This window comes from Drosophila nasuta, chromosome 2R (assembly GCF_023558535.2).
Source record: "Drosophila nasuta strain 15112-1781.00 chromosome 2R, ASM2355853v1, whole genome shotgun sequence".
NCBI lineage: Eukaryota > Metazoa > Arthropoda > Insecta > Diptera > Drosophilidae > Drosophila > Drosophila nasuta.
The window spans coordinates 27,996,420-28,127,079 of record NC_083456.1 but is presented as its reverse complement, the minus strand read 5'-3'; the positions used below and the strand labels follow the sequence as shown (position 1 = coordinate 28,127,079).

The 130,660-nt window shown below is 40.9% G+C and overlaps 18 protein-coding genes and 1 long non-coding RNA gene across 30 annotated transcripts; 9 read left to right on the top strand and 10 right to left on the bottom strand.

Moving 5' to 3' along the window:
- Positions 1-721: 721 nt before the first annotated feature.
- On the top strand, positions 722-5,013 carry LOC132785184 (mucin-2-like; the record flags this gene model as incomplete). The annotated part of the gene is made up of 2 exons (XM_060791176.1): positions 722-2,581; positions 4,621-5,013. Coding segments are annotated over 2 exons (2,253 nt in total), but the record flags the coding sequence as incomplete, so codon positions are not given.
- An 11,824-nt stretch (positions 5,014-16,837) lies between these two features.
- On the top strand, positions 16,838-19,238 carry LOC132785183 (uncharacterized; the record flags this gene model as incomplete). The annotated part of the gene is made up of 2 exons (XM_060791175.1): positions 16,838-16,993; positions 18,666-19,238. Coding segments are annotated over exons 1-2 (729 nt in total), but the record flags the coding sequence as incomplete, so codon positions are not given.
- A 1,850-nt stretch (positions 19,239-21,088) lies between these two features.
- On the bottom strand, positions 21,089-25,641 carry LOC132784926 (uncharacterized). Its single transcript, XM_060790835.1, has 7 exons — positions 25,238-25,641; positions 25,014-25,162; positions 23,320-24,235; positions 23,136-23,255; positions 22,338-22,502; positions 22,165-22,273; positions 21,089-22,103 (listed from the first exon to the last, which is right to left on the bottom strand). Exons 1-7 carry the CDS (start codon positions 25,299-25,301, stop codon positions 21,860-21,862), a joined length of 1,767 nt encoding a protein of 588 aa, XP_060646818.1. The 5' UTR covers positions 25,302-25,641; the 3' UTR covers positions 21,089-21,859.
- A 362-nt stretch (positions 25,642-26,003) lies between these two features.
- Positions 26,004-28,029, bottom strand: LOC132784927 (septin-2). The gene is made up of 2 exons (XM_060790836.1): positions 27,803-28,029; positions 26,004-27,336 (listed from the first exon to the last, which is right to left on the bottom strand). The coding sequence occupies exons 1-2, from the start codon at positions 27,948-27,950 to the stop codon at positions 26,225-26,227; spliced, it is 1,260 nt and encodes a 419-aa protein (XP_060646819.1). The 5' UTR covers positions 27,951-28,029; the 3' UTR covers positions 26,004-26,224.
- Positions 28,030-28,193: 164 nt separating this feature from the next.
- Positions 28,194-30,233, bottom strand: LOC132787499 (septin-2). Of its 2 annotated transcripts, none has more exons than XM_060794567.1 (3): positions 29,878-30,233; positions 29,491-29,793; positions 28,194-29,424 (listed from the first exon to the last, which is right to left on the bottom strand). In XM_060794567.1, the coding sequence occupies exons 2-3, from the start codon at positions 29,633-29,635 to the stop codon at positions 28,313-28,315; spliced, it is 1,257 nt and encodes a 418-aa protein (XP_060650550.1). In that variant the 5' UTR covers positions 29,636-29,793; positions 29,878-30,233; the 3' UTR covers positions 28,194-28,312. The 2 variants fall into 2 exon arrangements, with proteins under 2 accessions (XP_060650550.1, XP_060650551.1); XM_060794568.1 differs by having other exon boundaries at positions 29,491-29,605.
- A 13-nt stretch (positions 30,234-30,246) lies between these two features.
- On the top strand, positions 30,247-32,648 carry LOC132787497 (signal recognition particle subunit SRP72). The gene is made up of 4 exons (XM_060794565.1): positions 30,247-30,445; positions 30,517-31,559; positions 31,707-32,389; positions 32,447-32,648. Exons 1-4 carry the CDS (start codon positions 30,334-30,336, stop codon positions 32,574-32,576), a joined length of 1,968 nt encoding a protein of 655 aa, XP_060650548.1. The 5' UTR covers positions 30,247-30,333; the 3' UTR covers positions 32,577-32,648.
- A 23-nt stretch (positions 32,649-32,671) lies between these two features.
- On the bottom strand, positions 32,672-34,281 carry LOC132787498 (pseudouridylate synthase 1 homolog). The gene is given in 4 exon segments (XM_060794566.1): positions 32,672-33,343; positions 33,345-33,538; positions 33,596-34,081; positions 34,146-34,281. Coding segments are annotated over 4 exon segments (1,392 nt in total). The 5' UTR covers positions 34,186-34,281.
- A 248-nt stretch (positions 34,282-34,529) lies between these two features.
- Positions 34,530-54,078, top strand: LOC132787495 (transcription intermediary factor 1-alpha). 4 transcript variants are annotated; one of them, XM_060794563.1, is made up of 10 exons: positions 34,530-35,535; positions 47,251-48,628; positions 49,291-49,374; positions 49,441-49,841; positions 49,916-50,030; positions 50,095-50,366; positions 50,429-50,603; positions 51,231-51,567; positions 51,627-51,750; positions 51,830-54,078. In XM_060794563.1, the coding sequence occupies exons 1-10, from the start codon at positions 35,332-35,334 to the stop codon at positions 52,091-52,093; spliced, it is 3,354 nt and encodes a 1,117-aa protein (XP_060650546.1). In that variant the 5' UTR covers positions 34,530-35,331; the 3' UTR covers positions 52,094-54,078. The 4 variants fall into 4 exon arrangements, with proteins under 4 accessions (XP_060650546.1, XP_060650544.1, XP_060650545.1 ...); XM_060794561.1 differs by having other exon boundaries at positions 51,207-51,567; XM_060794562.1 differs by having other exon boundaries at positions 34,531-35,535; positions 51,827-54,077.
- LOC132787501 (uncharacterized) lies at positions 35,380-35,955 on the bottom strand. Of its 2 annotated transcripts, none has more exons than XR_009632552.1 (2): positions 35,809-35,955; positions 35,380-35,751 (listed from the first exon to the last, which is right to left on the bottom strand). It is a non-coding gene; the product is annotated as an uncharacterized LOC132787501 (long non-coding RNA). The 2 variants fall into 2 exon arrangements; XR_009632551.1 differs by having other exon boundaries at positions 35,813-35,955.
- Positions 54,079-54,131: 53 nt separating the features above from the next.
- Positions 54,132-58,141, bottom strand: LOC132787496 (meckelin). The gene is made up of 7 exons (XM_060794564.1): positions 57,838-58,141; positions 56,476-57,413; positions 55,025-56,205; positions 54,797-54,968; positions 54,628-54,715; positions 54,401-54,564; positions 54,132-54,326 (listed from the first exon to the last, which is right to left on the bottom strand). The coding sequence occupies exons 1-7, from the start codon at positions 58,076-58,078 to the stop codon at positions 54,246-54,248; spliced, it is 2,865 nt and encodes a 954-aa protein (XP_060650547.1). The 5' UTR covers positions 58,079-58,141; the 3' UTR covers positions 54,132-54,245.
- Positions 58,142-59,185: 1,044 nt separating this feature from the next.
- LOC132785834 (mastermind-like protein 2) lies at positions 59,186-62,738 on the top strand. The gene is made up of 5 exons (XM_060792126.1): positions 59,186-59,415; positions 59,576-59,940; positions 59,993-61,108; positions 61,165-61,385; positions 61,441-62,738. The coding sequence occupies exons 1-5, from the start codon at positions 59,404-59,406 to the stop codon at positions 61,638-61,640; spliced, it is 1,914 nt and encodes a 637-aa protein (XP_060648109.1). The 5' UTR covers positions 59,186-59,403; the 3' UTR covers positions 61,641-62,738.
- Positions 62,739-63,244: 506 nt separating this feature from the next.
- On the top strand, positions 63,245-71,095 carry LOC132785831 (protein hairless). Of its 4 annotated transcripts, none has more exons than XM_060792123.1 (6): positions 63,245-63,441; positions 64,878-65,658; positions 65,718-65,891; positions 65,953-66,863; positions 66,931-68,800; positions 68,866-71,095. In XM_060792123.1, exons 2-6 carry the CDS (start codon positions 65,361-65,363, stop codon positions 68,892-68,894), a joined length of 3,282 nt encoding a protein of 1,093 aa, XP_060648106.1. In that variant the 5' UTR covers positions 63,245-63,441; positions 64,878-65,360; the 3' UTR covers positions 68,895-71,095. The 4 variants fall into 4 exon arrangements, with proteins under 4 accessions (XP_060648106.1, XP_060648104.1, XP_060648105.1 ...); XM_060792121.1 differs by having other exon boundaries at positions 64,705-65,658; XM_060792122.1 differs by having other exon boundaries at positions 63,245-63,447.
- A 753-nt stretch (positions 71,096-71,848) lies between these two features.
- On the bottom strand, positions 71,849-77,928 carry LOC132785832 (phosphatidylinositol 4,5-bisphosphate 3-kinase catalytic subunit delta isoform). Its single transcript, XM_060792124.1, has 8 exons — positions 77,772-77,928; positions 74,625-76,673; positions 74,356-74,562; positions 73,571-74,158; positions 73,202-73,508; positions 72,963-73,133; positions 72,777-72,896; positions 71,849-72,717 (listed from the first exon to the last, which is right to left on the bottom strand). The coding sequence occupies exons 2-8, from the start codon at positions 76,331-76,333 to the stop codon at positions 72,589-72,591; spliced, it is 3,231 nt and encodes a 1,076-aa protein (XP_060648107.1). The 5' UTR covers positions 76,334-76,673; positions 77,772-77,928; the 3' UTR covers positions 71,849-72,588.
- On the top strand, positions 77,112-87,405 carry LOC132785830 (leucine-rich repeat serine/threonine-protein kinase 1). 3 transcript variants are annotated; one of them, XM_060792118.1, is made up of 12 exons: positions 77,112-77,554; positions 79,114-79,273; positions 79,332-80,618; positions 80,724-82,598; positions 82,696-83,181; positions 83,240-83,621; positions 83,714-84,793; positions 84,852-85,382; positions 85,443-85,666; positions 85,939-86,547; positions 86,614-87,046; positions 87,112-87,405. In XM_060792118.1, the coding sequence occupies exons 2-12, from the start codon at positions 79,239-79,241 to the stop codon at positions 87,337-87,339; spliced, it is 7,170 nt and encodes a 2,389-aa protein (XP_060648101.1). In that variant the 5' UTR covers positions 77,112-77,554; positions 79,114-79,238; the 3' UTR covers positions 87,340-87,405. The 3 variants fall into 3 exon arrangements, with proteins under 3 accessions (XP_060648101.1, XP_060648100.1, XP_060648099.1); XM_060792117.1 differs by lacking the exon at positions 77,112-77,554 and adding an exon at positions 78,195-78,420; XM_060792116.1 differs by lacking the exon at positions 77,112-77,554 and adding an exon at positions 78,558-79,047.
- A 339-nt stretch (positions 87,406-87,744) lies between these two features.
- Positions 87,745-91,450, bottom strand: LOC132785833 (glutamate receptor ionotropic, kainate 2). The gene is made up of 14 exons (XM_060792125.1): positions 91,238-91,450; positions 90,815-90,975; positions 90,545-90,761; positions 90,297-90,487; positions 90,035-90,233; positions 89,812-89,975; positions 89,525-89,755; positions 89,262-89,465; positions 89,114-89,198; positions 88,784-89,060; positions 88,528-88,729; positions 88,248-88,473; positions 87,929-88,191; positions 87,745-87,876 (listed from the first exon to the last, which is right to left on the bottom strand). The coding sequence occupies exons 1-14, from the start codon at positions 91,389-91,391 to the stop codon at positions 87,745-87,747; spliced, it is 2,706 nt and encodes a 901-aa protein (XP_060648108.1). The 5' UTR covers positions 91,392-91,450.
- Positions 91,451-91,548: 98 nt separating this feature from the next.
- Positions 91,549-95,513, bottom strand: LOC132786537 (glutamate receptor ionotropic, kainate 2). Its single transcript, XM_060793086.1, has 13 exons — positions 95,221-95,513; positions 94,999-95,159; positions 94,717-94,939; positions 94,261-94,653; positions 94,041-94,204; positions 93,617-93,847; positions 93,342-93,545; positions 93,194-93,278; positions 92,857-93,133; positions 92,592-92,793; positions 92,182-92,407; positions 92,015-92,127; positions 91,549-91,955 (listed from the first exon to the last, which is right to left on the bottom strand). Exons 1-13 carry the CDS (start codon positions 95,315-95,317, stop codon positions 91,635-91,637), a joined length of 2,697 nt encoding a protein of 898 aa, XP_060649069.1. The 5' UTR covers positions 95,318-95,513; the 3' UTR covers positions 91,549-91,634.
- A 181-nt stretch (positions 95,514-95,694) lies between these two features.
- On the bottom strand, positions 95,695-104,627 carry LOC132785892 (neprilysin-4). Of its 2 annotated transcripts, XM_060792197.1 has the most exons (5): positions 104,115-104,627; positions 98,785-100,376; positions 97,169-98,177; positions 96,693-97,106; positions 95,696-95,979 (listed from the first exon to the last, which is right to left on the bottom strand). In XM_060792197.1, exons 2-4 carry the CDS (start codon positions 100,369-100,371, stop codon positions 96,781-96,783), a joined length of 2,922 nt encoding a protein of 973 aa, XP_060648180.1. In that variant the 5' UTR covers positions 100,372-100,376; positions 104,115-104,627; the 3' UTR covers positions 95,696-95,979; positions 96,693-96,780. The 2 variants fall into 2 exon arrangements, with proteins under 2 accessions (XP_060648179.1, XP_060648180.1); XM_060792196.1 differs by lacking the exon at positions 104,115-104,627 and having other exon boundaries at positions 95,695-95,979; positions 98,785-100,811.
- Positions 104,628-106,498: 1,871 nt separating this feature from the next.
- Positions 106,499-106,898, top strand: LOC132785182 (protein new-glue 1-like). The gene is made up of 2 exons (XM_060791174.1): positions 106,499-106,760; positions 106,816-106,898. Exons 1-2 carry the CDS (start codon positions 106,499-106,501, stop codon positions 106,896-106,898), a joined length of 345 nt encoding a protein of 114 aa, XP_060647157.1.
- Positions 106,899-118,811: 11,913 nt separating this feature from the next.
- On the top strand, positions 118,812-121,885 carry LOC132786538 (histidine-rich protein PFHRP-II). Its single transcript, XM_060793087.1, has 2 exons — positions 118,812-119,002; positions 120,184-121,885. Exons 1-2 carry the CDS (start codon positions 118,991-118,993, stop codon positions 121,330-121,332), a joined length of 1,161 nt encoding a protein of 386 aa, XP_060649070.1. The 5' UTR covers positions 118,812-118,990; the 3' UTR covers positions 121,333-121,885.
- The last annotated feature ends 8,775 nt before the right edge of the window (positions 121,886-130,660 follow it).

Sequence of the window (130,660 nt, the reverse complement as noted above, 5' to 3'; positions counted from 1 at the left end):
TTCTACTGTAACAACTACTGAATCTACAACTCCAACGTCTACCGAATCAACTACAGAATCTACAACACCAACCACTACTGAATCAACTACACAATCTACAACACCAACAACTACAGAATCTACAACACCAAGTTCTACTGTAACAACTACTGAATCTACAACTCCAACGTCTACCGAATCAACTACAGAATCTACAACACCAACCACTACTGAATCAACTACAGAATCTACATCTCCAACAACTACAGAATCTACAACACCAAGTTCTACAGTAACAACTACTGAATCTACAACTCCAACGTCTACCGAATCAACTACAGAATCTACAACACCAACCACTACTGAATCAACTACAGAATCTACAACACCAACAACTACAGAATCTACCACACAAAGTTCTACAGTAACAACTACTGAATCTACAACTCCAACGTCTACCGAATCAACTACAGAATCTACAACACCAACCACTACTGAATCAACTACAGAATCTACAACACCAACAACTACAGAATCTACCACACAAAGCTCTACTGTAACAACTACTGAATCTACAACTCCAACGTCTACCGAATCAACTACAGAATCTACAACACCAACCACTACTGAATCAACTACAGAATCTACAACACCAACAACTACAGAATCTACAACACCAACTTCTACTGTAACAACTACTGAATCTACAACACCAACTTCTACTGTAACAACTACTGAATCTACAACTCCAACGTCTACCGAATCCACAACAGAATCTACAACACCAACCACTACTGAATCCACAACAGAATCCACAACACCAACAACTACAGAATCTACAACACCAAGTACTACTGTAACAACTACTGAATCTACAACTCCAACGTCTACCGAATCAACTACAGAATCTACAACACCAACCACTACTGAATCAACTACAGAATCTACAACACCAACAACTACAGAATCTACAACACCAAGTTCTACTGTAACAACTACTGAATCTACAACTCCAACGTCTACCGAATCAACTACAGAATCTACAACACCAACCACTACTGAATCAACTACACAATCTACAACACCAACAACTACAGAATCTACAACACCAAGTTCTACTGAATCTACAACTCCAACTTCTACCGAATCCACAACACCAACAACTACAGAATCAACTACTGAATCCACAACACCAACAACTACAGAATCTACCACACAAAGCTCTACTGTAACAACTACTGAATCTACAACTCCAACGTCCACCGAATCCACAACAGAATCTACAACACCAACTACTACTGAATCAACTACAGAATCTACAACACCAACAACAACAGAATCTACCACACAAAGCTCTACTGTAACAACTACTGAATCTACAACTCCAACGTCTACCGAATCAACTACAGAATCTACAACACCAACCACTACTGAATCAACTACAGAATCCACAACACTAACAACTACAGAATCTACAACTCCAACGTCTACCGAATCAACTACAGAATCTACAACACCAACCACTACTGAATCAACTACAGAATCTACAACACCAACAACTACAGAATCTACCACACAAAGCTCTACTGTAACAACTACTGAATCTACAACTCCAACGTCTACCGAATCCACAACAGAATCTACAACACCAACCACTACTGAATCAACTACAGAATCCACAACACCAACAACTACAGAATCTACAACACCAAGTACTACTGTAACAACTACTGAATCTACAACTCCAACGTCTACCGAATCAACTACAGAATCTACAACACCAACCACTACTGAATCAACTACAGAATCTACAACACCAACAACTACAGAATCTACAACACCAAGTTCTACTGTAACAACTACTGAATCTACAACTCCAACGTCTACCGAATCAACTACAGAATCTACAACACCAACCACTACTGAATCAACTACACAATCTACAACACCAACAACTACAGAATCTACAACACCAAGTTCTACTGTAACAACTACTGAATCTACAACTCCAACGTCTACCGAATCAACTACAGAATCTACAACGCCAACCACTACTGAATCAACTACAGAATCTACAACACCAACAACTACAGAATCTACAACACCAAGTTCTACTGAATCTACAACTCCAACTTCTACCGAATCCACAACACCAACAACTACAGAATCAACTACTGAATCCACAACACCAACAACTACAGAATCTACCACACAAAGCTCTACTGTAACAACTACTGAATCTACAACTCCAACGTCCACCGAATCCACAACAGAATCTACAACACCAACTACTACTGAATCGACTACAGAATCTACAACACCAAAAACAACAGAATCTACCACACAAAGCTCTACTGTAACAACTACTGAATCTACAACTCCAACGTCTACCGAATCAACTACAGAATCTACAACACCAACCACTACTGAATCAACTACAGAATCCACAACACTAACAACTACAGAATCTACAACTCCAACGTCTACCGAATCAACTACAGAATCTACAACACCAACCACTACTGAATCAACTACAGAATCTACAACACCAACAACTACAGAATCTACAACACCAAGTTCTACTGTAACAACTACTGAATCTACAACTCCAACTCGTACCGAATCAACTACAGAATCGACAACACCAAGCACTACTGAATCAACTACAGAATCTACAACACCAACAACTACAGAATCTACAACACCAAGTTCTACTGTAACAACTACTGAATCTACAACTCCAACGTCTACCGAATCCACAACACCAACAACTACTGAATCAACTACTGAATCCACAACACCAACAACTACAGAATCTACCACACAAAGCTCTACTGTAACAACTACTGAATCTACAACCCAACGTCTACCGAATCAACTACAGAATCTACAACACCAACCACTACTGAATCAACTACAGAATCTACAACACCAACAACTACAGAATCTACAACACCAAGTTCTACTGTAACAACTACTGAATCTACAACTCCAACGTCTACCGAATCCACAACAGAATCTACAACACCAACTACTACTGAATCAACTACAGAATCTACAACACCAACAACTACAGAATCTACCACACAAAGCTCTACTGTAACAACTACTGAATCTACAACCCAACGTCTACCGAATCAACTACAGAATCTACAACACCAACCACTACTGAATCAACTACAGAATCTACAACACCAACAACTACAGAATCTACCACACAAAGCTCTACTGTAACAACTACTGAATCTACAACCCAACGTCTACCGAATCAACTACAGAATCTACAACACCAACCACTACTGAATCAACTACAGAATCTACAACACCAACAACTACAGAATCTACAACACCAAGTTCTACTGTCACAACTACTGAATCTACAACTCCAACGTCTACCGAATCAACTACAGAATCTACAACACCAACCACTACTGAATCAACTACAGAATCTACAACACCAACAACTACAGAATCTACAACACCAAGTTCTACTGTAACAACTACTGAATCTACAACACCAAGTTCTACTGTAACAACTACTGAATCTACAACTCCAACGTCTACCGAATCCACAACAGAATCTACAACACCAACTACTACTGAATCAACTACAGAATCTACAACACCAACAACTACAGAATCTACCACACAAAGCTCTACTGTAACAACTACTGAATCTACAACCCAACGTCTACCGAATCAACTACAGAATCTACAACACCAACCACTACTGAATCAACTACAGAATCTACAACACCAACAACTACAGAATCTACAACACCAACTTCTACTGTAACAACTACTGAATCTACAACTCCAACGTCTACCGAATCCACAACAGAATCTACAACACCAACTACTACTGAATCAACTACAGAATATACAACACCAACAACTACAGAATCTACCACACAAAGCTCTACTGTAACAACTACTGAATCTACAACTCCAACGTCTACCGAATCAACTACAGAATCTACAACACCAACCACTACTGAATCAACTACAGAATCCACAACACCAACAAATACAGAATCTACAACACCAAGTACTACTGTAACAACTACTGAATCTACAACTCCAACGTCTACCGAATCAACTACAGAATCTACAACACCAACCACTACTGAATCAACTACAGAATCCACAACACCAACAACTACAGAATCTACAACACCAAGTTCTACTGTAACAACTACTGAATCTACAACTCCATCGTCTACCGAATCAACTACAGAATCTACAACACCAACCACTACTGAATCAACTACACAATCTACAACACCAACAACTACAGAATCTACAACACCAAGTTCTACTGTAACAACTACTGAATCTACAACTCCAACGTCTACCGAATCAACTACAGAATCTACAACGCCAACCACTACTGAATCAACTACAGAATCTACAACACCAACAACTACAGAATCTACAACACCAAGTTCTACTGTAACAACTACTGAATCTACAACTCCAACTTCTACCGAATCCACAACACCAACAACTACTGAATCCACAACACCAACAACTACAGAATCTACCACACAAAGCTCTACTGTAACAACTACTGAATCTACAACTCCAACGTCTACCGAATCAACTACAGAATCTACAACACCAACCACTACTGAATCAACTACAGAATCTACAACAACAACAACTACAGAATCTACAACACCAAGTTCTACTGTAACAACTACTGAATCTACAACTCCAACGTCTACCGAATCCACAACAGAATCTACAACACCAACTACTACTGAATCTACAACACCAAGTTCTACTGTAACAACTACTGAATCTACAACTCCAACGTCTACCGAATCCACAACAGAATCTACAACACCAACTACTACTGAATCAACTACAGAATCTACAACACCAACAACTACAGAATCTACCACACAAAGCTCTACTGTAACAACTACTGAATCTACAACTCCAACGTCTACCGAATCAACTACAGAATCTACAACACCAACCACTACTGAATCAACTACAGAATCCACAACACCAACAACTACAGAATCTACAACACCAAGTTCTACTGTAACAACTACTGAATCTACAACTCCAACGTCTACCGAATCAACTACAGAATCTACAACACCAACCACTACTGAATCAACTACAGAATCTACAACACCAACAACTACAGAATCTACAACACTAAGTTCTACTGTAACAACTACTGAATCTACAACTCCAACGCGTACCGAATCAACTACAGAATCTACAACACCAACCACTACTGAATCAACTACAGAATCTACAACACCAACAACTACAGAATCTACAACACCAAGTTCTACTGTAACAACTACTGAATCTACAACTCCAACGTCTACCGAATCCACAACACCAACAACTACTGAATCAACTACTGAATCCACAACACCAACAACTACAGAATCTACCACACAAAGCTCTACTGTAACAACTACTGAATCTACAACTCCAACGTCTACCGAATCAACTACAGAATCTACAACACCAACAACTACAGAATCTACAACACCAAGTTCTACTGTAACAACTACTGAATCTACAACTCCAACGTCTACCGAATCCACAACACCAACAACTACTGAATCCACAACACCAACAACTACAGAATCTACCACACAAAGCTCTACTGTAACAACTACTGAATCTACAACTCCAACGTCTACCGAAACAACTACAGAATCTACAACACCAACCACTACTGAATCAACTACAGAATCTACAACACCAACAACTACAGAATCTACAACACCAAGTTCTACTGTAACAACTACTGAATCTACAACTCCAACGTCTACCGAATCCACAACACCAACAACTACTGAATCCACAACACCAACAACTACAGAATCTACAACACCAAGTTCTACGTTAACAACTACTGAATCTACAACTCCAACGTCTACCGAATCAACTGCAGAATCTACAACACCAACCACTACTGAATCAACTACAGAATCTACAACACCAACAACTACAGAATCTACCACACAAAGCTCTACTGTAACAACTACTGAATCTACAACTCCAACGTCTACCGAATCAACTACAGAATCTACAACACCAACAACTACTGAATCAACTACTGAATCCACAACACCAACAACTACAGAATCTACCACACAAAGCTCTACCGTAACAACTACTGAATTTACAACATCAACTTCTACCATTACAACCACAGAATCTACAACGCCAACTTCTTCAATTACAACTACAGAATCTACAACACCAACTTCTACCACTATAACTACAGAATCCACAACACCATCTTCTACCACTACAGAATCTAAAACGTCTACTACACCTTCCAATTCACACCATCACCATAATCACCACCACATTCACCATCACCATTTACCTCGACCACCTTTTATTTTTCCTCCTTTACCACCGTTGCCTCGCCCACCTAATATTGTCTTACCTCTGCCTCCCTTGCCTCCTCTATTACCACCATTACCGGTTCTACCAACTTTACCACCATTACCGGTTCTACCAACTTTACCTCCTTTCCCTCCTCCATTACCACAACTTCCGGTTCTACCAACTTTACCTCCTTTCCCTCCTCCATTACCACCACTTCCGGTTCTACCAACTTTGCCTCCTTTGCCTCCCCTCTTTCCACCATTACCGATTTTACCTACTTTGCCTCCTTTCCCTTCACTATTTCCAACACTATCGCCTTCATCAACTTCGTCTCCATCAAGACCAGGTTTTCCCCTATTTCCAAATTTATTTCCTTTTCCAACATTTTTGAGGTCTTCAGCATATGAAAAAAAGAGATAAAAATCAAAAAATGTTAATTGTGGAATAAAGTTGAATTGAAATAAATTAATATTAATGTTTTACATTCCTATATAAAAATTTCTTTGTACAAATTCATTTATTCACTGATTAAACATCAAAGAGCAATACAAGTGCACGTAATGCTAAGAAATTCATTTATTAACTGTAAATTAATGTAAATGCGCGTTCTAAGAAGCGGTTTTAATAATGTGATCTACAAGCACATCTGAATGGTCTCAAATTCCATTCGTTGCGCTCCGCTTTTCCGAGGTTACAATAAAGCTGTTACAAAACAGTACAGAAAAGTTGGCATATCTACATATACATGTATTGTATATTATATGTATGGCTATGGCCGAACTTTCAACTGTTAGCAATTAATCTTAGCAGATTATATCAATGTGTTTATAAGCATACATATAAAATAATTCAAATATTAAAAACACAAACATATTTATTTATGCTTACTTGTTTGTCATTCTATTACGAATTTTTATTTTCATCGGTAAAACGATCTATTATTGTAAATATATGTTTTGATTTCATCTCAAACATATTCAGCTTAATTTTTTGTTTGAAAGATACAAATAAACTGTTCGTACTGTAACAATGAATATATGATAGTATTTTATTTTATGTTTTATCTGCAGGCTTTTCGCAAATCTAAGAGATCGAATTTTTGTGCAGCAGAAATCCAGAAGATGACTTCCAACAATGTATTCCGAGTTTTGATGCATTCCTGGTATACTTTACAGTCCAACTGATCAGTTTAGAGATCGAAAAATAATAAAAATTTGGTATAATATTATAATTAATAAAACAGCATTTCCGACCTTGAAATATACAAGCAATTGTTTTTCTACAAGAAATTAATTTCTAATAATTTTTATGATTTCTTATGTATATATAAGTTTACATACCATATATGTGTATAGTATTAGTAATGACATGCCGATCATAAATTTTGAAGATTTTATTTGGGGGACATATGAATTTTTCTGAAACTATTCTGTTATATACGAATATGAATTTAAAGCTAAATAAATAAAACAAAAAAAAATTACTTTAAATAAAAATACTGTATGGACGCAATATTTCAACAACACCTGATCTCTAAAAGAACTTACGATTGTTTCATGAAATCCTATATAGCTCCCAAGAGTTTCTTATCTCTAATAGACCCCGCTAGATTAGAGGGACTCAATTATGTTAAGTTATGCAGCACATGAGCACTGGACTATCTCTTGGAATGCCAAGTGCGTTTTTGGGAATTGGGCGTGAGTTGCAGCTTGAGTATTTAACCTAATAAGTTATAACACTTTGTACGTCAAATGCATTTTAATACCCGCTAGGGTAGACGAGTATTATACCTTTGTGCCTACAGTAAATGTAGATAGAGCTATAATTTTTTTGACTGCACTTGAAATTGTTGCAATAAAATTTGTGTTAGATTTTATTACGCCCACTTTCGTATTTTTGTACCCCTAATAATTTTGTTGCGATCACATACAAATTTTATAAGTTACTTAAAAAATAATGTTATATGGCAAAAAAAAAAGGTTGACAATTTTGTGTATTTTGTATTTTATGATATTTTGCATGTATAATAATTATTAAAATTACCAAAATATAGCCCTCAGTATATTTTAGATTTTTTTCAGTAATTTCGTTTATTTTGATGTTAAAAATAATACAGCATTATTTTGCTTTTGGTGAATCGGATAGCGGGTATACTACAGTCGAGCTTATTGGACTGTGGTTTACGTTGCAACTTGTTCGAATTGAGATAAAGAAAGTTGCATAAGAGCTCCAAATGACATTTTTGTAAATGCATTACTGAAATTTATGATTACAAATAAAGATAATGAAAATAAAGAATGCTCACTTATTCATATAAATAGAAGAAAATTAAGAATAACAGGTAGTGCTTAGGAGAAACTCAAAATGGTAAGAATTTCAGTATTCCATTATGCTTAGCTATAAAAGCTATCAAACTTTAGTCTTTTAGGTTTCTTTTGGTCCTTATAATTTGCGATGCAGTGGCTGCAGATATAACCAAAGAGTTTTCAAATTATGCAAGGCAAATTACAGCTGAAACAACAACAGAGCAACAAGTGACAACCACGCAGAATTTTTGTGATTTGTTCCCCTCTTGGGATTCATGCTTAACAACATTGTGCGATTTCTACCCAAACTTACCAATATGTTCTTCTACTTCAACAATGACAACCATAGAATCCACAACACCAACAATAACAACCACGTTATCATTGTGTGAACTATTTCCAGAATTGCCTATATGCTCTTCTACTTCAACAATTACAACCACAGAAGCCACAACACCAACTTCAACTACGGTTTCTACAACATCCACTCCTACCACTACAACCATAGAATCCACAACACCAACAATATCAACTACGTTATCATTATGTGAACTATTTCCAGAATTGCCTATATGCTCTTCTACTTCAACAATTACAACTACACATTCTACAACATCCACTCCTACAACTACAACCACAGAATCCACAACTATGGTTTCTACAACATCCACTCCTACCACTACAACCTCAGAATCCACAACACCAACTATATCAACTACGTTATCAATGTGTGAACTATTTCCAGAATTGCCTATATGCTCTTCTACTTCAACACCAACCACAACTACGGTTTCTACAACTTCCACTCCTACCACTACAACCACAGAAGCCACAACACCAACTTCAACTACGGGTTCTACAACATCCACTGCTACCACTAAAACCACAGAATCCACAACACCAACAATATCAACTACGTTATCATTGTGTGAACTATTTCCAGAATTGCCTATATGCTCTTCTACTTCAACACCAACCACAACTACGGTTTCTACAACTTCCACTCCTACCACTACAACCACAGAAGCCACAACACCAACTTCAACTACGGTTTCTACAACATCCACTCCTACCACTACAACCACAGAATCCACAACACCAACAATATCAACTACGTTATCATTGTGTGAACTATTTCCAGAATTGCCTATATGCTCTTCTACTTCAACACCAACCACAACTACGGTTTCTACAATATCCACTCCTACCACTACAACCACAGAATCCACAACTATGGTTTCTACAACATCCACTCCTACCACTACAACCTCAGAATCCACAACACCAACTATATCAACTACGTTATCATTGTGTGAACTATTTCCAGAATTGCCTATATGCTCTTCTACTTCAACACCAACCACAACTACGGTTTCTACAACTTCCACTCCTACCACTACAACCACAGAAGCCAAAACACCAACTTCAACTACGGTTTCTACAACATCCACTCCTACCACTACAACCACAGAATCCACAACACCAACAATATCAACTACGTTATCATTATGTGAACTATTTCCAGAATTGCCTATATGCTCTTCTACTTCAACAATTACAACTACACACTCTACAACACCAACCACAACAACGGTTTCTACAACTTCCACTCCTACCACTACAACCACAGAAGCCACAACACCAACCACAACTACGGTTTCTACAACTTCCACTCCTACCACTACAGCCACAGAAGCCACAACACCAACTTCAACTACGGTTTCTACAACATCCACTCCTACCACTACAACCACAGAATCCACAACACCAACAATATCAACTACGTTATCATTGTGTGAACTATTTCCAGAATTGCCTATATGCTCTTCTACTTCAACACCAACCACAACTACGGTTTCTACAACTTCCACTCCTACCACTACAACCACAGAAGCCACAACACCAACTTCAACTACGGTTTCTACAACATCCACTCCTACCACTACAACCACAGAATCCACAACACCAACAATATCAACTACGTTATCATTGTGTGAACTATTTCCAGAATTGCCTATATGCTCTTCTACTTCAACACCAACCACAACTACGGTTTCTACAACTTCCACTCCTACCACTACAACCACAGAAGCCACAACTATGGTTTCTACAACATCCACTCCTACCACTACAACCACAGAATCCACAACACCAACAATATCAACTACGTTATCATTATGTGAACTATTTCCAGAATTGCCTATATGCTCTTCTACTTCAACAATTACAACTACACATTCTACACCACCAACCACAACTACGGTTTCTACAACTTCCACTCCTACCACTACAACCATAGAAGCCACAACACCAACTTCAACTACGGTTTCTACAACATCCACTCCTACCACTACAACCACAGAATCCACAACACCAACAATATCAACTACGTTATCATTGTGTGAACTATTTCCAGAATTGCCTATATGCTCTTCTACTTCAACACCAACCACAACTACGGTTTCTACAACTTCCACTCCTACCACTACAACCACAGAAGCCACAACTATGGTTTCTACAACATCCACTCCTACCACTACAACCTCAGAATCCACAACCCCAACAATATCAACTACGTTATTATTGTGTGAACTATTTCCAGAATTGCCTATATGCTTTTCTGCTTCAACAATTACAACTACACACTCTACAACACCAACCACAACAACGGTTTCTACAACTTCCACTCCTACCACTACAACCACAGAAGCCACAACACCAACCACAACTACGGTTTCTACAACTTCCACTCCTACCACTACAACCACAGAAGCCACAACTACGGTTTCTACAACATCCACTCCTACCACTACAACCACAGAATCCACAACACCAACAATATCAACTACGTTATCGTTATGTGAACTATTTCCAGAATTGCCTATATGCTCTTCTACTTCAACAATTACAACTACACTCTCTACAACACCAACCACAACAACGGTTTCTACAACTTTCACTCCTACCACTACAACCACAGAATCCACAACACCAACAATATCAACTACGTTATCATTGTGTGAACTATTTCCAGAATTGCCTATATGCTTTTCTGCTTCAACAATTACAACTACACACTCTACAACACCAACCACAACAACGGTTTCTACAACTTCCACTCCTACCACTACAACCACAGAAGCCACAACACCAACCACAACTACGGTTTCTACAACTTCCACTCCTACCACTACAACCACAGAAGCCACAACTACGGTTTCTACAACATCCACTCCTACCACTACAACCACAGAATCCACAACACCAACAATATCAACTACGTTATCGTTATGTGAACTATTTCCAGAATTGCCTATATGCTCTTCTACTTCAACAATTACAACTACACTCTCTACAACACCAACCACAACAACGGTTTCTACAACTTCCACTCCTACCACTACAACCATAGAAGCCACAACACCAACTTCAACTACGGTTTCTACAACATCCACTCCTACCACTACAACCACAGAATCCACAACACCAACAATATCAACTACGTTATCATTGTGTGAACTATTTCCAGAATTGCCTATATGCTTTTCTGCTTCAACAATTACAACTACACACTCTACAACACCAACCACAACAACGGTTTCTACAACTTCCACTCCTACCACTACAACCACAGAAGCCACAACACCAACCACAACTACGGTTTCTACAACTTCCACTCCTACCACTACAACCACAGAAGCCACAACTACGGTTTCTACAACATCCACTCCTACCACTACAACCACAGAATCCACAACACCAACAATATCAACTACGTTATCGTTATGTGAACTATTTCCAGAATTGCCTATATGCTCTTCTACTTCAACAATTACAACTACACTCTCTACAACACCAACCACAACAACGGTTTCTACAACTTCCACTCCTACCACTACAACCATAGAAGCCACAACACCAACCACAACTACGGTCTCTACAACTTCCACTCCTACTACTACAACCACAGAAGCCACAACACCAGCCACAACTACGGTTTCTACAACATCCACTCCTACCACTACAACCACAGAATCCACAACACCAAAAATATCAACTACGTTATCATTGTGTGAACTATTTCCAGAATTACCTATATGTTCTTCTACTTCAACAATTACAACTACACATTCTACAACACCAACCACAACTACGGTTTCTACAACTTCCACTCCAACCACTACAACCACAGAATCCACAACACCAACAATATCAACTACGTTATCATTGTGTGAACTATTTCCAGAATTGCCTATATGTTCTTCTACTTCAACAATTACAACTACACATTCTACAACACCAACCACAACCACGGTTTCTACAACATCCACTCCTGTCACTACAATCACAGAAGCCACAACACCCGCATCCACCGAAACAACTACAAAATCTACAACACCAACTTCTACCGTAACAACTACTGAATCGACAACACCAACTTCTACCGTAACAACTACAAAATCTACCACACCAACTTCTACCGCAACAACTACTGAACCTACAACACCAACAACTACCGTAACAACTACTGAATCTACAACACCAACTTCTACCGTAACAAGTACTGAATCTACAACACCAACTTCTACCGTAACAAGTACTGAATCTACAACACCAACTTCTACCATAACAAGTACTGAATCTACAACACCAACTTCTACAGTAACAACTACAGAATCTACAACACCAACCTCTACCGTAACAGCCACAGAATCTACAACGCCAGCTTCTACCGTAACAACTACAGAATCTACAACACCAACTTCTACTGTAACAACCACAGAATCTACAACATCAATTTCTACCGTAACAACTACAGAAACTGCAACACCAACTTCTACCGTAACAACCACAGAATCTACAACACCAACTTCTACAATTACAACTACAGAATCTACAACACCAACTTCTACCGTAACAACTACAGAATCTACAACACCAACTTCTACCGTTACACCTACAGAATCTACAACACCAACTTCTACCGTAACAACTACAGAATCCATAACGTCTACTACACCTTCCAATTCACACCATCACCATAATCACCACCACACTCACCATCACCGATTACCTCGACCACCTTTAATAATTCCAGCACCTTTACCAATATTCCCTCCCCCACCTGTATTTCCTTTATTGCAACCTCCTAATTTTGGTTTACCTTTCCCACCCATATTACCACCACCACCGGTTCTATCAACTTTGCCTCCTCTTCCACCAATAATACCAGGTTTTCCCAATCTTCCTATTCCAAACTTATTTCCTTTTCCAACATTTTTGAGATCTGTCCCATATGAACAAAAGATTTAAAAATAAAATATATTGATTTTGAAATAAAATTGAAGCACACTCTAATTTCAATGAATTGATTATCGGCCACAAATTTTCCATCTTTATGCATAAGATCGTGTTGGACTTTGATGTTTAATTATAGACAATGCACTATGGTTCAAAAGCCCATATTTTTGGCAAAAGGCGAATGATCTAGGCCGACAAATCGTTGCTTATACGCGCTGTGCCCAGTAGAGCCATCGCCCCCATAGCTCACAATTAAGGTACATTCTGTTGCATCTAGCCAAATATCCAAGACTTCCTCTTGCATTGCAAGATGCATATGCGGCGAGCTGTACAGCTCGACAGTACCACAGTCATAACGTTAAAGCTAATAGATCAGAATCATCGGGTTATATGGATTAACAGGACTCCACAGTCAGTGAGATTTTGTCGACCTTTAAAAATTGAGTTCGTGAAGGAAAGTACTGCACTAATATTAAAGGAAAAAAAAATCTGGACGTGGAAATAAAAAAAATTTAAACGTATTATCTTACAGCTACAAAAGCAATATAATATCCGTGAAATACCAAACTCATATGTCTTTAATCGATGGTAAGGTCTTAAACATTGTAACCGGAACCAATTCGTGCCAGTCATGTCCATTATGTGGAGCGAAGCCTACTCAATTGCTTAAAACAAAAGACATTAACTCGCCAATTTTTTATGTAAGATCAGAGAATTTAAAATATGGAGTGAGTTCGCTTCATGCATGGATAAGGTTTATGGAGTTTGCGCTGAGAATTTCCTATAGAATTGAAGTACAGAAATGTTAAAGGAGATGAAAAGCTTAAGGTATCTTTGCGTAAAAAAAGGATTCAATAGAAGTTGTGGTCTGAGCTTGGCCTTAATGTAGTCACACCAAAACAAAATCGTAATAGCAATGACGGAAATACCGCGAGACGAGCATTCTCAAATAGTAAAATATTTTCGGCTATTTTAGATTTGGACTATAAACTCATCTATAATTTTTATATTATTCTAATATCTATTTCTTCTGAGCACATTATTGACTCTGAAAAATTCAAATCTTTTTGTAACAATACTTTTCATTTATATATGGAACTGTATTTTTGGTACCCAATGTCCCCAACAGTACATAAAATATTAGTACATGGACACCAAATTATGAACCAGTTTATTGTTCCAGTTGGTGTCCTTGGAGAAAACGCATCTGAAGCGCGAAATAAATTATATAAGAGCGATAGAAAGTCTCATGCCAAAAAAATGGAGCCGATTAACAAATATAAAAGACGTCTTTCCTCGAGCATTAGACTCTTCCGACCCATTTCTCTCAACAATTTCTTTAAAAGAAAGGGAAAAAAGAACCCAAAAAGACCTCTTCCAAAAGAAGTTATTGCTCCATTCGAATTTCCAGATCGAGAATTGAATATGACAGGAAAACAGGATGGAGAGGCAGACGAAGACGATTTTTTTTGCTTAGACAATATTATTTTTGACGAAGATATGAGTATGAAACTTAGTTTAATTATAATAATAATAATATAATGATAAAAATAAAATTTATAAATGCATAATGGCTTTTTAATTTGTTTTGATTTCGGGGTTGTACATAAGACGAATAAATAAATCCTCATTTCTGTATAGAAACCAGAAATAAAGTAAGAATTGTGCTCAGAAAAATAGGAAATTTACTCTTAAAAAAATGATGGCACCAAAAATTTAGCTTTATGGTATGTTAAACTGTTTATAATAATATTTAAAATAATAACATTTTGATTTCTACAATTTTTAAAAATATATGCGACATATGTGTAATTTTGTTGATATCGGGTTATATGGGAGCGGTGGGAAGGCGCGGTCAAATTGACACAACATTTTTTTCGAAATTCTATCTTTCTCTCCCAGATATTTGTGTAAATTTTCAGAATCTTAGGTCCATTTTTAGAGTTTATGCCAAAAATATGGGCTTTTGGACCATAGTGCGTTGAAAGCATTTTTATACCCGCTACTCTTAGGGTAGACGGGTATTATAACTTTGTGCCTACAGAAAATGTTTATAACAAGCAGAGGGAGACATCATCGACCCCAAAAAGAATATACATATATGCTTAATCAGCGTCAACAGCCGAGGCGATTTAGTCATGTCCGTCTATCCGCCCGTTCGTCAGTCTGTCTAATTGCATGTAATTATGAGCATCAAGGTCTCCAAGACCATCGATAAAACTATAATTTCTTACAGAACGTGTAATTGTTGCAATAATAATAATAATAATAATAACAACTGTATTTTTATACCTCTAATATCTTAATTGCTTTGGTTAATAATCTGGTATATTTTGCATTCTATGTTATGGTAACTTTAATTTCAAAATTTTGCTTTTGTTGAAATTGGATAGCGGGTATACTACAGTCGAGCTTACTGGACTGTGGCTTACTTTGCCACTTGTTCAAATTAAGATAAAGAAAGTTCCATTAGAGCTCCAAATGACATTTTTGTAAACGCATTACTGAAATTTATGATTACAAATAACGATAATGAAAGCAAGGAATGCTGCCTTATTCATATAAATAGGTGAGAATTAGGAAAAACAGATAGTGCTTAAAAAGAACTCAACATGGTAAGAATTTCTCTATTCTATTTTGTTTAGTTATAAAAGCTATCGAAACCGTATTTAGCCTTTCAGGATTCTTATAGTCCTGGTATTTTGCGAAGCCATGGCTGCAGACATGTCCAAAGATTTTTCAAATTATGCAAGACAAATTACAGCTGAAACAACGACAGAACAACAAGTGGCAACCACGCAGAATTTTTGTGATTTATTCCCCTTTTGGGATTCATGTATTACAACATTGTGTGATTTCTACCCAAACTTGCCAGTATGTTCTTCTACTTCGACAATAACAACCACAGCAGCGACAACACCAACTTCTACAGCAACTACAACAGAAGCTACCACACCAACTTCTACCACACAAACTCCAACAGAAACAACTTCCGAATCCACAACACCAACAATATCTTCTACATTATCATTGTGTGAAACAGATCCCTTGCTGCCAATATGTACCGCTACGACACCAACTTCTACCATTACAACTACAGAATCTACAACACCAACTTCTACAATTACAACTACAGAATCTACAACACCAACTCCTACCGTAACAACTACAGAGTCTACGACACCAACTTCTACAATTACAACTACAGAATCTACAACACCAACCTCCACCGTAACAACTACAGAATCCACAACACCAACAATATCTTCTACGTTATCATTGTGTGAAACATATCCCTTGCTGCCAATATGTACCGCTACAACACCAACTTCTACATTAACAACTACAGAATCTACAACACCAACTTCTACAATTACAACCACAGAATCTACAACACCAACTTCTACCGTAACAACTACAGAATCTACAACACCAACTTCCACCGTAACAACTACAGAATCTACAACACCAACATCTACCGTAACAACTACTGAATCTACAACACCAACCTCCACCGTAACAACTACAGAGTCTACAACAGCAACTTCTACGGTAACAACTACAGAATCTACAACACCAACGTCTACCGTAACAACTACAGACTCTACAACACCAACTTCTACCGTAACAACTACAGAATCTACAACACCAACTTCCACCGTAACAACTACAGAATCTACAACACCAACATCTACCGTAACAACTACTGAATCTACAACACCAACTTCTACCGTAACAACTAAAGAATCTACAACACCAACTTCTACGGTAACAACTACAGAATCTACAACACCAACTTCTACAATTACAACTACAGAATCTACAACACCAACTTCTACCGTAACAACTACTGAATCTACAACACCAACTTCTACCGTAGCAACTACAGAATCTTCAACACCAACTTCCACCGTAACAACTACAGAATCTACAACACCAACTTCTACCGTAACAACTACAGAATCTACAACACCAACTTCTACAATTACAACTACAGAATCTACAACACCAACTTCTACCGTAACAACTACAGAATCTACAACACCAACTTCCACCGTAACAACTACAGAATCTACAACACCAACATCTACCGTAACAACTACTGAATCTACAACACCAACCTCCACCGTAACAACTACAGAGTCTACAACACCAACTTCTACGGTAACAACTACAGAATCTACAACACCAACGTCTACCGTAACAACTACAGACTCTACAACACCAACTTCTACCGTAACAACTACAGAATCTACAACACCAACTTCCACCGTAACAACTACAGAATCTACAACACCAACATCTACCGTAACAACTACTGAATCTACAACACCAACTTCTACCGTAACAACTACAGAATCTACAACACCAACTTCTACGGTAACAACTACAGAATCTACAACACCAACTTCTACAATTACAACTACAGAATCTACAACACCAACTTCTACCGTAACAACTACAGAATCTACAACACCAACTTCTACCGTAACAACTACAGAATCTACAACACCAACTTCTACAATTACAACTACAGAATCTACAACACCAACTTCTACCGTAACAACTACAGAATCTACAACACCAACGTCTACCGTAACAACTACAGACTCTACAACACCAACTTCTACCGTAACAACTACAGAATCTACAACACCAACTTCCACCGTAACAACTACAGAATCTACAACACCAACATCTACCGTAACAACTACTGAATCTACAACACCAACTTCTACCGTAACAACTACAGAATCTACAACACCAACTTCTACGGTAACAACTACAGAATCTACAACACCAACTTCTACAATTACAACTACAGAATCTACAACACCAACTTCTACCGTAACAACTACAGAATCTACAACACCAACTTCTACCGTAACAACTACAGAATCTACAACACCAACTTCTACCGTAACAACTACAGAATCTACAACACCAACTTCCACCGTAACAACTACAGAATCTACAACACCAACTTCTACAATTACAACTACAGAATCTACAACACCAACTTCTACCGTAACAACTACAGAATCTACAACACCAACTTCCACCGTAACAACTACAGAATCTACAACACCAACATCTACCGTAACAACTACTGAATCTACAACACCAACCTCCACCGTAACAACTACAGAGTCTACAACACCAACTTCTACGGTAACAACTACAGAATCTACAACACCAACGTCTACCGTAACAACTACAGACTCTACAACACCAACTTCTACCGTAACAACTACAGAATCTACAACACCAACTTCTACAATTACAACTACAGAATCTACAACACCAACTTCTACCGTAACAACTACAGAATCTACAACACCAACTTCTACCGTAACAACTACAGAATCTACAACACCAACTTCTACCGTAACAACTACAGAATCTACAACACCAACTTCCACCGTAACAACTACAGAATCTACAACACCAACTTCTACAATTACAACTACAGAATCTACAACACCAACTTCTACCGTAACAACTACAGAATCTACAACACCAACTTCCACCGTAACAACTACAGAATCTACAACACCAACGTCTACCGTAACAACTACTGAATCTACAACACCAACCTCCACCGTAACAACTACAGAGTCTACAACACCAACTTCTACGGTAACAACTACAGAATCTACAACACCAACGTCTACCGTAACAACTACAGACTCTACAACACCAACTTCTACCGTAACAACTACAGAATCTACAACACCAACTTCCACCGTAACAACTACAGAATCTACAACACCAACATCTACCGTAACAACTACTGAATCTACAACACCAACTTCTACCGTAACAACTACAGAATCTACAACACCAACTTCTACGGTAACAACTACAGAATCTACAACACCAACGTCTACCGTAACAACTACAGAATCTACAACACCAACTTCTACCGTAACAACTACTGAATCTACAACACCAACATCTACCGTAACAACTACAGAATCTACAACACCAACGTCTACCGAAACAACTACTGAATCTACAACACCAACTTCTACCATAACAAGTACTGAATCTACAACACCAACTTCTACAGTAACAACTACAGAATCTACAACACCAACTTCTACCGTAACAACTACAGAATCTACAACACCAATTTCTACGGTAACAACCACAGAATCTACAACACCAACTTCTACCGTAACAACTACAGAATCTACAACACCAACTTCTACGGTAACAACTACAGAATCTACAACACCAACGTCTACAGTAACAACTACAGAATCTACAACACCAACTTCTACCGTAACAACTACTGAATCTACAACACCAACATCTACCGTAACAACTACAGAATCTACAACACCAACGTCTACCGTAACAACTACAGAATCTACAACACCAACTTCTACGGTAACAACTACAGAATCTACAACACCAACTTCTACCGTAACAACTACAGAATTTATAACGTCTACTACACCTTCCAATTCACACCATCACCATAATCACCACCACACTCACCATCACCGATTACCTCGACCACCTTTAATAATTCCAGCACCTTTACCAATATTCCCTCCCCCACCTGTATTTCCTTTATTGCAACCCCCTAATTTGGCTTTACCTTTCCCTCCCCTATTACCACCACCACCGGTTCTATCAACCGTGCCTCCTCTTCCACCATTAATACCCAATCTTCCTATTCCAAACTTATTTCCCTTTCCAACATTTTTGAGATCTGTCACATATGAACAAAAAGTATAAAAATAAAATACATATGTGGATTTTGGAATAAAATTGAAATACACACTAATTTCAATAAATTGATTATCGGCCACATATTTTCCATGTTTTTTCATCTTTATATATAACATGGTGTTGACTTTGATGTTTAATTAGAGACGATGGTAGAACATTCATGCCAGGAATCCTAGGAAGCGGCTTATAATAAAATCACAAGCATAGGCAATCGCTCTCGAATTCCAATCGCAGCTCTCTGACTGAGGTTATGGTTGAGTCTTCAACTGTCAGCAGTCCATGCTAGCAGACAACATGATTCGTTAATGCTGAAATTATTTACAATTACATACTAATTGAAACAGAAATATCATAAACGATTTTTATATGTTCACATATAAGTATTTACTTGTATGTCATTCTATTAAGAATTTTTATTTTCATCGGCACAAACCATGTGGTATTATAATAATTTAGTTTTTTCGTCTCGACCGTGTTCTTCTTATTTTTTTTGTTTGAAACATACAAATATACTGTTAGTTCTATCACAATGAATATATTATATTTTGCGTTTTTTTGTTGCTTGTATGTATGTAGGTGTTTTGTTATGTATAATATTTCGTGTATCTTTGTCTTATAGTTTTTCGAGAGCTTGAGGGGATTTGCCCTTATATTGCATACAATCATTCAATGCTTTGACTTGATACAAACAATTTTGTAGCAGTAAGTTCGCTTACTTGCTTTTTCTTGTTGCTTTTTTTAGAACAAAGACAGTCTTTTACAACATTTTATGAGAATATCAGCTGTGTCCATAGACTTTTTCTTCATTTGCTTTCAATAAATGAAATGTCAATTTTTTTGTTTGTTTTTTTTTTGACAATTTTGGTGAGCATGTTAAGTGTGCGTTTTTTGATGTGTGAGAAGGATTGTTAAAGACAAGTTAAGGGGCAACAAGGTAACAAAAAATATAAAGTATAAAATGAATAAGAGATTGTGAAGCACACTACCAAAATAACCATATTTTATAATATGCAAATGACGTAAAAAGTACGAAACTCACCGCTTCAAAAATCAAATTTGATAACTTACGACTAGTAAATTAAATTAAATTAAATCGGTTAAATGATACGATTATATAACAAATAATGGTACAATAGCGATCGCAATAAGAGTAATTAATTGAACGTATTGTAGCGCAAACTGCTGTCCACTTCGCCAGCATTATCGCCAAATCCACCGCCTTCACGTGATGATGGCTGATCGGCAATGAGATCCGTGCTAGACTGTGAATAGCGACGCCACCTGGGCCATGGCCACGCATCGCGTATGCTGTCAATCAATCGCTGCTGGAATGTCTTGTATTCCATGTCCACCGATTGCGTGTCACCGAAATTGAAATCAGCCACCTCCACATTAAACCTTAAGTAAAAAAATATTTTAAATCAATACTTTCTGAAATGGAAACTCGCGAAAAACTCACCGATTGCCACTTTGAATATAGTATGCAGCGCCAAAGATGACTAGACAAACGGCGACGAGAGTGCAAGCAATGGGCACAACTACCACTGAGAGTTGTGACTGTCGTTTGGCTAAAGCATAAACAAAAAAATGAAGTTAAAACCATATTAAAGCGAAGCGTATTAAAGCTCTTACCTTCATAGATATTGACGGTGACCTGATTGACAGTCTCCGAAACTTCGTTGCGTATGAAAAACAATATGGCCCGGCTCTCTACATAGTAGCGCCTAAAGTCAATTTCGTTTTGGTCTTGCTTAATATATGGGCTGCACGTCTCGTTGCCTGTGGCATTGTAAGGTGCTGCAAAGTGAATACAATGGAATTAAGTTAACAACAAAATAACATACATCAATTCATCAAATGAAAAACTTAATATACAGAATCATATCGATGTTATATGACTGTCACTTATCAACAAACCAATACCAACCCATCATCTCTTTTCCCAATGTTTTAACAAATAACCTTCTAGATATTTTTACAATGCAATAAAAATATTTTTCTTAAGACCTTTATTACATCCCTCACAATCTAAAACATGTACTTAATAAATAATTTAAATGCAATTATTTATACAAAAAACAATATAACCAAATCTTGAGATAGTTGATGTTTTGTAAATCCGCGCAACTACTGATATCTCATTCTAGTAAAAAGCTTTCTGACACCGCCTAGGGAAGAGTATAAGGGGGCGTAGACGATTTGTCTTTACTCACTGACTGCATTATCAAAGAACTCAAATGTTAAGCGATTTACGGCTTTTTTAATGAAACGGATTACCCACGATTCTATCTTATACTATTTAAAATTGATCCCAACACGGATTATTATGAGATAGGCACTGAAGTATGATTTTCTTTCAGCACAACTAGAAGACACAAACCATTCAAACATGTTCCCAACTCTAATAATTATAGCACTGTTAGTACATACCATTAAACGCCAATGTGCAGTATTCGAAAGGCGGAGAGCCCTTGAAATTTACTTTGAGTTCCGTAAGCTTCCAGTGCTCCACCCAATTCTTGCCAGTGGTGCCAAAATTGGAAATGGGTGCTAAAAATTATTAAATTATAATATGCTTTTATGTGGTTAACTAAATATTTATTTTAGTACTCACTTTTGGAGATAATACGATGTTGGAAAACGCCATAAGTGTTGTTTGCATCTTTAGCAATCACGTTGCCATCGATGCAATTGAAAGGCGGCGCCGGAGCTGGCAAAAGCTGAATCTTACGCACGCCCAAGGGATTTATTAAAGCAATGGATGAGTTGGCATCAGCAGTGTTGTTGTTGCTCTCGAGTTGTTTTTGTTTGGCAACTGATAAATTCAAACCAAGCAATGCGGCATTTGCGTGCATTGTTTGGTTCAAGTCACGTCTGCGACGACGCGATTGATTTGGCTTTGTTGTCGTTGTTGGCTTTGTTGTTGTTGTTGTAGCTGGATGTGTGGTTGTGGCTAGTGTTGTTGTGGTTGACGCGGGAGTAGTCGACGTTGTTGTTGTTGCGGGCGTTGTCGTCGAGGTAGTAGAAGTTGTAGTTGTTGTAGTGGTAGTTGTCGTCGTCGTCGTCGTCGTTGTTGTGGTTGTCGTTGATGTTGTGGGCTCTGGCGGGGCATTGGGTGAGGCAACAACCAAAACTCCAATGTTATAGTATTGATTAGCCTCGGGGTATATTGCTTGATATTCATAGGCATGCGACATGCCCAGATATGTACAATTTTGGAACCAATAGGTATTGACATAGTAGTTATTCTCCTCTAAAAAATTATAATCAGCCGGCCACAGATCAATGCGGTGATTTACTATTTCCTGTGTGGACACAAAATCCTCCTGGCGCACCTTTTCATGCTGTATCAACTGCAAGCTGCCCGTCAGCGAATCGACGAGTTCGAAGTTTTGTTCAGCTTGAGCAACTGAAAACCACACGATGTATTCCTCGTAAACGGTGACTTCCAAACGATGAGTCCCGAGTTTTGATGCATCCCTGGGATATTTTACAGTCCAATTGCTGATCGGTTCAGAGATCGCGAATTCCTGAATTTTCAAAGAAGACAACAAGAGCAAATATGTATTCATTAATTTTGATGTGACGCAGTTTAATTAGCGGAGAACCAGTATTTGCGACGGCGCATTAAATTAATTGATCTTGTCGAGTCCACTGAGCGCATAATACCTTTGGGAAAAGGCTGTCAAAACGTGCCAGGCACCAACAAAAACCAAACAAGCCTATCAAGTGACGCAGAATTTGCATTGTAAATGCGATATATCGAGTGAATAGATGTCAATTAAAGCGTTTTGCTATAAATAGCGCTGGGGAAATACCGAGGGAATATACATGTGCATTACATTTGAATGTATTTGCATCAAGCTTTAGAAGATAATGCCATACAATGCATACAACATAAGTTATTGTAATATGAATAAAAGTGGAAGTATTTCCGTCTTCGAAATATGCTGGAAATTATTTTACTATTGAGTTTGTAAAAATTGTTTTAACTCATTTTTTTAAGATTCGGAATCTAAAACACTAAATTTAGATGCTATTAGATGGTATCTTAGAGTCGACTACAGCTTTCCTATTTTTCTTTTTTATCATAGCAAAAAGAGAAATATATAGAACAGGTATAGGGCATAAAAAGTTCGTTGCGACAATCACGTCGAGTGCTTTGTCCCCCTTTTTGCATATGTGTGTGCACAATTAGTCATAACAATTAGATTGTTGTTCATGTTAAGCGGGTTGTGTTTGTATGACTTTATGGCAAAATCGACGCTTTCTTTTGCTATTATTGTTATTTACTGTTGACTTGTTTACCTCTTTTTGGCCACCGCTCGCCTTCCACGCAAATTTGTAGGTGCCCTTTTCGGCCACTTTATTGCCATCGTAGAGTGTGGCCGATACGTTCACAGTCGATCCAAGTAGGATATGTTTAGGTGCCGTTATAACAACGTGCTTACAATTAACTGAAACGGGGTGAAAAATATTATCCACAATTATTGTAAGTTTTCATTAGCATTATTCATGTTTTGTTTGTTTACCTGTATGGAAAAGAACGCATATCACTGAAATTATTTCTAGCACTCTATTGCTCATGCTAAGCATTTTTGCAAAGCAATAAAATTGGTAGTAGTAATATAGGGGTCTGGAATATCCGACACTTTCCGCATATAATGAAAAACCACTTTTGTAACACTCTCCTCAACACTCGTAGCAACCCCCGCCCCAAGAAAGAAAAACAAAAAAAAACACTCACAAAACACAAAATTCTAATTGGATTTCACAGCGATCTCACAGCCACGTTGAAAACTACACGAGATGGTAGAACTATTTTAGCTAGCTTGCGTTTGCTATTGCTTTTAATTTATTGGCTCTTTAATGTTTCTGTATGCCTATTATTGCGTTTTCATTTATTTTACAGAACTGCAAGTGAATCGCAATAGCAGAAGTGTGACCGCATGATTTACTTCAAAAAATACCAAGGTGCTTAGCAAAACATATACCACAATATTTACAACTGTTAATCAATGCAAGAATTTTTTTGTAATTGTGGCAACGCTACTAAGCCGGCTATTTATTCTTAAAACACAAATTTATAAGTAGATTCGCCTGTACAAGAATTGTTTTGATTGGTATCCTTTTTAACTATAGACAGTAATGTTATTTAAATCGATCTTGTTAAATTAGGACAGTTGGAAAATTATAGCGTTGAATAAAACCGTTTGGAGTCAGTTCGCTCACGCACCTCAAATTAACCATCTACTCATCGGTCCTTAAAACATATGGCAACGCTGCTGATTGAAACAGTTTTTATTTTTAAAATACTAAGTTCGTTTATTCGTTAGTTGTAAATAATTATACATATATGTATTATGTATGTATGTTGGTGTGTATATGTTAATATTTAAAGTAAACTTAATAGCATAAATGAAATACAACGAGATGAAAAAAGCAATAATTACTTTGGAATAAGCAAAACGCACAAAATACTCGAAGATATTGTTCAAAGACATTTTACAATGCGTCATCTACTTCTTCTTGCTCTTGCCCAGCGTCAGTGTATGATGAGCTGTAGCCAACTGCTGCTTGCGCCTCTGGAAATCGATGTAGTCCTCTTCCAGCGCTTTGCGAGATTCCTCAAGTTTGCGTTTTTCCTCAGCATGATCACGCTTGAGTTTCTCAAACTTCAAATGCAAATCCTTCTCACTGTCCTTGAGCTCAGCCTCCTTTTCCTTAACGCGTTGCACAAACATCTGACGCACTTCCTCTTCCTTGGACTGCAATTCAGCCAGATGATTGGAGCGCTTGGCTTCGAATGTTTGTTGGAACGAGACAGGCTTGTTCTCGCTGTCCACATCACTGAAGCCCATCTGCTCTAGTCGCTTTTGTCGATAGAGTTCGTAATGTCTTGTATGCGTTTTCTCACGCATATCTTCCATATTGGTGCGAATAAGCATCTCTCGGAGCTTCACAAAATCGCAATGTGTCTCGTTCTCCACTTGGACGGTACCCCAGGGATACTGACGAGCACGGATGAGTTTATTGCCCACCTTAATAAACTCAGTGCTGCCAACAACAGCAAAGGGAATATGCGCATTCATCAAACTATTGGTGTCTGCAACAGTTTCGTCGTCAGTAGGAAACTGATAGATGTGAACGCCATTGCTATTGAGTTCCTGGATGATCTTGGCCTTAAATCGTTGTAGTTCCGCCTTGGAAATAGTATCAGCTTTGGCAATCACTGGGATAATGTTAACCTTACTGTCCAGCTTCTTCATGCAGACCAAATCCAAAGACTTCAAGCCGTGTCCCGTTGGACAGATAAAGTAGAGGCAAATATGTATGCGACTGTCATGACATGTAACAAGCGATCGTTTAATCTTGAGCTCTTCCTGCAAATAATTCTCGAACTGGGCATCAATGTAGTCGACGACTGCCTTGAAAGAATCATCCTTGTTAATCTGATCTCCATATCCGACAGTATCGCAAATCGTCAGCTTAAGTCGAACGTTACTCTCTTGTAGTTCGTAAGTGTGAGCCTTCAATTTAACGCTGGGTAAGGTGTGAGGGCTCGGCGTGGACTCGAAACTGGTGTTGAACAGTGTGTCCATCAATGTGGATTTGCCAAGCCCGGTCTCGCCTGCAATTCAAGGAAAATTAAGGAGGGTGAAATCGGGGCCATATTAGACAAGACATGTGGTTCAAGCGATATGCTTAGAGAGATCTCAAGTGGCTTCAATTGGGCACTGCATAAATATTTGTGTCAGGGTGAAATTGTAGAAAGCAATTGATGAAAATCGATTGCTAGACACTTTGCATATTAATCTACTCTACAACGATTTCAATGTTTACACGTACACACACATATACACGTGCATAAGTATATGTATGCGAGTGTAAATGTAAGTGACTCAGGGAGTGTTGCTCTGCTTTAAAATGTTGTGTGCAATGCACTTCTCTCTGAAGCAAGCTAAATATTTCTCATCGTTGATTCACATATTGCACACATAGACAATGCCGCATACACACACTCGCTGGGCACCCACACATACACACGCATGTCAGCAAATCTTTAAGTGTATATGCATACACACATACATACGCACCTATACACATGACGTTGAAAACGAATCCGTTTTGAACGCTTTTATTGACCAATTGATCGGGTAAACTATCGAATCCTACATGACCCGACTGCTTTAGAGTGCGTAAATGCATTTCCTTTTTGTTTACAAAATCAACTTCAGCCGACATTTTACAACAATTTCACAAAAAAACACGGATACAAGAGATGCTCGCAAAGGCGTCGCCAGAGAGTGATTTTCTTGATATAATCAGCGTGGCCATATCTTGGATAACCAAATATACTGTTGCATTGCGCAAAATGCACGACTATGACAGGGCTGTCTTTATTCTAAAAGCAAATTGCGCCAAGTTGGTCACACTATAAAATACAAATTTTAAATTTAAAAAAAAAACATTATCGTTGTGCAAGAAAATACATTTATTTAAAATAATTTGGTTGTTGTATTATATGAAATTAAAAATGGCATTAAGCTAATCATAATAAAAATGCAGAAAATACTCGAAGACATTGCTTATAGCCAATGTGTTTGCTATTTTTTCTTGCTTTTGCCCAGAGTCATGGTATTGTGGGAGGCAGCCACCTGTTGCTTACGCCTTTGAAATTCTAAAAATTCCTCTTCCAGAGCTTTGCGAGATTCTTCATGCTTACGTTTCTCCTCAGCATGATCATTCTTCAACTTTTCGAACTTCAAATGCAAATCTTTCTCGCTATCTTTGAGCTCCGTTTCCTTTTCCTTTACTCGCTGGACAAACATTTGGCGCACTTTCTCTTCCTTAGATTGCAATTCAGCCAAATGATTGGAGCGCTTGACCTCGAACGTTTGTTGAAATGAAACTGGCTTGTTCTCGCTGTCCACATCAATAAAACCCATCTGCTCTAAACGTTTCTGCCGATATAGTTCATAATGTTTTATGTGTGTCTTCTCGCGCATATCTTCCATATTGGTTCGAATGAGCATCTCTCGTAGCTTCACAAAATCGCAATGGTTTTCATTCTCCACTTGGACAGTACCCCATGGATACTGACGAGCACGGATGAGTTTATTCCCCACCTTAATAAACTCAGTGCTGCCAACAACAGCAAAGGGAAAATGCGCATTCATCAAGCTATTGGTGTCTGCAACAGTTTCGTCGTCTGTGGGGAAATGATAGATCTGAACACCATTGCTCTTCAGTTCCTGGATGATTTTGGCCTTGAATCTTTGTAGTTCCTCCTTCGAAATAGTATCAGCTTTGGCAATCACTGGGATAATATTAACCTTGCTATCCAACTTCTTCATGCAGACCAAGTCCAAAGACTTTAAGCCGTGTCCCGTTGGACAGATAAAGTAGAGACAAATGTGAATGCGACTGTCATGACACGTTGTAAGTGAGCGCTTAATTTTTAATTCTTCCTGCAAATAGATCTCGAACTGAACGTCGAGATAATCGACAACAGCTTTGAAAGAATCGTCCTTGTTGATCTGATCGCCATATCCAACAGTATCACAGATCGTCAGTTTAAGTCGAACATTACTTTCTTGTAATTCATAAGTGTGCGCTTTTAATTTAACACTGGGCAATATGTGAGGACTCGGCGTAGATTCGAAACTGGTATTAAACAGTGTATCCATTAATGTGGATTTGCCAAGACCGGTCTCGCCTAAATTTAAAGGAATATTATTAATTAAAGTGTATAGAGACACATATAATTATGTCACAAACTTACCTATGCACATGATATTGAATACAAATCCATTTTCAACGCTTTTATTAACCAACTGATCAGGGAGACTATCAAATCCCACATGTCCTGACGGTTTCAGCGATCGAAAATTTGGTTCCTTTTTGTTTGGAGTATCAATTACAGACATTTTAGAAACAATTTCACACAAGATGGTCTTAGAGCTGTTTTTGTTTAAAGTTAAAATGTTGTCTAATGATTTTACTATAACACTTTAATTAGGTTTATTGAATAATTGCTAAATAAACTTTGTTTGGAGTTGTTGTACGCTCAATGATTGTCAGCAGACTGTATCATTTCGCCAAGAGGTTGCAGTTTTTATAAGGAAACAGGTAAGAGAAAGGACGAAGATAATTTGCACAAGGGACTTACCCAGCATCTCCTCTTTAATCTCTGTGACAGCTGCAATGCAAAAACTTATCTTCCGCGACATTTTACAAGGTGCAAGGCACCTATCTACCTGCCTACTATAGCGGCCATTTTGTTGCGGAAACAACGGCAATTAATGTGTAATTTTCGGGTTTTTCGCTTTACTTGGGAACTGAAGATGTACTTAGTTATATATATGTACATATTTAATTATTATTTCTTTAATATGAACGGCAGCTGTCGCTTATCATAATTTTCAAACAGAACTGCCTTTATTGCGATATCGGTCACACTATCGGGTCACAATGTGGTATAATTGATGGCGTTTCAACAGTATATTTTGGTAAGCATGGTGCGGTCACGCTGTTGCTGATGTGTCCAGCTGTCAAAAAAGTTGCAAACGAGGCGAAAGTTCACTGTCTGATATTAAATTTGTGCTAATATTTTTGTTTTAAAACTATGTCGAAAGACACAAATCCAAAAGAGGCGCTTATTAAAGCGGCCTACGCCGATGTGCACAAGTTTGGCCAGAATCAGGAGTTCGACAAAGCCGTTAAAGCCGTTAATCGCAGTAAGTAAATTTTTGTGGAGCATGTGTCGCAAAAATTCCCCCTCTAAACGTTTTTTTTTTGTGTCTCCCAGTTTTAGGAGTTGCTCCCGATGACCAAACGGCATTACACTGCAAAGTTGTCTGCCTCATGCAACTGTCCAAGTTCGACGAAGCTCATAAGTTCATTGAGAAGAATCGTCTCAGCACATCGTTGATCTTTGAGAAATCCTACTGCGAGTATCGCTTGAACAAGCAACTCCAAGCGCTGAAGACCATCGATGATGCGGGTTTACCTCAACCGCTGCCACCCAAGCTCAAGGAGTTGCGCACTCAAATTCTGTATCGCCTGGAGCGCTATGATGACTGTCTGGATGCCTATAAGGATATCATTAAGAATACTAGCGATGAATATGAAGATGAACGTCGCACCAATCTAAGTGCAGTAGCAGCAAACTTGGCGTTAGACAAGGAAAAGGAAGTGCCCGATGTGCCTGAGGACACCTACGAACAATATTTCAATAGCGCTTGCATTCAATCTAATCGCCAAAAGTTCGTGGAAGCCGAACGCAAGTTGCGCACTAGCGAGAAGTTGTGCCGCGAGTTTCTCGAGGATGAGGGCGCCAGCGAGGAGGAAATACTTGAGGAGCTGGACGTGATACGTGTTCAGTTGGCATATTGTCTGCAGCAGCAGGGCAAGCTGAAGGAGGCCAGCGTTATTTACGCTGAGTGTTTGCGTCACAAGCCAAAGGATGCAGCTCTCGTAGCGGTGGCCAGCAATAATGCGGTGGTCATCAATAAGGATCAAAATGTCTTTGATTCCAAGAAGAAAATACGCGCTGCCATGGCAGAAGCTTGCGAGCCAAAGCTCACGTCGCGCCAAAAGCAAATTATTGCCTTAAACAATTGTCTGTTGGCACTTTATACAAATGCCAGCGATCAAGTGCAGCAACTGACACAAAAACTGGTCACTAGCTATCCACAAGTTGAGTTTGAGGCTCTACTAATACGCTGCAGTCAACTGGCCAAGGACAAGAAGCATAAGGATGCCATTGAGCAGTTGCAGAAATTTGCGGTCGCGAACAAGACTCATGCATTTGTTAGCAAATTCGCCATCATTCAGCTGCAGTTGCTGCAGGTAAGCAACTTAGTGCCTTCGTTAACCATTGGTTGAAGGTACATGTGTCTTAACTGAACGTAACGAAGAAATATTCCAAGCTTCTCCCTTACTAAGAATTGTATTTATTGGATGATCAACTTTTGAACTAAAATTGTTTGTTTACAGGGTAATCGCAAAGATGCTATTGAAACGCTGCTGTCGCTGGGCGAAGCCAAGTACAAGCCTGGTGTTGTATCCGCACTCGTCTCGCTTTATCTAGGAACTGACAACAAGCCCGCTGCTTCTGACGTGCTCAAGTCGGCCGTGGAATGGTATAAGCAGAACAATGTCAGCAGCGGCGATTTGTCGGACATGTGGCGTCAAGCAGCCGAATTTCATTTGCGTGGTGGCGCCTCAGAGACGGCGGCCAGTTCGTTGGAGGAGCTGCTCAAGCTAAAGCCCAACGACATGAAAGTATTAGCTCAGCTTGTTATTGCCTATGCGCAATTTAATCCCAAGCGTGCGTTGGAAATAAGTCGTCGTTTGCCCAAACTGGAAACTTTGACCACTGCCTCGGAAATTGATGCACTCGAGGCGGCCAATTGGGTAATGTCCACCAAGGCGGCCAAGAAGTCGGCCAATGCCAAAATCGAACCCTCACCGAGCACACCGGCAGCTGAGAAGAAGAGCGCCAATCGCAAGCGCAAAGGCAAACTCCCCAAGAACTATAATGCTGAAGTCGGACCTGATCCCGAACGTTGGTTGCCCAAGTACGAGCGCACAGGATTCCGTAAGAAGCGTGGTGGCGCACGTGGCAAGGATGTCATCAAGGGCTCCCAGGGCATGGCCACGGGTGCAGCTGACCAATAGTAAGTAAAAGTTACAATTATGCCAACGACTTTGCTAACTTATTTCTGTTTTTACAGCGACATGTCGAATCGCGCTAATTTGAGCAAGAACTCGCCTGCGACGCCAGTCTATCAGGAGCCTACTCCTGGTCCCAGGCAACAACATCGCAAGGGTGGACACAAGAAGAAGAAGGGCGGACGTTTCTAAACTTTAGCCGCATTTATTTTATACAATATGTTGCATTGCTATAAAAATTACAATATGGGTCTTGAATTCAAAACTATAACTATGTTTACTTTTAACTATTCCTCGCCATCATCATCCTCGTTACTACTCTTCTTTTGACTTCCGCCAGCTTCAGTTGTCGCCTCTTCCCTTCTCGTGTCGTACGAGTGATAATGCAGAGTACTCAGCCAATCCAATAGATTCTTTTGCTCCGCTTCCGTTTTGTAGATATTCGCATAGATGTACTTCTCTATGAACTCACGCACTTGCTGCTCCTGCGCCTCCCAGGTGAGTGGCGAATGAATGCCATCCTTGCCATATCGGTCATTGTAGCGCTCATAGTGCACTGTATCCAAGACGAGGCCCAGACCAGGCGCCATGGGTAAATCAAGACGCTCCTCCGTCAACGCACGCTCCAGTGTCGCCGTCGTTGTGTTACCTCGCACGATGGCAATAGTTAAGCCAACCATTTTTCGTATCTGATGCAGCATAAAGCTCTGACCCTTCACTTTCAGTGTAACGAATTCCACTCCTTGTGAACTCTGGAATGGCGTACTGCATGTGAAGGACATGATGAAGCGCTTGGCGGAGGGATCTAAAAAAGTTTCTGTACATAAATGTGTTATAAATTCCCAAAATTTAATTTGTCTAAACAGTGCAACTTACTTTTTACTCGTAAAGTTGTGAAAATTTTTCGTTCCCTCAAAAAGCTTGAGTGTTTCGCTGACTTTTTCCGTGAGTTCCGGGGGGAATGCGATACGTCTCCTGATCCGGCGGCGTTTCCTCAGAACTTGAAGCAAATGCCACAGTGGGTAATGTGTAAGTGTAAGTACGTGCATTGCACTGATCCTTGGCATTGAAGCCTTTGGTAACGCGTTCCACGCCGAACAAACGAATCTCCTCGGGCAAATCCTGATTGAATGCCTCTAAATTCAATTCCTCAGCTGCGAATTGGGAGATTCAATAAGCTCAAATCAAGATTAAAAGCATCTAAAACTCACGCAGCTTCACTGAGCACACTTGACGCGCCGCCGAGACGCCTTTATCAGTGCGTGCAGCACGTTGAAAGCACGCAATTTGCACCTGCTCAAAGGAATCCTCGGTGATCCATTTGTGCTTAAGCATCACCTTGAACAGTTCCTCCTCGATGGTTTGCATTCCGGGATTGCGTTGCATGCCAAAATAGTTAGCCCCACAATAGCTCAGCAGTATGGCGCTCTTCTTGCGCTTGATGCGATCCGCAGGATCAAAAGGAGCACGTTTTACGCCATTCGCCGCATCCTCGTCATCTTGTGTCTTCCAGTCCACCCACTTTTTACGCTTTAAAGTCCGCTTTACACGATTAGCTTCTTGTACATTTTTATTCTCAGCTTCCTTGGCCTCCTTTCTTGCCAATACGTCCTGTTCCAATTTGTCGAGGGCTTCGCTCATTGCAGCAGCAAAAGATTTGTGTCGTGACCGGCTAATAAAATTTGTTTTTAGGCAAACTGTAGAAGTCATAAATTAGTTTATAATTTGTTAATTACTCGGCTTTAGGTCATTGGAATTCACCTGCCTTTCGGTAGCTGCTTAGCATGTGGTTTAACAGCATTAATTTATTTAATTTAATTCAGTAAATGTTAAACCCAACGAATTCCAAATTACACGTGCGCTTCTCTCTCGCTTATTGTATACAACACAGCTGTTGCATGATGGAAACATTGACAACCCTATAGTGCACTACAATAGATGGATTTAAAATTAAGTAAGTTTATAGATATTAGATAAAAATACGAATATTAAAAAAATTTGCCAATTACTAAACATTGCTTATATCAGCTTGTTAATTAATTAAACTACAAATATTTTGCGGTCTGAACGTGTTTGCCTACCTCATACCTACAAAATGTCTGGCAGCACCATTGAATCCAAAATGGCTACGCGAGTTGAAAATTTTTGTACAAGAGAAGCGTCCAAGAAGAGTAAACGCCGTGACCGTGTGTGTTTTCCCTACCAAAAAATTTGATCGCCAATAAAAATACAAATCTATGCATTTGTATAACAAATAAACAATTGCGCCGTACGTTATCAAATCACAATCAGTGTCGGGCAATTGAGTTATCATTAACAACACAAAAAATTAAGCATAATGTGAAACATTTTAAAATGAAAGTTTTTCGCCTTCTAAAAGAGTAGAGAGAAAAAAAATTTTGCAAGCGCTCGCTGTGTGTGCTGAAGGTGAAAATGAAAATGCCAATACAACAAAACAAAAATATAAAAAACGAAAACCACAAAAAACATGCAATATTAGCCGAAATATAAACGAAACGCCGTGCAGAATAAGAAGATAAAAAGCAAAAAAAAAAACAAAGACCAACAATAATTTTCACCATACGAAAGCGAAACTATTTTGTGCACAAAAAGTAACTTGTGTGTTTGCAACAGTGTGTGTGACTGTGTGCCCAGCGTCGTGTCTGTGTGAGTGTTCGTAATAGTGTTAGTGGAAAGGTGTGCGTGTGCAGCCAATTTGGCGTTGTTTTTATGTTGCTTCTTCCCTCCTAGGGAATGAATACAAATAATGCAATGGTATCGAAATCCTGCAATATATATTCAAAATCATCATCGACGTCACTATAATAATGTTCATCAAGGGCAGCAGCTGCTGCTAAAATTCACGCGCTAAAATTAGCTTGCAACGCCCACGTTGAACGTTCAAAACGTTTCCCACACATACAATTTGTGACAAACACTCGAAAATATGGATATGGAATTGGAGAATCTTAAGAATGACTTTTTGCCACTAATCGCGGGCATTAAGCAGGAACAATTGGATTCGGTGGCATCGGATGTGTCCGTCTTGCCACAAAATCATTTACCCAGCACAGCGGCAACTACATCCACATCCACATCCTCCTCATCGTCTTCGTCGGTTGGCAATCCATGCGACAGCGCTGAGAAGCGGGTAAGTTGATCTAATCTCAGTTTATTGTTTTTCATTCGGTGCAGCGGTTGAGGTTAATAACTTGCATGGCAGGGGCAACACGTGCTTTCGTTTCTCTGATAAGACAAACAGCATTATGCGTTATCAGTTGCATATGCAGCAAGCATTCTCTTATCATTTGAAAGCAGCAGCAGCGTCAATTGTCTCGTGCAACTTTGTGTGTTATCTTTTCCCATGCTATAACAAAAATAACAAATAGCAGCAGCAATAACAAACAAATGCTAAAGCACCCACATACACATACGCTTACACATGCAAAATACTGACACACACAGTCAGCAGACGTTTGCTTAAATTGTGTTTCACTTTCGTGTGCTAAAGTCTCGTGCTGTTTGTTGTTCATTCGGTTTTCTGGTTTTGCCGTTTGGCGTGAAAGGCAAAGCAAATATGTAACTACTACAGCAACAACAAGAGGAACAGAGAAAACAACAACAACAGCGCGTTCGCACTCATTTACTCTCTCGCTCTTTTGGCGCTGAGGGCTCTCCATCAAGATCAGCTGCAGCGCGAATGACTCGTCTCTTTAGCATATGTGTGTGATGTGAGTGCGAGTGTGTGTACATAGCGTAAGTGTATGTGTATTATTTGCTGCTGTCGCCGCTTCGCGCTTGAGCGCCACAAACGTGAGCTCTTCTAAAATATTCAGATTCAACAAAAAAAATGCGATTCCTAGTGTTTACCTTTGAGTGGCGATGGAGTAGCAGACAACTCAACTCAACTCATACACATACACTTACACACACATATAGTGAAGTGAAGTGGAGTGTGTGACTGTAAATGACATGTATTCCTAGCAGTGCTGCCGGAATTCTGTAAGCAAAAGTGGCGAGAATTGCCAAGAAATGGCTAAAATAAACTAGCAAATTAGTGATAATTGTTTAAAAGTTTCTATGAAGTAATATTTTTTGATTATAAGAATTATGTTGCACAAACAACATGAATTCTTAAAGAACGTTTAAAATATCTTGAAATATGTACACATGTATCATTTAGACTTTTGTTTGTAGTCAATAGCCGTTTTTGTGGATTTACCTTATGTTCTTTCGGATCCTCTTTAGACTTTCCACGAATACTTGTTTTTGAGAGCGACAAATAACCTGATGTCTTAATTTATGTTTATACTGATTACTAAAATAAATTTAAAAAAATAGGCTAACTGCAAAAGTGGCTAAATCCAGCTAAAAAATAACCAAAGAGGCAGCTCTAGTTCCTCAGACAAGTGCAGCTGCCAGACAATATTACTACGAATCCCCTCCGTGCTTGCTCTCGATCTTTTTTCACTCTGTATTTCCCGCCGGCAGCATTTATTAACCTTCGCTTTGTGCTGATTCATGTTCGTTTAAAGGGAATGATGGATGGATGAGAGTAAGACAAATAAATGTATGCCGAAGGTGCAGAAGCTCAATTTAAGCACACAAAATGGCTACCATCAGACAAAATGGCGGACAGAGGAATAATTAATGGTTCCATGAGTGTTTCTCTTTTGAAATATAGAATTTATTATTGGGACGTGATTACAAAGCAAAAAACGGAAAAGAAATTTATTTTGAATATTATATTTAATGGTTATATATTGAATTTTTCGGTTTTTGTTTAGATTAGAAATCATAACATCGAATTCTTATAGGAAAACAAGTGAAAATAACTTGTATAAGGCAAAGTAATGCAAAAGGAAATGGAAAAAAAGTTTTTCATTTTCTAGACCGGAAGTGTGGGAATGTAGCGATTCCTTTTGTGTGCGTGTGTGCATATAAATACGTTATAATGGACATTGGACTATGTGATTGAATAGGAATCAAATAAATTTTAATAGCACAACTGGATGCATTTCCCTTGCGTTATCTGCACGCTGGGATCATTAATGTCACAAGCAATGCATGTGTGTGTGTGTGTGTGTGTGTGCGTATGCCTGCGTTCTGTATGTGTGTGTGTTTGGTGCAGGTTATAATTATTCATTGAATCTGACACCATAATGAATGCGGCCGCTGAATTACGGTGGTTGTCGGCCATTTTGTTTATTGCTATTGCGCTGATGATGTTGTTGTTGTTGATGTATTTGTTGCTGTTGGTTTTTTCGCTTTTTCGACGAAACATAAAATTAATTCCAAGAATTTGCTTTTAATGATGTGCAATTAACTCTAATTTCACTAGAATATGCAAGCAAAGCAAAGTGCCGATGACCCAACCGAGGGACGCAATACTAATGGATATATAGTAGATAAGGGAGGGCAGGAGGGAAGGGCACAAGTGAATAAACGAGAAGCGAACGCTACCGAAAAGTTTCTAATTAAGTTTACTGCTGTGTAATCTTAACGAAAAGATCTTGGAAAATATGCTTTTCACTTTTCATGGCAGCATAATCGAGTGTCCCTTCTCACCTGCCACCTGTCCGTCCCTCTTTTGCCGGCCGTCACTTCACCTGTTCAGCAACTGTTACTGTACCTGTGTCAGCGTTTTGTATGTATCCAACAGATACACATTTTAATTGCTTTTAATGGGCGTGGCAACTGTCGACCGCCAACCGCCGACTGTCGACTTAATCCAACCACAGAGCGTGCGTAATTAAAGTTGACTAGACGAGCGAACGGCTCCGGGGATCATTTGAACTCCAAAGAGGGATGATAGGCTACCAACATATTGGTTGTGAGGATTAGGCTCCGCACACAGGACATAATCCGATCACATAAAGCGGCTTATAATGCACAGTGCATAAAAGAGGCGAATAAAGAAGGTGGCACAAGCTGAGTTAACTTTAAAATTGAACTGGAAATAAAAGTAGAGTATTATTTGAGTTGTGTAGCTGGGCCAAAAAAGCAAACAAAAAAAATTGAAAAAGTTTTTATAAGCTGATGCGCATAAATCCTTGAATGAGACCGGCAAAAAGAGTCGTTGTCACTGTAGACATAAGCAGATTTATAGTCAGGCTGTCAGCTGTGCCACGCCCCCAATCTTAATGTACTCCCACACGGACGGCGCAATAAGCCGAGTTGGAAAATGTTTGCTGCATCTACTGCAGCATCACGTTTTTGGACCCCCTGCGGCTTTACTATTTTGTATCTACATCAGAGCAACTATGGCGCCATTTTGGAATATGTATTTAAGCGTGTGTTAGTCTCTGTGTTTGTATGTGAGTGTGAGTTGGAGATTTGCCGTTTATGCCGTCATGGCCCCGGGAGCACGAACGGTTGCATCAGGCACAGAAAGAACCGCAAACCGCAGCAGCAGCCTCGACAGCAGCAGCAGCAGCGTCGGCGGTTTTTGGTAAGCTCCAGAGAGACCAGCGACCAGCTCTTTGAACCATCAAACCCACAATGTCCAATTCGTCGACGTCGTCGTCGTCGTAGTCGTCGTCATTTTCTCTCAGAAACAGGCACCACACGATATATATCCCCCAGTCAGTTATAGGCCCTGAACCCCGACCAGGCTGCTTCATTAGCTTGCGGTTTCAGCTTATTTTGTGCAAGCTGGCGACTTTACTTTACTTTTTCAATATATTTCTGTTCCAAACTTAAATTTAGGCGAAAACGAAATGCGGAACATGTTGGAGTATTTCGGTTAATGCTCAAAATGTAATTGCGGCAATTAAGAAATTTTGTTACTCAATTTAAAAGCTTCTTCCGCTGTTATTACGATTACTTCAACATAAAAACAAAATTGAAAATATAATTTGACAATTATATTCCAAATTTTAAAATATGACTCGAAAAAGTTTAAAAGCTCTTAACTTCTATTAATATTTTTATGGCACATCAAGGATTCCATCGATTTTTCTTCGAAATTGTTGTGCTGCACATGTTTGCTTAATTCTATACAATCATGTTTGTTTGGCATTGTCGATTGTTATGAGCAATAATTAGACGTAGTATAAAGAATGATATATTCCAAGTTATTGCAAAAATTGAGACCATTTTCTTTAATGGGTTGTAGTGATTGTTCAATTTGGTCGATAAGTATGTATCTTAATAAACCGCAGCAAAACCACTCAAAGCAATCAACTTCAATGGATTGGCATGATGGTCTGAACTGATGGCTTGACTACTTGACTGACTGTCGGCTTGATTCGTTGTCATTGTCGTCGTTATGAATCACATTTTGAGGTCATCGCTGCTGACAGCTAAGACTTCTCGTGTTCCTTGTACGTAAAAATTGCCAAATGCTAAACAAAAAGTAAAAAGGGGCTTTCATAATGAAGGTATTTATTGTAGAAAAATGTGAAGTATGGTATGCAAAAGAAATTCATTTTGTTTTGTACAGAGAGAGAGTGAGAGAGAGACTCGGAGAATGAGTTTCTTTGGTTACCTTAATGGTATCCAATCGATTTTCTGTATCCCATCCAAAAAGCACATAAAAACTTTTTCTTGGTTCTTTTGCGTGCCATTTACGATTTCCATACAATTAAATCTTTACGACTGCGACGATGGGAAATGATGTGAAGGCAGCAGCATTTGTCGAAAAAAAACTCTGAACCTAAAGATACATTTTCATACATTGTGGGTTGGGTTTGGGGTTTGGGCTTTGAGCAGATTATTCCAATTGAGTTTTACCCCGTTTGCTCGGAACTTCGGAATGTGGAGAATCCTCCTATGTTAATCCGCAATCAAATACATTCTCGTACATTTTTATGGCATCATTTCTGTAGCAATTCATGCTTTTTTTTCCTCTCGATGGGTAGCTTAAATTGCGTTATGAAAAGTTATGTCAGGTCATTAGGGTTTTGCCCATTAGGGCAACCCTGTCTCTCTGCTCTGCTCTCTCCCATCTTCCCTTGGCCCCGAGAGTGTTCCTGAACCGCAGCGGAAATTGCAGCGTCGCTGCCGGATATGTCGGCGATTTAAGCAAATGGCCCGAAACGCCACACTACATTCCATATCATATCATAGATGGAAAAGTGGTTTGGTCCCTCTTTAAAACGTCGAGAGTTATTAACTCTTTGAAGCGTTTTTGTCTGTCTCTGATTATGCTCGACCTTTCTTTTATGTTTGTTGAAAAGTCATTGTGGATGCTAAGGATAAGTTCAAACTTAATCGGTACAAATAAAAAACAGAGGTTCACTTTCTTTTGTAATTTAAGTTGGAAATTAGTTTATGACTTAATACAAATAATAAAACATTTTTATATTTTTCTATTACTGAATTATCCTATTGTATAATCTTAATTTGAAAATGATTACATTTTCTAATTGCAAACATATTTCCTAATTACTTATAAAATTAAATACTAACCGAATTGTTTTATCTTTACCGCTCTGGCTATAAATTACTTTGACTTACAATAGAAATAGACTTCAGTCGATCATTAAGATCACTTGCAACCCTCGAGCGCGTGTTGCAAGCTGTTTGAGCAGGTGCAAGTGCAACAGCTGCAAATAACCAAACAAAGGAAATTTTTACGTTGTCTTCGGATTTGTAATAGAATTGGAGTACAGCTTTCTACATTCTTACAACCCTTAACAATCGATCTAAATAAGCTTAACTTACATATTCTATTTACATATATTATTATGCAAAAAAGGGTCTTTTATTCTATTTTCCTTTAAAAGCCTCAAGACCACTGTACAGGCCATTAAAAAATTGAGAATTTCAGCTGGCTGGCTGGTTGGTTGAACCGATGGTTGGCGGCCAAGTTGCGGCGGTCCTGGTCAACGCTATCTCATAAATCGCATCACCTTTAACAGTCTGGGTGTACATTTTATTTCTCTCTTGTTTTTATTTCTCTCCTTTTTTGTGTTTAGTTCATTCGCCAAAGTTTCACAGTCACAATCAAGTTTTTCGCTTTTATTATGGGGAGTATAAAATATTTTATTGTGCCATCTGCTTCATCTGCTATATTTCTTATTCGCTAGCACTCTCTCTCCGTCTCTCTGTTTTATTTGCAATTGTTTCTCTTTCGCTCGCGCTACTTTCGATTCTGTTTTCTGTTTTGCTTTCTTGCTCACTCGCGCACTTGGCGCAATTTATGTCTGGCATTTTTCGAGCGTTATATCTTTGCAATTTTAGTTTATTGCCTCGCCTCATAAATATTTCAAGAGCCGAGTTTTCTTTTATTCATTATCCTCGTTGCACATTTTTATAAGCATTTGCTGTCTTTGATGTTGCTGTAGCGATTTGACACCTGAGCTCCAAGTCTTGGGCTTTTAGTAAGCATGCGATACAAGGACTTGAATAAGATTTCAAATTATGATACGAAATGGAATTACAAATGAAATATGTGTATGTATGTGCCTAAGCCTAAGCTTTGCTGTCATTACTATCTGTATAAAAGATGACTAAGAAAATTTCCCATTACTTTATCTCTTAAGTGATTAAGTAATTAGTCATAACTATTACTAATTACATTTGTAGCACTCTTGAACTCTCTGCTATTTGGTTAGAAGGTCAAACGTTATCTCAGTTTATTATATGAAATTTGAATTTCTGTTTGAAATATGGTTGGACTTTAATTTGATTCTTTCCAAGCGCCGTAACGTTGCATGCCAAATTGCAAATGGATTTGAGTCGAGTTGCGCATGGAAACTGTAGCAAATGAATTTCCATTGATGTGCATAACAAAACTAATTAAATTAATTTATTTTGACAAAGTCGAAAGCAAACGATAAATTGGCTTATGTCTCCTCCACACATAATAAGGATGTATTGCGACTTGACTTTGTGCGCCAGACCAAGAAATCGATATGTGAACCTCAAGTTTCGAATGTGTCTCAGACAGACAAGCAACTTGAAATGCAATTAATTGCCCTTCTCTTTTGATTATTGTTGTTGATTTACAGCATGAGTGTTCGTCTGTGAGAGTGTGTGGCTAAAGTTCAAAGGACAATGTTGTTTGTGTGCACTTTGGAGTTTGCTTTAATTTTTGGGGTAAAAACAATGCAATTTGCGCATATTGTGTTGCATAAACGAGACGGACGTGTGCAATCTGAGACCCAAAGACAGCCGTCATGGCTGAGAGCAATTTGGAGTCATAGATGCCCGCAGTGCAAAAGGATTTTTGCACAAAATGGCCGCTGAAACCGAAATACAGCCGATGATGACCAACAGCAGGCAAGCAGAGGCTGAGGCTGAGGATAGCAACAGGACGCAGCAGCAACACGCAGCGTGTGCAATTTTAACAAAATGGCCGCTGTATGCCACCCGCTGTCCATCAGGATTCATGACGCATACACAAACACACACACACACACACATTCAGATGATGCATGCTCATATTGCACACTGATTTATGCCTCAGCCAGCTCGCTTGTCCTTCGAAAGCCATACAAATGCTATACACAACAATGTTGTCTGACATTTATCATACTCTCGACGCTGTTGGATATTTTGTTGTTGTTGTTGTGGGTGCACTCGCTGTGAAATATACGAAATGTTTTGAGTTCGCTTTCAGTTCGATTTTCTTTGTAATTATAGCTTATATTTAATTTAAGGCCACTCACTCACTATACCATCTATGATTGCAACAGACTTTCAGCAAGTGTGCAATAAATGATAAACGAACTGCCATTGAAGGATACCAAACTGTCATTCAAATTACTCTCAATGAATGGGGCACATTCAAAAAGTTTTCAAATTGCACAAAATTACATGGAATTGTGTCACAACTATGTTAATCCTATAATCATTATTAAAGGTCTGGTCCACATGCCTCTAATTGGATCGTACAACTTTGTAGTCCGATTTAATTGACCAATTATTGAAAGAGCCCAACAAATTGCAACGAACATGGAAACTAAAGACAGCACAAAAAAAATCACTACCCTATAACAAGATGATTAAGTGTTATGACATTAGAAATCAATTAATATGTTAAAAAGGGACATTGAAAATCAATATAATCTGAAATCTCATGCAAGCTGTAGTACATTAAAATATCATTAGCATTCCAATGTTTTGCTATTAATAAACATAAGCCTCTAAATATGTGATTTTCTAATTAAAAAAGCTAGCGGAACAATTAGCTGATAAGGTTGATAGTGCGTAAAAACTTCAAAAAAATTAATTTATTATTATTATATTGACCCCAATTGAACTTTTTCAATAATATAGAGAGACTAATAAATAATTGTTGGGTTATTAAAATTTATAAGTCGGGAGTCGACTTCAAAGTTAGATTAGGATTTTTATTACCTAATAAATTCAATAAGAAAATGCTTTTCATTTGATGGGTTGTCATGCAGGACTTTATTGCTTCGTCATCTCTTTTATGTTGGGAAAACTCGAAGCAGGAAAAGTGATGGCTTAACTGAAAATCCAATTTGATGTGAGCACGCAAATTAATGGAATTATGGCTGCCTGCTAAAAGCGAAGCAAAGCAAAAAGTAAATGGATTTGGATTTGGATTTGGCATGTGAAAGATGCGTCTGAAAGTTGTTGCCAATGGGACTTTCCACTGATTTGGCTGGCTCGCTGGCTGTCTGCTGTCATCCAAAAGGGATTGAAATATACTGGTGAGGGGAATGAAATATAGTTGTAGAACTTCTTTCATTTCCACAATAAAGTTTGCTATGTGTGCGACTAACAAGAAAGAAAGTTTTTTATTTTTTTGCAAAACTGCAAAAAGTTATTGCAAATAAATTCGCAATGAAATGTGAAACGGGGCTTTAAAAGGCTTCAGCGCAGTGCTGGATGCCGGATGGAAATGTGATTACTTTCATCAAAATTACATCAATCATAAATGCACTCATTCAGACGCCATGCCAGCAGACGTCATGCAGCCATTCCATCATGTCAGCACATTTCTAGTGCTTCGTGCCTTTTGGGGCATTTTTGTTGTTGTTGTTGTTGCTGTTGCTGTTGTCGATGCGAAGCTCATCTTGCTTGTTTTGCTGTCCTTGTTGTTGTGGCATCCTTTCAACATTCTCTAATTGAAATTGATTTAGAATTATTTATACATTCGTTGCCTGTCTGCCATAGACAGTTTTTTAATGGCCAACACAAAGGCAACTGGAAAGCCTTTTTTTTTACCCCTATGCGTGGGCGTTAAAGTGCTGAATTCTCCCTACAATACTTTGTGTGTTTCGGTGTTTTTATAGCTTCTTTCCATTGTTAGAAGATGTGCCTTTAATACTTTAGCATACTTTCGATATGCTGCATAGATTATCGGTAATGCTTCTATAGTAAATTGTTTACAATCTTGTTGATTTAAGCTGACGATGCGGGTTGCTATGGTAGCAAAAATATTCAGGTCAGTGATCCCGTATAATTTAATTGGAAACAATATTTTATTTTATTCTTATTGACCTGCATAAGTAACATTGGATTGATTTCCGATTATTTCCATATCAAATCCCAAGCTCTCCGTCGTCGTGTAACTATGCGTATTAGTAATCTGAACTTTTGCTCACCTGTCGCAGATAAATTATACAAAAAAAAACTTTTCAAATTCTGACCCCTTTTTTGTGTTTTCACAACATTTAGCCCCTTCCTCACATTTCTCATTGTGTGTACGTGAGTTTCGGTGCCCGGAAGTGATTGAAAAATCGATTAAACTTTCAGGTACCCCCGAAATAAAAAAATAAAAGCTGATTGGAAACCCTATTAATTAGAATTACTTGCATAAAAGAATCGTTTTTGGAAATTTTCGTTGGCCAAATTGAGCTCCTAGCGCCCGAGCGAACCAGGAATGCGGGATGCGGAGGAATGCGGGGTTCGAAAACGAGTTTGCTACCCGTTTCCAGTTTATGGCAAGTCATTTCAATAAGATTGAAAGCATGGGGGTAGCAGCTGGTTATTTTATTTTATTTTTTTTTTGTATTTTTTCTTCTTTTTTTCTGTTGCTTTTCGCAACACACAATTTTAATGCCAAGTCAGAGAGTCGCCATGGACGGACGGACAGACGGACGGACTTGAGCAACTTTAAGTGGGCTGCGTCGGCCCAGCCGAGTCGAGACGAGCCGAGCAGAGCGAGCCGAACCGAGCAAAGCGAAACACGAAGCCACGAGCCGAGAGCCGACCAGTTTTTTTTAGTGCCGCGAGCAGGCGAGGAGAATGTGAGCAATGGCCATGGAAGCACACATACTACATTATGATGAATGGCTTTCAAGTGGAACGTCGCCCCCTAATGCCCTGACTCCGAATCCGAATCTATACTGTGTATACGTATATTTGTTGTCTGCTCGCGGCGCGTGGGTATGTGGCAAGCTTCCCATATATGTATATATATATAATATATATATATTGTAGAAAATGGCTGCGATGATTTATGACTGCCGAGGCGTTTTGAAAGTTGAGAGCGAGAGAGATTCGTTTGGTGAAAATCGAGACACACTTTCTCCCTTCCTCACTCGCTCTCTCTCTCTTTCGCTTGCTTTTCTCTTTTTTCTTTTGCTGACGTCAGCAGGTGGCCTTAAATGGATCGTCGGATCGTTGCATAGCATTGGGCACTGGATTGCGTATTGCAATGCCGAGCCAGAACATTTTTGCACAACTCGCATTGCTGCTGTTGTGTTGTGGCATTCATCAATGTCCATGGCGCTTCCGTTGGCACAAACACACACACATAGAGAGAGAGGCTGCATGTAAAACGTTCGCATACCAATGCAGTAATCTTTATCGAGCAAAAGCATAATCAATCAATTGGATTTATGTGCTCCAACTCAAGATAAAACTAATCAATCTTGCCCTGCGACAGTCAGAGACGACGTAGCAACCAAGCAGCTAAGCAACCAACGAAGCTCCCTCGCCCCCAATCGAACTTGCCCCTCCTTCCCCCTCTCTCTCTTTCTGTTGTCTTGCAGTATTCTATCCCCAATTCCATTATGGTACGCTATTTGTTCGCTTTTATCTCTGTGTGTGCATTGAATTTATGCTCTCTTGTCTTGTTCGAAACTTGCTGCGATTAATTATAAAGGAGAAACTGCCACTGAGATCGATGCAAACGTGAGCCGCAGTTCATTAATATCCTGCTGAGGATAAACACACTGCAAAAGCACAAACTTTAAACAAAATTTATGCGTTTCAAATGCAAGTTTATTTAAGAAAAGTCGTGAAAGTTGAGTCAGTTAAATGAAGTATCTTTTCCCCCTCAATTGACAACAGCGCCTGGAGTCATTTCTATAAATTCGACAGTTTACCAGGCTGTGACTTTATCGCATTATTATGACTGCAACAATTTAATACATAGATAAGATAAGATTAGATTAGATTAGCGACTGTTTAATTTATAAGGCATCAATCATATTTGAATTGAACAGGGAAATAAGTCAGTTGAAAAAGCAATGCATGGAAAGTGCCACTCGTCAGATACACATACAATATTATCCTGATTGTCTTATACAAACCATAACATATTGCTCCCCAAGGGGCAATACACTTGACGATAACTCAAGGCAGAGCACTCGAAATTCATTTGCTGATAAGCATGTTCAATTTTTTGCTTAAAAGCAATGGGATAATCTCTTAGCATTATGCAAGCTACTTATGGGATGGGAAAATATGATAATATATACACATTATATATGCAAATGTACTTAAATTAATATAAACTTAAAAATGTTAAAGAAAATTGTGAGTAAAGCACTAATAATAAATCTTGAAATTTTGTAGTCGAGCACACTTGATTTCGTTTCAATTAGCTGGCAAAGTTAAAAGTCATTTCAATTGCTTTGGTCACACTTTATTTGTATAGCGAGTATCTCGCAGTCGAGTGCACTTATTTTAATCGTTCTTTCTCTTTCCTTTCTTGCAGTCGGAATCAAATTCATCAGCATCCGCCAAGTTTACGCTCTTCAAGTGCGTCTACTGCGCTCAAGTGCTGGGCATCAATGATCGTCCCAAACTGCTCGAATGTCTCCACGTGGCCTGTGGCCAGTGTGTGAACACCAAGTTCTCAGAGCTGGATCGCTCGCTGCCACCGCTCATTCATTGTCCGGTCTGCGACAATGCCTCACAGAACGAATACATTATTGAGAATCAGTTCCTCATCGAGCAATGCGCCGCCGGCGACAATGGCGATGGCAACGGCTCCAGCGATGGCCTCAAGAGTTCGCTGACAGCCAACATACAGTGCAGCAGCTGTTCGGATGGTGCGGTGGCCACATCGTGGTGTGTGGACTGCTCGGAGTACATTTGCGACAATTGTGTGCAGGCGCATCAACGACTCAAGATCACCAAGGATCACACGATCAAGCCAAAGGATGAGGCCAACAACGAGCAGCTGGTGGGCACCGGTGGCATCGATAAGCTGCACATGTGCCAGTTGCATACACAAGAGAAGCTATCGTTGTTTTGCGAGACATGCGACAAGTTGACTTGTCGCGATTGCCAGCTGAGCGATCATCGGGATCACAAGTATAAGTTTGCACACGAGATTGCCACAGAGTCGCGACAAGCGTTGTCCACGCTCGTCTCTGAAATAAACTATAAGCGTTTCTTGCTGTCATCGGCGACTAAAGTGATCGATGATCGCCAGCAACTGATACATGACAAAAAGAAGGATCTAATCAAAGAGATCACCGCCATGGTGGTCAAAATAACCAACACGGTGAATATGCGTGGCAAGCAGCTTGTGATGCGTCTCAATGAGGTCTGTGACAGCAAACTGAAAGTGCTGGTCGAGAAGAAGGAGACGCTGCAGCTGCTGTCGGATAACACAGATCATTGCATCGAATTTATGCAGAATGCCCTTGAGAAGGGCAGCGATTTTGCCATATTATCGAGCAAAAAGTCCCTTGTGCGTCATCTGCAAAAACTTAAATGCCAACGCGCTGACATCCCAAATCCCGAGATTCCTGTGCGCATTCAGGTGCAGCTGAATCAGGTGGCGGAACTGCAGAAAGTCATCTCACAGCTGGGCATTGTTATTGTCGATGGCAAGCCATATCCACCGGCGCCATCGCCCACACAAAACGGACCGGCTCCACCGCCTCCACGACAGCCACCCAGCCCGAATATGGCGCCACCATTGCGTCCAGGCTTGCCCCCAGGCATGACGGCAGGACTGTCGCCCAACGGACCGCCAGGCGGTTTTGGTCCACAGAATGGACCGCCACTCTACAGCAATGCAGCCGCCGCTCAGCAGTTCAACAATCTATCCATGAGTCGTTCGTTTCCAGGCGATGGACCAGGTAAGCCTACCAAAATTTTTATATTACTTTTACTTTAAGTCCCAAAGAGGGATAATATATTGTCAAAATTATTATATCCGTCTGTCTGTCCGTCCGTATTAATGTCGACATTTAAAATACGATAGCAGCTAAAGACGTAAAATTTTGCGAATATGCACATAAAGAATGTTTTACAATCGGGCTTCGCCATCTTTCCCAAACAAAAAAATATAAACTCCTAGTTGTGAAGCTAAATACTAAAACTAGTAATACAATGTACATTAATTATCTCATAACACTGTAAAGGAATTTTGTAAAATTCTATTGCGAAACGATAAAATGTTTTACAGTTTATTTGCCAGCCTCACTTTATCAGTTCTTTAGCTCCCTTCACATTTTAGTAAAAAAACGGGAAACGGATATCCGACGTTCGTTTGTAACTGCGTTGTTTATTATTCATAAGAATTTGTTTTGCAACAGATTCGTTAACTCTTGTAGATTATCGCCATTCCCAGGCAAATATAACATTAAACCGGTTTTAGTATTTAAGGTATTAATAAATTTAAGTCCTATGGTCACACTATCTTTGTCCCTCTCCGGTAAGAAGAAGCGCTCTCTCTCTCTTCTCGTGTTTTAATTTAACGTGTTCTCGAATAACTCTGATAATTTGTATTTACTTGCAGTACGATTTGGTGGCATGCCGCCTGTAGGAATGCAGAGACAGGGTCAGCCCCATGTTAGCTCCTCCACGCATCCGCAGAATATGGGTAAGTGAAGTGTTTATTTGACTAAATTTAAAGTACATTTGTAACTCGAATCTTCTGTTTCTTCAGACATCAGTCTGCGTGGCCTGCTGAACAACCAGGCGGCACAGAGTCCCACCGCGCATCTGGGCTTCAATGGCCCGCCCAGCTATCCGGGCGGCCCGCAAGGCGCACCGTCGCCCGCTCATCAGCAGTTGGGTCCACAGATGCGTCCACATTTTATGGCAGGGCAGCAAAATTTTGGCCAGGGCGGTGGTGGACCGGGCGGCGGGCCGAGAGACAACAGCAATTTCATGAACAGTAACGCGCGATTTCAGTCGCAATATCAGCGCATGGCCAGCCAGCATGCACAGCAGCAGGCAGCCGCTGCCGCCATGGCCGGAGCGGGAGGAGGAGGCGGCGGTGGTGGGCAGATACCATCGCCAGGTGCATTGCAGCGACCACCAATGATGCCCAACCCCATGCAGAATGTAAGTGGCGCATTCGATGCAAATCAATAATCAATAAATTCACTTACTTGAGTTATGAATTGCTAATTACACAGGCGTTGGGGTTTCATGGGAGCCAGGCTGGCTATAATTCTGGCCCGCCGCAAGCGAGTAACGCGATGCACAGTCTTGCCAAGTGGCATATACCACAATCCGCGCAGCAATCCAACAGTGAGTGGCAAAAATAGTTTTCCCATCTACAATTTGCATTAATAATTCAAATTTGATTTCACAGTTTGCCAACAGCAGGGACCTCTCTTGCCCTTTGCCAACGGACGACAGACATCAGAAAATTTTAAAATCTCATTAAAATCTCCAAATACTCTTAAGAACAGCACACCGCCTAGTCTCAGCATAGGCGGCGCTGCGCTTCCGGGCAATGGCTCCTCGTCGGCGAATAGCATAGCTCAGTTAAATGCCGCTGCACTGGGACTTGGTCCAGCTGTATCCATACTCTCCAATGTCACATCGACAAATCCAAAGACACCCAGTCCCAGCACACATGAGGTAAGCAGCGTATATTAATAACTTAATAGCCGGTTTACTTATGATATACATTTCTATAATAGAATACCAAGGATTTTACTGAGCCCATCGATAAGGTGCGCGATGACTCCATTAATGATCTGATTGCCACAATTGCCAAGTTGGACTCGAATGGCGTGCAAGTGCTGCCCGAAGGACGCACTAAGACCACCTCGCCGCAGGTGCACAGCTCCACAGATCTGTCCAACACTCAGGAAGGTGAGTAACAGCTTCATTATAAACGAATTTCTTCATTTGGATCATGGCTATTTTAATGGGTGTGCGGGTGTCTGAGTGTGTATCTTTATTTTCTGCCAAATTGCTATCAAAATGCTACTAAGTCTTTTTAATATTAAATGGTTAAAGCTTAATGTAAAACATTGCTTTAAAATTTAAATATTTTATTAAAGAATATTTGTGTGAGAGTAAAATTCCAAGTGGTATCGTAGGCTTATGTTTAACATTTACTTTGCTGTTTTGCTGCTGGTTTGTATCGATATTCAATTCTCATATAACTTTGCTTTGTTTATTTCTATTTTCAAAACTGCAAAACTCGTTTTCGAAAAAAAAAAACACAAATAATAAACTACAAAACCAATCTAAACGCGCAATATAAAACGTACGAATCAATTACTAACCAATCAAAAATACCTATTGAACAAACCAAAACCGAACCAAATCCAAATAAAATCGAAATAAAAAAACCAATACAATGAAAACCAAACACATACACACCCATACACCATTCCCATACACATACACATCAAACACACACATGAAAATACAAAAACAAATGCAATATCCGAAAACTAATCATATCAGTTAATAATAAAAACGAACAAAAAGATGATCCCAACGAGGATTGGTGTGCCGTATGCCTGGATGGCGGTGAATTGATGTGCTGCGACAAATGCCCAAAGGTATTCCATCAGAATTGTCACATACCCGCGATTAGCTCCTTGCCGGACGAGAGCGAGAGCTGGCAGTGTCTGCTCTGCGTTAATCTCAAGGAGCTGACCAAAACCGAGGGCAACGAAAAGTCACAGCCCGGCGAATTGAGCAGCGTGGAGCTAAGGATACTGCAGCGCATTTGCTTGGAGCTCTATTGTCAATACGAGCAGAGTCTTAATTTCCGTGAACCCGAATCGCCAGCCAACTCCCAATACTATGAGATTATTTGCAAGTAAGTTAAAATTGCTGTTCAATAAAGTTCCTTTGCTAATCATGTTTTCATTATTGCAGCCCCATGTCATTGGATGTCATACGCACGCGACTGGATCCTTCCAGTCCCAATCACTACAAGGACATTGCTGGCTTTGTAGCCGACGTGCGTCTAATCTTCAAGAACACCTATCTCTTCTATCAGGTGAGTGCATTCGTGCATTTCGTTTAACGTGACTCAGTTTTTTACATATGTGTTGCTTGTGTTTGCTTTCACACAGGAGGACTCGAAAACGTACAGCAATGCCAAGTATTTGGAGAACTTCTTCGAAGAGCAGCTGGCCAAATGGTTGCCCAACTTTGGTGGCAAACTCGGCGGTAGTGGAGCGTCCACCTCATCCAATTCACCGAACTTAGTGGCTGCAGCTGCTGGCTCACCTGCGCCAATGGAGAATGGTCGCAAGAGTTGTGGCTCGGCATCGTTGGCGGACAGTGAGGATGGCGCAAGCTTGCCAGCGAAACGTCCGCGTCGAACGGTGCACGAATAGAACGAGCTTTTGCCCGACGAGAAGGGCACGGAGCAGCAATCGCAGTCAAATGAGGAGAAGTCAGAGCAGCCAGCGCAGAAGGAGGACGATGAACAGCAGGAGAAGAAGGAGCAGCTAGAACAAGAATATGCGCTGACAAACGAGGATGAGGCAAAGCCAACAAGCAAAGAGGATGAGCAGAAGCATGAGCTGAATTTTCCGGATTTTGAGCTGGATTTGCCGCAACGACCGCGTAGTCTGGGCAGCAATGCAATACAAGAGAGCGCCGACTATGTGCTCCAGCTACTGCATGCATATGCCGCCGCCTTTGGCCTATAAGCCTCTAAGCCCCCTTAAAAATAAACCACTCGCGAATGAACATATCCGTACACACTCGCAGTTACCACGTTAATAATGTACACACCACATTTGTTGTAAATGGCGCTAAATACGAAATACATGGTTACATAATTGTATGCAAAAATAACTAATAAGCATTTAGAACAAAAACGTAACAACAACAACAATAAGTAGCTGGTGTACATTTAGTTTTTAATTTCCCCCCGAAAACTGTAAATAAGCAAAGTCATTTGATATGATTTCATTAAATATGAATGCAACGCAAGCATAAACTCGGATCGAAGAGAGATACTATGTTTTAGCTACAGACTTAAGTGTTGAATATACATATGTAAACAGATATACCAAGTAGAGATTAAATCTTAGTTGAAGTTTTGTGTGAAACCATCCTGAGTTTCATAATGATGACTTCACTGTAAAATTCTAGAGTATTCCCGACTCTTCTCTAACCCCCCCAAAACAAACTGTTAGAGTTGTATTTACTTTTGTGATAGCGATAAACAATAAAAACAAAAACGAAAAATAATGAACAAATTATATCCTAATATGTACTATATATTATATTATTGCATACAAAAAACTCATTTCAATTACTATGTTTTATTATTTTCACCCTTCTCTACCCCCTAATGCTATGTACGATATTTATTGCCCATACAGAACGGATAAAGTATCTATCAATCTTGTCTATATATTATAATAATATTCGAGCGCATTTCTTTTTTGATTATACTTTATTTTCTTTCACACACGCTCATGCATCAGCATCAGACAGCAAAACATTCGTATACCATATAAGAAGACACTTGTAATAAGTTGCAAATTAGAGTTATAAGTTTGGAACGAAAGAATTAAGCACACACACACAATATACATACATACATACATATTTATATAAGCAAATAGATCCTTTAATGTTGTTCGTTTGTCGTTTTTAGTATAAAAAAAGAGCCGGTCAGGCAAGCAGCCAATCAGTCTACTAGAGAACCATCCTCAAATTAAAACCATAACCGTAAACTACTACACATAATAATGATAATAATATAAATACATATACTTATCTATATGTATATTATGAGTGTAATTATAATCATTTCCAAATACATCCATGAAACCAGTTGAATGCTGTGCTTATTATTACCTTGTTTTCATCTCATACGATGTCAAATCAAAACAAAGGAAGAAATGAAAACTAAATATAAATAAAACAAAAGTTCGCAAATTAATGGGAATATTTTTATAAATATTTTAACAACTTATAAACAACACAATACAATACAATATATCCTAAACTGAACGATCTATGCATACTACTAGTAGAGCAGGGAGGCTGTTCTATCCTACTCATGTCACACTTTGGGAAAAAAAACAATAAAAACAAATGAAAATATAAACTTGAAATTATATAGATGTATTATCGACTATATATATACATATAAATATATTAAATAGAGGAACATGAATGTGTGCTATCCTATCTAAATTACAACAGCAAGGCAAATGAAAATGATAATGAAATACAAATCCATGCTTATAACTAAGTGTGTTTATATGTTGAATGCGAAACAAAAACAAAATGAAAAAACCATAGAAATTATTTTATCTGTTTTTAGGCCATAAGTTTTATGATAAACACTTAAAAGATAACTAATAAATGTACTACTTACTATCAAGTGAACTTTGTTTTCTAAATGAAAAATTAAAAAAAACATAATATTTTATATATTCAAATGAATTGTTCAGCATACAGCATAATTCAGATGTCAAAGAACCCATCCTCTCGCATATATTGTTCATCCGACTGGCTGCGGGGCTAGAGTAGAAACCGCTCATCAATCAATGTCTTGCGCGACACATTGCGACGCACCCAAAGCCTAAAGATGTGGCGTAATAACTGCACAACAAAACAGATGGAAGATGGATAGCTATGACAAGACAATTCCAACCAAGAAGAGATCATTAGTTTACCATATTCAAACCGCAGGCCATGGCAACAGCAATGAGCAAACTGGAAGTCAGCAAATAAGCAGAGAGCAGCACAAGTATTTCCAGCACAAAGATGTGCACATGATTGCCCAGCAACAGCACACGACTAAAGCTCAGCGAGTCATCGATGTAGAAGGTGCCCTTGTCTGACAAGATCATCAATTAATATTTGAATATTTAATAATTATCATATTTAAAGCTCAACTTACTGTCTGTTAAATAGTTTTCAATTTCACAATTGAAGAGCTTCTCCACTATAGTTTTCTCTTTTATAATGTAATCCATATCCTTGATGGCCTGCGAAGTATATTTAATTTAAAGGTTTAAAAATAATATATAAATGACTAATTATCACTCTTAATTTCAATTTTTGCTTACATGATCAACGAATGCGCAAAAGAAACGATTTACGCTGGCATAGGCAATGGAGGTGCGTTCCACCTGACCATCGATGCTGGGCACCTGCAAATCCTTCTGGTACATCAATGTTTGCGACATGCTGCCATTTCTGCTGCGTTGCAATGGCAACAACAGACGTTCCAGGTAGTTGCTAAAAATTCACAACTATTAAAGACAATTGAATTGCATTTTTCATAGTCAACTCACCGCAGATTCCTAGGAGGAAGTATTATGTAAGCTTGCTTATCGGAGTCCATTAACAATCCACGCCGACCGCACATATTTTGCGCCTCACGTTGCAGCTGGAGTATCATCGAAGACATGTCTGTGTCCGCAAAGCCGTGAGGAGAACGTCCGTGGATATAGTAACCATAGCCCGGCTCCAGCAGCGAGAATAACGAAATGTTGGCCAAGCTACAAAGATCAATGAACTTTTGCAGCAGATTCGCTTGGAAGATGCGACCCAGCAGCAGCTGAAGCAAATAGGTGGCCACATAAATGCTGGCAATCAGACAGCAACTGACACCAGCATCCAGGGGAGACTTTGAGAAGTGCTGAAGCAGCTGATGAGCAGCGTATACAACAAAAGCCTGGAGCAAGCTGGAGTAACGTTGTGCAGCACTCAGACGTATCCAGGCATTGGCGGTGAAGAGCACACGCCAAGCGGAGACGCTGCTCTCAGCCACATAAGTGCGCACGCTGGAGCACAACGAAGAGCTGTCCAGATTGAGACGCTGTGCCTCACAACTGCTACGCGGTCGCTCCCAATCGATAAGAAACAAATCCAATTGACTGCCGCGTCTCAGATGCACTCCCAAGTACAACAACTGCAACAGACAACCGGGATAGATGAGCGCCGCCAGCTGGCGGGGATTGAAAGCCTGCAGCGCCAGCAGCAACAAGGCGGTCACCAGCAATGCCAATGCCACATTGGCGGAAAGCTGCAGCAGCAACTCCAACAGATTGCTGGTCTGGCAAAGTTCCGCTCCACGGCGACGTCGCAGATTCTGCAATCGCAGCAGCGCCGCAATCGAAGCCAAGAGCAGCAGCAACGGCAAGGCGAGCTCAAGGAGTAATTGAGCTGCGACACCCGGATGCAGTCGCTCGAATTTGACAACCAATCGAAAAGGATACACTTGAGTGAGAGTTGCATTCCCTGTGAGTTCGATGTGGCGATAACGCAGACGCAATAGCGGCAATCCAATGTGATGACCTGGCTGTATACTGTACTCCAGTTGCACGTGCTCCACGTAGCGCAGAGAGCGATACAGCTGCAACTTGTGCGCATCCTCGTAGCGTGGCAAAGTCTGATGCTGGCGATTGTCTTTGGGATGTGCGGAGATGAGCTGGAAGCGTTTCACCAGCTGCCATTCCTCTGACTGTGGGCGCTGTGGATAAAAGTAAAGTAATTAGTGAAAGAGGAAAATTAGATTGGGTTACACAGTGAATTCAATTTTAAAGAAGATTCCCAATTATTAATTTTTGGAGTTTAGTGAACAACTGAATGAATTGCTAAATTCTAAAAGTAAATTCAATCGTGGAGGAACTTTAACAAAGTTGTCCTCGAATTTCACGCCTCCAGCTTTTGTACTCTTCAAGTTCCAGCTAACAGCGGACAGACAGAAAGACGGAGAGTAATATCACTCCACCATGCTTACCTTGTTCTCCGGCGTCAGCGTCTCGATAAGCACAGGCAGCTGATGTAGCAGATGTTGCCAGTTGCTGCTAAAGTTCAAATAGAGGCTCAAGTAGTTATCATTTGCCTCTTTGCTGGCTGCATCGATGAGTTGCTCCAGACTCAACTGGCAGTTGATCTGTTGCTGTCGCTGCGCCAAATGCAATTTATGCGTCACTTGACCAGGACACAAATTCAGCTGTTGCATGTTAAAACTTCCCCAGCGCTTTAGACGTCCACTTAGATCATAATTTGTGCTAAAGATTTGCAGTTCCATTTGACTCGATGGCTGTAAAGTTGTGGTCAGCAATTCACGCGTCGATCTGCCCTTCTTGTAGAACAGAAAAGGTTCCAGCGACCGCGATTGATCGCCAGGATGAGCATACTTCATGACCACATCGGACATCTGGGTGAGCAGAAAAGCGCTACAAGGCGAATGCTTGTCCATGGAATAATGCGAGAGCACGCAAAGATTGGCCAACTGCTGGCAGGCAGTCTCGTTTCTCATTGCCAGACAAAAGAATGCCACAAACTTGAGGTCACCAAAGTGTAGCCTTGAGTTGGAGTTAGGCTTGGGACTGCTTGTGGCTTGCCAGAAAGCATTGTAATGCAAATAGGCACGCATCAGAGTGTTGGCTATGCAATAGTCCTGATAACGAAAGTTGTAAGTTCCATCACAAATATGACAATCGCTACTGTTGCTGCCAGGATTCGTTCTAGTCAGCACAATTCCAACGCCTTGTTGCGTAGCTGTTGTGGCATTCAGATATTGATAATGACATTCCCAGCTGGGCAATTGAGCTGGTGTTGTGCAGTTCTCGGCTTGATGTGTGGCATTGGAGCAGATCTCTTCACAGTTGGGCCAACGTTTGGTCTTCTCGAAAATCGATATGTGTCCAACGGGACACTGACAGGAGAATCCTAGAAGAGGGAGAGCTCAGTAAGTGGAGTATAATTATAACCCGGAAAAAGCTGGAAGGCTAATTGAAGATGTCCACTGTAAAGGGTCATAAATAAATCTAGATAAATGAACTGAGTCCGTCAAGTCTGTGAAACCACACACAGAGTCGTAAAAATATGAACCCAAGTAAGAATTTTAAATTGTCATTTCTAAGAAACCAATAAGGCTGCACGAAGGACCTGGCCCATATAGTTCTCATTTTATCCTTAAGTATTTTGTCCCTTCTTCACTCGAATAGTCAAATCCATATCAGTCATCAACCTACTTAAGCAACACACATGCATATTTAAGTAGCTCTGGAAATTGCAACACATAAAAGTTGTTTCCTTCCCCGCCCACTTCGCCTTTATTTCACAAATTTGTTTAATCAATAGGCATACTTACTGTCCGCCGTGGGCTGCAACTCGTTGATGCCACCAGCCTCGTTGCCAGCCTCGTTGCATGATGCGCAATCAAAGTAGTTCAAGTTATAGAACTCGTTTTTCAGGCACTGTTGAGGGTTTACAAAGCGAAATGTATGAGGCGTGGGCGATTGTTTCGAATCCTGGACACTACAGTTTCCAAATTGACTAAAAACTATTGTCCAAACCAAAGGCAGTAGCCAATTTGTTATTAGGAAGCACATTGTAAATCCAAAATATATTCCAAGTGTATGCTCAAAGTATCCTTTTTTCAATGTTAACCCATTGGATTTCGAATCAGAACTGAGTCCTGGCTAGAAAGGAGCGTTGCTAGCTGCAATTGCAGGTACAGGTAGGCAAGTAAACAAGTTGCTAGCATTGGTGGGAGGCGCATTTATCCCTTATTGTTTGCCAAAAGTTGCTATAGCTACCCAACCCCCGGTAAAGCGTATCCGGTTGTCGGCGACGTCTGGTAACGCATGCAAAATGTTTATTACATGCGTTGTTGTGGTTGAATGTTTGACTCAAAAGGTGGTCAAGTGGTGGCATTGTTGGCCAAGTCTATTGCTCAAGTTGTGGTCAGCCATAGTTTAATAGAGGGGCGTTACTTGTTACGCTTGGAGCATTGTACATACATATGAATTTATCGCGTGCCAAGAAAGTTTTCTTCTTGCCATTTGCGTGCTGCAAATTATGATTAGCTCATTTATTTTATTGTTATTATTATTTTGCAAAAGGCTTTTTGCTCGCGTAGAGCCAGCTGGAAATTAAATCAAATTGTCGTGGACCTACATTATGAAAATTTGTTGTGCCCTTTAGCTAATTTCAAAACAATATTCAATTATTAGCCTAGTTTTTTCTCATATCAGTAATTATTTCGTAAATATTTATTAACGCGTGCGCTCAAATTCAAATTTGAAAAATAACGAAATCGCAAGCTATATTAATCGATATGCTTGACCGTTCTGCCATTCACTTTTTTCGTTTGAATCTAGATATCTATTTATTTATGAAATTATAAATAAACTTATTTTTAATCAATATATTTAATTAAAACTGTTTGAACATATAAAAAAGAATTAATAGTTAAAGCAGTAATTGTTTTTCAAATAGTTTATGCAAGGTTATTAATTGTTCCAGGTTTGTGTGGTAAATATATTTAAATATTCAATATTCCATAAAGTTTGTAATAAAATGTGTTTAATGAATTGTTTCATTTATCTATGAGAAAAAAATTACAATCAGGAAACAATGCAAAATCGATAACAACTCAAATGTATCGCATGTCGAAAGCATCGCTAAACTGCGATGAATCGATACAATGCATATCAACAATCCCCACTTCCTTGCCGAAGGACAACAGAGATAGTCGGCAGACACATACAATTTTTTTTGCATTTTAATTTCGGTTTAAAATTGCATTATTCCCAAACTTGCAACGCCTCATTGAGTGCACAGCGCGAACCGTTATTGTTTTAAAGATGCTGTGGTGGCGCCACATTAAATAGATGCAGATGCCGCTGCAACAGCAAATTGCCATAGCCGAAAAATGAACAATTTGGTGAGTCGTCTGCTCCGATTGGTGGGTGGGTGGTGATTGGGTGTGTATAGGTGTGCTTGCCTGTATACATGTATACGAATGTGTGAACGCGCGCCGTTGTCTGTGTGAGACTGTCTCTATGTTTATATATGTGTGTGTACACTTTTTAATGTGATTGCAGGAGCACGTTAAACATTTCTATCCCGACAACTACAAATTGGATCTGTCCGAGACAATGAAGGCGGCGCTGTCAAAGGGACCCGTTAACGGGGGCGTTGGAGTGGGCGTGGTCAATGCCGTCGTCGGCAGCGGCAACAGCAGCAGCAGCAATCTGTCCAATTCGATGGGAGCTCCACAACACAGTGATATGCTGCAACAACAGCAGCCACAACAATCCAACGCTGGCGTTGGCTATGTGACCGAGAAGCTCTACATGCTGCTGCAGCTGTACTTGCAGAACAAAGGCTGGAATCCCAGCGCTGAGCTGCTGCAATGCTTCAGCGATCTTAAGGATAATGCAATGTTGCCAAGTGCAGCATATTTACAGTGAGTAAAGTGCTTCCAATTGAAAGATGCCCAATTGACATCTATTTTTTAGGGTGCTTGCCAATCGCTTGACTTTGGACTCACAGGGTAGATTAATTCTGCGTGACAATGGCAAGATTGTTTTACCCTTTGAGCACTTTGCCAATGCCGTCATGCTGAAGCACATGTCTGGCCCACATGGACTCCACTTAAGCGTGGATGCCACGGTGCGAGCAGTGATCGAATCCTATACTATTGGACGCGATCAATTTGGCATGGAGAAGGAGTTCATCATAGAGGTTGTGCAATCGTGTCCAAGTCCAGCGTGTCGTTATTACAAGAATCACATGGGCATCTCGCCCATGCCCTTTATGGAGCAGCAATATCCTGGCGTCAATACGCCCGACTTCTTGCAACGGCTCTCGCATTTGCCTCCCAGTGCAGCAGCTGGAAGTGCTGCTGCAGCTGCTGCTGTGGGCGCTGCAGCCGGTGGCAATGCGGGAGGCAGCGGAGTCTCTAGTTCGAGCAATAGCGCAGCCGCTGTTGAAATTGATCTGTCGAAATCGAGTGGCACCAAAGTGCCGCCACAATTGCAGCACTTGAGTAAGCAGCAACAGAGCAGCATTCAATCGCAGCTATCGCAAATAAGTGCAGCTGCAGCAGCAGCACATCATCAACAGCAGCAGCAGCAACAACAGCAGCAGCAACAACAGCAGCAGCAGCAACAACAGCAGCAACAACAACAGCAGCAGCAAGCTCAGGCTCAAGCCAAACATCAACAACAACTAACGGCCGCATTGATACAACAACAAAATCGGGTACTCGCCCAGCAGAGTCTGGAAAAGCTCAATAATCTGAGTGCCCTTGAGAAGCAGCGTGTGTTTGCTCAGCTGGATCCCAAGCATTTTGATCCCATGGCCGTGGCGGCCGCAGCAGCCAACTTGCAGATCCAAGGCATGATGCAGTCACAAGCGGTGGCTGCAGCTGTGGCCGCCAATCAACAACAACAGCAGCAACCAACGCCTTTGGCTGCCAATGCGCCCTCGACAGCGGTTAGTGCCAATGCACAGGTTCATCATGGTCATCACTCGTTGCCGCCGCCCTCACAGTCGCCACACTCTTCATCATCAACGTCCTCGCACTCCTCAATGGATCAACTCACGCACAAAAACATCACAGAGTCGTTACGGTAAGTTTTGAATATACTACTATTTTAGAACCTGGTTAAAACATTATTTTCTACAGCTCCAATCTGGATTCGATTGAATCGAATAAGGATCTGTTGGCGCTGCACAATGGCGCCTGGGCCAGTCACGATGCCAATCGTTTGGATCACATGGGCGTCGGTCAGGACAAGATTGTGCGTATCTTTTCGGAGCTAATGCGCAACATGTCGCGCATGAAGACCTACATAAGACCATCGATGTGTAAGCCCTACGGCAAGCAGAGTGAAAGTCTGCAGAAGAGTAAGTGTAATTGTCTTTGCCTTTTAAGTATATTTTAGCTGACAGTTTTTTACAGCTCTCATGGACACCATACAAATAGTGCAGACACTGCGTAATTGCTTGCCAGCACCGCATATTCCTGTGTCGTCCTGGAAGAGTGAAAGCGAGGGAACTGTTGGTGTCGGTGTCGTCGGTGTGGGTGGCGTTGGCGTTCCACCTGGCATGGCATTAAATGCGCTCGGTTTGCAGTCGGGTCGCGTGGACAATTTGCACTAATTAAGAGCAGCTCAAATTGTATCACATGGATGTTGCTTTGGGTAATGTTTGAACAACATAATCAATATCCTACGATTCCGGAACATCAATACAGTATTTAACATAGAATAGAGTGTGTATCATCTTCATAGGCTTGGCTCATGGTTTTTCATTAACTAATTATGTGCCATGTTCAACACAAGACTTGATTTCATTTCAATATTTGACTGATTTTTACAAATCAATGACATTAGCTGCAAGTTGTGCTTCAGTGAATCAAGCAAAGTTGAAGAATAGCCTTGTTTTTTGAGCGCTTATTACAGCTGGTGTCATTGAGCGATTAGATTTATTCGCTTAAACCCGGCTAGAATCTAAGATTAAGCTACAGTCCCCAACTTCCAATCCTATCGAAGCGCAGTTATAAGCAATTTCATTATTCTATTTTATTTGATTTTTTTGTGATTGTGATTTCATTTTTGATTTTGGCATATACAAAATTAACCAAACGCATATAAATTCAATTGGCAAAAAGTCTGTGATATTTAAATTATGTTTAAATAATATCGAAATTTAATTAATTTATACTTATACTCATTATGTGTGCCCTTTGTTGTGTAAACTGCAATTTACTTTGTGCAATATTACAAAGTGTCTAACTAACTCTTAACCACTTTTGTGCAATTCGAAAACTTTTCACTCATATCAAACCGCATAGATTATAAACTATATTACATATTAAGCATATTTCGCATACAACACAATTTAATTAAGATATTGTGCTACATTATTATGTCATGGGTTGTCGTAGATCGTCATTTTAATTAAATTTGACGAACAATGCTGAGTGGAGTTGTACTAATTTATAAGCAGCAAATGGGTTGTAATTCGACTATGCATACTTACAATACACAAAACACATTTCGTACGCATAAGCTTATATTATATTTTATTCCATGCTCATACATTGAAATAACCGATTCTTAGAAAGCATACAGTATTAATCAGAAATAAAGACACATACAAACCATAAATATTTCTGTAGCTCAATGTATAATTTAAAAAAAAAGAATATCATATTGCATAATATCGCTTAATGTTCCCCTTTCCAATTCGGTCAAATAAATAATTTTATTCTATCTTTAAACCACTTTTTTAAATTACGCGGTTTTTTGAAAAGTTGGCAACGCTACCGACATTTTAAAATATAGAGGCAAGTTGGCAACGTCATGTTGATATTGTTGAAACACCGATGTTTTTTGATTTAACTTTTTTTTAATAATATAAAACCAAATAGATTATCTTGTGTAAAATTTTTGCAATAACTAAAATTATATATTATGAAATCCAGTTTACATATTGGAATTGTAAAACCGAAAACTCAAATTTTAGCATATTTGAAAATTTCCTTTGAAAACGACTATAAGTTAAGTCGAAATTTGATAACATCAACTTTATTTTAAAGCTATTACTAGATTATTAAAAAATTACGTAAAATAAATTTAAGCAGTTGCGCCTAAACTCAAAATTTCCTGAAAACGCATATCTAAATAAAGTGTAACCGTGATAGTAATTGTAGTTGCTTTATATTTTGGTATATTTACCAAAGAGTAATGGTATATTTTGTAATTCAACTTGCGGTCACGTTAAGCACTGCGTTTTCGTTGATAATTTTTTTAAATTAAGTTTCAACGTATTTATTTAGTAATTTATTGGTTTAAAATAGTTGCAAAGTGCCCAGCAAGAATTCTGCAACGTTTTGCTTTAAATTTTACATATTTGCGTGCGCTCGTTTTGTGTGAAAATGTGAAAAACATTGCCGATGGTAATGGTAATTGGAGAACGTTTTTTCTATTATTTTATCTCTCCTCTTCCGCTTCGTTTTGTGTGATGCTACGCTCTTTGTGCTCCCTCCTACTCCCTTCGACTACTCAAATGCTCTTCGCTTTTTGTATTGTGTATGCGTGAAAATAAGAATAAAACAAGTGCCTAATTAAAAATGATCTCCTGCAATTATATGCGACGGCATTAAAAAACGAAAAGAGATATAAAGTCGTGAAGTTTTCAACAACATAAAAAAATGATAGCAGACGCTCCCCCAATATATACGGTGCCGAGCTGGCATATTTTGTTACGCGACGCCGTTAAATCGTGCGGCAATCGGCGGCCGCGTACTCTCTCAGTGTGCGCAAGGAATTTTACAACAACAAAAACAATACTATGTTGTTTTGTCGCCGCGCTTACAGCGCGTACCAACAATAAAAATGTGCAATAAATACCAACAAAGTTCAACCCGAAATTAGTGAGGTCTGCCTAGTGATAAAAACAACAACAATAAATAAAACAACAAATTTCGCTGTGAGTTTCGCAGCATCTCAAAACATATGGCAACATATATGTACATCAATGTATGTATGTATGTTGTATATATGATCGAAGTCCAATGGGACGTGTTGATAACCATATTTGTGTGATTATGCGTAGATTTTCGTTTTATTTTTAATTGCAAAGTTTTTGCCGGCTGCTTCCCTTTATCAATACAACTGTTGCATGCGACAGTTTTATTTTGCAAGTGTTTTATGTCGATTCTTCCATAACCTAGGACACATTTTGGCAAGTGGCATCGCTTTGTGTTGTTTTAGCACACATTTAAAGCAACCATGCATGTAAATTCAAAACCGTACGCTAAAATTAAAAATTAAACAAAATGGCAGTTGGTGGAGCACGCAGCAGCAGCAAGCAACGTTCTTTGGGTGTGAGCGCCGGACACTCGCTCTGAGAGCGAGCGCAAAGGCAATGAGAGAGACAGACAGACAGACAGAGAGAAAGAGAGCAGAGTGAACGAGTGAAGTAGCGAGTGTTGCTGCTCGTGCCTTAAGTTAACGTGGAAAGTGTTTGTCTGTGTAGGTGTGCTAGTGCCAGTGAGTGTGTGTGTGTGTGTGTGTAACTGAGTGTGGAGTAAGAAAGATGGAGCACAAAATATAAAAACAAAATGCAAGCGTATAAAAACACGAAGCAAAGAAAAAGGCAAAAAAACAAATGTTTCAATATTTTAATTGAATTTTTCCCCCACACCATTTAAATTTAGTGTTTTCCCCCAACTGCAGTAAAAACTAAACTGCGACAAATGTGTGTGTGTGTGTGGAGAAAAAAGAATAAAATAAAATAGCAAAGCAAAGAGTAATAGAAATAATAAAAAATTGAAGTGAATCGCCAATAATAAAATCAGCATAACTAATGTACGGCGTAAAAATGTTGCAGCTACTGCTGGAAAGGCTGCAAAAATGAACGATGAGCGCAACGGTAACGGCAATAAGAGCAATAACAACAGCAACAACAGTAGCAGCAGTCACAACAACAGTTCAACAAGCATCGCCAGCAATAGCAGTTCAACAGGAATTGACCACAACAGTTCGACAAGCATTGCCAACAGTTCAACTATCATCAACAACAACAACAACGAGCGACTAATTGCAGAGGCGGCTGCAAAGATTCTACTTAAAAAATGGCATAAACGGCGCAAATGCTGCTGCAGCAGCCGCCACATTGTTAACAGCAGCAGCTGCTGCCACATTTCAACTGCCTGCCGCACCAGCAGAACTGAAGCCACCGCTACCATCAACAGCAGCAACACCATCAACAATATCCCCAACTTCATCAACATCCTCAACGTCAGCAACATCCAATGGCACCACGCCCACATTATCACAAACATCAACAACAAAAAGTTCCAGTCACCACAAAATGGCAACAGCCTCGGCTACGTTGCTCGCTGCCGCTGCTGCTGCTGCCACAAGCGCAGTTCCAAAGCCGCACATTGATGTTATGGCAGGCGTCTTGGATTATAGCGCATTAAATGGACCAAATGTTGTTGCCGCTGTAAAGAGCCAGAACAACAAATTTGGCGGCAACGGCAGCAGCTTTGATATGGGCAGGCATCCGATATCAATGCATAACAGCAACAACCACAGCAATCACAGCAACAACAACAACAGCAGCAGCAGTCTAGGCGGCTGTGGCGGTCGACTACAGTTTTTTAAAGGTAAGCAGCATAAATTTACATTGCAGTTTTATATTAATTTATGCTTATTTAATTAATAGATGGCAAATTTATATTGGAACTGGCACGCGCTAAGGAAGGAGACAAAGCCGGTTGGGTGTCTGTGCCACGCAAGGCATTTCGTACGCCCTCGGCAGCCACATCGGCCACAGTGACGCCCACGTCTGCGGTGACAACAACGTATCCAAAGAACGAGAATTCCACATCGCTAAGCTGTAAGTTAGCTGCTTCCCATTTAAATATACATATATATTACAACCATTTCCTTCTTTGTAGTTTCGGATGACAACAGCTCCATTCAGTCATCACCCTGGCAGCGGGATCAGCCCTGGAAGCAGACAAGGCCACGTCGTGGCATCTCCAAAGAACTGTCGCTATACTATCAGCGTCCCCGGCACAATGTGCTCAATCAACGCGCTCGACAGGCGGCTCTACGCAAACGACGTCGTCCTTACGAGGTCAGCGTTGGCAGCGAGGATTCGCAGAGCATATTCGAACGCATTCACTTGCAAGAGAATGGCGATGAAACCTTAAAGGCTATCGAAGAAGTGGATGCCACAAAAACAACAACGGAACAACAGTCAGCAGATGAGATTAAACCTACTGTTAAGAGCGAAGTGGAGTTAAGCGAGATCAAAACAGAGCCGGAATCGATGGAGGTGAAGACGGAACACGATGACTGCAAAGCTGACGTTGTGGTGGATGTAAAAGCTGAAGCTATGGTCGAGAAAATGAACACAAGCGAGGATGAAGACGGCATGCACATCAGTGTGGACGATGCGACACCTGAAGCCACAGAAGCATCGACATCTAGCTTAGCGAACGGCAATGCAGCAAGTGAACTGAATGGCGGAGGCGATGCAAAGGTGCTGCACACCAAGTGTGAAGCGGATGATGATGCAAGGACAACAACAAAAGTTAAGACGATGGCGACTACAGATATAAGACTTAAAAAGCATAAACCCAGAGCCAAGCTCAATAGCATCATACAGAAATTAATTGATGGCGTGCCTGCGCGCCTCGAACAATTGTCAAAGACATCAGCAACACTGGCGAATGCAGCGGCAACAACAGCGACAACGACATCAGCAGGGTCCTCATCATCAGCATCATCAATATCAACCACAACTGAACGTAGCAGCGGTGGCGGAGCCATCGGTAGTCTAAGTCACTCTTTGGCGCATAAGGTAGACAATTTATCCTATTTAATTGCTTTGCATTTCAACTAAAATTTCTTTTTACACTATTATAAAGGTCTCGCCACCATCGTCTGCAACACCCACGAGTCGTTTGGTTGAATACCATTTACAGCATGTGTCGCCGCGCAAACGCATACTGCGTGAATTCGAAAAGGTTTCGCTGGAGGATAACAATGGCTGCATCAATAATGGCAGCGTTGGTGGCAGCAGCGGCGGAGGCAGTGGAAGCGGCGTTGGTGGCAAACGAAGTCGTGCCAAAGGTGGCAGCAGCAATACATCATCAAGTAGCTGCAGTGGCATTGTTGCTAACAAATCGACAGTGCCGATGAATCTAGCGCCACCCCAGGCCAAAACGCTACCCAACATCACGCCCACAGTAACGACAGCAGTTGCAGCAGCGGCGGCATCAACGGCGACATCGCAACCAACACGACTGAACAGCTCCTACAGCATACACTCGCTGCTGGGCAGCAGCAGCAGCAGCTCTAATTCCAATAAGAAGTCGCACGATCAGCCGGCAACAATCATCAGTAATGTGCATCATCATCATCCACATTCTCATCCTCAACATCCGCATTCCCTTTCGCATCCACATCATTCGCTCTATGGCAATCCAACAAACTATCCGCATCCACATTCACGTGCTGGGCTGCTCAACTCGCCCAAGTCACCGGAAATGAGCGGCAGCAACGGTGGTAAATCCCCATCGCATGCAGCAAGCAAAAAGCAGAGATCACCACCATATGCTGCTGCTGGTTCCCCATCACTGCCCATCGACTATGGACGACGCACGCCACCAGACAGCTATAAGCTAGCTCAGGCACAGGCGGCGCATGCGCAACAGCTTCAGCATCATTCCTTCTATGCGCCCTACATTCCACAGACCAGCAGCAGCAGCTCCAGCGGCACGCGTGCCGATCTGTTGTCGCCGCCACGCTCTACGAGCGCCTCGCCACGTGAACCAGCGGTCGGTAACACGACTACACCACACCGAACCGTGCCCAAAAAGACTGCATCGATACGACGCGAGTTTGCCTCACCCACGGCCAGCAATTGCAGCACGGCAACCAGCAACAGTTGCCCCTCGCCAGGCGAGCGCAGCACATCATCGCCGGAAAGACGACAGCAACAGCAGCAGCAGCAACAACATCTTCAATTGCAGCGTGGCTCGCCAAGCGCAGCTGCCGCTGCTGCTGCAGCCGCGGCTGCAGCTGGTTCGCCTTTGCATTATTATATGTATCCACCAGCGCCGCAACTGAATGGCAGCGGCGGTGCAGCGAGTCCAAATGCCACACCCACAACAAGCAGCGTAGCTGTGGCAGCTGCTGCGGCAGCGGCTGCGGCAGCCGCATACATTCCATCGGTAGTCTCGCCGTCGCTCTACCATCCATATATAACGACGCTTGCCGCTATGCGGCATCCACTGTGGATGCATCATTATCAGGCGGGTGGAGCATTGTTGCCACCGCCGCCGCCGCCACATCCGCATGCGCAATCGAGTAGCGCGGCTGGAGCGCGACTATCGCCACAATCGCCGTATCATCATCCATTTGGTGGCTACAATGGTGTAGTTAGTCCGGCCAGTGTGGCGGCAGCGGCTGCTTATGGTCAGGCGGCGGCATCGGCATCGCCGTCGTCTTCGAATCCACATTTAGGACATCCGCATCATAGTACGCCGCCTACACATTTGGCCGAGCATCGAACGCACACGCCAAAACTGACTGATACATCATCATGTACTGACCAAATGTCGTCTGCAGCATCGTCGTCGTCGTCGTCCAGTCATCGCACCACAATCGTCTCCAGTTCACCGGCCAGCTCCAGTGCGTCCGTAACGTCTGCAGGTGCAGCGCTCGGCAGCGGCGGCTCCTCAGTACAATCCGCAATGTTTCAAAATAGTAGTCTAAGGAATGAACTAAGTTCAGGTATGCAAAATGTTTATATCAAACGAATTTGCGATTGATTGATTAATTCATTCACTTACTTGCAGACTTACCACTGAATCTGTCAAAACACTGAGATCCCCAGCTCTATACCTATGTTGCTTCAGTGTTTGGGCATCCCTCGAGTTAAGTACATTTATCGCACTAGTAGCGCTTAAGACGACATTCAAAACCCCACACTACATACATAATTAGTGGATAAGTTAGATGCTATTTTTAGTTTGTAACTCAATTGTTTTGCATTAAGCTACCTAGGGTTTTTTTTATTTTAAGGCCGACAATACAAGCTGATGACTACGACACTATATATTACATAATAACAAAACTTCAAAATGTTTTTTTAAAAAACCCGTTCCAAAACTATTTATGCAATCAGCTAAGCGTATAAAAAATAACCAACAAAACCGTTTTTTGGCTAACTTACGACTAAAATTTTAATATATATTTTTTTAATTCCCATAGGATGCACGTCTTAAAGAATCTCAAAAAATATTCAAAGTCGGTTTTTCAATACTTGGTTGAGAAAATACTTTGAACTCTGAACCGCTTATTGAAAAGTCGCCACTAAGATTTTTTTATCAAAAACATTTCCTTGAAACAGACTGAACTTAAATTTTTTAGACAAAAATAAAATTGAAACAAAAAAAATATAACATAGACCACTGCATCTTACTTTTTATATGTATGTGCGTGTATGTAAAAAATATTTTGACAAAGAAAAACGAAAAAAAAAAAAAAAATAAAATACAAAAAGAAAGGAAAAACAAACAAAAAAAATACAAATCAGATTTTTATAGAATGCGTGTGCCTTTGAACATGAAAATAAAACTAGGGATTTAAAGATGGAGAGAAATGTACTACGAAACTTGAACTACTTACAAAAATTCAGAATTAACTATAAATAGAACTGTTATTCTAAAATGCATACATAAAAGTATACTTTTAAAGAAGAGGTCCAAAACTACAGATTGCAAATTGCAATAAAATTGACACTCGATTTTGTATTATGTCACAGTCATACGTGCAATTTAGATAACGATAAAGAACAGAATAAAAACTTTATTTTCATAATCTCAATTTATTGTAATTTCTAACGAATTTATTGCAAAATCATCAAATATTGCAATACTTTCATAGAAATTTCTATAAGAAAGTTAAAAAATAATAATTGCTAACAAAATTAATGAAAATGTTGCAAAATATTTAATAATTAATGTGCAACATTTTTGTGTGAATTATTCAAATTCGAAAACTGTGATTGAAGTTTTTAAGCTTAACTCAGAACTGACTAAAAACACAGTCTTGAGTCAATCTTAAACTTTTCAATTAATTATAAACAAATTAAGATTCCAGTATGCCTTTGCATAATGCGAAAGTTGTCAATTTTGCCAACACTAAACTAAAAAATTGCAAAAATGTACAAAAATGCTACGTCTACATATACAGAAAAGAAATATTTACAAGAAACACAGACCTAAATTTCGTACAACTGAAACTAAGTAATACAAATTAAATAAAACAAAAAAAATATATATTCCTAAAAGTAAAAAAAGACAAAATATTTCTCATATTTTCTAAATTATTTATATAATACAAATGACTATTTATATGTTATGCTATAAGTAAAAATAGTTGTAATTTTTGTAAATACAGTATTTTTACACCGACAACAATGTATCAACATCAGCAACAAAAGAGTAAAAAAAGAAACGTGGAGAAAACATAACCCATATATATTAAATATAAACTATTTTTTTAAATGGATATTAACTTGAAATACTGAGTTATATACAATAATAAAATCAAAACGATTCCATAACCGAATTTTACAATTTGTAAAATAAAAACTTTAAAGGGAACTGCAAAACTAAATCAATTTTCCATTCATTTAATACAAACCAGTACTGTGTACAACATTTTTGTTTTATAAAATTGTAGTGTTTTTTATTCCAACATCCATTTGTTCATATGTTTAACGCTGGCAAGGTTTTTTTTTCGAAAAGTGTACTGTGTGCATTTATGACGCTGTTTTGCTGAAAGGTTTCAAGCACTAAAAGCGCGAATCTAATTGAAAAGTTCGCGATAGGGTTATATAGTATTTAAATATATGAATAAATATATATATATATATATTAAATACAGCGTCGTCTATGGACAATAGATGAGATGAGTGTAAAGTAAACTGAAAACAAAACTAGTTTTAAACAAATAATATATTTTATATACATAAACAGAAACTGAATTATTGATGTCAAATAAAAATTTATACTAAATGAACTTGTAACATTTTGTTTTTTTTTTAAGATCATTTAATCTCCTTTAAGGTAATATTTGCTAAGTATCAACAGATCCCACCCCATCCAACAATCACGATATACCAAAGAAGAGAGTATCGTAGAAGCACAATTTGTTTATTTCTATTTGTATGTTTCGATTACAGTATACATCAGTCATATATGTCGAAGGTATGCATACCTTTATAAATTACCCGGCGAATTGTTTTTTTTTTATTTTTGTATTTATTTTTTACTCGATTTTCATTGTTTGTATGTAGTTATGTAGTTTCATTTAATTGCTTATATCATTCACTCATGTGTAATGAAATACGGTATAAGATAATGTATATATCAGCCAGTTATTAACGAAGATATCGTTACATGATATATCTGCTTGTCGTATGTAGTTCCATTTAATAGCTAATATCATCTAGTCATGTATGATGATATACAATGCTACACGATAAACATAATATTACAAAAACCATAAAACACAAAAGATGCTTATTTTTCCATAGTTCCGATTTTGCCAGAAAATTACATAATCCGAGTACCGAAAATAACAGCACAATTATCACTTTGCTACAGATAAAGTGGGCTCAATCAGTTGACAATTGTCTCTTAAATAAATCAATGACACCAATTCGACAGTGGGATTTACACAATAATGAATATGGGAATATATAAAATTGTGCGACTCTAACAAAAATGGAAAAATAGTTATTTCCCAAATAATATTACACCTTTTTATTAAAAATTTTTTTTGTACAAGAAATCAAGTATCAACTGAACGAGGAGATGAAAACTGTAATTTGGTTGTATCGTAGTGTGTAATAGGCAATTCAACTTATAATATGTGTAAAAGATTAATTACTTAAATTAAATATATATAATAATAGGATTCATTCAATTACAATTTGTAGAGGTGAGTGTGTGTGCAAGTGGGGATGATTTGTTTGTTTTTAAAGTAAGCAACAAATCAAAATAGGGATACGATTTGCTTGTTTGTCTTCAATCTAAGCAACAAAATAACAAATCAAAATGGGAAAGTGTTTTGTTTGTTTGTTTTCAATGTAAGCAACAAAAGAACCAAACTAAATTAGGAAAAAACATTTGTACAACTTTTCTAGCAAATGAACATTACGAAAAACAAATGTACATACAAGAACACAACATGAAAAAAATATTGGAGTACTTTTTTGTGAAGGGGACGACTGTGACTTTTCGGCTGGTTATATCTATGCATATGTAATAGTATAAGTGGGTGTTGTGTGAGTATCTTGACCTAACTTAGTGAACACATAGTTTTGAACTCGGTTGTATGTATTATATAAAAAATTGTACTACGCCTCGTCCGGAAAAAACGGAAACACAGAAATTGTAGACAGAAAGGTAACAGTATCTGCGGATTATATATGGGAGTCTGTGTATGTGTGTGTGTATGGATTTATCTCGCATTTAATTGTATATTGTTGCTGCTTATTTAGTAGTCTTTCACTGTTTGTTGTTCTTAGAGAAATTGTGCGACGCCCAATTTAGTGAAGTCTTCCATGAATTGGCCAACGCTTCGCTGAATTTCGCCTGGAAATGTTCGCGCGCCTCGTCCTCCGTGTAGTCCAGCACCTGTTGAATTGATCCGTATATTAATAATATAATACAAACACATCAATGTTTTAACATACCAAAGTCTCACGTAAATAGTTCAGATCCTTTTTGGAGGACAATTCCGGCAATCCCGTTGAAATCATCATTGAGAACAACGATAAGATAAGGCAACCGTGTTTACGTAAAGTTAAAAATGCCTGCAGAAAATTTTTAGGTCATTAGACTTTCTAATAGATTGGAATTAAAATATGAGTCCAACTTACGCGCTCGCACAATTTCTGAAAGTAACAAAACTCTTTGGCTTCTCGATCGATGCAGCCTTTGTTAATAACATAGACGAAATCGTGGGTTAGCACAAAGGGAACGCGCTCGCGGCGCACACCAAACTTCTCCTTAAAATGTCCAAGAATGTGGCCAAAATCGATATGGAAGAGCTATGAAAGGATTCCAGATTTTTAAAGTTCATTAACTTCATTAAACAGTAATCAAAATCGTTGCTCACCTGTCCATTGCGTTTGACCATTATATTGTCAGAATGTCGATCGGCTACGCCCAGCACGTAGGTGGCAACACAATAGCCAGCACAGCTGAGCGTAAACTCCTTGATGGCCTTGTTCAGTTTCTCGGGCGCCTTGTTGTGCTCCTTCAGCCAGCTGTAAAGCGAGCCCTTCTTGAAGGGCGACGTCGCCGAGAACATGCCCTTCTCCTTTTGTATATTGGCAATTGTCTCCGCATAGCGTACGACCTCAATCATGCCCAATCTCTGCTCCATGCTAATGCAGTTGTAAATGCTCATGCGCAAGTCCATGCTGCAAACACGAAAAATATATTTCAATTTCTAATAATAATTAAGAATTCGTCTTTTCGTTACCCTTCGCGCTTCCACAGCTGATCCATTACGCGCAGCATTTGTAGAGTCAACATATCCTGTCGAAGATCGTCACCATTTTTAAAGATAATATACACATCGCTTGCTGTCTGATCCACGTTTTCAAAAACGACCAGCAGTGGTCTCATTTTGCTGTCCATCACCTTGCACTTATCGGGTGTAACACGACTGCATCTAAAGCTCGGATTCAAGGGATTTTTAATGTTCTGGAAGACACCGTTGTTGTGCTCATTATGCAAGAACTTTTGCAGTTGCGTGCGCACTTTCTCCTTGCTTCCCTTTTTGGCTAACACCGAGCCCATCTTCAGTTTATCCAGCACTTCGAGCTGTTTGCGCAGCGGCTTCACATGTTGCTTGCAACCCTTAAGATAAGCTTCCAACAGCAAACCGAAGCGCGTTTGCATGCAAGGTGTTTGCATTTCGGATCGCAAGTGCCAAAAGAAATAATGTCCAATGCGCTGATTGCGCAGGGCTCGCTCCAATAGGAATATGACCAGGTCGTTTTCTAGATAGGATTCGTGTTTAATGGCCTGCACCAGCTGCAACAGATACAGCAATAGCTCCTCGTCCCTAGATACATCAGAGATAAAAGCTTAATTAGTAATGCGATAACTAAATCATTGAGTGCAATAAGCATATTTTTAAAAGAAGTAGTCAGTGTAGAGTACACAAAAAATAACAGCATAATTTATAATGAAGTAGATAATACATGTATGCAGTTAACAATTAACTATAATAGATTTCTTCGGATCTTGCAAGCAACTTACTTTAGCAAACTCAGACATTTGATGGCGAATCGACGCACTGCTGGATCGGGATAAGCGTAGTCGAGGAGCTCGAGTGAACGTTCGATGGAAATTAAGGGCCACAGCTTGAGAAGATACCAAATATCGGCCACATTATCGCGTTCCTTCCAGTAGACGCAGTGTAGCAGCACCGACAGCTCCTCGGGACACTCGCGCAAGAAGTCGTTTCTGTCCAACATAAGCTTATTATTATATTGTTGATTGTATTAAAGTCGCAGAGAACAACTTACCTGCGCTCCCACATGGCATTGCGATCCTGGTCGAACATCTCGTCAATCTTATCCTTGCCCTTGTAGTTGTCCAACAGCTCACGCAGACTCTGATGCGGCTGCTCCGGCTCCAACATTTGGAGTTGTTGACGATCGCGTCGGGCACGCGCACGATCGGCGGCATATTGCAGCACCTCATCCTCACTGGGATAGCAGATTTGTTCGCTGCCGCTACCATGATGGAATGTCAGATGCACCACAGCGCAACCGTCTTTGCGGGGATTGGACTCAACGGTGCCCAGAGGATGCAGTACCTCATCCAATTGGATATCATCGGCATAAGTCCAAGTGTACAGCGTATGTCTACCATGATGCAATTGATTCTTGAAATCAAAGAGTGTGGTGTTCACCCATGCCAAGGGATTATTATTGTAGGAGATGTCCTTAAGGGTGCTGCTGTTATTCGATGATTTCTTCGAGCGCGACATCTTCGTCACCTCGTAGATGACAATGCACAGCCGTGTCATGCGCGGCAACATGCTCATCTGCATATCAAAATCCAGCACATGCTCAAAATGAAAATCAGGTGAATTTCCTGAGCTGGGTGCATCGATGCTGCAATGTTTGCACAACTTCAGCTCGCCATGATAGAGTCCAACACGTACGCCAACTTTAAAGGCGCGCACCCGATCAAAATTCACATTGGTGATGCCGTGCAGCGTCAATGAGAAATTGCGTTTCTCCAAATCCCACAATGTGGTCGGCGTTTTCGTTAACGCCACCGTTGGTTGGCGTTCCGGTTTCGGGGGTCGTTTAAGCGCCAAACTTTGATCGTTGTAATGATTGATGTAGGACTCGAGACGCATAACCGAACGCAACACAGCGTTGGGCACGGCGGCATCCGAGAGCGTCTCTTGGATGTAGAGGAACTGTATCAGTGGATGGTCTCCGAACAGATACTCATCGCGGCCGCTCACCTTGAGTATGTAGTCGGTGGCGCGATCATTCATCTTCATTTGCGATCGATTCATCTTCTGCAGTGTATTCTCAATCAGCTGCAGCGGCGTATCATGCTCCAGCACTGACAGCGTAAATGTGCTCTGATCATTCTCATTCTTCACTACAATCAGAAACGCCGACGTAGGATGTCGTTGACGGATCAACTCCGGCATTGCTGTGGAGTTGGCCAAACGCAGAGGATGCTCGTAGAGCAAACGCTGTTGCCACGTGTACTTGGAACGTTCCAGCTTGATGTCATCGCAGATTTCCGTAATTTTGCTTCGAAAATGATCCACTTCTGGGGTGCCTTGTGTGCTCTGATGATCATACGACTTGCCAATGATATCGCTGACCATTTTAGTCAGCTCATAGTCGCTAGAGAAGCTGGTGGTATCGGTCCGTTCCCCGAGGCTCAAGATACCAAAATAGGGCTGAACTTCGTTCAAGCGTTTCGTTTCATCCGTATAAGGTTCAATATTATAGTGCGCAATGCCATAGAGCAAATAATCGCAGGGTTCCTTAATCAAATAACCCATTGAGCGAGTCTTCGCCTGTGCCACCATCTCTGCTTTCACCTCGCGTATGGTGGCCGTCGAATTGACGGACAAATGCATGACCAGGCCATTGGGTATGAGGCAGGTGAGCACCACAATATCCGGAGGATCGTTTTTCCACAGATATATTGAGAACATGGTTTGGCCAATGTGTGTTGGCTGCTGTTGGGGAGGCATGGTGCAGGACGCCAGCTTGATAGTTTGATTGATAAGAATGCGTCCGAGTTGTGTGTTTAGCTTATAAAACTAACAAAAAATGTTCACTATACAAGTGAGTGTGTGTTTGTTTGTGTGTGTAGAAGTGCTCTTCTTTGTCTCCCTTTTCCCAATCTTCCGTTTTACTTTTATTTGTTGTCTTTTAATCGTTGCATACAATTGCAGTAGTTTTTCATCGTTATCAGCAGATTTTTTTCTAGTTGTCGTTGTTGTTTTTGTAGCTGCATTGTTGTTATTGTGGCTGCTTTTGCAGTTATCCATTTAAATTAGCGACGCAGTGTTAGTCATGGTGATCATCTCTCTGAAATATAAATCGAAAAGGTGGCGCCGGGTTATTTTTTGAAAAACAACAAAGCAAACAAATGACGTTCGAATGGAAATTAACCGCCCACTTTCATCATAAGATGGCGACGTTTCTCAGATTACTTTCGTTGTGTATGTGTTTGTGTGCGATGCATATGCATTTGTATGCGTAAGAATTCATTTCAAATGTTTGCAAACAGTTTAAATCGGTTAAAACCGAATTTAGGGGTATTTAAAATTAACACACACCAGACAAAAGTTAAGATTAATAAACTGAAAGTAATCATTTACAGTTAATCGCCGAAAACATGAAGATTTCATTGACAAAACTCGTAAATTTTGAAATTATAGCTTGCCGTATGGATTAAACCTCCTAAGACAAAAAAAAAACATTGACTTTATATTTTTAGTATGAATCACACACACATTATGCCGCTGGACGAGAGCAGGCGGGGAGAGCGAAGAGATGACGGCGACTGCGACGGCGGCAATGGCGAACAAGTCAAAAAATAAAAACAAGAATGAGCTGAATACTCTGAATACCACACACATGGCGAAGTTGTCATACTCTACGTTGGTGGCGCTACCTATGGGCATTGCATAAATTAGATGCGCATTTCGTGGTAATACAATAACAATGCAGTGTGAGGTATATTGGAGAATATACGCACTTAAAGCGTTGGGAGTACATGTAACAATTGCGCACTTTTGGGATAGTCGAACCCAAATGACAACACGAAGCAATGAGACTCACGCGTAGAAAGGGTAAACATTACGCGGCACGGCCTTTGCCACTGATGTCTCATCTCTAAGTCGCTAGGCATTGATATTTGCTATTGCACACAGGAAAAAACCAAAAGTGTTGTTTGTTTGGTAAAGGTTTGTTGCAACTAAATAATGAGTCAGTTTAGCGTTTAACACAAAACTTATAATTGGGGTTATTTCGCATTTGTTATTATTGTTGTTTTTATATCCGAGTCTGTGTCCTCCCTCCATACATATACATATGCATATATGTATATATTTTTTTTTGGGTGTGAGCTGCGCAGGCTTGATTTATGTTACCCGTTAACCAAATTGCTATGCGAACGCTAACCTTCTGTGTCACTTTTGCACATATAACGTCATTAACACAATTATCAATAATTTTCACTTTTTTGTACAATTTTTTTAATTTTTATTTGTAGTTACATTTCTATCTTGTTTACTTGTTGAAAGAAGCAGTAGAGACGAAGAAACATCGATGGAACTATCGATGCAGCATTGATGTCTTTGCTTTGTTGCAAACATCGATTATTTTCAGTAGACATCGATGTCTCTTGTAGTCAAAGTACTATAAATTTTGTTGAATGCATATTTCTCGTTATTTATTTGTTTTATTTAACGGCTGTGACATAGTGTAGACAAAAGTAAAATTTACAATATCCGAGATTAGTATATACCAATAGATTGGTACGATCATCGATTGTTTTCAGTGAAATATTTCTACGCATTTTCCATAATCAAATGGTATTTTCAGTAATTCAACTTGCGGTCACACTGTTCATGGTGCAAAAGTAAACAAACAAAGCAAAATTTCGCAAAACAGCGAATATTTCAAAATAGTGGCGCTAAGAATGTGAAACAATGTGTAGCATTTGCTTAAGAAACTTGTAAGGTGCTGAGCAAAGAAATTTTAGTGAATGCAAAGCGCTAAGTGTGAGTTTACGATTAAGCAATGAACTTAAACGACGACTCAGATGAGGGTAAGTAAAAGTCAATAAACTGGCAGAACCACAGGGTGACTCTGCTCAAATTGTGCTGTAACTTTAGTAGAGAAAAGGCGCGCCAAATAAGTTTGTTTTGAATTTGTAACTCGCACTTTGAGATTGGTGCTATTGAACAATTAAAGCTTTAATGGCATATTTCTTAAATCACTGTGCATCTGGCAATTGGCCAAGTGAATGCCCACTGCCAATTTGAATGTAAACAATAGAATGAGACTCACCTGGCCATGGCCCACCTTACCATGACCCATTTTCAACATGTGCAACAGTTGTGTGTTTTTGTGCAATTTGTGTGTCTTGCGCAGTGCGTGGCAGCGTGTCATCAATGAATGAAACCGGACAACAGACGCAACGGCGACAGTTGAATCGATTTTCCAAGGCTGCTTGCAACGACAAGCTCTCAGTAACATTTGAAGCGGCGCCTCGCACGGTTGCAGTTCTTGTTCTAGACGCTTGATGGGGCATTCAGAAAAATTTGCATAGACTTACATAAGGCAGGCAGCATGTCTTGGAAGTTTGTGGGCCAGCCCAAGGCGGGCACTGAGACCGCTCTGGAGGCTTGCGACTATTTTGTCGATGAGGTCATTGAGGTCTCCGGCGGACGGGGTGCGAAAACCGAAACCGCTTTGCGCAACATTTAACAACATATGTTTTAACATTTTCCACACTCAGATGCGCGTGAAGAAGTGCGTCAGATCAAGCATGGTGAACTGCGGGCGGCGGTCAGCGCTGGAGATGAACGCACAGTGCGTGTGCTGCTTGAGGCGCTGGGCAGAGAGCGACAAATCATTGTCAATATGGCACCAGCGGGCGCCAATACGTTGCTTTTTCTGTAAGTATCAGTTACCACAGACTATACCATATGTTAATCCTTTCAATTTCCTATGCAGCGCCTGTCAATCCGGCTTTGAGAGCATCACACAGCGTTTGCTAGATGCAGGCGCCGATGGACGCTCACATGCGGTGACCAAATACTCACCTCTTTATGCTGCAGTGCACAATGGTCACTATGGCATTGCCAAGCTGATGCTGGAGCGCTTTCCAGAACTCATACAACAGGCCACTGTGGAGCGTTGGCTACCGCTGCATGCCGCTTGCATTAATGGGCATATCAAGCTGTTGGAGCTGATTATTGGCTTCGCATATCCCGACTACCTCTATCAAACATATCGCGATGAGGAGGGCCAGTGGGAATGGCGTCTGCCCTTCGACGCCAATGCCCAGGATGTGACGGGCCAAACCAGTTTGTACATTGCCAGTTTGCTGGGCAACAAGCAGCTGCTGGGCGTGCTGCTCAAGTGGCAGCTGCGCTGTCGTCGCACGATCAGCGTTGAAGATGGAAGCAGCTCCACAACTAGCGTCACAGCGGGACAATCCACGCCCATAACGCCCACACGCAAACGCATTTCCTTTGGTATTCAAGCAATCATGTCCAAGCTGCACATATCTGGCGAAGGTGACACACTGGAGGCACAAACGTTGCCCGCAGAGCAAGAGTCTCAACGTTGCCCAATACACATCAATTTGTTGTGTGGAGCGGCGCGAGAAACAGCTCTGTTGGCAGCGGTGCGTGGCGGTCACTTGGATGTGGCGCAGGCGCTGCTGCAGCATGGCGCCAATCCTAATATTGTGGCCAAGCCCGTGGAGGATCACAACGATCCCAAGTGCAGCGAAGAGATCTACGGCTTGAGCAATGTGCCCATTGCTGAGGCGTGCAAACAACGTTCGTTGGCCATGCTGGATTTGCTGCTAAAGTTTGGCGCACGCGATGATAATGGCACCGCGATTAGTGTAGCGATTGCTAGCGAGGATGAAGCGTTGCTCAGCCGCCTGTTGGCGCGTCGAGTGCATCCCGACTCGGACTACAAGATCAACAAGAAGGGTTTGCCTACGCCGCTGGAGGTGAATGTGTTCCTGCCCTCAGCCAGCAATATTTCGTACAGCGCCATGTTCCCGAATGTGCCCACCATCATTGATTGGCACAGTCTCAGCATGAACGTTCAGCTGCCCTTTGTGCGCTGCGAGTGGCTGGTGAGCGGTGTGCTGCAGCTGAATCCCAAGCTTACCTCGCATCCCAGGCTCAACGAAGTGGCGCTCACGGCCATCACGCGCATCGATTTTTCGCACAACGTGCTCACCAGCATTCCGCCAGAGCTCTTCAATCTGGTTAGCCTCAAGTGAGTAGTATAATTTGGAACACCCAAGTGGATTGATTACTACGAATAGTAGAGGGATATTATTCCAAAGAAATCTTGTCTAAAACTTTTTTTTTTCCTTTGCAGGTACTTGAATGTGGCGCAAAACAAAATCACAGAGCTGCCTGCGCCGCTGGCCAAGAGCTACAATTGCCCCGTGCTGGACGAGCTCTTTCTGCAGGACAATCAGCTGACTTCCTTGCCGGCAGCGATCTTCCAGCTGCCCGCTTTGACCATACTGGACATCTCCAACAATAAGCTGCAACAGTTGCCCTTTGATATGTGGCGTGCACCGAAGCTGCGTGAACTGAATGTGGCCTTCAATCTATTGCGTGAGCTGCCTGTTCCGCCCATGCAGACAAGTGGTTCACTGCTGAGTCTGGACAAGCTACAGCTGCTGCAGTCTTTTGACGAGCCTTCGTCCAATAAGCCGCACACACTCTGCCAACAGACGCTAACGCATCGCAATCTGTGGTCCACAACGTTGGACATAACGGACAATGATTTGAAGTGGCAACAGGAGCAGGAGCAAGAGCAGGAACAGGCAGCGATTGATGGCAAGGCACCGCCACATGGTGCTTCACAGCTGAGCAGTCTCAACATAGCCAACAATTTGTTCACCAGTATTCCAGCTGCGTTGCCTTGTCTCGCTGTCAACTTGACGCGGTTGAACATGAGCTACAATAGTCTGCGCTCCATGGGTCATGTGACCAGTTATCCAGCCACGTTAAAGCAACTCGACTTGAGTCACAATGAGATCTCATGTTGGCCCAGTTTGCCACGCATCACCGACTCCGATCCAAATCTGCTATGCTACAGTTATGTGCAGTTGCCGGAGGGCAGCAGCGATGAGCCCATCTACAAGACATCGGCCAAGGGCAGCAGTTGCAGCTTTCGCGCTTCGGTGCTGAAGAGCGTTTGCCGGCATCGAAGGCACTTGAGGCTGGAGGCGTTGCGCACCTTGATCTTGGCCGACAATTTGCTGACACGCATTCAATTGTCTACAGATGATGCAACAACCTTGTTCAACGAGAGCGAAGATGCCGATTGGAGTGTGGTGGGCGTGAACAAGTCCAAGGTGATATTTCCCAATCTTTCCATGCTGGACATGACCAACAATTGTCTCAAGGAAATACCTGCTTCATTGCACGAGCTCAGCAGTTTGTCGGTGCTGAACATAAGCGGCAATGTACAGATTACCGAGTTGCCACCACATCTTGGATTGCTCTCGAGGCTATGGAACCTAAATACACGTGGTTGCCTGCTACAGGAACCCTTGCGTTCGATGATCGAGAGCAAGAAGCACAAGACCATGGACATTGTGGGCTATCTGAAGTCCATCTACGAAGACGCACAGCCCTATGCACGCATGAAGCTCATGGTTGTGGGTTCTTGTGGCATTGGCAAGACGACACTGTTAGATTTGCTGCGTCAGGGCGTGGGCAGCGGCTCGAGTAGCGCCAGCGCTCATCGTTCGCGTGCCAATGAGAATCATTGGGCCAAACGCATGGGACATTCGCGCAGCACATCGCGTTCACAACGACGCGCAAACATCTCCACTGTGGGCGTCGATATTGGAACCTGGATTTGTGAGAAACGTAAACGCGCGACGGGCTGTCAGGCGATTGTGTTTCGCACCTGGGATTTTGGTGGCCAGAAAGAGTATTATGCTACGCATCAATACTTTCTGTCCAAACGCAGTTTGTATCTGGTGCTGTGGCGCATTAGTGATGGCCACAAAGGCTTAGCGGAGTTGCTGCAGTGGCTGGGCAACATTCAAGCAAGAGCACCTAATTCGCCAGTGCTCATTGTGGGCACACATTTCGATACGGTGGGTGAGTCCATCTCAGCGCAACAAGCGGAGCAGCTGCAGCAGCTGATACGTGAAAAGTTCATAGCGATTCCGGATGCCGAGAAGATTGGATTGCCGCGCGTCATTGATTCCATTGAGATCAGCTGTCGGTGAGTCTGCCAAACTTTGCTGCTTATTTTGAAATAGTAGTTTTCGTTTTTAGCTTATCGAAAAGTGATCTCATATCTCATCTCTTTTCATCCCCAGCACGATGCACAACATTCATTTGTTGGCCAACATTATCTACGACACGGCAATGCAACTGCGTTCGCCGGGTTCCAAGGAGCCCATGTTGCTTCAAAAGATTCCCGCCAGTTACATTGCTCTGGAGGATATTGTGAATGTGATTGCCTGCAATTTGCGTGCTTCTGGACGTGATCCTGTGCTCGATACAGAGCAGTATCGCAGTATCGTGACCGAACAAATGCGACTTCATAACTATAAAAGTTTCCGGGATGCTGCCGAGTTGCAGCAGGCGACGACGTGGTGTCATGACAACGGCATTCTCTTGCACTATGACGATGCCACTCTCAGGGATTACTATTTCCTCGATCCGCAGTGGCTGTGCGATATGCTGGCGCATGTTGTGACGGTGCGTGAGATTAATCCATTTGCACCTACGGGCGTGATGAAGCTGGATGATCTGCAGCTGCTGTTTCGCAGTGTACATGCCCAGGGCAATGGCAATCGCAGGTTAGTGGCAGTTGAAATTGTGTGAAAGACTCATTTATTAAAGACTATTTTTTTGTAGTTACATAGTCAGCTTACTCAACAAGTTTGAGGTCGCCTTGACTTGGGATTCGCGTACTTTGCTCATTCCCTCATTGCTGCCGCTGCAGGAGGCGGCCACTTATAATGATGGCACCACGGTTAAACTTCTACAGCGCGTGCGTGGACGTAGTCACAATTTGGGTTGCTCGGTGTCGCAGGAATTGAATCTGAATAAACTGATCTATGAGCAACACTCGCCACGCACGCCATCAACTGCGGGAGCTTTGCCCAGCCAAGGCTTGCGTCGCATGCTTTTGATGACTTACTTTCCCTCGGGCTTCTGGTCGCGTTTGATCACGCGTGTGCTTGCCGATGAGCAGATCATTGAGGCCATTCGTGGTGTCTACGTTGCTGCACAAGATGTGAGTCTAAAGAGATGAATATATGTGATGAATATAAATTTCAAACAGTTTCTCTTATCCTAAACCCTAAACTAATTTCTTACTTATTACAGAAATATTTGGACTTTGATTTGCGCGGCTCGCTGGAGCAGGATACACAGTGGAATCTGTGGCAGACGGGCGTGGCGCTTTACTATGGCCCCATCCTCATATTTCGTATCTGGGAAGTGCCTTTCCAAAGCACTGAGCGCACGCAGCCTTTTCGCACCGCCAGCAATCGCTTCAAGCTCAAGCTGGATGGAATTTGGAGTGATGTGAATCTGTGCTCTTCGAGCATTTTGGACGTCTACTTTCCCTTATTCAATGTGAGCATTTATCAAGAGCTGGATGCTGGGGAACGACAACTTCTCGCTGAGCTGCAGCCACAGATGTCGCAGGTGGCCAAATTGCTGGCTCTTGTGGTGGATCACATTGATCTCTTGCTGGAGGATTGGTATCCAGCGCTGGGCACTCGATTTGTGCACACTTCCGAGGGTCGCTTTTTGATCACACGCCTGGTGTTGTGTCCGCGTTGTCTGCGCAAGCTGCAGCTTCAGAATGCAGCGGAACCTGTGGAACGAGAGCCCAACTTCAATGGTAATCGACCAAGCCGCAGCAGCAAACGTGGTCCATACTTTCTGCATGGCGTTGGCGATCCAGGTGACGATGGCGCTTTGAATGTTTTCTCCGCTTATCTGAATGCCACGGCGAGCAGAGAACGACACTCTGCGGATTCATTGGGCGCTGGCTCGGATGCTGATTCGGGCGTTGGTCCCGATTCGGCTTTTTCGTCGCGCAACACTTCCATTGATGGTCATCCGGCTTATGCCTCACATCATCTGCCAGACAACTCGAATGTCTGCTATGCTTGGATGGTTGAAGAGTGCATTTTATCGGTGTACAATCAAAGCAAACTTAGTTGCCCCGTGCATCTGGAGCAATCGATGGCACAGCTGGCGCCAGATGTGATCTTTGCTGATATTCCCGACAAGCACACAATTGCCACCGAGTGCATCATCAAAGGTTCGCTACTGGGACGCGGTGCCTTTGGTTTTGTGTTCAAAGCTAGTTGCAAGTTGCGTGGCGCACGCGCCTTTCGATCGGTTGCCATGAAGATGCTGCAACCGGTGCCGCCGGGTGCGCGTGCTAAGGAGGTAAGTTCACAAATCAAATAATTTACTTTATAGTTACTCAATTGTATTTTCTTTTTAGAGCGCTTTGATGGCCTATAAGGTGGCGCTGGGTAAATGGGATCGAGATCCTTTGCAGCACTCCTGCAAGGCTTACTGCACCGCTCGTCAGGAGCTGGCCGTGCTGCTGACCCTCAAGCATCCCAATATTGTGCCGCTCGTGGGTATTTGCATTAAACCGCTTGCTTTGGTGTTGGAATTGGCGCCGTTGGGCGGTCTGGATGCTCTACTACGGCAGTATAGACGAAGCGGCGCTCATATGGGTCCACATACGTTCCAGATGCTTGTGGTGCAGGCAGCGCGCGCCATAGAGTATCTACATCGTCGTCGCATCATCTATCGCGATCTAAAGTCGGAAAATGTGCTTGTGTGGGAGCTACCACAACCGCACAGCGAGGATAGTCCCAGGAATCAGGTGCACATTAAGATCGCCGACTACGGTATTAGTCGACAGACGGCGGCTGGTCTCAGTGCCAAGGGCTTTGGTGGTACCGAGGGCTTCATGGCGCCCGAAATTATACGCTTTAATGGCGAGGAGGAATACACCGAAAAGGTAGCTAACCAATTCTTATTGAAGTTAGAGACGTTTACTCATTTGTTTGTCTAACTTTAGGTGGATTGCTTCTCGTTTGGCATGTTTATCTATGAAAATATTAGTCTACGTCAACCATTTGAGGGACACGAGTCCATCAAGGAGTGCATATTGGAGGGCAGTCGTCCAGCATTGACACAACGTGAGACTCAGTTTCCTACCTGTTGTCTCGATCTCATGGTGCTCTGTTGGCACGAGCAGCCACGACGTCGACCCTCTGCTAGTCAAATAGTGTCAATACTCAGGTAGGAGCAAGTTTGAATATCGATTGCTGATTTGCAATGTAAATGAACTTAAATGATTCACTAATATTTCAAACTAAAACCCAGTTTCCAAACTCTATTTGATTAATCGCTTTTGTTTTTGCAAATATGACTATTACTCGCATTTATTATTATACGATAATATTAATCATAATTGTGACTACTTTACATATATCCTTAACCATATGACTGATATAATCGTGTGTAGTAATCAATCAATTATTATTATATAAACATTATATATTTATTTCCAGTGCTCCTGAGTGCATTCATCTGCTCGATGTGGTCGCCTTGCCACACAGCGACAAGATTGTGTGCGGCGCCTTTCAACTGCTGACCGCCGGCTTGGAGGAGGATCGCTCTGGCCTAGAGTTGTGGTTGCCTGCGTTCGGCTCTCGCATCGATATACTTGATGTGTCGCCAACAGGCAGTTTGCTGCAGTGCAGCAGCATTAGCTGTGCACCTCAGCCTCAAGTGGCGGCGCCCAAAACACCAGAGAATTCAGCAACGTCGCGTGCACGCTCCGCTCAGCGTATTCCCAAAGTGAATATGCTTTGCTGTTGTCTGGTGGGCGAGGCCATTTGGATGGGTGATGTGTCCGGCAATCTGCATGCGTACAGCACCACAAGCTATGCCCATTTGTTTTCCTATATGCTCGATCCGGCCATCAAGTCGGCGGTGATAAGTCTCGTTTACATGGAGGGAATTGCACGCGTTGCTGTTGGATTGCACAATGGTCGAGTGTTTCTAGTGGATGCCAGTCGCATGCCCAGCAATTGCGCCTTTGCTGAAGGCTCTTTTGTGCTCACCGAGATTTGTTCCGGCTTTGTGCTGCACGCCTCCTGCTCGGTGCTCATTGATGGGTGAGATTAGCATGTGCATTGCTTCTTTAACTTTCTCTAATTGACTTTTCACTCTTGCTTTGGCAGCGTCTATGAGCTTTGGTGCGGCGAGATTGCGGGCAAAATCAACGTATTTCCAGTGAATGAGGCGGGTGTGTGCGGCCATCAGGCATTGTGTCACAGCGAGGAGCCCAATCTCATCGAAGATGTCAAAGTGTCACGCTTGTGTAGCAACGACAGTCATGTCTTCAGCTGTCTGTATCCGGGTTGCATGGTCTATCAATGGGGAGCTGCTTCGAAGCGCATTGAGAACAAATTGGACTGCTCGAAGCTGTTGCCCTGCTCCGAGTCATTGCAGAGCATTGCAATTGACGAGCATGTGAATCTAATTAAATGCCAAATCTCCGCATTGGCCGCACACAACACTGAGCTCTACATTGGCACCACTTGGGGTTGCCTCATTGTGGCAGAGTTGCAAACGTTGCGTCCCATCAGCGTCTTTCGACCCTACGAGAATGAGGTACGCACAATTTGTGCAATGTAATCCTTAATCACGACTAACGACAACTGTGCTTTCTTTTGCAGATAAAGGCTATCATTACCATGCGCAATGCGGGGGTGCCCTTGATTGCCACGCTTGGTCGACGCTATCGCTCTCTAATCTCACGCTATGTGGACACAGCTGAGTCGACATCACGTTCAGCTGGCTCTGTGGTGAGCACACCAACGCATGGGGCTGCCAAATCGGTGCCGCCAGCAGATGTGGACAACCACATTCATTGTTTGCTGTGGCGTGCAAAGCATTGGACCTAAAGAGGATCTCAATTCAATCGTATAGAAGAAATACTCTGGCAATATTTGTTAAACAAACTAATAGTATCTATTAATCCTCCCAGATATATTCTAAATGCGATACGAATTACTATATTTGTTAATCGTAGCTCTACCTCTGCTGAAGTAGTTCAATATTTCTTGTGGTGCTTTTAGAAATCGAGCACGATTTTGTGTCTGTTTACAGTTTAAGCTATTTTGCACACACACATACTAAACTATTAACGATTAAGCATATTTATGCACATTTATGCTGTAATATTTTCCAAAACGATTCTAATTAATTTGTAATGCAGTTTTTAACTGTGCGTTTGAGGCAACAAATTCTATTTCGAATAACGAAACTTTTAAATAAACATGACAATTTTCTCAATTTAATTCATGCCTTTATGAACCAGCTGACATCGAGGATTGACGACTGCGCGAATAAATGGAGGCTGAACTCTTCAACACTCTTATGTAGTTGTTGAAGTCAACGAGAAACTCGAACTCCTCCTTAAAGGCGTCCTTCAGAGACACCTGCAATAAGATATTAGTTTCTCGTTACGACTGAAGTTGTTGAGAATCTTACCTTATGATGTCTTGCCTTCTTGATGATGAACAGCACCCAGCTGATGGCACCATAGAACATGGCAGCACAGCTGCCCACGAGGAGCACAAGGAAGACACCAGCCAAATTGTCCATGGCCAGCGGTGTGGCATCGGGCGTCTCCTCCTTGGTGGCACAAATGCCTGAACCGACCTCATTCCACCATTTGTTCTTCATCTTCTCGAGCACACCCTGCTCCTGCAGCTCTAGTAAAGCATTGTTGAACTTATCGCGATGTGGCCAATCTGCAAAGCATTTTAAAATCGTAATTCATTTCAAATTAATCTTGAATTTGTCTTACTTTTTCGCATGGCAATGCCGTAGGTTTTCTCATCGAGAGCATCACCAATCTTTTTCAAATTACATTCACGCTTTGTGTTATACTCAATGGACGTGGATTCCATGAGAAAAGCATAGTTTGTGCTTGTCTTTACTCTATCGACACCTTCTTGATTAGTGGCTGTAAGATACTCTGGATGTTCGGTCATAAATTTATTCATTTTTATAAAACGTACATCCTCCGACGACTGCAAGACAAACAATGAATAACACGAATTTAAATAATTTGGAGTGTTCCCCACCTGAAAGAAATTCCTTGTGGAACCACTACTCTTAGCGCCGTAGACAATGCCTTCTTTGTTATCGGCCAAATCATCCACGCTGTTGATCAAACTTTGTGGTTTCTCAATGGTCAAAAAAGCAGCCAAATTGGCAGTATAAGACGAGACGACAATCAATGTGAAGAACCACCAGAAACTGGCAACAGTTCTTGTTGACAAAGCCCTTAAAAAGAAAACTCATTAAATTTGATTTGAAATGATTATAAAAGATGCTCACTTGGGTCCAATTTCTGAGCCTTGCTGTAGCAAGGCTCCAGTGGTAAACCAAACAGAGTTGCCTATAGTAAATTGATTCTCTAGTTCTTCAGGTTCTTCGATGCAAGGATATGGATTATCCCATTCACTGGGCGACAAACGACCGAGTATAAAGAAACTCAACGAAACTCCTAGAAAAGAGAGTCCCAAGAACCACCAAACATCCTCGGAAAAGGGATCCATGAAAGTGAAAAGCTCTGGCTTTGCCTTCTGTGGCTTCAAGTAGAGTATCGCAATGCCTGGAAGATTACTGCTGTTAATCAGTGAATAAATTAGTTAAGTTTGTGCTTACCTAGATTCATAAATGGAATACTGAAATCGATAGCTTCCTCGCGCTCTGAAGTGATTGTTAAATCCGTTATGGCCAAGTCGGCAAACTATCAAATGAAGTATATATTTTAGTAATTGTTTATATAATTACATATGCAATTCGTACTTACACCATACATGATTTCGCGTAGCATGCCGGTGGATTCATTGGAGGTCTTGTTGTAGGATCCATAGTCATTGCCACCATTTTTAAAGGTAAAGTTAAAACCCAACTTATCGGCCAGTTCCTTGATCAAATCCACACCATAACCCTCATACTGACTGTTGCCCTCTAGTTTCTTGAAGCTCTCCACCAAACTGGCATAAGGTTTGTTCTACAAATAAATCACAATTTAGAACTAAAGAGGATTTTAATTTAATAAGAAAACTTTACTGGCACTGAGAGCAACACTATGAAAGTTTTGTTGGCCAGCGAATTATCAATGTTATCAAATTGAGTATTGGTAGGTGCTATACGCTCTGGTCTATAACCTCGATACTCATTCCAATTTCCCACTTTGACAATGCCTGAAGGCTGCAGCTCGATGACATCCAAGCTATAACCTTTGCGCACATTACCCTCGAAATTGATGGGTCCTGTTAGCAGGCGATCCTTTAAACGCAACTAAAAATAAGATCATATTTATTAGTTAAAATAACTTCTAGTTTAATCCAATTTACCGTTCTCATATAATTCTTAAAGGATGAGCCATCATCTCGCACACTTTCTGTGCGCTGAGAGCAGTTTTGCGAAACTGGATGGAAGGGCAAATTTCTTAGAGTTTCAGCAAATACTTGCACGGCGTCGTAGGTCAACGCCATTTCCACAGTTAGAGGACAGGATCCTAATATATAGTATATAATAAAAATAAATACTAATGTAAATAAATAATGCAATTTTTACCATTTCGAAACTCGTCTTGTTCAATGTTGTAGCCAATTTTTTGCATAAGTTCCTTGACAGCCATTTTTTCAGGGGAAAACAAACGTAGACTTGTTATGTTGGCCTCGCTATATTTGTATTCCTCGAGATCAAACGAATGAAAGTCCAAATTGCCAATAATAAAGCTGTAGTCTTCATTGATAATGCCCACTTGTTGAGCCTAAAGGCAAATAAATTTCATTTTAAAATAATCTTTTTCATCACTTAATGTTTGTTACTTTACCTGATTAAGGAACTCTGGCATTGTGTCCGAGCTTCCAACAACCACAATGCGATTGTCCGAGGATTTTCGGACTCGCCGCAGAATTGGTTTATAATTTCCATTTAATTGCATATCATAGCGTAGAACGGTCACAATTGGCCCATTCATGCCGAAAATCAAGTTAAGTTCATTGAGTATGGTCAGGTATTCCGCTAAGAGAAAAAACTTTTAATAAAACTGAGCTAAATATAAACCTATTCATTACGCACCTGATTCGTAGAGAAATGTAAATCGCGACCACTCAAATTGTTTGATGATGCTGTAAAGTGCTTTCGACAAATCCGCCGGATGAGGATGCAGATTAAAACCTTCGCTATATTCGCTCATATAGGAGTAGATGTGAGGAATATCCATAGCATCGCATATAGACATTAAATGCACAGCCGTGTGACGCGATGAGGGACCAAAAACACCAGCAATACCCGTCTATAGAGAATATATTTATAGCTTTCTTTATCTATAGCTCATACTCTACCTACCTCCAGCATGCGACACAAGGTGTTGTAGCTGTGATAGCCATCGCCATAGTTGACTTCCTCTTTGAAGGATGTTAGGGATAAACCTAATTCCTCATTGGCTACACTTATAGCATGATCAAATACTATATTCATTTGCTCTGTATTCTGATCAGTCAGCAGACCTAAAAAGAACATAAATAAAAGTAGTGTCGCCGGTTTGTTTATCAACAAAAACTTGAACTTATAGCATATGTAGTACAAACATATTTGCGGTCTATTCTCAAGACTAGACAGCTGCCTCGTTCAGTTGAAAACCCAAACAAACAAATCTTGAGAACAATTTTTATGAGCTTTTGGCGATGATGGAACGAACAGCATGTTCTCTTTACGAGACATTAAAAATAAATCGTTCGTGATCGACACCAAAAAAAAAAAAATACTTACCAATTGGTACACTGTCCATATTCTGGATATCTTGGTAGACTGGCAAGATTTCTGGCTCTGGTTCTTCGGCATTTATTAACGAATTAGTTAACAATGATATTAAAAAACATATTAATATATTTCTTGTCTGCATTTTTGCATAAAATAATATCATTTTTAGCTATGCATATATATAAATAATAATTTATTACAGAATGCGGTGCGGAATTTCTGTTCTCTACGCATTGAATGAAAAACGAAAACTGCGAACATTTCCAAAATAAGCACTTAGAAAATGTTTTTGAGTGAAAATAACAAAAGCTTTTGAGTCAAAGTTTATTAAATAAAATTTAAGAGAGATTACAATGAGTAGAAAATGCAAAAATTATATATTTATTATTGTTGAACATATTTGAAGTTACTCTTCCTCTGGCACCTGATCGTCAGAATCGGTTTTGAGCGATTCGATGGATTGCGAAGAGTTGCGACTGCGTGAATAAACCGATTGGGCGCTCTTCAAGGCTCGTTCATTTTCAGCAAAACTGATGACAATCTTAAATTCTTCGGCCAAGGCATCGCAGAAGGGCACGTCATAAAATTTGGCTCTTTTGAAGACAAACAAACACCAATAGAAAAACGATAGCACAAATGATAAAATCGAGCCGACGATCAGCACCAAATAAATGCCACTCAAGTTCTGCATTTCCAGTTCTGAAGGGCCGTCATCTTCGCTTTTAGCCTGTAGAAAATATTGAATTTAATAAAAATTTAATTTAAAAAATACTTAGTTTTACTTACGTCACAAACTCCGGCTCCTATTTCATTCCACCATTTGTTCTTGAGTCTAGCCAAGACACCTTGCTCTTGCAGCTCCAGCAACGCTCTGTTGAACTTATCGCGATATGGCCAATCTAAATTGGATATATCATTAAGTGATCGCTATACTATACATGTCATAAACTCACTTTTGGGCATGGCAATGCCGTAACCCTTCTCATCGAGAGCATCGCCAATTTTCTTCAGATTACATTCTCTCACCGTATTAAACTCAATGGATGTGGACTCCATGAGAAAAGCGTATTTGGTGCCAGCTTTTACCTTATCGACGCCTTCCAGATTCGTTTCAGTCAACATATCTTTATTTTGCGTCATGTACGCATTCATCTTCATGTAAATGGGTTCCTCAGATGTCTAAGAAATAAATTTAAAATTGTACTTGTTCCTTGTTCATAATGTTTCAATTAAACTTTTCTTATACTTGTATATTTAATGTTTATTAATATAATATTTAATATTCATTATTGTTTATATTTATTTTAATATTTTTTATCAACTTTGTTTGTATTATTCGAATATACTTTTTCAACTCGCTTACCAAGAAGAAATTCCTAGTCGATCCTGTGCGCTTGGCTCCATATTGAACGTCATCTTTGTTCTCGGCTAAATCTTCGACGCTGTCTATGGAACTCGATGGATTCTCGATGGTTAAGAAGGCAGCCAAGTTAGCCGTATATGAGGAGACCATGATCAGCGTGAAGAACCACCAGATAGATGATATAGTGCGCGTACTTAAAGCTCTGTGAATGAAAAATGTATTCAGTCAAAATATTATTTTCTTTAAATTTCTCCACTCTGCTTACTTGGGTGCAATTTCAGAGCCTTGCTGCAGCAAGGCGCCTGTGGTAAACCACATTGAGTTATTTATGGTAAATTGATTCTCCAGCTCTTCCGGTTCCTCTATACATGGATAGGGATTATCCCATTCTGAGGGCGAAAGACGACCCAGCACAAAGAGACAGAGTGAGACACCCAGATAAGCAATGCCCAGATATAACCACACTTCTTTTGAGAAGGGGTCCATGAAGGAAAAGAGCGCTGGCTCCGCTTTCTGAGGCTTCACATACAAAATGGCAATGCCTTCGAATATACAGAGTAATTATTACTAAAATATAAAAAAATGTTTGATAAAAAATTTACCTAGATTCATAAAGGGTATGGAAAAGTCAATGGCTTCCTCTCTCTCTGATGTGATGGTCAAGTCTGTTATTGCTAAGTCGGCACGCTATAACGGAAAATAATAATTAAATATATTATTTTGTTAGGTATTTATAAAGCTACAGCTTACACCCTCGACAATCTCCTTTAACATGCCCGTTGTTTGATTTGTGGTCTTGTTGAAGAAACCGTAATCGTTGCCGCCATTGTGAAACGTAAAGTTAAAGCCCAGTTTATCTGCTAGTTCCTTGATCAGATCAATGCCATATCCCTCATACTGACTGTTGCCAATCAAACTGTTGATGCTTTCCACCAAGCTAGCGTAAGGTTTATTCTGAGTTTAAACAAGAGTTTGTATGAGATTTATATTAATTTCAATCAGATCTATAAATATGTTAAGCTTACTGGAACTGAGATGAGCACTTTGAAAGTTTTGTTAACTAACGAGTTTTCTTCATTGTCAAGTAGTTCCTGTGCTTGTGGTGGACGATTAAATTCAAAGTCTTGGCCTTCTTCCCAGGTGCCCACTTTGATTAATCCCGTGGGTTGCAGTTCAATCACATCGAAGCTAAAACCCTTACGCACATTGCCCTGGAAGAAGATGCGTCCAGTGATGGTTTTGTCCAAGATTTCCAACTGAAACGGAATTGATTAATTAATTAATTGATTAATTATTTATTAAATTATTGAGATAATATAAAAACTAGAAACGATGATGTGAACACATAATTGTTAATATAAAAATTTATTTATAAAATTTGTTTTCTTTCCTTCTTGCTTTCTTGTTTTTATGATTTTATACTTTTTAAGTTGACAATAGTTTGCTCACCGTTCGCATATAGTTGCGAAAAGTGGATCCATCTTGCTGCACTACATCATGTCGCTCCGAGCAGTTCAATTGCTGTGGTTGGTACGGCATATTGTTGGTGGTCTCAGCAATCACACGCACCGCGTCATAGGTAAGAGCCATGGCCAAAGTAATGGGTGAGGAACCTGCCAGTAGATATTTGCTTTATTAAGTTGGGGATCATCTTGTGGACTACGCTTACCCAAATCAAGTGGCTCACTTTCGCCCACGGCACGATTCAGTGTCTCAATCAATTCACGCACTTCTTTCTTATCTGGATCAAACATGCGAATGCCCGTGATGTTGGCCTCGCTGTATTTATATTCCTCCAGCTGGAAAGTGTGGAGATCCAAGTTGCCCACCAGATAGGTGTAATCCTCATTCATGATGCCCACCTGCTGAGCCTGACGCAGCAGCTCAGCAACGCCTTCGGTGGAGCCAACGACAACAATGCGACTGTCCTCCGATTTCCGAATGCGCCTGAGTACAGCCTTGTAATTACCATTGAGATTGAGATCGTAGCGCATGACCTTAATAAGAGGACTCTTAATGCCATAAAGTCCTACTAGGTAATCTAATATTGTAAGATATTCAGCTGCAAGTGGAGGGAGATTAATTAAACGTTTGTAACTATGCAAGATAAAGATAAAGATCATACAGGATTCATAGCAAAAAATAAAACGCGACCATCCAAATTGTTGTATGATATCGTAGAGCACATGAGCAATATCCTCGGCATGTGGATGCAGATTGAAGCCGTCTGTCTGCTGGCTGGATGAGAGATGAGCATAGATAAAGGGTAAATCCTTGGCATCACAGGCACTGAAAAGATGCGCTGCTGTGTGCCTAGCCGAAGGTCCAAACACGGCTCCGACGCCATTCTAAAAAATAAAAGTTCTTTAATATGAAAGTGCTCAATTATTAAGAAGTCTCTTCCCACCTGCATCAGTCTGCAGAGTTCCCCAAATGCGTGTACTGAATTTCCATAATCCACATTGGCCGAATCGCCCTGCAGTGGAATACTCAAATCGCTGTTGACCACAGAGATGGCATGCTCAAAGGTTTGTTGAATGCGCTCCGTCGGATCGTCGCTGATAAGACCTGTTACGAAGACTTGAGTAAAAGAGAGAACGAAAGAGATCGAGCTAATGAGTGATCTTACCAATGCGAATGGACTGCTCTCCATAAGAATTCATAGATCCATAGCCACGCACCTCATTGGGCCACAGCAAGATGATGCAAATTAACCAGAAATGCATTTTCTTTTATTTTCTTTGACTAATTTTCAAAAAAATTATATTTTTCAATAATTTTTGAAACACTTTTTATGTTTGATTTAGCCACTTTTGGTATCGTGCGTAGCTATTTTTGTTATATTTTTTTTAGTCTTTTGTATATATATATATTTTTGGAACGCTCCCACACAAACGTGAACCGTTCGCAGTTCCGTTCCCGTTGAGCTCACGGCTCCGACTGCTTGTTGACGACTCTTGAGTACCATTTGCTTTTCAAAATATACTCAAAAAAGTTTTCCAAAATATTGAATGTTTTGTTTTGAGCTTTTCAATATGCCGGTAGTGTGTTGGAAAACCCCAAAAAATAATTGTTGATACACGATTTCGTTTGTGAATATTTGTAAATACTTTTTTTTGGTTGCTTGTCTTTAATTGAAATTATCACAAACATTACTTACAGTTTCAACTAAATTAATACAAGTTTAAAAATATAAGTTAATTATACTAGGAAATATATAAAATTAGAAAGCATACAAATTATTTTTTGGCACAGTTTTGTCACATCGCAATATATATATATAATTCTATATATTGTGTGATATATCTTTGAGTATGTCCTGTTTAGCTGAGTGGCAAGTTACTTTTTCATGGGCTGCTGCTTAAGGACCAACATTAACAATCCGAAACTGAAAATATAAAAGAAAATAGTTTAAGATATTGAAAATTAAATGTAATGTTTTAATATTAAAATGTCATGTGTTAATGTGTTTTTAAATGTAAATGAATTGAATTTATATTTACATTTTATAAGTAAATGTATTTATAAGTGAATTTGAAAATGTGGCTATGAATTTAAATGTTTTTTGTTTGTTAATTTATTCTGAGTGTTTCCCAAAATTTTTATAATGATCAGATGGAAAACTCTCAAGATATGATCAATTTATGTTGCATATCTCTTAAGCGATATTAACTACTGTACTTTAATGAGTGTTATACTTTGACTTCCTATAAATCAACTATGAGTGCTAGACATATTAATGCTGCAATTTTTAAATATGATTAATTGGAGAAAATATCCTTTGGTACTGGCGCATAACAAATTGTGTGCCAATTGCAAAAAAGAGAGACAATTGAGGAAAGAATTGAAGAACTCAACGGCAATAACAGCAACAGCTTGAGGAAGGCAAACCAGCTGTTATTGTTGTTGTTGGGCATAAATCACCATTAATTAAGCGAATATGAATATGCGAATGTGAATGTGAGTGCGAATGCGAATGAGTCGCAAGTGAAGTGTGACGTTGTTGTTGGCCCAACAAGCCATGTAGCTTGTTGAGAACTCCAATTGAGACCAATGATTGCGAATGTGAATACAAAATTCTGAATTCCAACGAATACTCACAGTTAGTGTTAGTCTTTAACTGGTATTTTCTTTGCGTAGGAATACATTTCTAATACTCTAGGTAATGCCGAATGCAGCGCAAAACTCTCTACCATACACTGCATTTCTTTGGAGGATTCATCGGTGTGCCCGCCGCACAGTTAAACTCCCGCGCAAAGTCAAAGGAGTTGGAGAGCGTGCCAATCACGCGATAGCGACCCGGACTATGGATGGCCGTATTCAGTTTGTTGCGTATCGCCTCCGGTCGCATGGCACCGCACCACACCTGGCCGAAATTCAAAAAGAACAACTGTGGGCCCGTCATATTGAGTCCGGGTAGCGTGTCCTCCAGCGCCTCTTGCGGATTGTCGTGCGCCCAACGCTTGTAGGCATGGAATGCCTGTCGGAGTCCACCATTGTCTGCGATATTTTCACCTGCAAAGAATAATAACAACAAGTGAGTGGAGTAATGAGGTTGAACAATTACTCAGCCTTACCTTGCGTGCTCTCGCCATTCAAGGAGATGCCCACCTCATCGACCGTATAATTGCCGTACTGTGAAATGATGCAGCGAGCACGCTCATCAAAGCCATGAATGGACGCATCTGTCCACCACTTGTGTATGTTGCCATTGCTGTCGAACAGTCGCCCCTTGTCGTCAAAGCCATGGGTTAGCTCATGGCCAATGACCACACCGATGCCGCCAAAGTTCAATGACTTGGGAAAGTGCCGGTGATAGAACGGTGGCTGGAGTATTCCAGCCGGGAACATAATTTGATTCTTATTGCGACTGTAGTAGGCATTCACAATGGCCGGCGCAGTCTGCCAGTTGGTCTTGTTCACACGCTCATGCAGCTTCGATTGCTCCTGCTTCGCTGTGTGGAGCAGCACATTGAGTGTGTTCTCGAAATACTTATCCGGGTGTATGTCAATGCCCGCATACTTTTCATTCAGCTCCTCGGCATTGAGTATGAAGTCCGGGTAGCCAATTTTCAGTGACATGGCATTCACCTTTTCCTCAGCCAACTGCTTGGTGCTCTGATCCAACCAATCGGTGGTTTTGAGTATATCACGAAAAGCTTGCTGCAATTCGTGTGTCATACGCAACGTATCCCGTTTGCTATTGTCATCGAAGTAGCGACTCACAAACATGGAACCCACCGCCATGCCCATGTTTGTATTCACCTGGGATATGCACACCTTCCAGCGTTGTGGACTCTCCTCGCGTCCGAACAACGCATGATAGAAATTCTGCTTGATGTCGTCGAAGCGATCGTCCAAGTTGTTGATGCGATGCCGCACAAAACGCCACATCATATAGTTGGCCACGGTGCGAGGTTCGGTCACCGCCAGCAGTGCCACCAATTGCTTCATGTAGTCCACCGCATAGATGACCACTTGCTCGGTATCATTGACATTGCGTCCTTGCAATGTGCTGAGGTAAGCGGTCCAACCAATTTGAGGCACGGCTGCTCGAAGCTGCTGCAGAGTCATGCGTTTGTAGAGCTGGGAAAGAGAATGGAAAAAGAGTTAGAAAGTGGCAACTGGGTATGTTATGCTATGAGATACCCAATATCTATTTATAAAAAAACCTTGTTTGCTTGATCACTGCAAAGTTTCGATCACCTTGAATTTCTTGGTAAGCTAATACATATTATGTTATAAGCCTAAATGTAGAGACTAGAAGGCGCCAAGTGAGCGTGTGTAAATTATAAAATCACATTTTGTTATGCAAGTTTTACAATAGTACTGTCCCCAAATTTGGAGTCTCTAGCTCTCATTGTATTAAAAATCTAGGTGGATCGAAGAGGTGGACAGACAGAAAGATATGTCAATACATAAAAAGTATATCTGGCAGCATTTCCTGCTTCTAGCTTTTAAAAGCTAGCTTCAAAATTACGCTCAAAAGGTGTGACTAACTTATAAAATACTGTTTGGAGTATTCTCCCCAAATTGTACACTTGTAGCTTTCATTATATTCGAGACTTTCATTCTGATTTTATTTTCATTAAGTGAACTATCAATGCGAAGCCTAATATCAACTAGAATTCTCTTCCGAGCTTACTAAACACAATTGACTATTCTTAAGTTAAGACCTTGGCAATAAACTCACCTTGGTTACATTGAGTCGCTGCTCCGCTGGTGCTGTAATCGCCGCCAGTCGCGTCTCAAAGGCAATCAGTTCGGTGGCGGTGCGCATCGCATCCGGTTTGCTGGCGCCAAGTTTCTGCATCACCTCCGACATGTAACGCTGATAGGCATGCAGGTACTTGGCATTGTTCTGCTGCAGGAAATACTCTCGGGTGGGCAACCCCAATCCAGTTTGATCAAACTGTATGATGTTCTCCTCTGAGTTCTTGATATCCGCTCCCACCCACTGCACAATGAGTATATCGTTGTTGTAGCGTCGTAACGTGGCCGCCAACTGCTGCCAATTGAAGTGTGTGCTGCGCCATTCCGGATCGAGAACTGGCCAACCGCCCAGTTGACGAATGAGAGTCTGCAGAGGTTCGAGACCACGACGCGTAAGTAACTCGCTATTCACACAGGATTTGTAGAGATTCTTGGCCTTGAGTCGTGCATCGTGTTTGGGTTTCAGAAACTCGCTGGTGGCCACCGGCAGCGGTTCCTTCTCCTTAAGTGTCTTGTCGTTCTTATCCTGTTCCTTGTTGCTGGTGGCAATCACCGCTGCCGCTTGCTCTTCCTGTGATTTTTCACGTGCCGGCTCAATTAAACGTTTGTGCTTCGTATTATTACTGAAGCGTTTGTAGCGCACCAAAACACGATTCAGCAGATGGCGTCGACGCACAATATGGCGACGCAGCCGCTCGGCTGTTAGTTCGGCTGCTTGCTCCGCTTCCGGTTCCGGCTTGAAGAGCGTGTTCTGCACTCGCGTCTCGGCGCTGGGCAGCTGCATATTCTTCTCGAGCAGATTGCGCAGCACCAAATCAAGACTTTCGCGCAGCATTTCAAAGGTATCAAAGCCCGCCTTATCCTTGGGTATGGGATGCAACTTCTCCCAATTGCCACAAGCATATTTATAAAAGTCCACGCACGGATCAATTTGTGCATTCATATAGCGTTGCATTGTCTTCGCTTGAGCTAAGCGTATGTCATTCCTGGTGCCTTGCTCATTCCAAAATGAAGGTAAAGCAGGCTCCGTCAGCGTGGAGTCCGGTTGCTCTAATTCTTCCCGTTGCTGCTCCGCCTCACGACGTTCCCTCACCGACCAAAATTGCAGCGAGTCCGGAAAACGTTTGGGCAGCGCTTTCCTTGGATTATAATCCAGTTCTGTGACTGCTTCATCTTCAAGACACTCCCTAGGCATGGCCACAACTCCGCTGCTGTGCGGCAGAAACGAGGTGCGTGCATCCTTCATCAATATGCTGCGCTCCTCCAGATCCAGCGACTCTCCATTCCCATAGCGATAAGGCAGACAACGCCGCGCACGTTGTGCAGCCAAGGCGGCCAACTGACTTTGTTTGTTATGCGTGGGCAGCAGAAAATCCTCATTGATCAACGCATTGTAGGCATCTCCATCCGGCAGCAGTGAATCGTAGTCACTGCTGATCAGCTCGGCCATGGACTCGACGTTGGCTGTGGTGTGTTGTTGTTGCCGTTGCTCTTCGCTGAGCTGCAGTGCCTGCAACATTCCATCGAGCCGCAGCAGCAGCAAGAGCACCAATGTCAATGGCAGCATTACCACTGGAAGCAGCAAAAGTAGTTTACAGCACGTTAGACCCGGACACCATTGCACTCGACCCGTCTGTTGATTAACCCCCAAGCCCAAAACGACGCGACGTGAAGGGGCAGAAGTAGCAGCAACATTGTGTTGCACCTGCGGCAGCGACAGCTTCAAAGGGCTGTGTCTACTCATAACGAGTACGAATGTGAATATTAAAGTGAATATACTATATGATAACACCGATTACCGAATGCTACTAGTTCTGTTTTTGTGGCCTTTATACTTTAATTAAACGCAATTTTTGCGCGACGCAATTGCGAAACAATGAGAGAACCAAAGCCGACGACGATGACAACAACGACAGCGTCAACGACAGCGACGAGCCAATGACTGACTGACTACGGACTGACTGCTGAGTAGCCAGCTCTAGAGATCGTGCTGGCGCATCAGTTGCGCTCGCGAAGCCTACTAAAAAATGTATAAAAAAGTTGCCAGCTTCGGACTTACTGACCAAGCACTCTGCACCCGTCCTCAGTTGAACTGAACTGGACGCAATCACGGCGCGCGACAAACAATTGAATGAAGACGACGTCGACGATGGCGACGACGGCGCTTCAATAAAAAAAAGACGTAGCAAATAGAACACAGTTGTGGGAGGGAGACGGAGAGAGGGGGAATTTCCACTATATATTGTGATCTTTGTTTACCAAACGAAGCTATGCGTAAACCCAAGTAAACAATCAACATGTCTATTTGACCTTATGTAAGTACGATACTTGAACCCAACAAGCAACAACTCGATTTTCTCCTGCTACCTGCAGTTGACCTCTTAACCTCATTTGTGTTTGCTCACAAAGCAGCGATTTCCGCTTGCATTAATGCGACCTAATCAACAAGCCACTTTTGCACAATGCACACACACACACATATACATACTCGCATAGCTTCTGTTAATAATAGTATACGTATGTGGAGAGATCAAGAGCAGGCGTATCCATGCCATGCACAAACAACAAACAAACATTGTATATCGTTGTGAAATTAGTGTCATTATCACTGGCACAACAACGGTGGCACCTCCGCTTTTTCGACCTCTGCCCCCGTTCCCCTCCCTCCAAACGACTGTTTTTGGGTTCAGCTACGAATTGAGCTCTAAATTCAATCAATTTAATTTAATTTCACAAAACAATTGCACAGAATCGCCACACACAAGAGAGTCAGTCCGGCAAGCATTTTGCCAAGCAGGTTAAATTCAACGCTTATGTCTATGGCTTTGTGCGCTACATTCAGTTGACTGGAGCATATCAACATTCATTGATTTGCCCAGTGCAAAGCCACACAACTAGTTTCCAAACAAAACAACTCAAAACAACACACAACAGAACCCCCTTTGGTCAGTTTGGTTTGGTATTCGAACAATGCAAATGCAATTTGAAAGCATTGCGCTTTTTACATGCTGCTAATGCCACGCTGTTAAGTTAACATTTAGATTTTATGCTAAGTGGCAGCTTGTTGTTGTGCTTGTGGAAAAAATCACACAAGTTGATTTAACTATAGTGTGCGAATATGCATAAATGAAACTCTTCAAAAGTTAGTACTTATCTTGACAAACTAGAATTTACATAAAAATCATCATAAATTAATAGCGACTCTAATCAAATTATTAACTATAAATTCTCTTAAAAAGCAGCATTTATTTTGTGATAAATTAACATTATTTTTTTTTTATATTTTTATGACGGAAAATATATATTTACAATTCTTTTTTTATGCTTGCAATTTTTGGTTTAATAATAAAAGATAACTAAACACTAACACAAAAAGCTTAAATTGGCATATAGATTACGACTTTTTGTCAATGATTGACTCTCAATATACTTTAAAAACACCATGTATTTTGTGGTAGGTTAACATTATTTTAGTAATTTTATATATAAAAAATCGACATAAAATTAAACTTTATTATGCCTACAATTTAATGCTTAATAATAAAAGCTGACTATAGAAGCTTAAATTAAAAAATTAAAATTTGCACAAAATCGTTAAAAGCTTAAAGAAAATTTTCTGAAATATTTGACATTTAGTTTCGTAATAAATGAACCTTCGTGAAATTTGTTTTTACTCTTTCCATCCCACACTAAAAACCTACATAAAATTATTCTTTTTTTACCCTTGCATATTTAGACTCCCACTTTTTTTTAGATTTCGACTTTTATCAACCTTTCATAATTCAAATATAATGTAATTGTAAGCAAATTTATCATACGCATGATAGCGTCTCGCATGCACTTTTCCTGGAAATACATCTGCTCATTTTTTTGTCACATTATAATGTTGCTGAGACTCGTCATGCATATTAGAGGCGAAAGTTCATATTTTTAGCGCTCAGCGAATGTAAAAATGTAAAAATGTCAAATGTTGTGTGTGTGCTCAACTTGAGCACAAAATATATAACATGTGCATATTTTATTTGTGTTATAGCTTAATATGAAGTTTAAACATGAAATTCGCGTTAAATATAATAATTTTTTGGTGCAATGCCAAAGCATTCGCTGTTACATGGTGCGTATACGTAATTTTCGACACTATAATGAAAATGTCAAATGTACATATTTACAGCGAAGCGAATATGCATAATCACAGGCACAACACACACAACTAGTTAAGTGAATTTAAGGTACTTTCAAGTAAATTGGCTTGGTTTGGGTTTGTATTACAAGATTATGCGGATAATTGCTGGCATGCGATGCCATCTAGTAATATGACGCCACGCACCTCATTCACATCGCTGCCTCCCTTCTATTTCCCTTTTGAGCTGACTCCTCATAGGCATATACACAATATATATATAGGGAACTGCGGCCTAGGGGCATTTCTCTCGTTCGTTGGGGTCGCGGCTTTTGTCCACTTCTCGTACTCTCGAACGGCATGAATTTCAGTTTCATGAACAGTAAACACGCAAATCTCTCTTTCAATGAGAGAGTGTGTGTGTGTGATTGAGGGGAGATGTTGTGTGCTGCATCTGTAGTAGTATTCACTTTGAATTGCCATTGCCTGGTATGCTAATTTTAGCCTTAAACCTTTTAATTAGCGGCTCTGACCGAGATTGGAGAATATGTCAATTTATCAGCAGATATGTACATCTATGTACATAATATATTTAGTGTGCTTGTGTAAATAGGTGGAAATTGTTGTTGCTGCCTACTGTCGTAAATCGCAAGTCGCAATTGCAGTCTCCGGCGTGTTATATAATTGCTAGCATGGATGGATATGCCCATTGTAGTATTCACTTGATCTCTACATAGTTGAAGACCGCCTCTTATTCGAATGCACTCGATATACTAAGCAACTATTTACTGTATATTCCCAATGTGTGTGTGTGACATCACAGTCGGTGTGCAAAAGGTAAACGAACCCCGCGTTAATCGACAGAAATATAAATGAATGACAGCATGAAGATGAACCCTTAATTTATTTACAGGTTCATTAATTATTAGTGACCTACTGATTGTTTTTGGCAGACTAATCGAGTAGACTTGAAATTGATTTGCTATATTCTGAATACTTTTTGTAATTAAGAAACGTGAATCGCACGGGTCAAATTCAATTCTACTCTCTTTCAAAGAATTGTACTCTTTTTTTAGAGAGTTGGAATCGCAAAAATTGATTAAATATTTTCGTAATGCATTGGCGCTTTTGTTTTGACTAGTTGTTCCGCGAGCCATTTGAATTTTAATTAAAATTCTATCAACACTTACATGCTAGCACGTTGTGCAATTTACGTTCCACTCACTTCGCCACTTGCAGGTTTTTCCAATTGAATTTTGTATTTTTATTTGGAATTGGATTTAAGGCAGCACTTGAAGCACCTTCTTCCGAGTGTCGCTGATGTTTTGTGACTGATTTAAGAATCGCAGCTTTCCAAATCGATGTTGGGTTCTTGGCGCCTGCATCTGCTTGTTATCACCTTGGCAAGTGACGCTGTGATTGTTTTGCCAAACTCAGCGCAGAGGGATGACGACGAAATCTGGTGACGGTGAAGGTGGCGGTGGTGATGGTGGTAAATGATTGGAGACTGGATAATGGTGGCAAAGCCAGTGCTGCTAATGGCCTGCAGCACTTTGCCGTCACAGTACAGAATTTAATTGGCGCAAGTTAACCGCTAATTGATATGGGCAAAGCAGCGACTCGTCGCTTGTCGCAACTGCTTTGATGGGAACTCCGACTCAGCTGTGAGCATTATCAGAGCAGAGTTGCTTAACTGTAATCAGTTGACTTAATAGGCAAAGCTGTGTAGCTTCAGAGCTTCAAAGTGCTTTGCCAATTCAATTGAGTGCGAGAAAACATTCACATTTCATTCCGTTTGTGAATAGGCGAACACAAAAGTAAAAGCCAGAGCCACAATCGACTTTTAAGTTAATTCATTTATTCGTTTATATTTTCAATTTAATAAAATACTTTTCATATTTTATATAGTAAATGTTTTCTATTTATTTATGCAGCTGTTTGTCATTTGATTTTTTACTAGAACTCTTTGTTTACTTGCATTTAATTAAATGTAGGCACTGAGACAAAAAATAAATCATACGAGTACTCGGAGTTGACAACTCGAATGTGCGTGCATATAAAATTGAATTGACAGTTGAGTAGCATTAATTATCGCAAAATAGCATAAAGTGTTCATTAATCAATCGAATTGGCGTTGTCTACGCTCATGTTGTGCGATTATTGAATGATTTACCTCATACATGTTCTGTTCGTTCTCATTTATTGTTGTCACAGCTTGACAAGAACATTTCAATCTACATCGACTGGACCACACCTGAATAGTCGCCACCGTCACCGCCACCGCCACCGCAACTCCAACTTCAATTATCTGCATTCATATTGAATTTGTTTTGTGATTTCTTTTCATTCAATACATTATTCTTTACACCTACGAGCTATTTGTCGTGTCTTGACCCCGCCTCTGGCCCCATGTCAAGCATTTGTTTGTTTGTGCTTACCATTGTTGTAGTTTTTATTAGCTAATTTAATTATTTAATACGATTTTTAATGTCTTTATACACGCTACTTATAGCGTAGAGGGGTATTATAATTTTATGGAAAAGGAAAATGTGTATAACATATAGACCCCATGAATTTAATACAGTATATATGACAATAGTAATTTAAAAGCTAAAGTCTCAATAATTTCTTAAAATTTGAGGGTAATCAGATAAATAACTTAGAATTTATTTATTATTTTTATTTATATGGCAACAACTGCTAATCTAATTTCTTTGTGTATATTTTTAATTCAATGGTATATTTTAAATGTAGTTGTTTGTTGTTATACCAAATAAAGCTGCTATTGAATAATTATTAAATAAACAAATTTATATAAATTAATAATATGTATTAACTTATTCTCTCATTATATTTATATTGGTGCAGTTGTTCTCAGCCATTTGGAGTCTTTTTATCGCCAAATCTTTGGGACTACAAAATTTGTGTTGCTTTCCAGACATTCTTTGCTTTCGTGAATAATGTGTGTGAGACAATCCCGAATGCATACAGTGGCGAAATTAAAAATAACACCACTTTAAAAAATTTAATTTTACGGCTAATAATAACATTTGACTGTAACTTTCATTATATTAAAATTTAATGTTATAAGTTTTTTTTTTTTAATATTTAGTAAGTACAAGAACTTCTAGTTGAATGGACGAGTATGAACAAATAGAAAAGTTATAAATAGAAATCGGTGCTATTTTTAGTTTTGCGACTGTATCTTGTTCGTTTAATTAGCGCTCAGAACGATGTTTGCATTTGCGCTTTGTGGCAAATGATTATGAATCGAATATGACAGATTTTGGAAAGCCCAGGTGCAGACAAAAATATGCAAACTATGTTGTTTATTAATAGCAGCACGCCGTTGTGCATTGCCCAAAAGTTCTTTAACGACCAGCAGTTGAGTAAATATTAAATGACGCTATTGATGGGCATTGACTCAAATGAAAGTAAACAAATGTATATATTCTCACTAGACTTAGATATTATTGTGACAGGTGCAAAAACTTTCCATCTACTATGTGATCCGTCTAGTATAAAAAGATCAGATTAAATTACATCCAATCATAGTCATCAACTCAGCTTGATCATGAGAGTCCTAACTTTATTTCTGGGATGTGCCATCCTGGCCATTTGTTTCGTGCAGCTCACCGATGGTGCCTCCTCGACAACAACTACAACGACGACAACAACTACTGCAGCCACTGATACGACAACCACTACAACAGCCTCTTCTAGTGACACCACCAGCACGACCACCAGTTCCAGCTCCAGCTCCAGCTCTACCTCTAGCTCCACCACTTGTGCAAAGAAACTGAAAAAGCTAAGGAAAAAGTATAAGAAGTTGTTGCGTGAGCTTAGGCGTTTACGTCGCAGGCGTTGTGGAAGGAGGACATATACTATCAGGAGAAGGAGAGGAGACAGATCTTCAGACAGAACTTCAGACAGAACCTTTACCAGAAGCGGTGGCACCAGGAGGAGATTCCTGAGGAACCGCAGATTCTAAGAAAATTGCAGGTTCTCTTAAATTTGAAGCAATAAACATTGAAAGCAGCATAAATTTGTCACATTTAAATGTTCAATAGACAGCGGGGTAGAACGGTATTAAAACTCTGCGTTAACAGAAAGCGAGTGTATAAAGTTTATGTATACTCTTAATCAGTATAAGCAGATAAGTCTTGCCCATTTTAGTATATTTTGAGTATATATATTTGATAAACCGCAACTGACTACCGGGTATCTAACGATCGAGCATACCCTGCCATCTCTTTTACACTTGTTTTATTCTACAAGTGAATAATGGCAAAGAGGAGGAGCTGCATTTAAACTACAGTTCCGTTTTAGACATGAATATTCATGTGAGGCAATGTAATTAAATACTAAAATATTCGTAATGCCAGTTTCAAATGGGAGTAGTGTAAATAAATTTGAAGCATTAAAAGCTGCTGGCACTCTACACTTAATTACGTCCATTCAATTCATTTTATGTTGCGCGAAAATTCCATTTTTGGCTAGCGTTTCACTAATGCACTCACGCCGACGACGACGACGTCGACTCCATTCACAATTGTCGCCTCGTTTATTTCGGTGCTAATTATTGTAAAAGCCAACAAAGCTGACAGTGGAAAACATTTGGAATTGTCTGGAGCAGAAAATGTGTAATCGATATTCGACTTGCGATTCGAGTGCACTCGAGTGCTGTCACAAACTGTGTAACTGAAAGTGGAGTTGGTTGCTGCCGATGCCGATGCTGGAGGAATCAAACGTTGCCACCGCTTAAATTGGAGCATGCTCTCTTACTTTTTGAAACGCGAAATTTTGTGTCCATAAATTTTGTTGCTATCGATCATTGTCAAGTGGCGAGATAATTTGCAATAAATCTGTGCAGCATTAGAATCAGTTGTAGGTGGGCCTATGGGGCGTATGCGCAATATGCGATATCGACAACAGCAACGAAAAAAAAAGTGCAGCGGTGAAGTGAGCACACACAAACATAAATTAGGATAATTACAATTGCACCCACAAGTGCCATTCGAGTCGTTGTGGCTTGTTGCTATTTGCCCGGGGGGCCAGCAAGAATTTTGATTGCATAAACACCATCAACAGCAGCAGCAGCAGCAACAGCGACAGCAACAGCCACAGCAATGGCAACAACAGTAACGGCAACAACCACTTGGCGTGGCCCAATAACATTTGCCGCGAAAAACTTTATGGCAAAGCGAGTGGAAATGGAAATCCATTGGGCCGCCACATTCGAAAATTAGCTACTAAAAACAAAATCTATACACCACGGCAATTACAATAACACCGGCAACAACAACAACATTAACTATGCGGCGAGAGCTGTTGCTGCCAAGTGTTTTTTTGCGGCTTAACCAAAATTAGGAGCAACCCAAATTTGGCCGCGAAATATTTGGCAATGCGATAGTTTGTTTTGCATAGCCTGGGATTGGATTAGCTTCCACTGTCTCCGTGTGGTCACTCCAGACGGCATGTTCAACTAAATTAGTTGCCCAAGCTGCGATTTTGTTTAGCAACTCATCCAGTGTGGCCGCCAGCCAACAGCCGCCATCCGCAATTGACCAACCAAACACAACCAGACACAAGGCCCAAAACAAAATCAATTAAAACGAGTCGCTGAAGCAAAGTTCCACCAGGCATCGGTGACCAGCAACAGTAACAGCAACAACAACAACAACAACGACGGCAATTGCAACTGCAACTGTCGGCCAAAAACTGTGGGCTCATTCATCCGTGACTTTGCACTTTTACGATGCCGCCAACGGCAATTGCGGCTGCGGCGCCTGCAATTTTTGGAGTGGACTCGTGTAGTGTTCGAGTTCGAATTGAACTGACCACCCGCCCGCATCAGTTGACCAGCTTTTGGGTTGTTGCGCATGCGCCGAGGTGTTACAGTTTGGGGCAATTGATATGCCTAATACTCGTATTCGTATTCGTACTCGCCACTCGCATTCTGCCGACACTGACTGCAAATATTTTGTAGGTTGTTGTCGCTTGACTGCTCAAAAACCGAAACCGAAATCAAAGAAAAAATGAACTACACGATGATTGCAGCAAGACATACTTAGCAATTACCTGGCTGTACTTAATCCTCAGATACTAATCAAAGTTATAAATGGACTTGCATTTGTTAATAGATGATAAGAATGCAGAACTCTTAATAATTGGTTAGCGTAATTGAGAAATTAGGCAATCGTTTTGTTGTTAAATAAATAAATTGCTGAAGGCAACTTTTTTGTGTAGAATAATTTTAAACATTTCATTAGATAAAAAAATAATTGAGCTAATACCTCAATCTGGATTGATATTGTTTGGGAGGTTATTAACTTTTGACTGTTCAATATAGAATAGAAATTCAACATATGCTTAGCAATTATTTGCTAAACTTAAAACAATAAATAAGCTTAAAGAATTTCGATTGTTGATTATATAGGTAATTAGTAGTTTTGTCTTAAAATGATAAGATTATTGCGATATTTATAATTGCATAATTAGCAGTTAAATAATCATTTTATTTTTAAATAAAAAGTATTTTTCTTTCTACAATCACTTTGTTTCTATAGAACATTTTTGTATTTGAGTCAGTTAATTAGCATAAAAAGTTCTTGACTGTGAGTCAAGTATTTTGGTAGCCAAACAATTGAGTTCACACCTGAGTTTAGACAATAAGTGGCACTTCACACTGCACCGTTTCTTTGGGAGAAAAAGCATTGAACTCGACATTGCACAGATCGATTAGTCAATCCATTCATTTACGGTCTTACGCAAATCGGAGTTGAATTGAGCGAAGTCGTGTTGAACTTCAGTCATGACATTGACTTACAATTGCCTGGCACACGCAAGTTTCCGCTAATCGACACGTTGCACAGTTGCAACTGGTTTCATTTTGGTCGCACTTCCAAGGCTAACGACTCGCAGATTGCGTATACGCAGCATGCGCCCGTGGCATGCGTTTGCGCACCTGGCAACAGCAACAATGTAACACATATGTATGAATGAATGCGCTGTTGTTGTTACTGTCTATTTGCCACAGTTGTCGCTAATAGCGTTAACAAGTTGCGTTGCAAGTTTTCCAATGCAATTTGCTTTAATTTAATTTGACTTACAATGAATGGGAATGCATTTGAATTGTCTTGCAAAGACTTTCACACTCTGCGACTGCAACTGCGATGACAATTAAAATGTTCGAGCATGTTGTGATTGCAAGTGACAATTCAATTGCCACACTCAGATTATGCAAATCGATTAATTTTGCAATAACCTGGGAGATGAAGCCATAAATGATACGAAAGCAAAATGCGATGCAATTAAAAAGGGACGCGACAAGCTGAAATGAATGGAGGGGAAGTAAAACTTTAGCTGACTTTAGCGCAATTAGCTGCACTCAGCGATGCTCAGATAAAATGGCAGTTAACGTTATTCTAACTTGTCTAGTTGCTATCATCTCACTTTTACGCTCTGCGCTTTGGCTTCACGTTGCTGCAATTGCAGTGCTTAATTAGTTTTTAATCTTTTTTAATTTCCTGAACTTTTCGCAGCAGGTCATTTCATGGCAGCAGGACAACGTACAGCAAACAGCAATCTCCTTATTTTTTTTTTTGCTGAAACAGGCAAATATCAAAGACAAAGTCGATTACATAGATAGATCTTTTGGCCATTATGTACGAAAGTTGAATTCAAGCTCAGCTCAGCTATCAGAATTTCTGAGACTAATTAACCTTGAAAGTCGTTTCTGCTGTCAACTGGCTGCCCGGGCTTGCTGTAACCTGTCCGATCAATCAATTGAAAAGTTTCGCTTTTTTGACACAAATGTGACCTTTGTTATCTTTGTGGGCGGCTCGGCTCGTTTAGTTTGCCATTGTGGACATTTTTCCGTTCCTGTCATTGCGTAAATTTGAAAGTGACACTGAAACTGTCAAGCCCGTTGGATAGAGATGCATAGCTCTCGTGAGCTAGAGATGGATAACAACAAATGGGAGAGAAATAAAGTGGAAGAGAGGAGGGGAAGGGAGGGAACGTCATGAACGTGCGACACTTGAGCGACATTTGCTTTTTTGTTATTGTTGCTGTTGTTACTGTTGTTGCTGCTGTCGTTGTTGTCTCTTCGCAGGAATTGATATTGAGATACGGCCTTTAACTCGTATTTGGCTAATGGTGATTGGACCTGGGCAAGCAGAGGTGTCAGCGACGTGACCTTCAAATGGAGCATGAATAATGGAAGTGCCAGAAATATGAGCATAGCATAAATATGCGTGACGGTGATAAAACAACTTTCGGCTACCAACTGCTGCTCTGTATATATGTGAATGCGTGAAAATGCCAAATGTGGAAAGGCGAAAATCCGACAAGAAAAAAGAAAAAAAATAATGGGGATAAGGGGATTGCAAAAATTGGAAACCAAACACGTGCTTTAGACATCTATCAAAATACCAATTAAGTTATTTTTACTGTTAAAGCTACATTAATGCAAGTCGTAAGCTGACAATTCCAAATGCCTCTCATCAATTATTTAAATGCTAGCCGCAATCATAGACAGCTTGCAAAGCTCGTGACATAATCGGAGCGATTTGAATGTGCTAAGCGCTAAGTTGATGCAAGTTTATATGCAAACTTTGTAAGTGAGAGTAGTAGCTTTGATTAATAAATTAATGAATTTATATATTGTAAGCAATAGCTGCACATCTTTCTAAGCTACTAAATTAAATTGAAAGCGATTTCATAAAAGCTAAAAATGAATAGATTAACAAATAAATTAAGAGACACAAATAAAATGATAGACTTAGGATATGAAAACAAAGGCAGGTTTTAAGCCGCTTCTATCTAACGTATTGGATGCGCTATTGACTTGAAAGCTCTTTCTTATAAGCTAATAAAAGTTGCTGATGAATTCACATATGAACTAGCAACTTGCAGCTTAAACTTGAGCAGCTAAAAGTTTATGGTAAAAAGCATATAAACAATAGTGGATTTTAGAGTTCATAAAAGCTCAACGATAGTTTTGCATGGCTTCAATCTACAGCAGCTCTAAGCTGCTATAATGTTGTCTTTGCTGTAAAGTATATTAAAGCTTTAATCACGCTGGATGCCGTAGCCCAAAGCACTGCAAGGAAGAGAGCACCTAATGGGCTTTAAGCTGCTGTCAGTGTACGGTAAAGTATGTCCTCTTAGATCAATTATCTGACAATTTTTATGTGGCACGCAGCATGCTGAACATTTGCCAGCCAGCTAGCTATTTTATAAGTACTCAAGATTCACACTCAGCCCCGCAGCACGCGTTCATAGTCAAGTAGCGAAATCTCTCAGGTATTTTGTACAACTTTATGATGTTTAAATTTTATGCCATGTTACGGTTACGGTTGAACATCCTTGAAATCAGCGGCATTTGAAACAGCGTTCACCTGATTTTATTTTCCGCATTTTATGTGTGCGCTCTTTTTCGTTTTTGTGTGTTCGCTTGGGTGTTCGGATGTTTGGCTGTTTGGCTGTTTGGCGTTGACCAGCCTGTTCTCTGAATCAATCCCAGCGATGGCTTTGGCCACTGCGGTTGTTTGCTTAGCTTGTCAGCCTGCCTGCCTGCAAACTTTTATTTGCAACGGCTGCTGTCGCACGTAGCCGTGGCATGCCCCAATGTGTTGGAAGTTTGTTTGGGTGGTCAAGCTGCGCTTGGCTTTTTGGCGTATTTTTAATGCACGTTGACTTCTTTTCTTTTTCATCTATAAATTTTTTTCCTGCTCGTTTTTGACCATTTTAATATCAGAGGCCAAAAACAGGGGCCGCGCCTCTAGGCCAGCAAATGGTTCCTCAACCAGTTTGTTTGGTCTCTTGTTGTTTTTGGTTGTGTGCCGTTGCCTGGCTGGCCCGTCATTTCATTCGCTTGTGCGAACTTTATGGGCATGAATTTTTGGGCATGTGGCTAGCTAGCTATTCCACGTTTGTTGGCTTGTTGGTTGGTGTGGCTCAGTTTGGGGTTTATGTGTCATTTTTCGCATGCGACAAAACAATCCCAGGCCAGTGTATCGTTATTTCAGTGTGTGTCTCTATTTTGTTTCGGCTTTTACGTTTATTGTCGCTTAGAATTTCCATATCAAATTGGTTGGAGGTCAAGCGTTTAAATGACGCGCGGCCATTCGTGATTCCTTTGCCTGGCACGTGCATGTCCTTAATACGATTTTTTGCTGACAATTTTAAGAATCTATTTCATTCAGTTAGCGTGGGATTTAGTTTGGCAAAAGGAACTGGGGTTTGGCCTATATGGCACCTGTGGCGAATCGCCATACTGTGTGAGCGACAACTGGCTTCACAAAAATGCTGCCGGCTTCAGTGAGTGTTGCAAGAGAGTCAGCCAAAAAAAAAAACGAAACATGAAAATACAGGTTTGAAGCGTGTCAAATTGCTTAAAAGTTTGATACAGTTTGTTGGCAACCCAACCAAACAGGCTGTCAGCTGGGAACTGGGCAACTGGCAACTGGGCCACAAAAGTCAATATTAATATCAATATCAATATCGCTATCGTTATTGCAATTGCTATCTCTCTACCCACGCGATCTTCGGGAGCTGCACCCAAATCGCATCGCAGACAAATTGCCAACTAATGCGACAATCAATCATACAAAACAAAATTTATGATTTGATTGAATGCAAAACTAAAGTCGCAGTTGGCCCTAGCCCCAGTCAATTAACTTGGCCCGACTTGGCTTACATGCCGAACGCTGCCTCGCCTGCTGACAGATGCGGATCACAATTTGCACTCCACGCTAACAACCAATAACCAAACATCGTCGTCCCTCGTCTCGGGTAACACCCTAATGACATGTTAGCAAGTATCTTTTTTTTTTCCCGGCCATAATTTTCGTAATTTCATGTTAGGGTGGCCACCGTTGATTGAATTGAATTATCTGCCACTCAATGCGCAAATCTAATATAATCCAAATAGAAACTCAGACAAGATCTTGAGATCTCTCTGTAAATGCAACTGTCACTGCTCGCTTACGGGTGGCAAGTCTGCGAGTTGTTAACGTTGTTCTGGGCAAGTGGCTCAGTTTGTAACGCTTTTTATCTGTGGCAATAATTGAAGGCAATTAAATTCATAAATTTTAATGATTTATTTTAGCTTTGCACGCTTAGCCAGCACATTGAATAAATTCTTGATCTTGCAGCGTCTACAGGGTGTCTAATAGATATTAAATAACTTATATTGGCAATAACCGTAATGATTTAAATGGTTGTAGACAAGTGTATTCTTGATCTGCTTGGGAGTGTTTCATAAAAAATGCGATGATTTAAGTTGTTGTTCCAGCTGTAGAAATGTCTATTAATGATATCAACATACAGGGTGGTTAAATGACATTAATGTAATTTAAATTGCCATTAAATGCTATGATTTAGATAGCTGTTCCAGCTGTTCAAGAATCAATGTTTAGGTGGTATATAAAATAAATAACTTTGCAAATAAATGCGATGATTTAAATTGCAGTTACAGTTGGGAACAAGTTTATTCTTGAACTCAGCATATAGGGTGTCAAATAGACATTTATGTACCGTAATTTATATCATATGCATATATACTATATGCATTGAATTAAATCTGGGTTCAAGCTGCACAAAAGTAATGTTTAGAGTGACTATAAAATAAAGAACAAAAATTGTGAGTGTGCTGAATTGAATTGTAGTGTCAACTCAGAATAAAGGGTGTCTAAATTTTCATTTGCATTGTCAAATTGCATAGCAGCTGCACAAAAGTTCTTTGTATAAATAAATAACATGGAAAATCAAAGCGATGAATTTAATTATATACATCTCTATCTTTGATCTCAACATACAGGGTATCTAAGACACAGTCATGCAAGCAACATTCCCAATAGACTGATTCCAGCTGGAATTATATAAACTGGATTACCAAGAAAAGCAATAAAAAATTCTTTATCTATAGAACAGTGTTAGAATAGAACATCCTGTATGCAGTCCAACAGCAATTGCTAAACAATTAGCGTTGATAATTAACCACAAATATTTGAAGCAACTACGTTTTGTGTAAGAACAAATAGGAGCAGACAATGTACGTAAGCAATGAAATAATTGATACACCCATGGACAGCGCATGACTTGGCTTCGCTTCGACTTGAACTGCATCCGCCTGGCCAAAAAGTCAGGCACAAAGTTTGTTTTTGGATGCGGCTCACTGCACTGTGCAATGAGTTGGTGTTGAAGCTGTTGCTTTAATGACTACCTCAATGTAGAGAAAAACCTGACTAAAATCAGAGTTGGCAATATGACGAGGCGATTGCAAGAGTTTCAATGCCAGCTGCCAGCTCAGTGATGCGTGCCAGGTCTAGAGGGGATTTCGTTGGCTTGCTATGATTTCCCAGGCTGCACCAAAAAAGTTATAAATTGCGCATGGAGATTGCCACGTGGTGGTCGCTGTGGTGCTGGTGTGCTGCGGTGTTGTTGCATTTTTATTGTCTTTGGGCTGGCTCAAATTTAAATATTAATTGAGTTTAATTGCAGCGCACAGCGAACAGTGCAAAGTGTTGGCGCACTCATTTGCCTAATGATCCAGCAGGTCGACAATTGGTTAACTGCTGATCTGGTCAACTGACCGTATGGGCCAACTCGTTAAGTGGCCAACACCCGCGGCGACTTTGTGGTAGAATTTGCTGATAATTATGTTGTTTTACAGCTGGCGCAATTAATTAAACATGATTTACCTATATGAATATGTATAGAGTGCACGGGGCAATAAGATAAATGGCTGCACATTAAACCGAATACTTACTATACACAAATATTCATCGAGTGAGAAACATTCACTCACTCACTCAACCATTCACTCACTCAGTCAGTTAGTCAGTCATAAGTGCAGTCGGTACAAATCTGAACAAGAATAATTAAATAGTTGCATCGAGCTGGCATTTGGCATGCAATTTATGGCCAGATTTTGTTTTGTATTCTGCATTCTGTTGAATGCATCAATTTGCATACAGCAAAGCCGCAGACAGTCTGATAAAAACCTCTCACCCACGCCTGTGTGGCATTGCAATACGAATGCAACTTTTAGTCGGTTTTGATGGATGATAGAGTGCCTGCTAGAGATGACAGCGTGACACGAGTTAAAAATATTTGACAACTATTCTTAAATTTTAGAATTTTACAATATTTATTTCGCCTGATGTAATACTTTAATATTTTATGTCTAAGCTTCTTTTAGTTTCATATTAATTTATATTCATACTTGGTATACCTGCTAGAGATGACAGCGTGACACGAGTTAAAAATATTTGACAACTATTCTTAAATTTTAGAATTTTACAATATTTATTTCGCCTGATGTAATACTTTAATATTTTATGTCTAAGCTTCTTTTAGTTTCATATTAATTTATATTCATATTAGTATGCCTGCTAGAGATGGCAGCGTGACACGAGTAAACAAGATTTGACAACTAAATTCCTAAATTTTAGAATTATACTATATTTACTTCGCTAGATTTAAGACTGGAATATTTTAAATCCCAACTTCTTTTAATTTAATATAAGTTTATATTCTAGCAAATCTTCATGTTTCCATCTTTAGTTTCCAGCTTGAATTTGGCTCATATGTCACTGGAGACCCTTAAAGTGGCACTTTGGACAACGGTTTTGAGTTTTTGCAGCTGCTGTCGACTGTAAAAGAATTTCCGTTTGTCATATTTACTTTTTTAATGGCATAAGTAGTTTAAATTTGTTATTTGTCTAGCGTAGAACTGTAAATGACACGAACTTGGCCAGACACTTGAATGGTTTACGGCGCGTATACTTAATATGCTCGTAATATTATTATGATAAATGGCGCAGCGTTTAATAGTGATAATTAAATATATAACACATAAACTGCAAATGACACTTGTTGAAGTAGAATTGAAACTGTTAAATAAATACTTTTAAAGTAACTACTATTTAGTTTGCAGCTCGTGTCATTAGCTTGCTTAATTCTAGTGCTTAGAACATTCACTAAGTATAGAGAAAATCACTTAATAAATATGATTATTTAATTAGCACTTTTTTTCGCTGCTGTAGCGGTTCTTTTTCCAATGTACCGCATTGCTTTGGCTGTAGCGCACCCATATGAAATGATAATTATAGCTGCACAAATTGTGCAGGATAGGTGGGCATGAATGCAGTGTACACAAATCTTTAGATTGCACTTGAGCAGTCCGGCCCACATGTCGGCAATCGGTGCAAAAAAAACACAGAAATAATAATAATAAAATGAAAACGAAAACGAAGGTGACAACGGGAATATAATTTATAATGTTGCGCATGTTGCAAAAATGTCAAAACACACCCGCCACGCCCCCGAACACACACTTACAACATTCATATCCATACATTCACATACTTTTTGTTGGGGGAGTTCAAAAGCGCAAGTTGAGTTTGCAGTTTATTTAAATTAAATTGGCGCTGGCTCTCTGGCAGTCAAGAGCTGAGCAAATTAAGTTGCCGATATGTGGCACACTATGCCATGTGCTACATGCAACACACACTCACACACTGACACACTGATGGCGCCTATCGAATGCAAATGATCGAACTCTATGCGCACTCGTTATTAAATGTGTTTCTTGTGTTGCGGCAGGTAAAACAATAAAAACCAATAGCAACAGCAACAGCAACAGCAACAACAACAACAATTGCAAAGTGTGGCAAATGCAACATCAAGATTGAGTCGAATGGACTCTAAAGAAATGCTGCAACATGTGGCAACAACAACTTTAGCTGCAGCAGCAGCAGCAGCAGCTAGACCATTTTATGTCTTTTGTTTTGTGTGCTGCGCTTTTATTTTTAATTTGCAAACTTTTCGTTTCAGCCGTTTTTCGATGCAGTTCAATGATTAAAGAGGCAAAACGCCCAGAAATTGGTTTACAATTTTTCTTGCTCTTGTTGTTACTTGATTTTTTGTTTTTGCTCACTTTTGTGAGCTGTGGCTGCGGCCCGTGGCATGTTGCAAGTTGCAGCAACTTGCGACTCCCTAAGCGTTAGCAACAACAACAACAACACTAACCGTAAATTCATAAGAATTTTTTAATTTGCTGCCCAGGCCCCTTGTTAGCTCTGTTTATTGAGAGAGTGAGCAGCAACATTTTTGTTGTTGTTGTTGTTGTTGTTGGGCGTGGTCTGGCCAGAAACATTTTTGGAAAGGCACGCGGCGATAAGATCGAACATAAATCCCTCCTATACCAAATAATGAGTGCTAATTGTTCAATGCACGGAAGTTCAATTGCCCCCACACACAGCACACACACATTTGGCGTGGCAATAAAAAAAAACGCGTTTACAGCTACCATAAAAAATCAAATATATAAAACAAAACAAATCCAAATACCGCCAGCTCGCAATTAAAATTCTTTTCCGACGTTGAGTCAATCGAAAGCAAGGTCATGGCAGCAGCATTTTGCAGTGACAAACGCAAAATGCAGCACCAATGGCTATAACGAATCTTGTCGGTTGTGCCAGCGTTAGCTGTAAAACCGCTAAAAGCGAGCCAAATGTGTCTGGCAACAATTCGCTTTGGCAACACATTCGTCGTTACTCGTTTCGTGTCTTCGCCTTCGTCTTCGGCTGCGGCTGCGGCTGAGTTCGGCTTTTGGCTAAAACCCGATTCAAGCCGCGATTAACGTTGTAATTCGATTACTCTTGTGGCACATTGTTCTGCTTGTGCTCTCATTGTAGTTATATTGTTACCATTGTTGTTGTTGTTGTTGCTGTTGCTGTTGCTGTTGCTATTGCTTTTGCTATTGCATTTTGTTTTTGCTTTCGGTGTGTTTGCGCAGTCGCCGGCGTCTCAGCCAACTTCGTCGACGACGCCTGTCTCTGGCGGTATATATTAGAGCCGTCCGCCGACAGTCAGCACAGTTCGTTAACAGTCCTAGTCGAGATTCTAGGAGGTTCAACCAGCGTCCAGCGATCCAGCAGCAGTGTCTTGTGTTGTGTCGTGTGTGTTTTTCTATTATCCCCAAACAAATTCCTTTCAAACGGTCCGTTGCCGTTTCTTTCCAACACTTGTGATTAACATTTTGTGAACAAAAATGAAGTCATTTGTAAGTAAACGCAACGTACAAATTGTGCATAAAATAAATTACTTAAATGTAGCATGCGAAAAAGGATAAATCAATGCATAAATACAACAAATTGTGAGCGGGTTCATTACAGCAAATGTTTGGGCATTAACTTTGTTCAGCTCATTTTAACTTCCTTTGCTGATTAATCGTGATTTAAAATTTGCTTATTTAGTTCTTAATTTACATATCAGATATTTCAATTTGATCTCCATATATTCTTTTATTCAAGCTTTTAAGATTTGCCATGATGCATATTCAGTTCCTAATTTAAGCTCAAAATTTTAATGATTTGTTAAAGTTTTTGAGACTTGCCATAATTCATATTCAATTTATAATTTGACAACGAAGTTTTTATATTTCCTTAAATCTTGTACTATTTGTGATAAAGTAAATTCATAGTTTTTAAAATCATTTAAATAATTCCTTAGTTTCGTATAAAGTTTTTCGATTACTGCTCTCTTCAAAACTCTGCCATTTTCAAAGTGTTGATAATAATGCAAGTTAAGTTAATTCCCAGTTATGTTCCTCAAGTAAATACCATATTTCCCTTAACTTCCTTTTATGCAAATGTTCACTATTAATAAAGCAATCAGGTTTTTATTTAATTACAATTTGAGCACAGCTTGAACTGTATCCTTCAATCAATGGGCAGATCAGGTTTCTTTGCCACCCAGAAATTAGTTACAGCTGCCGACAGTCGGTGTAACATGCGGTTGATAAGCCGTTGACATGTTGCATGTCGGATAGTTTAGTCACCGCTTGGCAGTTCAATCGCCGCTCCACATAATACATATAGTAGCAGTATAATAATGGCCTCGTGCTCGTATGCGGTAATACATCAACAACAACAGTATCTCGAATCGAAAATCAAATCAAATGTTTCGCATGACGGCGTTTTGTTGGGCGGGGAAAAGCGAAAGAAAAAGAGAAAGATAGAGAAGACGTGTGGGGATGGTCAGACAATCAGCAATCGAAAGGAAAAGTAAGAGAAACATTGGCGCAAGCGCAAAGCGAGTAAAAGCGGTGAAAAGTCTGAACAACCGGGTGACCAACTGACTGACTGAATGACTGACAGACATGCGCAATTATTGCTTTAGTTACGTATCAGCATCAGCGATGGCATAAGCCTAATCTCCAACACACTCTCTCTTCCATTGCAGTTGATTGCCGCCGCTTTGCTCATCTCAACGGTGTCCGCCTCTTGGCACGGAGCCGTTTCCACACAGTATCAGCATCTGGATCCCCATAGCCACACCTATTCGTATGGCTATGCCGATCCCAACTCACAGAAGCACGAGACGCGTGCCCATGATGGCACCACCCACGGCTCCTACTCCTATGTGGATGGACATGGCCACACACAGTCCGTCTCATACACCGCTGATCCTCATCATGGCTTCAATGCCGTCGGCACCAATCTGCCACAGGCGCCCGCTGTGCCCCATGTGGCGCCCGTCTATGCCGCTGCCCATGCCCATGCCGCCTATGTGCCATATGCTGCGCATCATCACGGTGGCATCCACATTCCGGTGCTGACCCACGGCGGCGTTCCAGTCGACACTCCCGAGGTGCAACACGCCAAGGCTGCGCATGCTGCTGCTCACGCTGCTGCCGCCCACAATGCTGGTGCTCATCATCTGTACAAGCGTTCCATCTATGGCGGTGCCTGGGCCTATGGCGGTGCTCCAGCTGCTCATGTGCCACTCACTCACGGTGGTGTGCCCGTTGATACTCCCGATGTGCAGGCCGCTAAGGCTGAACATTATGCTGCCCACGCCAAGGCTCTGGGACATGTGGCGCATGCTCATGGTGCTCCAGTCGAGACTCCCGAAGTGCAACACGCCAAGGCCGCTCACTTTGCCGCTCATGCCGCTGCCCGCTCCGGTCATGCCATCGCTCCCATTGCCCACGGTGGCTACCATGTGCCTGTGATCCACAATGGTGTGCCAGTCGATACTCCCGAGGTGCAGCACGCCAAGGCCGCTCACTATGCCGCTCTGTCGCAGGCTTCGCATGGCAGCAGCTCGCACAGCTCCTGGGACGATGGCCACTACGATGGACGCTGGGAGGCCAGCCACGACAGCCATGCCCAGAGCTATGCCACCGGCTATGCGCACAAGGGTCCCATCCACATTCCAGTCATCCACAACGGTGTGCCCGTTGAGCCCGCTGAGGTGCAACACGCTCGTGCCGCGCATCTGAACGCTGTGGCTGCCGCCAGTCATGGTGCTGGTGCCCATGGTGGTTACTATGGTGGCTCCGCGCATGAGGATGATGGCCAGTATCATGCTCACTACAATCACTATTAAGTTCAGCCATCGAGATGACGATTGATACGATAATGACGACAACGGAAGCAAGCTAGCGTATATGTTGCTTTGCCTCTCCTCCTCACACACTCTCTTCCTGTCTCACTCTGTCTTCTATACACCTTTTTATTAGCAACAACTTTAACTTCAACGCTGTCTCTGTCTCTCTTCTGAAACACACACGCAACAACACTTCAATGGAAAGAACTACACACGGGAGATTTGAGCTGATGTCTCACTTGCCCGTCACTGCTGAAGCTTTTCCTACAATATCTTTTATCGAACTATTCTCGAACTTTTCACTCGAACTTTATTTACTTCAACTTTACGATCCCACTGTCAAGTCTCTTAAGTTCTGCTCTCTCTTCAATTTACATACTTTCAATGACTTCCTCTTCTACCTATTCTAGACTTGAGCAATGCTGAACGAGTATGTTGTAAATAATTGTTGTAATTTTTTATATACCTTGAATCATGTACTGGATATGTATCCACATATATTATATGAAACTGCAAACAGACAAATAAACTGCAAAAATGTATTTGATCACAAACAAAAGTGTTTTTTTAATTGCATGAAGGGAAAAAAGAGTAGAAAAATATTTTTGGGGAACATTAAATATATCAAGAGAATTTATTATAGCAAATATTGAAAAGAAATTTATTGGTAAAATGTTATTTGACATATAATAATTGACATTTAAATAAATATACTAAATTTTCATTGTCATACAAATTCACATTGAAAAATAATATATGTATATTTCTTGGATTCTTATTTGCAAAATAAAATAAGGATTAAAGTGGCAATTAATTATTGTGAAGCCAGGCATTTTATAGTAATTAAAAATAAAATAAATTTCAGGAAACAATTTGTTAGACATCTTGTTTTCATTTATGAATTAAAATTTGTTGTATTCTAATGAATTTTGTGGAAATATCTTTTTCTTCTTCAATATAGTTCTACAAAAAAATGTTTATAAAATAAATCGAAATAAAATGTGACTTTAAATTTATTAAAGCTCGTCACTTGCACTCTTCATAGCAATTAATACAGGCTATATAAAATTCTTTTCAAGCAACAGTCTGTCAGTCAGAAAACTTGTTTATTTTTATGAATTGCAATTTGTTGACTTTTTAAGAATTTGTGGAATTATCTTTTGAATTGCATTTCAAATTGTTCGACATTCTCTTTTTGCACTTCCATCCAGAATGTTGAGCACTCTGAGCTCCTTTCATTTCTTTTTCTTTTTTTTTGTCACATACTCGAACTACGCTTGGCTGTTATGCATATGAGAGGGAGGAGTGAAGAGAAGGAGGAGAAAGCTGAATACATGGGATATTTGCAGTGTAGCGATTGAAATATGCATATCCTGGCTGTCATTGAGAAGGAATGCAGAATGATGGGCGGGACAGGAAGGATGGAGAGATGGGAGAATGCGAGTAAGCCAGGAATCTGTAAACACATTCGAGTGCAAACAATCAATCAATTTCGGAAAAGCGACATTTTGTTGCTGCTGCTGGAATTGTGTTGGCTTTGAGCTATTTGCGGTCAAGTGAAAACACCAAAATAAATATAGAGTGTAGTGTAGTGCAAGCTGGGTGGGCCAATTCCAATTTGCAAAATATTTAGTGTTAGCCTCGGGTTGTTCAGATGGCTGCGGGCTGCGGGTTGTTAGTATTAATTTGTAGCCCTCACGCCAGCAGGCCATAAATTGAAATGCAACCTTTGCAACCTAATCAATAACCTTGGCTCAACGCGCCGTCAATTACAGGGCACGCTGTCCTCCGCGTCCGCTGTTTCGGGCTCAACTAATTAAAAATTAACAATCTCTGGCGCACACGCAAAGGTCACGGCACGATACAACATCACAACGTCAAGTGGTTGGCCCTGGTTCGATTTGCGGCACACATAAATAACCGTAACAGAAGGTGAAAAGCCTCTCGGGGAAAAGCCTTCTGCGCCGCCTACCGAAAATGTTCGCTCGTTAAGTGTTTCGGTCAGGACAAGTTAGCCACTTAATTAGACATGTACGTCGCATTTGCCAATTGAATTAATGGCATAAATTTCAAATCTAAATTTGACCTTGAGGTCAACAGGTGCAAAAGGATCGAATCATTTGCTTTGTGATCTCTGAGCATTTGATTTTCGACTCCAATTGTCTAATTGTGGTGCAATTGAAATTATTTAAATTGCCAACAAGCGTTTAAATGGTCAGTTGCCGTGTTGCTGTGTGGCCAGAATGTGTGGCAGCAGCATGAGTCTCAACGGTAGCTTGACCAAAATGATCAAACGTTTCGCGTTGCCACAAGCGCGATGTGGGCGTGGCCATCGACGAAGCCCACGTCAAAAGTGAATGTGCAGCATTGTTGTTTTTGGTTCAAATCATTTTTGCCAACTTTATTATTGCAATTTTCGTGTGTTGTGCTGTGCTTGGCGTTGAGTGGCGAGCAATTCGCTTCTTGCCACGACTTTGTTTTGTTTTGATTGTTTTTTGTTGTTGCATTATTATTTCTGCCAGTTCATTTTTCATACGAATCGAAGAATTTGCGCTTTGCGGCTCATTTGCATGGCCAACAATTTGGCAACCAGTTGCCTGCTCCACCGCTCTGCCTCAAGTTGGCCAGAACCACTCTTAATTGGAGGGCCAGTTCCAGTTCCAGCCCAGTGCTCAATACTGCGACTGCGACTGCGAATAAAGAACCGTTAAGTAAACACCAAAACAAAAAAATGCCTGGCAACAATTTGTATAAAATAACACAATTACTAAGCCATTTTTTTTAAGCCCAGGTTCTCTTTGGCACTTTTTCGTTGGTAGGCGTTTACATTTTGCCAAAGCATTTTGCATATTTTTGTTTAAAGTGGCTTTTATGTTGCTTGCTTCAATTTAATTTACGGTTTAGGCGTTAATTTATGGCCTAATTGATCCGATTTGAATAAATCCATGTGTTGAAATCCCCATTGTAATTGCTGTTATCACAGACATCTATGTTATATGCATACTTGGCTGGCAAAAATCCTCTGCTGAACCCTCCCCGAGGGTGCTGGCTGGGTAGGATCTGTATTACCTCAGTGTCAACGGGTAGCAGATCTCTACTATACGTCGATATTTCAGGAACTGCAGATCCTAGCTGAGGACTCTGTTCCTTATCTTTCGGGCATCTGCCTGAAGATAAGTAGCAGAATCCATGGTACGAGGTGTCTGGCGGTCAGACTGAAAACGCTATGGGGGGCTCCCAAGAACAAAATTAGCCAACTATGGTCTCGGAATGGACTCTTTAAACTATTCAACTCGGGCTGGGATGTCAGCCCAAACGTCGGTGGAAGGCGTGACTGCTACCACCGGCGGGCACGGGGGGGAGAGATCCTCTCTGCGTGTCGCCAGCGGTCACACCTCTGAGGCGGCGGGAGCAGGCCGTATCAGTTGTAACAACACTGCCACCAAAATTCGAGGTTGGTGCGCGCGGGTGCTGTGGTCTTAACCGACACGGACCAAAAGAGCGCTGCGCCAACTTCTACGGTGGAGGGGAACGTCTTCCTCTTCAGTCACCCCTGCCTATCGCCAGCACCTCCAAGGTTGCGCAGCGGGGCACGGGGGGGCTGAAGGAGAAGGCCAAAAATAGGGCGGCGACCCGTATTCACGCAAGGCTTAGTGGCGTAGCTAACCTGTCCGTCAAGGACCAGGAGAGGCTTGCCTGGGCCAACACGTGGATGCGGGAAAACCAACTTAGCCCCCTTCCAAAAGACAATAAAGTGCAGACCGGTTCTACCGGCCCTGCCAACAACAAGGTGGAGTCCATGGCAAGCAAGCGCCAACGGTCCGCTGAGAGTCCCAAGCAAGGGGCTCCAGTGAGCAAGAAGCTGCGAGCACCTGGCTCCACCAACACGGACTCGAACAGGACGAAACAGAGAGCAACGGTTGCTGAAACTGCCAGGCGGCATCTCGCCGTTGCTCTCATAGACAGAGGGACCCTAACGGGAAAATGTCTGCAGAGCGGTGGCGGTTGACCCATAGTAAGCTGGTCGACGCACTGTTTGTCAGGATGGAGAATGTCCCAGACAGTCCAATGCCTACATTCGAAGGCACTGGCTGGCTGAATGGTGTCAAGATCCTGACATGCAAGGACGACCCAACATTGCAGTGGCTGCAAGCGACCGTACCCAAACTGGACGGGCTGTGGGAGGGGCCAAGCTGGACGTGGTGGACAGGAATAATATTCCGTCCATGCCGAAGGCGAAAGTCCTTTTCCCAATAGTTGTCCAGGAGAGCGGGCGCTTCAGCTGCTTAAAAGCAGAACCCGGCCATACCGACGAGTGATTGGTCCGTGCTGAAGGTTGATGAACCTTTACCCAGTGGTGGGCAGCACGTGATCATTCAGATCAACAAGGAGGCCGAGGATCTGCTATATAAACGCAATGGGAAGATGGCGTGGGGCTTAGGGAGCGTGTACCTTCGCCTCAAGAAACGTCATCCGAACGACAAGGACACACACACGCTGAGGTCTGGGGAGGTTGAGGCAGATCTCGGTCTCGAGAGCGTGACCGACGCCACCCAGCACCTCAGCCTGACTGACAAGACGGAGGAGGTGGGGAGGAACTGTCCATGGAGACGGGCCCCGCGAGTTTGCTAACCTCTAATGAGTGTGCTGCAACTCAACCTCCATAAATCCAAAACGGCTTCGGCGGAGCTACTCCTTGCCCTGGAGGAAGTGTCCGCCTACGCGGCTTTGGTCCAAGAACCGTGGATAGCGTCGGGCAACACGGTGGCTGGACTGAAGTCGCCCAACTATGATTTATACGTCCCGACATTGGTAAGCAGATCGAGAACTGCCATCCTTGTAAAGAAGGGGCTAAAAGCTCATCTACTACCTAATTACAGCAACGACGATCTAACCGTGGTGGTGCTGGAGAGCCGTGAAGGATGTTTGCTGCTGGCATCCTGTTATATGGCCCACGACAAGCCGGCTCCACCTGACGAGCTGCGGAGGCTGGTGGACATGGTCTGCTCCTCCAATAAGCATATTATTATCGGAACGGACGCCAACGCCCACCATAGCGTCTGGGGAAGTCCCGACATCAACGACAGGGGTGAGTCAGTTCTTGATTTTATCCTTAACCATAAGCTTAGACTAGCCAACAGGGGTGAGGTATCTACCTATGTAGGTCCCACCTCCAGTAATGTGCTGGACTTAACGATTTCAACTGAGTGTACCAATGTTGAAGAGTGGAGGGTCCTGGACAGACCCTCCTTCTCGGACCATAAGTACATTCAATTTACCATTCCTTTTAACAGGGTACCTGCGGCTCAGCCGTTCAGAAATCCCCGTAACACGAACTGGGCGAAATTCTCTAGCCTTGTTTCCAAGTCTCTTGGTTCGCCGGGTAACATCAACTCGGTGCAGGACCTAGAAACTAATGTCAATGTCCTTTCTGCAGGACTACTTTCAGCGTTTCGCCAATCTTGTAGACTCTCAAGACCGACGAGAAGATCGAAGCCACCCTGGTGGAACCCAGATCTCTCATCGCTACGTGGAGAGCTTACTAGCATGTTTCAACTTGCTAAGAAGGCGGACAACGAATATGTCTGGGACGAGTATAGGTCTCTCCTGAAGTCGTACAAGAAGATGATCCGATCATCCAAAAGGTCTTCATGGAGAACCTTCTGCTCGGACCTGGATAACATCAAAGACACCTCCAGACTGAGGAAGCTGCTGTCCAAGCAGGCTTCCAGTCCTAGTCTGCTCAAGTCGGGCGATGGAGCGTGGACGGAGAGCAGTGCTGAAACTCTTGAAGCACTGCTCTCAACTCATTCCCAGGATGTATTGGAATAGAGAATAGTGACTGGCAGCTCTTTCCTAGTCTCCCAGTTATGAGACTCCCTGCCAGTCTAATTACAGATAACAAAATAATTTGGGCTATCAACTCCTTTGCGAAGGTCAGGTCGCCCGGTCTCGATGGACTTTCGCCAGCAATGCTGCAAGCCAGCAAGCCCACGATTGTTCCGTGGCTATCGGGTATCTATTCGGCGTGCCTCGCATGGGGTCATATCCCCACTCTTTGGAGGACCTCGAAAGTCATTTTCCTGCCCAAGGCGGGCAAATGCAGTCATGTGGTCCCAAATGACTTTCGGCCTATCAGCCTAACCTCTTTCCTGCTAAAAACATTGGAAAAGCTACTTGATTTGCACATCAGAAGCAACTCAATGCATCTGTTGTCCCCAAATCAGCATGCGTATACAAAGGGCAAGTCCATTGAGACTGCTCTCCATGCTCTAGTAGCCTCCATAGAAAAAGCGGACCACTATAAAGAATATGCCTTGGGTGCATTTCTTGACATTTCAGGCGCCTTCAATAACGTCACCACTGATGCTATTATGAAGGGCCTTACCTCAATTAACACGGCACCAGCGATCCACAGATGGGTCAACCGCCTTCTTTGTGACAGGCGGGTGGTGGCTACGTGGGGCGATGCGGCCATTACAAAGGTAGTGCGAGGTGGCACTCCCCAGGGTGGGGTTCTCTCGCCTCTCCTTTGGAATTTGGTCGTAAATAGCCTACTTCTAAAATTTACTAGACGGGCCCCAAGTTAATTGCCTATGCTGACGACATAAGCATTTTGATAACTGGGAAATGCCCAACCACCCTTAGTTCCGTAATGGAACTTACTTTGCGGGAAGTTAAAGCATGGGCCGAATCAGCCGGGCTCAGCATTAACGCGGATAAAACGGACCTTATCCTCTTCACGAAGAGGTATAAGGTACCTGCGTGGTCCCAAAAATAGGCTGCACTATGCTAAAGCCGAGCCTAGCAGTAAAATACCTAGGTGTGGTCCTGGACAGCAAACTGACATGGAAGCTCAATGTGTTAGAAAGGGTGAAGAAGGCCACCGGAGCCTTGTACATGGCGAAGAAGATGCTTAGTTGCACTTGGGGCCTCTCTCCTAATCTAATGCGGTGGATATACATCTCAGTTGTTCGCCCTATCCTCACCTACGGTGTTCTAGTGTGGTGGCAGGCCACTGAAAAAAGGACGTACCTATCCATCATGGAAAGGACACAGCGTCAAGCGCTACTGTGTATCACAGGCGCTTTCAGGTCGACGCCAACTAAAGCCCTCGAGGTAATAGCTGGTGTGGAACCATTACACCTATACGCGCAATCCATAGCCGCAAAATCGTCCCTACGGATTGCCGCAACTGGCAATTTGGGTCTGCTAGGCTATGGTCACAGCGCCATTGGTAGGGAGACTAGTAGAGACTTGGACTATACTATCCCCTTACCAGTACTGACCATATTAACACTATATTCTTGGAACCGGAGTGCTGGCGGGAAGGGTTATGCATTCCCGAAGCCCTCAACCTCTTCACCGACGGTTCGAAGATGGATGATGGTGTCGGAGCGGCCGTATACTGCCCGGACCCGGTCTCCAAACAATCCTATAAACTCCCAGACCATTGCAGCATCTTCCAGGCGGAAGTTTTTGCCATTGGCAAGGCTGCCGAATTGGCTCGGGGTTTACAGCGTGATCACACCTCTATTAACATCTTTGTTGACAGCCAGGCTGCAATAAGATCAATGCACTCTGATGTGGTCAAGTCCAAAGTTGTCCTGGACAGCAGAAGAGCAATAGAGTCGCTGAACGCATCTGCGGTCGTGCGAATCTATTGGATCCCAAGCCACCAGGGCATCGATGGCAACGAGATCGCAGACACTCTCGCCAAAGAGGGAGTGGGGCTCGATGTTGGCAACATGTGCAATGTTCCGATATCCCTGCGAACTCTAGGCAGTGAAATTGAGGTGCGCTCTAGACTTCAGTGGGACGCGAGCTGGCGTAATGCCAACTCGTGCAAAACTGCAAGGCTGATGTGTGCCTCTACTAACAAAAACTTAACCAAATTCGTCATGCAGCTTTCAAGGAAAGACTGCAGGCTAATGCTAGGCATTTTAACTGGCCACTGTATGTCAGCTGTCCATGCTGTAAAGATGGGCATCACGAACAGTGATCAGTGCAGGAAATGCAACGAACCCGGGGTTAAGGAAACACTTGAGCATCTTCTCTGTAGATGCCCAGCGTTATCCCGACTCCGGTTGAAATACCTTAATTCGCCGTGCCACAACGATCTTCGGGACGTCTCACGGCTATCTCCTAGGATGCTGCTGGCTTTTGCCAAAAATGCATCCATACTGCGCGATTTCTGAGACGTAGATAAGCTACCGGTTCAGCTACGGACCTCCACTGGTCTATGCTTTGCCCCGTACTGGGGCAGCCGGTCCTACCTAACCTATATGCATACTTATATACATATATTCTTTTGCAATTTGCCTAATTGCAGACACAAAACCTTGGCTGGCATTAAGTTGTGCCTTACACAACTCATGTGGGTATTTATTTAATTTAAACGAAATATTACCATGATTTAAGAATATATTTTCATTCGCATAACAATTGTGTTTCCACAGAATAAATGCTTTATTTTGAGCTGTTTCCTTTGAAGTCAATGATTTCTGAGAATATTATTATTGTAGAATTTATTTACCTCACTTTAAGGTCAAAGTTCTTTACAAATTTAAATGCATTTATTGGCTTACTAATGCGTGTTAGCAAGCCAATAAACTAAATCACATTGGTGTTTACTATGTGTTATACTGACCTGGCTGCTGTTTGCAATATGAGTAAAGTACTTTAATGTAATTATCTGCAACACAATGCGGAGCTCAACGGAGCACACACACACACACAATATAATGCAGTGCAAATCGAATAATAACAACAAAACTGTTGAACTACTATTTCAGCAACAAAATTGAAACAACATGCAGAGATAATGCAACAAATTTTGCTGTTTCTGCTGCTGCTGTTGTTGCTGATGCTGATGCTGTTGATGCAGAAAATGCGCTCAACATTTCGCGCATTTGCACAGCGCCAAAAGTAAGCAGCGAAAATGTGAAATGTGAAATGCGTTTCCCGATTGCAGATGCTGATTGTTGCCCTGGCACAACAGTTTTCCTCATCGCTTTTCCTTTTTTTTTTTTTTTTTGTTATTTCCCAAATGGTGCTGCGACGAGTTGAGCTCACAAAAGTTGCAACTTTAGCTGTCAAATTGATTTGTGTGCCTTGTGCTCTCTCTGCACTTTTAGCAGAACGTGAGTTTCCGTTCCAGCATAGAGTGTTGCTAACCAGATGTCAGCGATAAAGTTAAAGCCATGATAACATTACCAAAAACTGTCAATTTAATGTGTGTTTTCCCACTTCTCTTCCTCTCTAGCGCTCTCTCACTCTCTTTCAGTTTGGGCAAATTAGGTTGAGTGGCATGTAAATGAATCGACAA

Excerpts from the sequence above, each read along its gene's own strand:
- LOC132784927 (XM_060790836.1), bottom strand. The coding sequence starts at position 27,950 with ATGTCGGCTGAAGTTGATTTTGTAAACAAAAAGGAAATGCATTTACGC. Across the intron at positions 27,337-27,802 it reads TTTCAACGTCATGTGTATAG|GCGAGACCGGGCTTGGCAAA; the intron begins GTGCGTATGTAT and ends CTTGAATTGCAG.
- LOC132785892 (XM_060792196.1), bottom strand. The coding sequence starts at position 100,548 with ATGAGTAGACACAGCCCTTTGAAGCTGTCGCTGCCGCAGGTGCAACAC. Across the intron at positions 98,178-98,784 it reads AGCGACTCAATGTAACCAAG|CTCTACAAACGCATGACTCT; the intron begins GTGAGTTTATTG and ends TCTCTTTCCCAG. Across the intron at positions 97,107-97,168 it reads GAATGGCGAGAGCACGCAAG|GTGAAAATATCGCAGACAAT; the intron begins GTAAGGCTGAGT and ends TATTCTTTGCAG.
- LOC132785182 (XM_060791174.1), top strand. The coding sequence starts at position 106,499 with ATGAGAGTCCTAACTTTATTTCTGGGATGTGCCATCCTGGCCATTTGT. Across the intron at positions 106,761-106,815 it reads AAAGTATAAGAAGTTGTTGC|GAGAAGGAGAGGAGACAGAT; the intron begins GTGAGCTTAGGC and ends ATATACTATCAG.
- LOC132787496 (XM_060794564.1), bottom strand. The coding sequence starts at position 58,078 with ATGTGCTTCCTAATAACAAATTGGCTACTGCCTTTGGTTTGGACAATA. Across the intron at positions 57,414-57,837 it reads GTTGCAGCCCACGGCGGACA|GATTCTCCTGTCAGTGTCCC; the intron begins GTAAGTATGCCT and ends TCCCTCTTCTAG. Across the intron at positions 54,565-54,627 it reads TGAAAACTATTTAACAGACA|ACAAGGGCACCTTCTACATC; the intron begins GTAAGTTGAGCT and ends TGATCTTGTCAG.
- LOC132787497 (XM_060794565.1), top strand. The coding sequence starts at position 30,334 with ATGTCGAAAGACACAAATCCAAAAGAGGCGCTTATTAAAGCGGCCTAC. Across the intron at positions 30,446-30,516 it reads CGTTAAAGCCGTTAATCGCA|TTTTAGGAGTTGCTCCCGAT; the intron begins GTAAGTAAATTT and ends TGTGTCTCCCAG. Across the intron at positions 32,390-32,446 it reads ACGGGTGCAGCTGACCAATA|CGACATGTCGAATCGCGCTA; the intron begins GTAAGTAAAAGT and ends CTGTTTTTACAG.
- LOC132785832 (XM_060792124.1), bottom strand. The coding sequence starts at position 76,333 with ATGCCTCCCCAACAGCAGCCAACACACATTGGCCAAACCATGTTCTCA. Across the intron at positions 73,134-73,201 it reads TGGTCAAACGCAATGGACAG|CTCTTCCATATCGATTTTGG; the intron begins GTGAGCAACGAT and ends ATCCTTTCATAG. Across the intron at positions 72,718-72,776 it reads ACTATTTACGTGAGACTTTG|GTGCTGGACTACACGGAGGA; the intron begins GTATGTTAAAAC and ends TCAATTCAACAG.
- LOC132785834 (XM_060792126.1), top strand. Across the intron at positions 59,941-59,992 it reads CCAAGTGCAGCATATTTACA|GGTGCTTGCCAATCGCTTGA; the intron begins GTGAGTAAAGTG and ends TCTATTTTTTAG. Across the intron at positions 61,386-61,440 it reads GAGTGAAAGTCTGCAGAAGA|CTCTCATGGACACCATACAA; the intron begins GTAAGTGTAATT and ends AGTTTTTTACAG.
- LOC132784926 (XM_060790835.1), bottom strand. The coding sequence starts at position 25,301 with ATGCTTAGCATGAGCAATAGAGTGCTAGAAATAATTTCAGTGATATGC. Across the intron at positions 23,256-23,319 it reads ACATCGTATTATCTCCAAAA|CACCCATTTCCAATTTTGGC; the intron begins GTGAGTACTAAA and ends AATAATTTTTAG. Across the intron at positions 22,503-23,135 it reads CTGCACATTGGCGTTTAATG|CACCTTACAATGCCACAGGC; the intron begins GTATGTACTAAC and ends TTCACTTTGCAG.
- LOC132787495 (XM_060794560.1), top strand. The coding sequence starts at position 35,332 with ATGGATATGGAATTGGAGAATCTTAAGAATGACTTTTTGCCACTAATC. Across the intron at positions 49,842-49,915 it reads TGCCCAACCCCATGCAGAAT|GCGTTGGGGTTTCATGGGAG; the intron begins GTAAGTGGCGCA and ends CTAATTACACAG. Across the intron at positions 50,604-51,206 it reads TCTGTCCAACACTCAGGAAG|TTAATAATAAAAACGAACAA; the intron begins GTGAGTAACAGC and ends TAATCATATCAG.
- LOC132785830 (XM_060792116.1), top strand. The coding sequence starts at position 78,945 with ATGTCTTGGAAGTTTGTGGGCCAGCCCAAGGCGGGCACTGAGACCGCT. Across the intron at positions 86,548-86,613 it reads TGCTCGGTGCTCATTGATGG|CGTCTATGAGCTTTGGTGCG; the intron begins GTGAGATTAGCA and ends TTGCTTTGGCAG. Across the intron at positions 87,047-87,111 it reads TTCGACCCTACGAGAATGAG|ATAAAGGCTATCATTACCAT; the intron begins GTACGCACAATT and ends TTTCTTTTGCAG.
- LOC132786537 (XM_060793086.1), bottom strand. The coding sequence starts at position 95,317 with ATGCATTTCTGGTTAATTTGCATCATCTTGCTGTGGCCCAATGAGGTG. Across the intron at positions 94,205-94,260 it reads AAGTGAGCCACTTGATTTGG|GTTCCTCACCCATTACTTTG; the intron begins GTAAGCGTAGTC and ends ATCTACTGGCAG. Across the intron at positions 93,546-93,616 it reads AAGTGCTCATCTCAGTTCCA|AATAAACCTTACGCTAGCTT; the intron begins GTAAGCTTAACA and ends GTTTAAACTCAG.
- LOC132785831 (XM_060792123.1), top strand. The coding sequence starts at position 65,361 with ATGGCAACAGCCTCGGCTACGTTGCTCGCTGCCGCTGCTGCTGCTGCC. Across the intron at positions 65,892-65,952 it reads GAATTCCACATCGCTAAGCT|TTTCGGATGACAACAGCTCC; the intron begins GTAAGTTAGCTG and ends CCTTCTTTGTAG. Across the intron at positions 68,801-68,865 it reads AAGGAATGAACTAAGTTCAG|ACTTACCACTGAATCTGTCA; the intron begins GTATGCAAAATG and ends ACTTACTTGCAG.
- LOC132785833 (XM_060792125.1), bottom strand. The coding sequence starts at position 91,391 with ATGATATTATTTTATGCAAAAATGCAGACAAGAAATATATTAATATGT. Across the intron at positions 90,488-90,544 it reads TACATTTCTCTACGAATCAG|CGGAATACCTGACCATACTC; the intron begins GTGCGTAATGAA and ends TTTTTCTCTTAG. Across the intron at positions 88,730-88,783 it reads GGCTCAGAAATTGGACCCAA|GGCTTTGTCAACAAGAACTG; the intron begins GTGAGCATCTTT and ends TTTCTTTTTAAG.
- LOC132787499 (XM_060794567.1), bottom strand. The coding sequence starts at position 29,635 with ATGTCTGTAATTGATACTCCAAACAAAAAGGAACCAAATTTTCGATCG. Across the intron at positions 29,425-29,490 it reads ATTCAATATCATGTGCATAG|GCGAGACCGGTCTTGGCAAA; the intron begins GTAAGTTTGTGA and ends CTTTAAATTTAG.